The sequence below is a fragment of the Mirounga angustirostris genome, unplaced genomic scaffold (genome assembly GCF_029215605.1).
Source record: "Mirounga angustirostris isolate CCGP_5_RB_7025 unplaced genomic scaffold, mMirAng1.0.hap1 SCAF_10, whole genome shotgun sequence".
Taxonomy (NCBI): domain Eukaryota; kingdom Metazoa; phylum Chordata; class Mammalia; order Carnivora; family Phocidae; genus Mirounga; species Mirounga angustirostris.
Genome location: NW_026991718.1, coordinates 40379568 through 40523746, shown reverse-complemented (window position 1 = coordinate 40523746; position 144179 = coordinate 40379568). Strand labels below are relative to the sequence as shown.

At 39.0% G+C, this 144179-nt stretch overlaps 1 pseudogene; it reads left to right on the top strand.

Moving 5' to 3' along the window:
- The first annotated feature begins 58521 nt into the window (after positions 1-58521).
- Positions 58522-122893, top strand: LOC123850755 (cytokine receptor-like factor 3; annotated as a pseudogene).
- The last annotated feature ends 21286 nt before the right edge of the window (positions 122894-144179 follow it).

Genomic DNA, 144179 nt, shown 5'->3' with positions numbered 1-144179 from the left:
CCACAACACCGAACAAAGATACATAACGTAGACCAATAAATATAGATTGATTTGACTGCTCAAAAAAAAAAAAACAAACCTTTGTCTTCCTCTATGCATTCAAGTTCTATTGGCAATTGTAGTTTTAGCTGAATAGTGCAATCCACATAGGAAAATCCATACTTTAAGAATATTCACTATCTAATTAAGATGCCTCCTCACTCCAACCAGTGGCATAAATGTCATACTTTTATATTTAATATCCCTATTTATTTTCTATGTGTGCACATACATAATTTTTTCTAATAAATTTGATATATCTCATGGTACAAAGTGTAACTATTTCTAATTAGTTTGATCAAAGATACCATAGTCAGTGCTGAGTAATGGAAACTATGCTAATAAAAATTCTATTGCTTCTGACAGGAGGAAAAATGGTCACACATTGATTCAGCCCTCCCCGCCTTCCAGAAAAATATTTACATGTGACATATTTACAAGGGCACATAAATGGATATATAGTCATAGTTTGTAATATTCCTAAAGGCCCTGCAGCAGAAGCATCAGGACAGCAAGCTATTTCTGCTGACTCTTTTATTATCTGTGCCATTTTCTACTTTGATCTATTGTGACTTTAACTCTTAACAGCCTCTGTGAGGTTGGATGGGGCAAACAAAGAAATGGACTGACCATAAAGAGATCAAGTTACTCCTCTCTTATGTTATCCTTTCATTCCAGGGACTTTGATGTCAGAAGATAATAGGACATTCTGACTAAAACAATGATTCATGCAAGTATTTGTTGAGGAAAAGAGCTAAAATAATATTTGTTAAGTATATAAATGTGTGGACAGGTCAGTGGAAGATGAGCTGAAGTCAGTGTCTGGGGATAAATCTGGAAATGACTGATTTCTCCAGAGTACTGGAGATCAGGAACCAAGAAATTTTAGAAGGGACCAGAGCACCCAGGGAGCAGAAATACAGAGTAGTTACTGCAGAAGATGCCCCTTGGAGACCGATAATAGGAGACAGTCTTAAGAAACAGTTTCTAGGAGGAATTGAAGATTTCACCAGCCTTAGAGGTTACCTTTGCAGCCAGAACTATCTGAGTTCAAATCTCTCCTCTTCTACTAGGTATCATGTAATCTTAAAACAAATTTATGAGATGTACTGAATCTTAGTTTTTTCATCTAGATATCAACCAAAGTGCCAGGCATATGGCAAATGCTCCATAAATGAAAGATTCTCTTTTTTCCTCCTATTGATTCACTCATTTGTTCAATGAATAATTAATGAAGATAAACTGATTCTAAGAAGATGGGGATACAGGAGTCAACATTTCCAATGTCACTCCTTTTTTTGGGGGGGGATTTTATTTATTTGAGAGAGAGAGAGTGAGTGTACAGCGGGAGGGGCAGTGAGAGGGGCAGAGGGAGAGGGAGAGAGAGAGAATCTCCAGCAGACTCCCCGCTGAGCACGGAGCCTGACACAGGGCTTGATCTTAGGACCCTGAGATCATGATCTGAGCCAAAATCAAGAGTTGGACACTTAACCAACTGAGCCACCCAGGCACCCCACATCCCTTCTTATATGAAGCTTATAGTGTGAGGAATAAGTTAGAAATCAATAATATAATGAGCAAGTAAATATTAAGTCAAAATTATTATATGCTATAGTAAAGGAAATACGAGGTGCTATACAAGGGACCTACTCCTGGCTTTTCATGGAACACTTCCTTGTGGAAGTGACATGTAGGGAAAAGAAGAAACCTGAGTAAGACTAAACAAGAGAAAAACATTCCAGGGCAAAAAGAACAGTTTGTGTGAATGCTCTGAATCCTAAAGGATGTGTAATATAGAAAATGAAGGTGTGAGCAGCATGAAATGAGGCAAAATTGGTAGTCAGATTATGTGTATAATAATTACATGACTTCTAATAATTATGTGTAAAACTACTAGATTTTATGCTTAGTGTAATCTAAAGACTAAAAGGAACTAAGTGGAAGAATGACATGATCATCTTGTAATTAAAAGCAGATGATTCTGGCTATTTTGTAGATAATGACAAAAGCACAAATAGGGATATAGGGAAAATTTTTCAGAAGGCTTTTCTTATAATTAAGGTGAAAATTGATGATAGCATGAAACAAAAAGGTAGTAAAGAGGTAAAAACATTAGTAGTTTGGATATGTATTCAGGAGTGCAACTTGACAGGATTTGCACTTGATTCACTGTTGGAACTACCATGGGAGGAAGTAGAGAAAAAAGCCATAGACAGATTTTAAAAAGTCTTTGCTCTGATGGGAGCCAGAACATGGATCATAGTTTGGAAAAAATGTTGGCTTCAAGGAGTCTTGTTATTGTTTTAGTTGCTTCTAAGGTGAAAGCCTTGAGGCATGTCTACAGGCTCATGGATACGGAATATATATTCAGGATGCAAAAGAGAAAAGGAATAATTGCAAGAAAAGACCCATAATTTTGAGAGTAACCCTTTTTGGCAAGATGTTTGTCAATTTTAGCCATTGCATAATTAATCCATCTCTTTAATTTTATGTTCATCATTCATGATTGTACATCTTATGTAGGTTTGTATGCAGGGGTAGACTATACAGGATATGTTGGCTCAAGAATTCCAATCTGTAAAGTTCTTTTATTACCCATATGAAATTAATAAACGAGCACTTTAGTTATGCACATTTATGAGCTTCGTTAATGTGAGTCTACTCTAAACTTTCATTAAACTCTCAAAAATTATATTTATGCATGAAAACTAAAGCTCCAAGATAGCCCTTCTGGCCATACTCAGATGCCACATATTCCTATTTTGAATGTCATCATGAAATGAAATATTCACTTTTGTATGGTATTGTGTTGAAATACAGACCAGCTGCTTGAAGCATTGAGCAACTGAAGGCAGAGAATGAAGATTCAGGGGCTCCTGGATCCTGAACTCACTACTATATATTTTTTTAATTTTTGAGTTATAATTAAACATATAATATTGTATTAGTTTTAAGTGTACAACATAATGATTTGATATATATATACTGTGATATGACCACCACAATAAGTTTAGTTCACGTTCCTGTTGTAGTTTCAACTCTACCTCACTATCTTTTAGCGGCGAGATCCACTTTGGAATATCTTTTTTACCTTTCTCATACCCCCATTCTCTGAACATCTCACTTTTCTTAATACCTTTTCCATTCTTTCACTCTCAGTACCAAAATATAGCATGCAACTTGGGAGAGGGAGGTATTTTCAGAGACTATGAGGAGTGCTGTCAGTCTGTTTTTACACGCCCCATAATACAAGAAATCAAGAGCAAAAGTTATCTCAGTGAAATTACTCAGACTGGTACTAATACAAAGTGGTTACATTTTTTGCTTGGTGTGATTGGTTTGTATTATCATGAGGTCAAACTTAATGTGTTCATTTATGAATAAATACTAGTCATAAACAAGCTTCTCTGAGGGTAGTAAGGAAAATATAAGAGAAGCCTAATTTGCCCGATGATAAAATATTTATGAATAGGTTAAGCCTTCATGAGCTTCTGATCTTTCTTAGTACTTTTGTTCCATTGGATACATCCAGAAATTTAAGAGAAGTACTCCAATTATCAGAAGATTTAGCCTGGTCTGGGGTGGAAAACCAAAGCCCCATACATAATGTTGAGTAATCCTCGGTATGATTAATGATCTGGAGAGGCATCCAAGATTCATGTATAGACTGCATAGCAGAGTTGGGAGTAACATGAAAAGAACAAAGATCCATAAGCGATCTGGGTCAGAGAAATAAGGACATCCTATTTACGCTTGCCATGTAATAGATTGTATCCTCCAGAAACACACCATAGCTAGCTCAGATGCCGTGTAGCCAAGCAGAAAGAAGTAGTGAGGATTTGTGGTTTAAGTAAATTACTTCCAGAAGTCATGTTTCCAAGCTATTAGTGTGGAACAAATAATCTGAAAAATCTGAGGACCGAACATTTATTTCTGTAAGCAAGTCAGTGGGATGAATGACAGTGTAGCAACTTCACTCCTTAAAATCACTTTTATGCATCTGTTCTATTACACTAAATTAAAAATGTTATGCTCAACACAGTTAGCACTAGATTAGTAAACATGCCCAAACAAAAAGCAGCTCCTATAACATAATTTTTGTTCTTCTTTTGTTTTTTTTTAAAGATTTTATTCATTCATTTGAGACCCAGAGATACAGAGAGAGAGCATGAGCAGGGGGAGAGGCAGAGAAAGAGGGAGAAGCAGACTCCCCGCTGAGCAGGGAGCCCGATGCGGGCCTCAATCCCAGGATCCTGGGATCATGACCCAAGCTGAAGGCAGCCGCTTAACTGACTGAGCCACCCAGATGCCCCAGTTTTTGTTCTTCTTACCAAAGAAGATACCTATTTATCAGTAAAAGTTTGGTCAATTATAATTTAGAACAATAAAAGTCACCTTTATTTTTTTCTAAGTCAAATTAAATCTTGTAGTCCCTAGTAAAGTAATCAAAAAGTCTAACCTGAGTCATTGTGGAGGAATGGAATCTTTTATGGATTGTATTGGTCAGGAAAGGCTAGGTAACATCCCCAATTACTCAGAGTAACTCAACTGTTACTAAGTTAACAGTTCTAAATTCTCAGTAGCTGAAAATATTAAAGGTTCATTTCTTCTCACACTACCTGCTCAGTAAAGAAGGCCAGAAATATATTCATTGTGGTCATTCCAGGACAGAAGCTAACAGATGCTCAAACTATGACATCACTGTTTTCGTATGTGCTTCCTTGATCACATCACTGTGCAGAAGGAAGAGCACTGGCCTATTGAATGTTCTAGTTTTGAGAAATACGCCCACAACTTCTACTCACCTTTCCTTGGCTAATCTCCTGGCAGTGCCTAACTTCAAGTGGATGGGAATTATAATTCTTCATACACCCAGAAATAGGGATTAAATATTAATGATTAACATTAGTGAATATTTATAATGCCTATCACAATTCAATCTTCTGGTCACTATATATTAGATAGACTTTCAACTACTCACCAAGGGAGGCACCTAAAAAGCCCAGCATACATGTGTGCAAGAAAGTGGTTACAACTGATCCAGACATGATTCCTTTGGTTTGGATAATGAGGAACTAAAAAACAAGCTGTTTCCAGTAACCCAGCATACACTGGTGAAACTGGGACAAAATAAAAACAATAAATGTTGACTTGATTTCAGAAACAATGGGAAACATATAGCAATCACTATCCATAGCAATTCTGAAATTCCACCAGGCAAACATTATCAGGATTCTTCTATTAGGAAAGAGATCTGTGTGCCTTCTCATATTTCCTCACCTGCTTCTTTCATGCCTCTCTGGCCAGTGACTCTCCCATGCAGAGTGGTTTTTTCCATTTTCAAACTTGAGTTTAACCATCACACTAAAGATCTGGAAATATGGCTTCCTAAGAGACCCCCTTGGTATGAGATGAGGATAATACAAACCACAAGTATTGGGAGTTAGCCTCTAATGGAATGATCTTTGACCAACGGACAACAGGAAAAAGAGAGGGAGCCTCCTTCCTCCCTTCCTTCCATGTACTACTCCTAAGTAGTCTTTCCCCCTTGCCACCCTTTCTAAGAACTACTTCTGGAGTAGTACATAGAGAAAAGAAAATATGGATCATTTATGTTTGGTTCCATTCCTTCTCTCTGTTGATGAACATATCTACATAGCAACCCGATCAAGAGAAGACCCAAATACTAGCCATTAATGCTTCAGACCGGAAATTACACTTTTCTCTCCTGCTCACTTTTCATTGCCTGGGAAACTAATATGGACATACGTAACTTCGAGGGTTAAACAATCATAATCCTTCATGTACCTGGAAGAAGAGGAGAACAAGTTGTCAATGGACATGAGTAGTATCCACCACAGGTGCCCTCAGTGTTCATATCATCCAGCTTTCTTCCTAACTGGGACACTGAGTGCAAGTGAGGGCAAGGTCTCCGCCGCCCCAGGAATTCCTTTAAGCCTCTTTTCCAGTAGTCAGCAAGCTATGCTTCTTTCTATCTTCCACCTTCCTAACAAGGCTTCTCTCATATACCCCAACAGTTGGGTTAGGGGCCCTGGGACATAAGTATCCATTCTTGGAAAGATTAAGGGGGTTTCACAAAGGGCTATAACAAAGGTCCTGAAGCAGAGAAGCCATAGCCCTTCTGAGCCTAAGGTTGTTTACTTCCTCAGAGAGGTGGGCACAAGTATTGTGAGAGAGAAAAATACCTCACATTCCTTTGAGTGCAGTGGAATAAAGCACAAATTATTATTTTAGTAGAATATTCTACCACACGTCTAGTAGTGGAAAGAAATACAGATGTCCGACAGACTGCTCTCATGTTGGCTCTTATACTAGTTACTAGCACACTACCTTTTGAGGGACACATTTTTTTAAAGTCTCTGGATTTTAGGGGCGTCTGGGTGGCTCAGTTGGTTAAGCCTCTGCCTTCAGCTCAGGTCATGATCCCGGAGTCCCGAGATGGAGCCCCACATCTTGCTTCCTGCTCAGCAAGGAGCCTGCTTCTCCCTCTGCCCCTCACCCTGCTCATGCTTTCTCTCTCTCTTGCTCTCTTGTTCTCAAATAAATAACATCTTTAAAAAATAAATAAAGTTTCTGATTTTAATCTCACTTAAAAAATATAAAAAGCAGTTAAGTATTTTGAATACTTTGTGTGAGTTAACTGAAAATATGCAGTTAAATAATTGACAGAATTATAATAGTTAATAATTTTATTTTCCACTAAAAGTTGAGACAGATCCTAGGAAATTATCATTTTAGTACTTAAGATTTTGATTTCAGGTTATTAATTTGATTTTGTTTAAAATATATAACTTACCAAAAAAGGTACTAAAACTTGGTTAAATTTTTGTGGGTGTTGATGTTCTTATTTCCTCCTTCTTTTTTTTTTTTTCTTCTTCCTTTGAGTTTTCAAGTAAGCCTAAAACATTCCCTAGTGTTTTTCCTTTCTGGCCTCTACTATACTTCTGGATGAAAAAGGAAACCAAAATTTGCATGCATACATATTTGTATGTATTTGTAACCTATCACACTGATGCTTTATCTTTGTATAATATCTTAGCTTACAAAACATATAAATATGCATGATCTCATCCAATTTTTATAATGTCTTTGAGTACCAATATAGAAATGAGAAAACTATAGATCATTTGGGTTGAGAGATAGATAGATAGATAGATAGATAGATAGATAGATAGATAGATAGATAGATAGATGATAGATAGACAGGCAAGCAGACAGACCGATAGATATGGGCCAGATTCAACACAAACTCAAGTCTTTCTAGACTTAAAATATAGAGGTTATTTCTTTATTATTTTTGTTTTCTTTTATTTTCTGTTTGTTTTTAACCATGAAAAATGCAGAGTACTAAACGCTGGTGGGGAGAAAAGAATATAATAAAAAATTCACAGCATTTTTTTTCTTGAGAAATTTAACATCTATCTGGAGAGATAAGATAAACATCTCTTAAATTTTTTTAGTATTTATTTATGTGATCTGTAAATAAATGCAGGAAAGCTGTAGGGTTTAAAAGAGTAAGAAAGATCTGTATAATAGACATGGGTGACAGGAAGTGATAAAATTAAGATAAGATACCAAGTCTTCATAGTTCCATTCCAGAAACATGAAAACTTTTGGACATCCAGGACCATGTAGACAGAACAACCAATTGATGATTATAATCAACTACTTTTTGGTGGATGCTAACACCAAAGCAATTACTTCAGCTCTTCTACAAGTGAAAAAAAATTGATAAAATGAATGCATTATGGTTATGGCCATAGACAGCATTTTGTGCTTTGGATCTCATGTATGAAAAAGTCTCACAGAGAACACCAGCTTTTCCTCACTGCAGCCTTCTGTATATTCATGCCCTGTTCCTCAGAGGAACAGAGGCAATTTTTGCTTTTATTATGTTTTTTTAATTTACTTCCAGATTTTATTTCCAAATAATATCATTGTGCTGTTGTTTTTCGATTTCTTAATTTTAAACATTCTGTTAACCTCTGGTTCTGTTCATAAGGATTTAACGTACTCTGCCTACTTTCTAAGCCTCTACCTGTGTAGTTATGTCACTATGTAAGGTTCGGTTATCAGGGTTTATCTTATTATTACTAAGAGCCATTTACTACTGAGTCAAAAGGCACTATTCTTACGAGTCCTTTTCTGTTTTTCCTGGAGTTATTATTAATCTCCCATTTTTCATTTACTTAGTTTTGTATGCACCTATCACTTTCCACAAATGTTCCAATATATCTGTCAAGCACATGGTAACCATTTTTTCCAAGGGCTCAAAAACACTGAATAATGGATCAGGTTGTATTGGGTTTTTTTCCCACCTTCACTCATCTACCATCCCCCAAGGATGAACTTCTCACAGCTCTCTGTTCTACAGCTGTCTGGTTTGCTCCACATAAGTTTGGTTGTTCTCTCAGCCTATTGGACAACTATTTCCCAAGGATCTGTACTCTTCTGTGTTGGGTCCACAGTAATTTCTCATTATTCCACTTTCTTGATCTTGAATTATGTCCTCTTGCCTTGGTATAGAAATCTAAGTTAAAAACCATTTCTCTTGGAATTTTGAAAGCATTGTCTCCCCTAGCCCTTCAGAATGTTTTTATAAAATACATATATGTAATTTAGGCTAACATGTTCATTTTTAAAGCCTATGTATATTTCTGATGATTCCCGTTGTCTAGCATCCATTCTTTTAAACAAATGCAGTATCTTCTTTTATCTTTATGAAGATATTGATTATAGAATATTTTAAGTTTCCCTCTTTGCTTCTTATTTATTTCTTTGTATGACTAACTTTTGTGTTGGAGGATTTCCTAAAATATCAGCCATCCTTGACTCTCCAGTCGCATTTAGAAGGCTGATTGGAAGTGGTGTGAGTATGGAAAATCCTTACCATTTTGGGGGCTTCACTGTTGGGATATCAGGCAGGGAACTGAATGTTTTACCCACAATTGCCAGTTTTTCTAGAGGAGGCCTCCAGTCCTTCAGTCTTCTGCTTGGAGCATTTTTACTGCCCATCAGAATCATGAGAGCAGGATGGAAAAGGGGGCTGGGCCCTCAGCACTCAGCAGGCAGCTTTTCACTTGAGCCTCCATTTTCATTCCCACATCTCATCTTCAACTTCTACCGAGCCTAGTGACCAGAAACAACTGTGGTCTTCAGGGTTTGATGTCCCCACAGAATATACCACTGGTCATCTCCTGGAGGCAGCCAGAGGTATTTGTTTGACTGTGCGTGGGTAGACCTGTCAGACAGCCCCCTATTTTTGCCACTTAAATCAGCATCACCATCTGTGATACTTGGAACCTCCCATTTCTGAGTCTTTGCCGGATCCTAGAAAGCAATTATCTTGCTTTTCACTGCTGTCCTCTGCTGTTGGTTCTCTTTTTTCTCCTAAGCCTCCATCCTTTTACCTCTTCCAATTCCGTATTGACATCTCCTATGCATGACTATTCTTCCCTTCCATTCCTTTTAACCTTGTGAATTTATGAATTTCACATTTGCTGTCATTTTCTATGATTAGTCAAAAATCTGGATTACATTTAATCTTTTTTTTCTAACCCAACAAACTGGAGAACATAATTCTGTCCGTCACACTGGCACCCTTGTGGAGAGATTTGCAAAACAGAATGAAGCGGAACCCCTATCAGAATCAATTGGGGGAAGGGAGAGAATTTGTGTAGTGAACCTCTCCGGATTAGGTTTGCATGCTGAGGAGTCCAGCCCCAGGCCAAAAACCTATATGTGATTTTTCAGGTCCCACCATAGGCAATTACAAAGGCTTTACCTGACAGGCCTCACAGGGGACAGCTGGCCTCCCCACTCAGACTTGATACACAGCCACTGGGTTACAGTCTAAGGCTGCTCTGGCCAGCCGTGCTCACATACCTGCATTCCTAGCTTAGGAGCCTCCATCCAAAGCCTCTTTATCTGGGGTGTTAAGGAAATGCCTTCTCAGGTGCCTCTGCTAAGGCCTCCTTAAGGAGGTGGAGGAGAAGGGGAGCTCAAAGACACTTGTCCGCCCTCTGACACAGTACTCCGTACTTTTCCATTCCTGGCTCTTTCCCCTTGCCCCTTTACCCAGCCCCGCGGGCAATAAAACTGCAGAAGACTTGTGTTTGAGACTTGTTCAGCAGTAAAATGAACTCTACATCTGTGTGCATCCACCAGACCCTCAAACCATCGTGCTGTTCCATGGGGAAAATGGATCAGGGGAGTTAGTACTTTCTGTGGTTTAGCTTCTTGGGTATAGTTTCGCAGTCAGTGATAAAAGGCTTGACTGTTACTTCTACTTTGGCTTATTGCTTTAATTGGCTGCTCCAACATCTGGCAGCTCAGATCTCTCCAGCTCAGATGAACTCCTCACACACACTCCTCCTCCCCTAGATTGTCCATATTTAAATCCTGCCCTAACCAGCACACCTACCTAGACAAGGCACAGAGTTGTGTGGCTTTGTGAAAATTATTTAACTTCCCTGAGCCTCAGATTTCCCATCTTAAGACAGTAATATTGGCATATGTTTCTTTCAGCTTTGGAGGATTCAGTGACATGACTCCTGTGAGAATCTTAGAAGTCTCAATTACACAGTAAATGTTGAGTCAATATTAATGATGATATTGAAGATGATGATAATGATGATTTAGATTATTCAATATCAGATCCCTTTGAAACCTACCCATTTTTCTCCACAGAGGAGTTGGAGTCAAGTGTCTAATTCATTTTGTCTCACTAAAAAATTAAACACCAATGTTTAAACAATGCTGAGCAGGGAGTTCCAGAAGAATAAATAATTTGAGCCTTGGATCCTCTACTGAGGTTTTTATTTGAGTTTTGGCAAAGAGATACATTGGTTCAGATTGTAAACTAAGTCCCCAACCCTAAGACAGCACCTTAGGATTCATCTCAGGCCTGCATTTCAGCCTCACTCTTCTATTTATTTGTGTTCTATGAAATGTTCCCAAGCTGTTTTGTTTACATTATGGATTTTTTTAAGGCCGATGCTGTCCTAAAAGATGATCCTTATTTTTCCTCTTCTATGCCCGTAGCCATATTTTATAATTCTAACTTCATACCTCCATATCAGGAGGGTAGGATAGAAAAGCCTGAGAGATCCTGACAGCCAGGAAGCATTCCCTCTCCTGGCTCTCCCATGTTGTCAGCCTTCTCAGAACACATTGGCCCAACTGCTAGTATTTTTCCAGAATGGATTCTTCCCAGTACATATTTCCAAGATGCATCTGGGTGTACAGGCATTATAACCAACTAATTCAGTAAACAGAAAAGATGTATGCTCTTTATAACTCTGCAGGGAGGCAGAAAAGACCTTTACAGACATTAGATGATGCAGCTGCCCTTCTTGGTTTAGAGACAGCAAGGTTTTCTTGGTATTCATTCATTCATTCATTCATTCACTCACCTACTCATTTATTTATGTAATACGTACTGTTGTTTTCTGTACGTAAGGCAGCTCTGAACTAACTGATTATCATGTAACACCTCTGGAAGGAAAAATGGACAATTTATCTCCAGCTGGTCCTCTTGGGTAAATACTTTTATCTGCATTGATCATCATTCCCCATCTAGAATATAATCCATTCCATACAAGAAGTCTTACTTTGTGTTTATTTCATTGACTTGATTTTTTTCTTTGGGCAAACACATAATTATTTTGGCCACTGTGAAAACATAACCTCAAACAAATAACTGCTTAAATGTATATGGAAATAGAAAACCATAGTGATTTTTTTTTTTGTGGTAAGACAATTATGTGCCAGATTGTTTTAATACCTTCTACTTGGAAAGCACCTTGAGGATATTAAATTATCAAAGCACCTCTAAGAAGGTAATGAGAATTGGGATGCAGTGTACAAGAAGAAGTTTTGTCCTTTGATAGATTCAGGGGAATAAGAAAATCATATAGTAAGTGCATAGTAATATTAACCTAATTTTTTAGTTTATATAATGTTCCATTAGATGTCTTAGGATGCACTGATTGGAATCTTGGGTCTAATAATGAGTCCATTTGGTGAAGAATGACTAGAACCATGAGGGTCTGGAATTATTCTCCTAGGAAACAGTTCAAAGAACTATCACTATGTATCTACTGAAAATTAACAGAAGGGTAGATAAGTGCTTGAATATATTATCATAAAATAAGTTACTTTATTCTTATGTGAAGTATGTGAAGCATTTCTAGGCAAATCAGATAGGAAATATTGAGCTACAATTATGAGGTAAATTTCACTTAGTCTATTAACAAAAACAATAGGAAAACAAAAAATAGTGGGAAGTGAGAAGTGGAAAGAGTATATGTTAAAATTAGATTAGATATATAAAAATCTGTTTCTTCAAGATGCTTATCACCAGTTGCAAATGGCACAGTTCAATTTTATGTACATTAAAGAAAAGTATGCTCTAAAATGAAAACTGATATAAATCCTATTCCTCGTTTGGTGGATCATTTGGGTACTATAAACAACTCTTGTTTTACTTAAAAGGTTTTGGAATTTGTGTCACCAGATGAGCTTTATGAGTTAAATGTCTTATCCTTTGGACTGAAGAATTCATATCTTTTTCCAAAGATTGGTTCATGATTTATTAATGGATTAGGGTCACTCAATACTGATGACATACAGGTATGCAGCCAGATTGTTTCAAATGAACACCTGGAACCTCTTGACTTGGTGTCAATGGTAGCCATAAAGCTGGTCTTATATTCAAGCTTACTGCATGATAATGTGGACATTCACAGGTGCGTCATTTGTGACACAAGGTGGGAAATAGGAATATAAACATTTACAGAGTAAGATTAATCGAGACTTGTAAAATCTTTAAATAAAGAAGTAAATCAGAAAAACTCACACAATATTGATCAAGCTCCTAATCAGTGTCCAAAACAGTGCTAGTGGATTAACATAGTTGGTTTGCTCACATCAGGTTTGGTCCATCATGTGATCTCTGCCTGAATGGAAAGCTTGAAAAGGGAATCCATCCCTTATTATGGCAGATGGATTTAGATGGGACAGTATTTACTTTTTCAGGTTTTCTGATGATTTGCATGGTTCCAGGTCTGTTATCTTGCTCTGTCCACTAAATCAGCATTTCAAACCTGGCCCAACCACGGAATAACAAATTGCTGTTTGCTTTGCCCTGCAGTGACAGTGTACCTTAGAACAAATGCCTGTTATCTGCTAAGCACCTCTAAGCTCCTAACAATTTCCCCTGGTGCAGCAGGATCATCTATCATCCAGGAACCACTCTTTTTCATTTCATAAAGGCCTGGCACGGTTAGTGCTGTCATAAGCTGCATGCTGCATTGAAAAGAGCCCATGATGGAAGTTGCTCTATCAACAGATGAACCACTAACAACCGGTCCCAACAAAAAGGTTCACCAGGCAAAACTCTTCCCAGATTATCTACACCTGGTCCTTGCTTCCCCCCATGATATATCATAACACTATTTTCCTTTTTTTTTTTTTCTGTAATGTCAGACTCATTCTGGATTTCTCCATAGTTATCAGCCCCTTAATACAAAAAATTTCCAATTTCTGTAGATTTTTATCTCCTTAAATTTGCCCTCCTCTTAATTTCAACAACAATTGCTTTCCTTTATAACCTTCTATTATTTCTGATAAAATATATGTCTGGATATGTTAAGCTTCACATAGCACTTTTCTAAGGCCAAAGTCAAAAAGCACTTCCATGAAACCTTGTAGGTACTCAATAAATAATAGCTCAGTAATCATTGAGCTTTACATTTGGATGAGTTTCTTCACCCACATTTTTGCCTGTTTTCCTAACCATTGACCCCGCCATCACTATCAGCTTCATCTCTTCTTGGTTCCGTGTGTCATATTTCACCAAAGAACCGTTAAATTACTTTAACTGCCATGAGGGTGTGATCAGAAGGAATAATGTTCTACTCAGGTGATGTTAAATGCAAAAACCTTTTAAAAGCCATACTTCCTCAAAAAAAAATTAAGAGAACATATATGGTAAAGCTTTTAAATGTTTCAGTTAACTACCACTAATTACAGAATAAATTTTGAAATCTGTTAATCTATCGCTTACTGTCTCAAATCTTCTTTTCTATTCCTCAGGCTTGAGGGTAGAGACTCAGTTCCCTTTCCTCTTTGCTTACTCCACAGTACCTGCCCAGGTACTGTGATATCATAAGCACCCAAGGAAGGCCTGTTGACTCAATTATCAATAGATACTAAATCGTTGCTCCTGTTTCAAGGCTAGGCAATTCTCATATCTACATTCCTGGAGAAGAGAACCTGAGCCAATGCAAATAAATATATAAATATTTTGAAAGTGTATTGGCATCACTCTAGGAAATAGTCACTTTTACCAATTCCATATGTCCACACACATATTTAGAACCTCTCTGCTTGTCTGAAAATCATCTTTCACATCTATGTTTGGGTCCAGGCAGGTAAATAGAATCAGTTTAGTCAGTGATTCCTTACACCCAAGAACATCATTTCAAAAGCACATCCCTTTCCCCCCTCCTCTTCTGCAAATTCTGTGCCCTTTTAGAGGTCTTCTCCCCTAGGAAATAGCCCTCACTCCCCCTCATTCCTTTGTTTCCAGAATTACTTGAGGAACTCTACTATCACTATGGAAGGAGACCTTGGTCTTGAACAGGAAATTTAGTAAGATGTTTCTTAAAATTAGCAAAGGTGATCTCAGCATCAAACAGGAGAAACAGTGTACAGATTATACAAATAAGAAAAATTAATCCTCACCAAAGAAAGCAGGAGAGAGAGGGAAAGAGTATCAGTGCTCACAATGAAACAGAAATGTCCAAGTGGCCAAGATGGCACTACATGGAGACCTCGGGTCAACAAAAGTGAAGAGAAGCAGAAAGCAGTGATTTCATGAGTTTTAGCAACATGAGCCCTGCTACGTAGTACACAACTTTCCCCCGGCAGCCAGAAAGTGTTGCATGAAGTTCCTAATGTTCAACATGTGTAGATACAATTCCATAAGGAGAAAAAAATCCTTAATATAAAGGTAGGCAAAGTCATAAGCAGTCAATTCATATTCCGGGGTAGGGGAGTGGAGAAGGACCAAAAAATATATGAAAAAATATATATAAGTTACTAGAAATCAAAGAAATAAAATTAAAATGATACACCATTTTCTTCACTCATGGCATCATTTTGAAAAAAGAAAATATTACCGTATTTTTCATTTCTCTTTCATATCCACATGGTGGTTGTTTTTTAAATATAAAAATCTACTCTCAGTGAAAGATAACTCCCTCCCATTAAGGCTTTTGAAGGGATTTTCACTAATGTGTCTAAAAGTAATTCTAGATGGCATAATCTGTTTTTTTGGAGGAATGTACCTTCATATGAGTTGTGTAATTTTGTCATTCTACCCCCAGCTTTCTGCCTCCCGTCTTGGTTCCCTAGTCAGTATCCTATCTCTTTTGTCCTTTGATTTGCTCTGTCTTTGGTAATATCAGAAATTGGAATTCTGGGTCACACTGTTAGTCTTCTTAGTCTAATTCTGTTTCTACCATCTTCTTCCTAACTCCTCCCCAAGCAGGAGGATGTCTCATCTCATACACCATAACCCAGAAACTCAGAGTATGGTCAAAGGAACTGTTCCTTTAAAGACACACTCTTTCTGGTTCTTTTCCTTTTAAATTAAAGCTGCTCATGATGATAAATGTGCCAGGCACTATTCTGTATGGTACATATATAATAACTTGATTAACCAACACAAAAACTTTATGGGGTGATACTATTTTCATCCCACTTAAGAGACTAGGAATGGGAGTCAAAGAGAGGATATGTAACTTAGTGACAGTCCTCCGGTTCATATGTGTGAAAGCCTGGACTGGACCAGCCATGCTTGCTCAGAGCCCCATGTTCTGAAGCACTGGATCTTGTGTTTCTCTTAGATAACCAGGGGTCAGATGAAGGAGGAGCCTGTAAAAAGTTTACATATTTGGATCATTATTAATTGGCTTCATTTGAAATCTCATCCTGGGTTTAGGGTGAGGGTGATTTATCACCATTAATACAAGGAGGTAAATGGAACTGAGAGTGCAGCTTTGGTCTGGTGAATAGTTGAGCCTTAAAGTTAATTTCATGTTTGTTCTGGTCAGTTGCAGAGACAGCTACTTCAGTGATTCTAAGCAGGTTGAAAGCTAACAAAGGATGATATTAGGGAAATAGTCTCATACCTTTGCTTGATTTTATGCTAGGCTCTTTGTTAAGAGAAAACAAAAATAGAGCAGGGTCAGATAAAGAAAATTTCTAGCTCTCTTCTTGTTCTAGAACTGAATCTGCTAATGCCGCTTCCCAGCTTGCCTCAAACAGAGAAGATAACTTGATTGATTAGATCCCAGGACATTCCTTTTATAAGAGTTGGGCTACGTTCTTTAATTTGTTTTGCCAAACAGCATTGCATTAGAAGTCAGATACTTGTCAATATGTTTCAAATAAATGTATTCTCATCTCATTCTCTTTATTCTTTTTTTTTATGCACTTAGATTTTTCTGAGTTTGATGAGAGGGAATACATTGACAGAGCATTGATATATTAACTGGTAGAGCGGCAGCCAGGTATTCCAAAGCCCTGGCTGTAATTCCATCAAAATATCACCAAAATTCCACCCTTACCCCTTATTCTTACCAAGGAATTCCATAAAATCATGAAACCTATTATAAAATCCTTTCTGGCCATGTCCCCAACTACCTGGATATTCCTGGAGGTCCCACAGCTAAGTCCCTGCCTTTTCCTGTGTCTTGACCCTTGGGCTCAATGAGTTAGCATACAGTGAACAAGCAAGTTGTAATTGGAGACGGGAAACAGGAAAGGCCAGCACTTTTGGAGGACAGGATATACTTACGTGAGAACCAAAAAGGGAAGAGCACACTAGAACTGAAGAATGTTGTGGGCAGGGGCATTTCTTCATCATTTGCCTGCAGGCTTATCGAGAACAAGTCCTAGAATACTTGACCAGTCCAAGCAAACACAATATTTTAAAATATATGGCACATCTTAACTGGCTTATGACATCATGTCTGAAACATAGAACTGCATCTGGCCAGGCTGAAGCCCAAATCATCTAAGTGATGATGTCTTTATAGTTTTACACATTTTTCAAACAAGACATTCAATTAGTGCTCATTATGATGGAAGAGATATCTTGGCAACTGATCCTCCCTCTTTCCGCTGCCTCCGAGCAGTCAGAGAGACTTCTGGAAATCTTCCCTCCACAAAGTCACACAAGACATGTGTTTGTTACTGAGCGATTACAGCCATGCCGGTAATTCTAGGGGAAGAAAATATTCTGGTCCCAAAAAGCATAAGCTACAGATGGTTCTATCACATGGCTGTGGCCAACACATCTTTCAGGTCCCGGGAGGACAGAAAGAATAGTGGATAATTGGTCAATAATAGCCAGAAAGGGGTAATTCCCTCCCCTAGCATTTAACATCCTGTTAGTGCATGGTTTTAGAATGAAACAATCATAAAGATAACTACTATATACTTAGGATCTACACAGTGCCAGGCAGTGTGCTATATGCTTAACATATCTATTGATGTGACAGATGGTGAGGCTGGCCCCGTATTTTCTTGAACACTTACTGGGGGAAGAATGAAAATGGAACAAAATGGAACTTGTCGCAGGGAAATCTGAATTTGCTATGAGTTGCTCTTCATGAGATATTTAAAATGAAGGATTTCAGGAACATTAAAATTAATCAAATTAAGTAGCTAATTAATTTAAATGACTTTCAGGAAATAGACTAAGGTCCTGCTGTGTAAGATTGTTTTGTAGGAGCCAGTGGTCCACACATATCTCTGTAGAGCTTCCTCCAAGGCAAATAGATGTTTCTATTTGTCATCGCTCTTGGGAAGGCCAGTCCATCAATAGGAAATGAAGATGGGTGGACAAGGATTAGGAAATGGAGATGCTCCACAGATCCTCTGGGATATATCCGACCATTTTTGTGAAACCTCTGCCCCAACCTGCCTTTGCTTCAAACTACCCCCATTTGTGTCTCTCTTTGTATGGCTGCTCCTGGCTACTGGAACTGGAAGTGCCTGCAAGGTTATGTACCCCTGGTACAACCATTACCAATGACTGATTAATGTCAGAGTATGATAGCCCAGATCCTTGCCTCAAGTTGATATAAATTCTGAGGTATAATTTACACTTCAGAGCTCCCTACAGACTAGGCTGATACTGGGATTTTTGCCGGTTATTGCATCCTTGCTTGACTTTATCCCTTCTGTTTCCTTCATGGTCTCACAGATTTCTTCTGGGAGCAATTTTTTTTAAGATTTTATTTTTAAGTAATCTCTACACCCAACATGGGGCTCAAACTTACAACCCCGAGATCAAGAGTCGCATGCCGTACCAACCAAGCCAACCAGATGCCACTCCTAGGAGAATTCTTTAACAGATCATTAGCACATGAGGCCTCATCTCAGGCTCTTACTGTAGAGAATATAGACTAAATCAAATGGTGTGAGGGATAAATGTCTCCCAGATTTCTTTGAAAGTATAGACTTAATTTTGCTCATGTTCTGAGATATGGGATTCTATATAGTGCTTCCAGAATGTGTTGTGAGGTCAACACTGAAGGAAAAGTGAGGTAAGGAAAGGTAGAAGCTGCTCCTGAACCCATGGAAAGGACCAAAAGGAAGGGAGAAAATTGACCAGGATAGACCATATAAATCTATCTTGGCCTATATAGGAATTTAAGGTACTTATTTACTTTCCATTTTATCAGCTCTCTCAGTAAAATCTTGTTAAAATTTATTCTAAGTATGTCAAAAACCTCCTAGTGATATCAGTGCCCTCCAGCCAAAGAGCATCATGAATATGCCCGGAGTTAAACCAGTTGGGTTTATTACTTATTGCAGTGGGGGGCAAAGTACACATAGGAAACCATGGAGTATCTCAGTAAGATGGTGTTAGAAAGAATCTATTTTAGGATTGGGGATTTGGTTAGGTGATTTGGGGGAGGGCCTAAGGAAGCAGGAGTTTGCTCTAGTTTGAATGCTGTCAGAAAATAGGGGTTATTCTTTGATTGGATGTCTAATAAATCTTTTCTAGCACAAAGATAAAACTGTAATTGCTAAAGAAGTAGCAGTCATATATTTTGGTCAAGATGGGATATTTGGTATTTTGTGGGTAGCACAGTGACTTTTTTTTTTTTTCCCTATGCTTACACAAACTATGAAGTGGCCCTGTTTTGTTTGTTTTTAAGTAGGCTCCATGCCCAACATAGGGCTTGAACTCAATACCCTGAGATCAAGAGTCATATGCTCTACTGGCTGAGCCATCCAGGTGGCCATGAAGTGGCCTTGTTTTGTTTCATTTTATCATGGTCCCTGAGTAGCCTTGTCTGAAGTTGGTATTCTAGGAGATTGTTTATATTTAACAAGAGAATAATTTGGCTTTGCTGTGAATTCCAGGCTAGCTTTCAAATGTCAGGGGCTGTTTCTTTTTTATTTTTATTTTCATTTTTTACTCAGAGACTTCTTATTGCTCTTAGTATGAACTTCCTAAATGGTTTGAAAGCTCTTTGCGGATCACATTTACTCTCACTCACTCCACTCGAGCCACAGGGAACTTTTCTCAGTCCTTTGTATGCACCATGCCTCCTTCCACTCCAGAGTCTGGGCATGTACACTTTCAACTCAACCTCCTCATCTTATTTCTGCAGGTTGGAACTATCATATGTCAAGACTTAGCATAGTATTTGATGCATAGTAAATACTCAGTAAAAAATTATTAAATAAATAAATGAATGACTAAGCAAATGAATGAATTCATATCTTTGTGACCCAAGATTATGTTCTATCAAGTTTGTATGGTGCCTGGTTAACCAGGTCCCATCATTGCCTGCTTAAATCCCATTAAGTGTGTGTGGGAAGTTATCCCGACATTCCTCCTCCTAGAGTTTGCAGGACCTTAAAGGGATCCAGGGCTTGATCTAGTCTACAAGCCAACTGTTCACAAGGGCAAAGAAAATTCAAGGAGAGGAATGAGTGAGAAAAACAATGAAGATCTTGAAAAAGAATTTACATCCATTATTATAGAAATTATTAGGTTAAGTAAAGCATCCTTAATGGCAAAAGGTAAGAGCTGCCTATAACAAAGAGAGGAGTCATAATTATGACCCAACAGTAAGGAGGAATATACATTCTTAGAAGAACAGTGAATTTTTAACTTACTCTTTCTTCTTTATATGTGAAAATGTTTGACTCTTTTTTCCAATGAATTGCATGGGAATTTATTTGCACAAATTTCTTTTTTTTAAGATTTTATTTATTTATTTGAGAGAGAGAGAGAACACGAATCAGGGGAGGGGCAGAGGGAGAGAGAGAAGCAGACTCCCCGCTGAGCAGGGAGCCCATGCAGGGCTCAATCCCAGGACCCCGGGAACATGACCTGAGCTGAAGGCAGACGCCCAACTGACTGAGCCACCCAGGCGCCCCTGCACAAATTTCTAAGACATTTTATAAGTAACAGTCAATGGTTTATTTCTGGTTTCTGATTATAAAAGGAATATATGCTCATTAGAGAATTTTCAAGGAGAAAACAGGCAAGTACAAAAAATTAAAATAAGTGATTATCATATCATGTGTAACATTACTGCTAACATCTTGGTCTGTTTTCTTTCAAGACCTATAGATAAAGATGGATTTAACTTGGGGGTGTAAGGTTCACAAAATTCTACTTCATGAGGTGTTTTTTTAAATATCTTTTTAGGGTGCCTGGGTGGCTCAGTCCATTAAGCATCTGCCTTTGGCTCAGGTCATGATCCCAGGGTCCTGGGATCGAGTCCCACATCGGGCTCCCTGCTCAGCGGGGATCCTGCTTCTCCCTCTCCCTCTGACTCTCCCCCACTTGTGCTCACTCACTCTCTCTCTCTGTGTCGAATAAATAAATAAATAAATAAATAAATAAATAAATAAATAAATAATAAATATCTTTTTAACCCTTGATGCTGTCTCATGTGAATGCTGTTATGCCATTAGTCTTTGAGAATATGATTAAATAACTGGAACTTTAATATCTTGGAAGTTACTGTATTACTGCTGTATAACATACTACTCTAGAACTTAAACCAAATACTTATTATGTCACAGAGTTTCTGAGTGGCAAGAATTCAGGAGTGCCTAGCTGGGACATTCTGGCTCAATATGTCTCATGAGGCTGCAATCAAGCTGTGACTGGTGTTACAGTCTCGGAAGACGACTGACCCTAGATGATTCACTTTGAAGATCACTCAGTTGGCTATTTATTGACTGGAAGCTTCAGTTTTTCAACACATGGGCTTCTCTGTAGAGCTGTTCCCACCATGGCTTCTCCCAGAGTGGGTGAATAAAGAGAAAGAGAGGGAGGGAAAGGGGGGGAGACAGGGAAAGAGAGAGAGAGAGAGAGAGATTGATGATACTGCCTTTTATGACCAAGTCTTCCGGTCACAAACCATCATGTCTACCATATGTTATTCAGTAGAAACAGTCACTAAGACTAACTCATACTAAAGGAGAGGAGAACATTATGCAAATGTATGAAGACCAGGAGACAGGGATACTTGAGGCCATCTTAGAGTCTGGCTACCACATTTACCTTACTATATATAATTGGTATAACTGTATATAATTTTTTATGTAACTTTTTATGTAATGTATATATCTTTTTCTCTACTAGATCCTTAGGCCCATTTCCATTTTTGCCACTTAAAAAGTGGTCATTAATTTTTCATTTAAAAGTATTAAGTGCCTTCAGTGTACTAAATACTGAAATAAAAATTTATTTTATTATGCTGAGTAAAATTAAACATTCTGTGGTTAAAATCTTAGTACAAAAGTCTTCCCTGTCAGAACCTATGATATTTTATTAAGATATTTTATTAAGGGTCCGAGAAGTGAGAATATTAAAATAGAAGATGTAAGTTTTTAGGCCTTTTAATATATATTGATAATGGCATTTCAGAAAATATATACTTACTAATAATCCCAGAAGCAGCAGCATCTCATTATAAAATCAATAGTATTGAATATTGATATTTAATACATGACTCTTTCTAAAGTAATAAGTAAAAAAAATCATATATTTTTACTTTAATCTGCATATATGACATTGATCAGTAGAGAAGTTGAACACAGTTGTGTTTCTTTTTTTAATTAGCAAGTTTTCTCATTGCTTTTTTAAGATCTTTTCATAAGAATATTAACTTTTTATCCACCATGTTTGCTACAAATATTAGTTTATAGTAAGTCTTTTCAGTTTGTAGCAAATCTTCACGTTTTTACAGGATGTTTGCTATGCAGACATTTTATATTTTTTGAGCTTTCATATCTATTGTTCTCCCATTTTTTTGTTGCTTGTTGAGTCCCCTCCATTATCGATTGATTGATTGATTGATTGATTGATTTAAATTTTAGGTAGTTAACATACAATGCAATATTGGTTTCTGGAGTAGAATTCAGTGATTCATCATTTACATACAACACCCAGTGCTCATCACAAAAAGTGCCCTCCTTAATCCCCATCACCTGTCTAGCCCATCGCCCAGCCACCTCCCTCCAGCCACCCTCAGTTTGTTCTCTATCATTAAGAGTCTCTTATGATTTGGTTCCCTCTCTCTTTTTTTTTTTTTTTACTTCCCCCCTTCCCATATGTTCATCTGTTTTCTTTCTTAAGTTCCACATTTGAGTGAGATCATATGGTATTTGTCTTTCTCTGACTTACTTTATTTAGCATAATACACTCTAGCTCCATCCATGTCATTGGAAGTGGCAAGATTTCTTTTTGTGACTGAGTAATATTCCATTGTGTGTGTATATACACATATATATACACAAATCTTCTTTATCCATTCATCAGTTAATGGACATTTGGGCTCTCTCCATAGTTCGGCTATTGTTGATAATGCTGCTATAAGCATCAGGGTGCATGTATTGAACCTGTATTTTTGTATCCTTTGAGTATATACCTAGTAGTGCAATTGTTGGGTTGTAGAGTACTTCTTTTTTTAACATTTCTCTGCATCCTCACTAACACCTGTTTTTTGTGTTGTTCATTATAACCATCCTGACAGGCGTGAGATGGTATCTCATTGTGGTTTTGATTTGGATTTCCCTGATGCTGAGTGATGTCGAGCATCTTTTCATGTGTCTGTTAGCCATCTGGATGTCTTTCTTGGAAAAGTGTCTATTCATGTCTTCTGCCCATTTCTTCACTGGATTTTTTGGGTTTGGGGTGTTGAGTTTGGTAAGTTATTTATAGATCTTGGATACCAGCCCTTTATCTGATATGTCATTTGCAAATATCTTCTCCCATTCTGTAGGTTGCCTTTTAGTTTTGTTGATTGTTTTCTTTGCTGTGCAGAAGCTTTTTATCTTGATGAAGTCCCAATAGTTCATTTTTGCTTTTTGTTTCCCTTGCCTCTGGAGACATGTGTCTAGTCAGAAGTTGCTGTGGCCGAGGTCAAAGAGGTTTCTGCCTGTGTTCTCCTCTAGGATTTTGATGGATTCCTCTCTTACATTTAGGTCTTTCATCTATTTTGAATTTATTTTTGTGTGTGGTGTAAGGAAATGGTCCAGTTTCATTCTTCTGCATGTGGCTGTCCAGTTTCCCAGCACCATTTGTTGAAGAGACAGTCTTTTTTCCATTGGATATTCTTTCCTGCTTTGTCAAAGATTAGTTGACCATAGAGTTGAGGGTCCATTTCTGGGTTCTCTATTCTGTTCCATTGATCTGTGTCTGTTTTTGTGCCAGTTCCATACTGTCTTGATGACTACAGCTTTGTGATATAGCTTGAAATCTGAATTGTGATGCCTCTAGTTTTTTCTTTTTCATTTAAATGGTCATCTACATTTTCTTTTATATCACACATAACAATAAGATTTCAATTAGAAAATCTTAACACTTTAATATGCATTACATATATTTTGGTTAATTAAATACAATGAAGACCCAGTGCTTTTATTCCAAAATAATTTCTTGAATACTCTTTCACTTCCTATTAACTTAGAAGGTTTCTGAAACTCTGTCGGATTCTCATATAAGCTGTACCTCCTTATGCCTCCCCCAAGTCTCTGTCTCACCCAAACATGCTGACATAACTCTTTAACTTAAAATGTTCTTAGTTAATTCATAGGGCATTTGCCAGGTCTTTTTCTCTTCTTTTTAATCTTTTTTCTTCATACAAATTCTGTGCATTCACTAGTTAGTGACTTGCTGGGTACTTGATTATTTGTTTCTTTGTTATGGATGATTCTCTTTTATAACATACCTTCTAAGGGAAAGCTGTTGTTTCATCTTATATGTAACAATTTTACTGATAATCTCTTGGTAAATTTAGAGCTCTTCAGTTGATTTTCTTGGGGTTTCAAGGTATATAATACCATCTGTAAATTTTCCTGCCACCATAAAATAAAAATAAAAAAGAGCATTTTTATCTTCAACTTTCTAATGATTACAGCTCTTATTTTTTTTTTTTTTTTGTCATATCATATTATGTTGATCAGAATGTCTGGAACAAGTTTAAAAGTACTAAAATTCACAGGAAACTATTTGTAAATTTAATGTGGCTATATCTAGCATTTCACTATTGAAATTGAGGTTTAAAAGCTTAATGTGAAAAATAAAACAGAGTAAATCCTGAAGGAAAGCCCAGTATTTTAGCATTTTCCACATCCCTCCTCCAGTCACTGTCAGACATTTGATTGTTTTCAAAAAAGAGGACACATTTAATAACCAGACACTCTGTATATAGACTCTGCTTTTGTTTTGTTAATCTGCTTTACTGGTTATCAAGCTTTAGAATTACTATTCTGGCCGGAATGGCCAAAGCCATATATAATAAAACCTAATGTGGACACTTTAAGAGTTATTCAGAATTAATCATGACTCTGATGATTTGTGCATTTTATACTGACCTTAGAACATAATAGAACTCTTTAAATATGAACAAACATCTCAAAGCTTATACTCTTTTGCAGCACTTCACAGAATAACTGCTTTCCATTGACATTTACTATTATTAAATAACTATTTACTTTTCTACCAGACTTTAAGTTCATTTGGGGCAGGATTCATTTTTTTTTTTTTTTCATTCATTGGCCCACCTGTATTAGTGTTCTATTATTATTGTAACATTGTCTGACACTGGTCATGCTGGGCTAAAACCAAGGTGTCAGCAAGGGCTGTGTTCCCTTCTGGAGGGTTTTTTGGTTTTTAGGTTTTGGATTTTTGCTTGGTGGTTTTTATTTTGTTTTCAAGATCTCTCTCTCTCTCTTTAATTCAAGTATAATTAACATACAGTGTTACATTCTTTCTGGAGGCTTTAGATAAGAATTGGTTTTCTTGCCTTTTCCAGCTTCTAGAGTGTTTGCATATCTCTTGTCTTCTGGCCTCTTCCCTATGTTTTTAAAGCCAGCAATGGTTAAAGCCAGCAATGATGGGTTTGAGTCACTCTGACCATTTCTGCCTCATTTACCACTTTTAAAGAATCTTGTGATCAGATCAAGCCGACTCAAATAATCCAGGACAATCTCCCTATTTTAAAGTTAGCTGATTAGCAACCTTAATATCTCTTTGTGATGTGAAGTAACATGTTCATAGGTTCCAGGGATTAAGACAGGGACACTTGCGGGGGGTGGGGCGGTCATTATTCTGCTTTTGACAATTCCCATATTGCCTAGCATAATTTGTATTCATAAATATTTGTTTTGTAAATAAAAAAATAATGAATGAGAGCTACAGAGTTGATATATTCTTTAAATGATCCAGAAGTTTTCCAACATTTCCAATTTTCTAAAAGCTTTTAACAACAATGGCTGCTGAGCTTTTATTTTTAATACATTTTAAGTACCCTACCATATTCTCATTTATATTTTTTTCTTCTAGAGTCCAATAGTGAGCTAATAGATTCTATTAAGCCATCATGAATTCTCACTTAGTCATGATACTGGTAACTGGTTTGTCGGTTCTTAAAGATATTTGTACATTGATGAGCCACGTGCTATGTTGGATTTTAGTATCAGAGTTTACTTACTTAACATAAAAATGATACTAGTAGCTTATGTATGATAAATGTTTATTATCTGCCGCATACTGGGATAAATTGTAAATTTTTACTAACTGTTCTCTGTCCTGTGATGTTCAGTTTATATAAAATTTCATAATCAATCCCCACAACAACTGTTTAGTAGAGTTTATTTTTGTGCTCATTTTATAGATAAATAAAATGAATTTTGAGACACTGAGTATTTGGCCTATTGTTATACCCCTGATAACGACAGATGCAAATCACCAACTCTGGTACTTCGGGGATCAAATTCTTTACTATTAACTAAAATGTTCCATCAATTGATGTATTTTCTACCATGTTCTTTGTTCTGGAATGAGCTATATATAGCATTGTTTCTTAGAAAGTTTGAAAGAGTATATCTTTAAAGCCTGGAGCCTGGATTTATAGGTCTTTCTGAGACAAAATTCTGTTGTACCTTTTTCAAAAGCTTTTGTTTTCTCCCGGGTCAACCAGGTCTTTTCTCATATTCTCCTGTTTCTTATTGGTTCATTAAATTAGTCAACACATTTTACCAGTTAATTTTTGCCAAGAAATCTATTGGGTGCTATATTATCACTGTCTTTATGGAGTTATATCCTATTAGAGAGACAGAGAATAAAATTAAAACAACTAAGTGCATAATTTTAAATTTTAATTAGTACTGTAAAGGAAATGAATAAAGTGCAGAGAGCCACAATAAAAGCACTGACCTAATTTATGTAGTGATCTGAAAAGTCCCTCTCATTCCCTACCCCTTGAAAAGATGACTTTTAAGCTGAGATTAAAAGAATGAAAAGGAGGGACGCCTGGGTGGCTCAGTCGGTTAAGCGTCTGCCTTCGGCTCGGGTCATGATCCCAGGGTCCTGGGATCGAGTCCCGCATCGGGCTCCCTGCTCCGCGGGGAGCCTGCTTCTCCCTCTGCCTCTGTCTCTCTCTCTGTCTCTCATGAATAAATAAAAAAAAATTAAATCTTTAAAAAAAAAAAAAGAATGAAAAGGAACCAACCCAATGCAAAGGTATTGGCCATGCTTTTCATCCTCTTGATACCATATAGCAGTCATCTAGAATATTCTTTTGGTTGAGGAAGTAAATAAGATTTTCTCTCTCAGTCACCTGGGATGAAAATCCCTTTCTCTTCTTTTACAATCTGTTGTTCTCTATAGCTCCCATGTTGGTATTTTTATTTATTCATTCTGAAATGAGTAAAAGTTTATCTCGATCCCATTTTATGAGGTATGTAAATTTTTCTTGGTCTTCCTGTCTGCCAGTTCGGGCTTATATCACTGTAAACCCTCACCAGTAATGTGAATATGGGCCTGTGAACATATAACCACTTTAGGTAAAACTTTTACCCTACCAGTTTAGATATTCAAATACCTATTTACACAACATCTCATCGTTAATGTCCATAATTCCAAACATGCAACACGTCACAATTTGTGCTCTAACATCAGGCTCTAGGAAGGTGTTTCCCAGAATTACATTGGCACTTTTGTAGAGAGAGTAGTAAAGAGTGATACTACTTAAATATAATCCCATCAGAGTTTGGATAATATATGTGAGCCTTTTTTCTCTCATGAGTTTTTTTTTTTTCTTTTCTTTTCTTTTTTTTAAAATTCTCACTGAGTGACTAATAAAACCAGTCACAGTAAAGCACTTGGCACTTAATTTTGGATGGCAGCTATTGATACAGCCTACTTGATGAATGCAGGGTATGTACTGGAAAAGTGAGCATCATTATACACAGTTCCTGATAGACTGGGTTTTCTTAAAATATCCATATTGGTTTAGTATTGGAGAACCACAAGTCAGTAAGAGGAATAATGAAGCAACAAAATAATCATAGCATACTGTATTTATCTCATAAATTAATTACAAGTGGCAGAATATGAATACTATGTGTTAAAGCATCTGTTTTGGCCAAATCGTGGGAGATTCTGTTGCTATAAGTGCATGTGCTATTTTGCTGCCTTTACGTGCCATCCCACAATTTGGGGAATGTGAGATAATCAAAGAGACTAGCAGTCCATTAAGACTATGAAAATGATGTGGGGGATGAAATCATTTTAAAAAGAATTATTAGCAAGGTGTAAGTATCAAGTGAAATAATTATGTACTATTCACATCACCATACCCTGAATCTTTATAACCAAATTGGAAGAATCCAAAGGGAAACCTCATTGATTTTATGTGGCATGTTCACTGTGGCTGTGGCTGAATTATTTTTCAGAAGTAGAAGGTTCTAATTACAGAGTCATTCACGAAGCCCTAAAATGTCTAGCTCTCCCATAAATGTAGTGACACCCCCCCAAGTAAATCAATGGCAAAATTGTATAACATAGCATAACAATGGAGGCCAAGGAACAATACAATACAACTTATGCATGCAATTTACTGGATCTCCAGGGCATCAGTTTCCTCCTTTGTAAGAGAGGAAGTGATGCTTATTTCACAGAAATGTTACAAGCAGCTAAAATCAGCCATGGAGTTCATGGCTGTGCAGAAAGCCAGCTCATTGGAAGTCCTCAAGAAATGTTGATCTAGTAATAAGTTCAAAATCTTCAGCCTGCTATTTAAATTTCTTTATACAATTTTAAAACTTCTCTGCAAAAGAAACCCTTTAAATGAAACACAAGATACAGACTGGGAGACAACATTTGTAAAGCAAATATTGGGCTAGAGTATGACTGAGGAGTATAGTCAGAGAAAGCATTAAGTAACTGATGAGGAAGGTTTAACCAAGGATGCTATGGGTGGGGATGGGTGAAATGGTAGATATAAGTTCTTTATGTTCACCATCTCAATACATCTTTGCCTCCCCCATAGTGACTAATACAGTACTATGATGTTGTTAGTACTTATTTGTTATGGACTGATTAATTTTAGAAAACAAAACTAAAAGTCCTAGAAAACAAAGCCACTTACCCCAGGTTGGTAATTACTGTAAGCCATGACTTTTTCCCAAATAATAAAAAAAAAAAAAAGTGGGTGAAAATATTTGTAATATTAAGACACCAAGTTGATGAGTTTTCTCACATACTGGAACACATACTGAACAGCTGAAAAGGAATGTATTTTGTAGTCCGGACACTAGTAAGTGTTTAGCGATATGTTACTTACCATTTCAAAAGCTATCCCCAAAGCACTGTTGAGTATGGGAGAGAAAAAGATCCTTATGAGAATTTGCAAGCACATGGCTTACTGAAATCTGAAATAGAAAAAACAAAGCTCTACTCATATAGGACATAAATAAAGCAATTTTCCTGCCCCTGGTTTATATAACTACAGTGAGTTTTAGAAACAAATAATCTACAAACAAATGGCCTTTCAAAAAATCACAGGGCAGTTTATCAGGGAGATATGGCCAGAGAAAATACAAATAAATCATATTTAAGGGCCCACTTTCTCTTCCTCACTGCTTTTCTAAAGGTCTGAAAAATAATTTTGTTTGGAGTTTCTTTAAACATGCTGTGCTTGATATACATTACTCCCCCAAATAATCATTTTGTAGTCACTTTTGTGTTCTGAAACCCTGGACACTCAAGGAGCTTCTCTCCAGGTCAGCCCCATGTGTACATTTTTACTATCTGTCTTTCCAGGAATTTGCCCATTTTATTTAAGTTATTTAACTTGTTGTCATAGAGTAGTTGATATTTCCTTATGACTTTATTTCTGTAAGATCAGTGGTGATGTTCCCTCTTTCATTGCTGACTTCAGTAATTTGAATCTTCCATCTTCTCGTGATCAGGCTAGCTAAATTTGTCAATTTCATTTATCTTTTCAAAGAACCACTTTTGGTTTCATTGATTTCTCTATTGTTTTCCTATTCCCTATTTCTTCAATTTCTGCTCTAAACTTTATTCTTTCCTTCTACTGGCTTTGGGTTTAGTTTGTTCTTTCTCTAGATTCTTAAGATGGAGTTCAGGTGAATCTCTGTCTTTTTTCTTTTTTAATATGGTCACTTACAGCTATACATCTCCCTCTAAATATTGCTTTTGCGTCATCCCATAAGTTTTAGTATGTTGTGTTTTGTTTTAATTTCTTCCTAGTCTTTTTTAATTTCCTTTGTAAGGTCTTCTTTGCTGCTTTAATTATTTAGGAAAATGTTTAATTTCCATATGTTTGTGAGTTTCTCAAATTTTCTGCTGCTGTTGATTTCTAATTTAATTCCTTTAGGGTTAAAGAACATTGTATTTCAACCTGTTTAAGTTTATTGAAGTTTATCTGATGGCCTAACATGAGGTCTATCCTGGATTTTGCTCCATGAGAGCTTGAGAATAACGTGTGTCATGCTGTTGGATGGACTTTTCTATAAATGTCATGTCTACTCAGTTATAGTATTGTTCATGCCTTTTGTTATGCCATCCATTATTGAAAATCAGGCATTGACATTCCAGTTATTATTGCTGAAGTGTCTATTTCTCCCTTAAATTATGTCATTTTCTTTGCTTCGTGTGTTTTGGAGCTCTGTTGATAGGAGCATATATGTTTATAATTTATATCTTCCTGATGGATTGTCCTTCTTATCATAAAATAAAATGTCTTTCTTTATCTCTAGTAATGATTTTTTTTTCCAGAGTCTATTTTTCCTGATTTTAGTAGACCAATTGTGGCTCTCTTTTAATTACCACTTACATGTATGTTTCCATCCTTTTCCTTTTGATGTGTTTGTGTCTTTAAATCTAAAGCCTACATCCTTTAGAGAGCATATCTATTCTGCCAGTATCTCTCTTTTGATTGAGGTGTTTAATCCACTTACATTTAATACAGTTGCTGATAAGGCAGGATTTATATCTGTCCTTTTGCTATTTCTTTTCCTTATGTCTTTGCCTTTTTTTCTGGATTCCTTGATTTTTCCCTTCTGTTTTTGTTAAATATGTATTTTCTAGTGTACCTTTTTAATTCCCTTGTCATTTGTTTCACTGTATTTGTTTAAGTTATTTTTGTAGTGCTCGCTCTGGAGGTTATGATTAGCACCTTAGTTTAAAACAATCTAGTTGGTTAATGCTAATTTAATTTCAATAATATGCAAAGACTTCTCTCTAAAATACTCCTATTCCCTCTCCCTCGTTTGTACAAATGTACATCTGTGTACATTATACGCCCATTGACACAGTTTTGTATTTATTGTTATGTAGTTGTAAATTTAAAAAAGATTGAAGAGAAAAGAATTGCAAACAAAAATACATTTATATTGCCTTTCATAATACCCAACAGTTATTACCCCTTACTGGTATCATTTTCACACTTTCCTTTAATTCATTATACATGGTTTCCTATAGTTCTTTGAATATATTTATAATAGTTTTTTAAAGTCTTTGTTTACTAAATCCAAAATCTGGTCCCCCCAGGGGCATTTTCTGTTGGTTTCTTTTTCTCCCAGTGTATGTGGGCTCACTTTGCTGTTTCTTCCCAAGCTTTGTATCTTTTCTTTGTTACAAATAGAGATGTTTGTAATCACTCTAGTATCAGGTCTCTCCACCTCCCACCAAACTAAGCTCTGAGTCATTCAGATGGCCACCTAAGCATAGAAATTTCCCAGGGAGCTGAAAGTTCAGGCAAAATGTTGACTCTGCACAGGGGATGATACTTTTAATGGAGCGCCAAAAGCCATCCAATTTTTTCATTTTCTGCAGTGATGCTGGCTTTTGCCTATTACATTACTAAGCTGGGGAGGGAGTGAGAGGAGATGAGAATAGCTCTGAGTTCAGCATCACAGACCTTGTGTTTCACCAAAATTTAGTAGTTTGTCTTGCATAGAAATTTTTCAGTTTATTCTGCGGCTCTGGTTAATTGCCAAAGTTCTAAAATGATGTATTTTAGTTGTTTTGCTAGTATTTTTGTTGTTTCAGAGGGAGAGTGAGTTCATCAAGGTCCTCACTCTGCCATTCCAGAAGCTGATCATCCCCTGGTTAACATGTTATAAAATGTATATTTCTAACATAGTATCAGTCATGGTGCAGTGTCTGAAAACTAGAAACACAGTTAAATCTGATGCTGACATTTTCAGAAAACCTGTGATCATTTAGAAGGAGAAAAAAAATTTGCACAGCTAAGTGATATAATTAACAAGAAAGAAGCAAAGATACATGGATAGAATTTCCTCATTTTTCTTGGTATTCAGTTTAACTGAGGTCTTAAAAGGGATATTACACACTAATCCCAAATAAGATTTATCAGATGGAAGAGCCAGCAGCCACTTTTGTATCTTAACTTACTTTCCAATTTTATAATTCATAAAATACTCACCAAGGCATGACACAAGTTTGGAGTTCAAGCACAGTGTATTTTATGTTGCAAGATCCATTAAAAGCAATAATTTGTAAGATCCTCAATAGGAAAGTGTGCATTTTTTCAAGGAATACTTCAAAGAAAGAAGCAGGACTCCTTGATTCAATTTGAGTGAAAAGTAATCTCATTCTCATCTGTGGCCAGTTCTTTCCTGTGATTATGGTTGAAGTTGGAAAACTAAGAACAGAATGAGCAGTGTCTCTTTGTGTCAGTAGTTCTTTTCCACAAGTATGAAATAACAATCTGGCTTTCCCCTGGGGAGGCAGCAGTAAATCTCCTACTCTCAGCAGGAAATAGCAGAGACTTTGATCATGAACTTTCTGCTCTATGTCACCTTTCTCTGCCTATTTCTTTTTCTTAGTTGCCTGAAGTCCAGAGTATGAACATGGCTATTAGACAAGATTCACTTATTTTGCATCATTAGCCTATTGACTTTCCTTCCTCTATGAAAAGTAGAATTCTAATATAAAAAGGCAGTGCCAGAGGGGTGGATTTGGAAATGTCCCAGTTCTGCCCCTTACCAGGTCTATGAACTTGAGCTTTACTCTTCCTAAGCCTCACTCCTTATCTATAAACTGGAGGCTACTGTTTCTCTCAGTTAATTTTTTTAAACTATCAAATGATATCTGGCACTAACACAACACTCAATATAAACATAAGCAGTTTCAACTGCTGATAGGATTAACACAATTCCATTGGACAAATCTTGGGGGAAAAAAGAACTCAACCTTTATACTAATATTTAATACACAATATAGCTTTTAATCCAGACAATAAGACTTCCCATAAGCAATGATCAATCTTTACCCTCTTATTTGTCATTTTTGCCTCATTTATTTACTATTTGTTTAAGATATTAAAACCAAATTACACGGAAATGCTCAACACTGCTTTGTAGGAATTCTGATAAAAGATCAACACATGAGATTCACCAAGTCATGCTGGCTTATATAAGAACTGCAGAAGCATGAGAGTTGATTGATTAGATCCCACCTTCCTGCAGTTTCTAATGGGTGAAGAGACACATGGAGAGCTGACATTTGATGTAGATGGATTTTCACAGTTCTTTGAAGAAAAGTAAAAAGATTATCCCAGTGTTCTACTTTATAAATTAATAAGTAGACAAAGAACTGAACAATTGAAAGAAAAATACTGTATTCTGTTCTTGTCGTTTGTTCCTGTGATCCCCATCTGTTTGCTAAGACTAAGTCATCCATTATGAGGAAAGATGCCTAGGGGCGCCTGGGTGGCTCAGTTGGTTAAGCGACTGCCTTCGGCTCAGGTCGTGATCCTGGAGTCCCTGGATCGAGTCCCTGGATCGAGTCCCTGGATCGAGTCCCTGGATCGAGTCCCTTGATCGAGTCCCTGGATCGAGTCCCGCATCAGGCTTTCAGCTCGGCAGGGAGTCTGCTTCATCCTCTGACCCTATCCCCTCTCAGGTGTTCTCTCTCTCTCATTCTCTCTCTCTCAAATAAATAAATAAAATCTTTAAAAAAAAAAAAAAAGATGCCTAAATCATAAGATTCGTATGTCCATGGCTTTGTTTTTAATTCCGTAAATATGTATTGAGTGCCTACAAAGTTCCATACACTCTTCAAAATGCTGGTGATAAATATTAAGCAAAGTAGATAAGGAAGGCCTAGAATAGTGCCAATGTGAGAAAAAAAGAAATAGGTTCTCACCAATGTGTCTACCTTTCCTTTTTTGTTCTGTTGTTCCAAATATAAAACTGCCTATGCCACATATGCTTAAGTCTTTTAATATTTAGGAAGGTTATGGATATTTGAAATAAACCTACAAAATTTTCAACATAGTACAGTTATCATTCAGATCGTTCTCCTCCATGAAGGTTTCTGGTTTTCCACTCTCCACACCCCACCCCACCTTCGCTCTCCATCCAGAAATTATACTCACCTCCCCTGACTTTTCTTAGTCTTTTACCGTATGTCTCTCATGATCCTTATCACAACCCTCTACCTTCTGTTAAAAATATCTGTGTATGTGTTTTATCCTCTTTGGTTTCTTGTAATTTCCTGAAGGGCAGCACCCATACCTGACTCAGTTCATTCAATCCCATGATATCTGGTATACACATGATGCATTATATACCTGCATACTTCGTCTTTCCATGACACTTGGATCATTGCCTAGAACATAATAGGTGCTCAATAAATATTAAATCCAATGAATGATTGCATGATGTCAGGCTGAATTGAAGGAAAATGCATATATAAATGTAAGATGTACTTTTTAGTGCCCTTGGCAGTTTTGAAGACCGGAATAATGATTTGGGACTTTCAAAATATCTATTTCTTTTCCAGACAAGAGACAAGAGAAAAATGTGTAAGGCTCTTTTAGGGCTCCAGATGCAAAATAATTATGCAAAGGCATCCATAAAACCTATAATTGAATTGATAAGATATGTAAATTAATGCCTTCACCAGAGGGTTAGTTCCATTTGTAAAATTTAAATCTGTGGACAAGATCTGAGACCCTACCTATGTTAGGTCAAGTAAGGGAATTAGAGAGTTAAATAAAAATTCCTTAGACCCCGAAGACAGTCAAGAGCACAGTCCAATTGAATGCAGTGTTCTTTCTGAGAGAATGAAAGCTTCTCAGTTCAGTACACGCTTGACACTAGACTTTACTTTAATTTTGAATGTTTCATAGTGACTATGAAGTTCAATAAAATGAAGTCATTATGTTCTTGCTTGACTAGTTTGAGTTCCATGAGGCTGGTATGCTGGAGACAAATTATAGTTCCTGGTGGAGACTTTCCTACTCTAATTTGTTTTCTTCTCTTTATTATTAAATTAGCAAATATCTGCATTGTCATGAGTCCTTCACTGCATCTTTTCATTGTTGTTGTTGTTGTTGTTGTTGGAGGAAAGGGATGGAAGCATTTTATTTACTTATTTCATTTTTATATTTTTTAAAGATTGATTGATTTATTGATTGATTTGACAGAGAGGGAACACAAGCAGGGGGAGTGGGAGAGGGAGAAGCAGGCTTCCTGCGGAGCAGGGAGCCTGACACTGGGCTTGATCCCAGGACCCCGAGATCATGACCTGACCCTGAGATCATGACCTGAGCCAAAGGCAGATGCTCAACTGACTGAGCCACCCAGGCACCCCTATTTTTATTATTATTTTTTAATTTGGGAGTCAGATTTTTTCCCCAACTTTATGAAGGTATGTTTGATAAATAAAATTGCATATATTTAAGGTGTACAATGTGGTATTTTGATATAAATATACCTTGTGTAGTGATTACCACAATCAAGCAAATTAACATGTCTATCACCTCACATACTTACCACTGTGTATAATTGTTCCATGCTCTTTAAGAGTGTCAAGGTCTTGAAAGTCAATAAAAATAGAAACTCTTCCAAAATGAATAAAAATAAAGAGACATGACAACTAAATACAATGTCTGGTTCTGAAATGGATCCTTTGCTAAGTATTACATTATTAGGACACGTGCAGAAACTTGAATGAGGCCTAAGGAATAGATAGTAGTAATAAATCAATGTTAACTTCCTGATGTTGATCATTGTACCATGGCCATGTAGGAAAATATACTTATTTGTTTAACAAATTTAGTTATTTGTATTGTACTTGCAACTATTCTGTGTGGGACTGCTCCAAAACAAAACCAAAATAAAATAAAAATCAAACTGAATGCACATATCCTTTGAGAAATCCCACTTCTAGAAATCTGTGGAGATCCTCGAGCAAGAGTGTCAGGGTATTTGTATAAATATATTCATGGTAGCATTGTTTATAACATGGAGCAATTGGAGATAGTCTAATATTCAATAATAAGAAGTGTTAAATTATGGTTGGTTCACGGCATATAGTATCATAAAACTGTCAGAAAAAGGTTGATCTGTATGTATAGACACAGAAATTGTTCAAGGATTACTGCTGAGTGAAAAAAATGCAGTATTCAGAACAAATATGCAGCATGATCTAATTTTCATTAAAAGACAACTCTAAAACAGCCAAAAATTAAATGCAAACTGTTCAAAGGCTCATGATCAAATTAACCTGCAAGATATATGCTATATAAGTTATATATCCATGTGTACTTTAGTAGTCCTAGGTCATTCTTCTGTTTTATTTATATTCCACTTACTGCATTACTTAGCAAAAACAATCTCAGGTTTTGACTGAACATTTATTCAGATTTGCAAATCAAATCACCTTTTCACATAAGCATAAGCAACAAATACTACCTTGTGTTCAATCCAAAAACAAAGACATTATCCTCTTATCTACGTCAGGGTTTTCTTAGAAGAGAAACACCCACTCATTTCAGACTAATGGTTTTGTAACGTTGGGGAAAGAATGCATTTTCTGACCTTGGAGTGTCCATCTTCTTTTTCCCCTCTCTTTCTGTTCATTTTGTCTTCACACAGCATCTACCTTTTTGTGAGGTGATGCCAGAAAAAAAATTACTGTTGGCATTTCTTTTTTTACCCAGAAGTATAGCCTGGACACAGCCAAGCTGATCTATTAATTCCAAAGCTCAGTACCTTAGCTAAGAATCTATAACATTTAATCAAAACGAAAATAGTCCTTTTAGAATTTTACACAGAGATATTTGCTAAGCCTTTTCAAGCTCAGAAGATAATCCCCAAACTCAACTGTTCTAAACTTGTATCTTCAGGCAATTTCAGCTGGAGCCTCACATCAGCTACTCTCTCCTAGGGGAAAGATTCTCACAGTGCTGGGAAAAGGACTCAGCTACAGTGTTGGTTTTCGCCAGGTTTCCAAGTTGGCCTGGGGTCCCTTAGTGAGAGATAGAATGGTGTGACTCAAACCCAGTGACACGCCAACTTCACAAAGTGTCTCCCCGTCTTGCTCACCTTATTTCTCATCTGTGATTTAGAGCTTCCTCCTTAAGAACTAGCATTAATAGAATGCTAAGTGGTTTGAGTGTATAATTTTATCACCACAATGCTCTATAAAGGGAAGTACTATACTCACATTTTACTGATGAGCAGACAAAGGATCAAAGACAGTATATACAGTACACAACTTGACAAAAATGTGTTCTCCACACCTTCATATTTTTTAACTGGATTTTTTTTTTCCTATTTGTCACCTTGGCAGCGCTCATTCACACAAATATATATATATATATATATGGAATATGTATATATCCTAGTCATGGGGTAGAGCGGTGATTTAGCAGTGAAAGGGGAATGCGTGTGCTAATATACCTTCTGGCTTATTATTCTTTAGCTCTTCCTAATACTCGAGCTGAAACATTTCCAATAAAGCCCATTTCTATATTATCTCCAAAAAAGATTATATACTGAATTGTGATCAGTTATTAAAATATCTGTCACCTCCACTGATGAAAGTATCCATAAGGGCAGGGATAGTGAGGATGCCATTTGTTATTAAATTTCTGGTTTCTGCCTTATTGGCTATGAAGCCTACTATGATTTATATTTTGAATAAATGATGATCAGGCTCATTCAAGTCAAGGATCTTATCATTGCAGTGTAGTTTTTCTGTTTGCCAGTTAAAATGTCTGCAGCTCAGTTATTCTTTGATTCTAGCATATGTCTCTTTGCTCTTCAACATTGAAGGCCATAGTAGAAAACAGAGTTTGAGATAGTGCCTAAGGGAAGAGAAAATCCTAACACTCGAGATCACCATTTCTGTGGAGAATCCATTTTGAGTCAGTTGTGGGCCGTTAAAGGTTGAGTTTAGGGTACAGTGTTCCCCTGGAAGAACCACATGATGAGCAGACACAGCAGGGATAAGAGAGATGACCTGGTATTCAGCATAGTCTGGCCCCTAGAAAAAAGGGGGGTTCCTATGAATTTACTGAGTAGATTCTTTTTCATAAAGCAGGGATCCTGTGTGAGCTGGCAAGGGAAAGAACAGTTACAATTGCAATAATTATGTGTGCTAATGTGACTTTATTTCTTTCCACAAGCTGGAGACATCCTGAGGCATTTAGGTTATAGAGAAATTAGAGTATGAGAACCAGTGAGCCAACATGACGTCTCCAGTATTACGCAGGAGCAGAGCCTAGGCTCACAACAGGCTCCACACTCAAACTCCAGCTGTTCTTTTCATATTCCAATTCAGTTGCTTTATTGGTTCATGGTTCTTTACCTGGGTGATCCTTCATTATCTTCACCACAGTACATTCTACCCAACCTTCAAAGCTCTAGCAAAGCTCATCCTCCATCACATTTCATTAGACATCTGTTTGATGATATGATGTACCTATAGGTGTCTTAAATCTACACATACATTTTGGTAATAAATTATGCCTTTGTCAACAGTTCTAAAGGACACAAAAATCAGAACAATATTTGACAAGGTAGTAAATAAGCCTGCATTGCCCACCTTGTAAATGCCAGAAACAATTCTAAAATGACTTTACTCACATGTAGGAGGAATGAAAAACACGAATTGAGCACCTAATATATGCCAGGTATTAGTCTAAATTTACAGCATTACTCACAGATAGGAGATGGAATGAACACATACTGACCATACTTGATAGGCACAATTTTTATTACACTAGTCCTAAAGAAATGAGCACACTCTACTGCTGTTATATACCAGGAACTACTCTAGACAACATTACTCATGTATAGGGGAAGAAAGCATGTACTGAGCACATACTATGTACCACACACTATTCAAATACAATCTTACTCATATAGAGGGAAAGAAAACAAGCATTCATCAAGTGCCTAGGGTATCACAGGTGCTATTCTAATACAAACTTAGTCATCCGGAGGTGAAAACTAAGACTATGCATTGAGCACCAGGTATAGGCCAGTTACTATTCTAGCACATTACTCACACATCAGTGGAAGAAAAGGAGCATACAATGAGTGCATCTTATATACCTGATAATAGTCCAGTACACACTCTACTCATACATTGTAGGAGCAAGAGGAAAATGAGTATATTTTGAGAATTGATCATTTGGCAGGTACTATTCTGAAACTACATTATTCACACATAGCTAAGAAGATAGTAGGGCATTGATCACCAGCTACTACCAAGCATTATTTTAGAACATTACTCACACATAGGTGGAAAGAAACAAGCAGTCACTTAGTACCACATATATTCCAAATAATATTCTAGTCCCATCATCTGCACACTTGGAAGAGGTAACGATGCATGGAACAGATAGTATATGCCCATCACTATTCTAGTAACACATTACCAAAATGAAGAAGGCATTATTTGTCATTGCTCAATTTTCCTATCATTGCAAAGAGAACAGCATCCATTTCAGTCCACTCCAGTCTGCATAAGCATGAGCTGCAGATACTACAAAATTTATATCTGAGTGTGAATCATAAGGGCCCAAAAGCTTTGACTGAGTTACCACCTCTTATAACTCATACATAATCTGCCATTGTTCAGGCCCACATTATATGACCTTCTTTGAGGTATTTTGATTGCTAGAAGCTACCAATATTCCCAGATATAGAATATGCCTCCTCCAAAATTCAAACAACAACCAGGTGCAATGTTTCTCACTTAGTTACACATGTAGGTAATGAAAGCAGTTTATTTTTTAATTAATTGGGGAATGTTATAGGTGGCCCCTGCCCAGTTTGTTCTGAAGAATCTCACTGTTTGGGTGTGCCCTTGGATCTCTACCGGGTTTATTTACCAGCCTCTAGTGATCAGGTGTCATCATTGTATTTGAGTCAGTTCTAGCTTATGCTTTCATTTCTGATACTGTCATAATATCATCAATATAGTGTATTATTACACTGGGGTCCTACATCAAGTCCAGATCCCTGCCAACCAATTATGACAGTAAGCTGGCAAATTCAAAGAACTCTATAATAATACAGTAAATGTAACTTAGGATCCTTCCCACTGTGGTTAACTTTTTCAGAGATTGGGGAAAAAGCATTTGCAAGATTGGCCATAGAGTACCAGTCTCCTTGAGTGTTTTTGGCTCTTTTAGTTTGCACCGTTCAAACCATATCTGAGATTCCTAATGCCTTAAGTGGAACTATTTTATTCAGTGCTTAATAGTCTACTCTTAGTCTCCATGGACCGTCTGCCTTTTTCATCAGCTACACAAAGCTATTGTTCAGTGAGTTTATTGATACCACATTCCACCTTCTAACATGTCACTAATTAGAATGGTAATTTCTCTTTTTTCCACCAGTTATTCTATACCATTTCAAAATAACAACCTGTATAGGTTGTATGAGGCTTAGACAATTCTATAGGTTCCTATTTAGCATGTCTTAATAATTCTCGCTGGAGGGTGAACTTACATCCATTCTGTTCTACAATTCCAGGGAGGGGAAGTGTTCTACAATTAGACATAATATCCATCCCAATAAGCGTGCAGGTACAAAAGACAACACTTTATATAAAAGGGTGTTCAAACATTACAATTTTCCTCCAAATTTTCAAGAAAAGGAACCCTCTTGCTCTATTGGTGGGAATGCAAACTTGTCCAGCCACTGGGAAAACAGTATGGAGCTTCTTCAAAAAGTTAAAAACAGAGTTACCCTATGACTCAGTAATCACAAAAATGCTGAGTAGTTACCAAAAAAAAAAAAAAAAATAGAAAAGCACTAATTCAAAGGGATACATGCACCCCTATGTTTATAGCAGCATTATTTACAATAGCCAAAGTATGGAAGCTGCCTAAGTGTTCATCAGTGGATGAATGGATAAAGAAGATGTTGTGTATTTATAATGGAATATTATTCAGCCATCAAAAAGAATGAAATCTTGTCATTTGCAATGACATGGATAGAGCTAGAGAGTATATGCTAAGCAAAATAATTCAGCAAGACAAATACCATATGGTTTCACTCATATGTGGAACTTAAGAAACAAAACAAACGAGCAAGGGGAAAATGAGACACAAGCCAAAAAAAAAAAAACAGACCCTTAACTATAGAGAACAAACTGATGGTTACCATAGGGGAGGTGGATGGGGGAATGGATGAAATAGGTGATGGGGATTAAGGAGTGCACTTCTTGTGATGAGCACCAAGTGATGTATGGAATTGTCGAACCGCTATATTGTACACCTGAAACTAATATAACATGGTATGTTAACTATACTGGAATTAAAATAAATTTAAAAATAAAAAAAATTTTTCACCTTAATCTCATCAACCATTTCATCTCCATATCCTCCTAATGGAACTGTAGTCCCTGATAGGACTTCACCAGCTGGTTTTGGAATCACAGTGCATTGGGTTCCCATGGCAAGGAACCCAGACAAGCTTCTTTTTTGCCATCTGTCATTTTATTCATGTACATATATGTGACCTTGAGTTTCCACGCAAGGGTCAGGCTAAGGGACTCTGGCAGCTTCAGCAATTCTAATCCTGTTCTGCTAAACCCATCACCCTTGGCAGTTCAAAGCCAGATTTCTTATGGCCATCTTTATCTTCTCAACTTTTGTATTCTTCCAAGCTAAAGTAAATAGTGCAGGTGTATTTAGAGCCTTTAAATGTTGGGGGACCAGCAGAAGTCCCCATTGGTCTACACATCCTCTGATTGTGTTTAGTGATATATGTATGAATCAGTCTATTTAGCAATGCCTCCTGTGTGTGCTACTCTATGTAGATATCTATGTGAGAGACCGCTTTTATAGCTGTCTGGTGTGTTTTCGGATTTGTTAGGTGATATATGAACTTGAAATTGTGTTTAGTGAGGCCAGGTATGTGTGCTACATTGTTTAATAATTTTTTTGTAAGACATTGCATTTAGCTGTTTATATGCTACTGTGATTAGTGGCATGTGTGTGTGATTTTTGCTTTATTGGCTCATGGTTTTTGCTCCTGTGTTTAGAGATACTTGCTGGTTGTGGCTACTTTATGGAAAATTGTTATTGATAAATGTCTAAAACACTGTATTTTGAAGTCCGTGTGTGTGTGTGTGTGTGTGTGTGTGTGTGTGTGTATAGTAGTAGTCTACCCTTATCCACAGGGGAATGTTCCAAGACCCCTAGTGGATGTCTGAACCCATGGATATTGCTGAACCCTGTGTATACTATGTTTTTTCCTATACACACATACTTATGATAAAGTTTAATTTATAAATTAAGCACAGTAAGAGATTGACAAAAATAATTACTAATAAAATAGAACAGTTATAGCAATATACTGTAATAAAATTGATGTGAATGCAGTCTCTCTCAAAACATGTTATTGTACTGTACTCACCCTTCTTGTAATGATGTGAGATGATAAAATGCCTATGTGATAGGTGAAGTGAGGTGCATGATGTAGGCATAGTGTCAGGCTACTCTTGACCTTCTGACCATATGTCAGAAGGAGAATCATCTCTTTTGGACCGCGGTTGACTGCGATTAACTGAAACCATGGAAAGCAAAACTGCAGGTGGGGGTTGGGGGTGAATACGGTGCTCTGTTCAGCGGTATCTGGGTTATCTACTCACTATGCAGTTTAGTGATACATGAGTGAAATGCTGTGTTTCGTTGTGCCGGGTGTATTTGCTACTTTGGTCAGTGATAGAAGAGTGGGATATTGAGTTAAAACATACAAGTGTGTGCGGCACCGTGCTTAGTAATGTTACGTGAGACGCGGCATTTAGGGTTGCGCGGAGGCTGTGCTAACCTGTTTGATGACATATGTCTGAACCCCTGGACTCAGTGATGTATGTGCTGTTGTATAGGGATACATGTGTCATGCGTATGTGTGAGACAGCCCCTCGGGGTGCCTGGTGTGGGTGGTATACTTCTAGAGAAATGTCCGCTACAGTGTTTCCTTATACATGTGTTTACTGGGGTGCATGCTACTGTGTTTACTGGTGTATTCGTGCAGAACATTTAGAGCGCCGTCTTCTGTGATACTTTGTTTAGTAGTGATATATTTGTGAGCCACGGTGCTCACAGTGCTTGATCTGTGCGCGTGTTCCGGTGATACGCGCGTGAGACCGTAGTGCGTGGTGTGTGGGCTGCTGTGTTTGGCTGAGTAGAAGCGAAATACTGTGCAGATACGACTGGTGTTCGCTACTGTGTTCGGCGATGTGCGTGAGCGAGTGTGTTTCGTAGTGCCTGGCGTGCTTGCAGCTTGGTTCAGTGACGTATGTGAGAGACGCTGTGTCTAAGGATTCCGGGTGCGTCTGGGCTGCCTTTAGTAAGATCGTCTGAGACACTGTGTGTGGTGAGGACTCGTGCTGTGCTACTCCCCGTAGTGTGAGGACTTGGGCTCAGGGGTGTGTGTGCTGGTCCGTTCCGTGATACGTGCGTGAGACACTGCGCTTCATGCTGCTTGTGTATGTGCTACTCTGTTTAGTGCTACATGTGTGAGAGATCATGCTTAGCGGTGTCTAGCATGTTTACTATTATGTTCAGTGATACATGCATGAGACACTGTTTCCAGGTAAAATGTAGGTGTTTCAATGTGTTCAATGATATTTGTATAAAACACCTTGTTTGGTAGTACCTGGGGTGTGTGCTTCCGTGTTTACTGATCAGTGAGTGTGAGGCATTGTGTTAGTGGTGTGTGGTGCTTTTTTTACAGTGTTTCGGAATATATGTGTGTTGCATTGTATCTAATTGTGTGCACTGTGTAGACTGTGTTCAAGTATTTCATGTGTGGAACACTGAGTTTGTGTTCCGTGGACTGTGCTGGTGCGTTTAGGGGCATGTGTGGTAGGGATTTTTATTTAATAATGTGTATGTGAAGCACCAGGCTTAATGGTACGTGGTGTACATGATGATGATGTGATGTGTGTTTGAGGGAATATGTTTTTTTTAATATTGTTGAGTCGATTTGTTTAGAGTTATGTAGTATTTTAATACTCTCTGCTTTAACATAAATGTAAGACAATATTGAGCAAGTGGTTGTGTGCTCCTGATTAATGATGTATTCGTGAGAAGCTGTGACGAGAATGTGCCTACTTTCCGCTTTGGTCAGTAACATATGTGTGAGATACTCTGTTTGTTGGTGCCTGATGAATTGGCTACTTCCCTTAGTAAATGTGAGACACTGTGTTTAAGGAATACATGGGTGACCTTGGGTTCAGGGCTATGTGCGTGCTGGCCCATTTCGTGAATTGTGTGGGGCACTAGTTAGAAGTGCCTGGGAAAGGGTGTCCCACTCTGTTTAGCGATCTCTGTGACACACTGCTTAGTATTGCCTACTCTGAGTTTACTCGTGTTAATGACGTGTATGTGAGAACTATATTTATTGGAGTCTGGTGTGTCACTACTCCATTTCGTGATATTTGTGTGAGGCACTGAATTTAGATGTTATGCTTGGTGTGTGTGCCACTGTGTTTAATGTTTCTTGTCAGAAGCATGTGTTTAGTGATGCCTGGTATGTGCACCACTGAATTTAGTGATATGATGTTGAACACAGTATTTAGTGGTACAGGGTATGTGTGGTACAGCATTTAATTATATATATATATAATTAAATATGAATGTTGTGTTTAGTTGTGTATGGTGTTTAGTGATACATGTGTGAAACATTGTTTAGTAGTATGTGGTGAATGTACTACTTTGTCAGTAATATATGTGGAAACTGTTTAATAGTGTTAAATGTATGAGTTACTTGTACAGAGATAGATGTATGCACCATTTAATTTAGCACTGCATGGTACTTAAAGCTCTTTTAGTGATACATATCTTAAAATTCTGCTTCATAGTCCTATATCTGTGTATGTCACTGCATATGAAGATATATGTGTAAACAACTCTGTTTGGCAGAACATTATGTGTGTACTTCTTTGTTGATGTTATATGTTGAAGAATTGTGTTTAACACTGGGTTTGGCAATGTATATGTATGTGTGTGTAATATAGCTGACCCTGAATGACACCAGGGTTGGGGATTCCAACCCCTGCACAGTCAAAAAATCCACATATAAACTTTTGACTCCCCCAAAACTTAACTACTTGTTAACTGAACTAGTTGACCAGAGGCCTTACTGATAACATAAACAGTAAGTTAACACACATTGTGTATATTATATTTGTTATATACTGTATTCTTACAATAAAATAAGCTGGAGAAAAGAAAATGGTATCAAGAGACTCATAGGAAGAAAAAATATATTTATAGTACTTTGCTGTATTTATTGAAAAAACTCTACAATATAGAAAAAAAAAGAAAGAAAGAAAAACTCTGCATATAAGTGGACCATGTCGTTCAAACCTGTGTTAAGGGTGAACTGTACTTTGTTTCGTGATATATGTTGAAAGACGTTGAAACACTATGTTTAATAGAGGCATGTTTACATTACTGTATATAGCGATACATTTATAAAACAGTGCATTTAGCCATATTTGGTGCATATACCATTTTGTTTTATACTCTATTTGTGACACAGTATTTATTAGTGCTCAGTGCATGTGTAACTGTGTATAGTCATATATGTGTAAGACACTGAGCTGAGCATTGAATGTTACATGTACTACTTTGTCTAGTGATCTGTGCTTGGGATACTGTGTTTAATAGTGTGAGGTGCCTGTTTGACAAACAGCTGAACAAGCACTGTGCCTCAGATACACACAGATGAGTCAGCACAGTATCTCACTTACGATTTACTAAAATTATCACACACATACAACATACCACTACCCAAGTGACTAATACATACATCACTTTACACTGTGCCTCGCACAAACATCAATAAACACATCACACACAACACACCACTAAGCACAGCGTCTCACACACGTTATTAAACACAATGCCTCAAACATACTTCACAAAGCACAGTGCCTCATGCATGTATTATTACACACGTATCACACACACACACCCCAATCATATAACTAAAAGGGGTGTTTTACACATACATAACTAGACAGAGAGCCTCACACACACCTCAGTAAACACAATATCTCAAACACACATCACTACACACAGTAACCCCAGACACAACACACCACTAAATTCACTGTCCCTACACAGTGTCTTCACAAAATCTACACACATCACACACCACTAAACTCAGAGATTCACATGCACACACACATACACATAGTACCTAACACATCCCTTAAAACATTTTAACATCTCAGGCGCCTGGGTGGCTCAGATGGTTAAGCGTCTGCCTTCGGCTCAGGTCATGATCCTAGGGTCCTGGGCTCGAGTCCCGCATCGGGCTCCCTGCTCCTTGGGAGCCTGCTTCTCCCTCTGCCTTTCTCTCTCGCTCTCTCATGAATAAAAAAAAAAAAAAAAAAAAAAAAAAACATTTTAACATCTCACACATTATTAAAGCAATGCCTTACACATTGTTGTATGTGATAAAAACAGTATCACATATTCTCATAACTACAGTATTACACCATGTTTATCAATAAAACTACATTTCACACATGTTAATAATGACAGTGCTTCACACACATCACTAAACCCAGCGTCACACACATCACTAAACCCAGCATCACACATATCATATAAAAGTACACAGTGTCTCTCACATATTTTTCTAAACACAGTGACTCAAACTCAGCACTAAACAAATTAGTACACACACTAAATATTATTTTTTTTAAAAGATTTTATTTATTTATTTGAGAGAGAGCACATGAGAAGGGGGAGGGTCAGAGGGAGAAGCAGACTCCCTGCTGAGCAGGGAGCCCGATGCAGGACTCGATCCTGGGACTCCAGGATCATGACCTGAGCCGAAGGCAGTCGCTCAACCAACTGAGCCACCCAGGTGCCCCACACTAAATATTATTTACTGCTGTGTCACACACACATCATTAACACAACAGCTTGCACATAGCACTAAATACAAAACGACACATCAGTAGGCACAGAGTCTCACAACTACAACTCACAACTACTCACAACAAAAACACAATGACTCAAATGCAGTATGAAACACACTATTAGGGCGCCTGGGTGGCTCAGTTGGTTAAGCGACTGCCTTCGGCTCAGGTCATGATCCTGGAGTCTCCGGATCGAGTCCCGCATCGGGCTCCCTGCTCGGCAGGGAGCCTGCTTCTCCCTCTGACCCTCCCCCCTCTCATGTGTTCTCTCTCATTCTCTCTCTCTCAAATAAATAAATAAAATCTTTAAATAAAAAAAAAAGAAACACACTATTACATACATCCCACACCACTAAACACCTTGTCTCATACAGTCACTATTAACACAGTGTGTTACATACCCAATATTAAATATAATATAACACACTATCTCACAAACATCACTAAACCAGGAATCCATACAACACACAGCACTAAACACCATGCCTCCCATGCACAGCACTAACTACAGTATCACACACACCAAATGCTACCAAACACAGTGTTTCAATATAAATCATCAAGTTCAGTAACACTTGCTAATACATTGCAGAAGGAAACTAGCATTCTTGAATAACCTAGTGTATGCCAGGCACTATTCCAATACAGCATTACTGACTTAAAGGGAAAGGAAGCAAGTTTCAGACTAATTTCTAATATATTTTTTCATATACATGGAAATATATGAGCATGCATTAAATGCCTAATAAATTCTAGATACAAAATTACATGGAATTTTGGGAAGAAAATGAGTATGCATGGAGCACGTGGTGTATGCTACTTTCTAGTCTGGTAATAATTACTTATACATAGAGGAAGGTAACAAGCATGCATGAAGCACTAATTACAGTTCTTGTTTAACATCATTTATACGTAAGGGAAGCAAACTAGGATGGATTAAGCTCCTAATATATTCCAGGCACTGTTCTACTACAGCATTACTCAGAAGTAAGGAAGCAAGCATGCTTCAATTGCCTAGTATATGCCAGGTATTATCTAATATGGCCTTATGTAAATATAATAAGGGAGAGAAACTAGCATGCTTGAACACCTAGTATATGACAGGCACTAGTCTAATATATTACTCACATACAGGGCAAAATAAATGACATGCATGGAACACCTAATACATGCCAGTTACTATTATATTAAAATATTACAAACATACAGAGACAGAAACAAGTATGAACTGAATGCTTATGAGATACCAAGGACTCCTCTAGTACATTACTCCCATACAAGGAGGAAAAGGGGAGTCTACATGAAGCATCTACTACATACCAGGGATTATTTTAGCATAACATTACTCACACATAGGCCGAAAGATTTAAGCTGCATGAATTGCCTAGTATATGTCAGATACTATTCTATGACAAACGTACACATAAGGGAAGGCAATGAGTGTGCATTCATAGCCTGGTGTATGGCATTGTTGTATCACAGTGTTATTCACACATAAGGAAGGGAATGAGCACAAATTCAGAGCTTAGGATAGGCCAAACCCTATTCTAGTATAACATTACACATAATTAGGAGGAAGAAAACAAGGTTACATTTAGCAACTAGAATATGTGAAGCATGATTCCACTACAATATTATTCACACATAGAGGGGAGGAAACAAGCATGAATTCATCATCCGATACATGGTAGGTGCTTTTTAGAACAATCTTATCTCGGGCGCCTGGGTGGCTCAGTTGGTTAAGCGACTGCCTTCAGCTCAGGTCATGATCCCAGGGTCCTGGGATCGAGTCCCGCATCGGGCTCCCTGCTCTGCGGGGAGCCTGCTTCTCCCTCTCCCACTCCCCCTGCTTGTGTTCCTGCTCTTGCTGTGTCTCTCTCTGTCAAATAAATAAATAAAATCTTTAAAAAAAAAAAAAAAGAACAATCTTATCTCCACAGAGAGAAAGAAAACTTACATTCATGAAGCACCAGTGTGTGCCAGACGTGATTCTAGTATGCCGTTATGCACATGTAGGTGAAGAGAATGAGCATACAAGGAGAACATAGTAAATGCCCGATATTGTTATTGCACAATATAGCTCATATATTGGAGAAAGAAAAAAAGCATGAAAGAATGCCAAGTATGTGTCAGGTATTATTCCAGGAAAATATCCTCACATAAGGGGGAAAAAAGGAGCATGCATTTACTAATAAGTTCATGTCAGGCATTATCATAATTCATCATTTCTTACATAAAATTACATAAAACTTAATGTGTTAAGTGCTTAGTATATACAAGGCCCTATTTTAGTATAAACTTAATTATAGATAGGGGGCAGGAAACACGAATGCATAAAGCACCTAATATATGCCAGGCAGTGTTCTAGTAAAACATAACTTGCACATAGGGAGAAAGAAATTAGCATGCATTAAATTCCTACTATATGCCAAGTCTTATTCTAGTAAAACGTTACTCACATACAATAGGAAAAAAAAATACTAAGCATCTCGTATGTGCCAGGCACTAGTCTAATACAATGTTACACATAGGTGGAAGAAATAAGCATTATTGTCTACTCAATGCAGACAACCATTCTAGTACAACAGTACTCACATATCGGGGAAGGAAACAAGTCGCCTGTATATGCAAGGTGCTATTTTCATACAGTCTTACTCAAAGGAGAAAGAAGTGAGCATGCCTGGTACATCTGGTACAACCACTAGAGCATTAATACAACATTACGTACTATGAGAGGGAAAGTAGCAAATGTGCATTAAGTGCCTTGTTAATGCCAGCCAGTAATCTAGCACTACTTTACTCTTACTTAGGATGAAGGACACAAGAATGCATTGAGTGCCAAGAATGTGTCAAGAACTATTCTAATACAACGCTACACACACAGGGAAGGAAACAGGATTTCATAGAGTGCCTCAAATATGCCAGATACAACATGACTCACAACAGAGTAAAAGAAGCAATCATGCATATATACCTTTGATAAGCGTATAGTATCCTGGTACAAACTTGCTCATAGGGGAAAGAAACAGTCATAAGTGGAGGGTGTTGTATATGCCTGACACCACTTTAGTACAATGTGATTCACACACTGGGAAAAGAAAGTAAACATAAATTGCCTAATACATGCCAGCTTTTATGGTACAACATTACTCACCCATAGTGGAAGGAAACAAAGCCACATAAGGTGCTGAATATATGACAGACACTATTCTAGTATGTTACTTACACATACACACATAGACTTACTTCCTTTTCCAATTTGACAGTACGGTTGTACCTGAAATACATTCTGGTACCACATTACTCACATATGGGAGGAGCGATATAATCATGCATTGATCCTCTTGCAGAAGACAGATAGTGTTCTAGTACAATGTAAGTAATATACAGGAGGAAGACAAAATGCATTCACGGTGTTCCTAATACATGCCAGGATCTATTCTAACATTATCCACACATGAGTGAAGGAATAAAATCATGAGTTCATCACATAAAATCATCCAGGGAATATCTAGTACTATATTATTCATAGATATGGAAAGAAAATAAGCTTGCATAGTTTACCTAGTATAGGCCAGGAATTATTCAAGACTAGCGTTGCCCACACATACTGGAATTAAGTAAGCGTGCACGGAGTCCTAATATATGCAAGGTGCTGTTAATTACGAACTCACTCATATGTAGCTGAATGAAATGAGCGTGCAATCAGCACCTAGTAAGTGCCAGATCCTATTATATACAGCATTGCACACACATAAGCAAAGGAAACAAGGCTGTAGAACAACCAGTATATGACAACACTACTCTAATATGACATTATTCACACACAGGTGACAGAAAACAAGTATAAGTGAACAACTAGTTTATGCCAGGTACAATTCTACTGCTACATCCCCCACAGAAAGAGAAAAACAAATAAACAGGCATTGAGCACTTAATATGTGTCAGATATTATTGCAATAAAGTATTGCTCACACATCATGTGAAAGAACAAAACATGCATTGAGCCAGCAGCATATGCAAGGTACTTTTTAATTACAACATTACTCATACATATGGGGAGGAAAACATTCATGCAGTTAGTGTCTGTTATATGCTGGACACTGTCCTACTACATCATTACTCTCACATTGGGAAATACTATGAGCCTACATTAAGTGCAAATTATATGTCAGGCACCATTTTAGCACAACATTACACACACATTGGGAAAAAGGAAGGACATATGCATCAGTTGACTATTGTGTGCCAGGAATTACTCTAGTCAAATGTTATTCTAACATAAGTGGAATGAAATAAACATGCATGAAGTACCTTGTGTATACCAGGTAATATTCTAGTAAAAACGTTACTCACACATGAGTAAAGGCAGCAAGTATTCATTAAGTGCCTGGTATATGCACATATTATGCTAGTACAACATTACTCTCAGGCAGGGTAAGAAAAGGAGCATGCATGGAATACCTAGAATACGCTAGATGATTTTTACTATGTCCTTGCCTACACCTAAGGGAAGGAATCACGTATTCCTGGAGCACAAAGTATTGCTTAGCATTCTTCTACTACAACATTACTAATACATAGGAGAGAAAAGGAATTATGTACTAAATAGCTAGTAATTCCAAGTACTGTGTAAGTAAAACTTTACACATGAGGGGAAAAAATTACCATTGATTGATCCCTTAGTTTATGCCTGGCCCTGATCTACTACAACCTTATTCAAACAGAGAAAGCAAATACAGAGGAAACCTCATGTTTAAGAAGTGTGATTCCAATACAACTTTGTTCACATTTATGGAAAAAAAAATAAGCGTGCATGAAGCACCAGGTATATACCAGGCAATCAGTATTCTAGTGCATCATTACTCACACGTATGTGGAAGGAAGGTAGCATATATTAAACATTTAGTGTATTCCATATATACATATATATTCTACTTTTGTAATTGAAATTGACTCTCATATGAGTGGAAGGAAATATGCATGCATGGAGCTTCTAATATGTGCCTATTGCTCTTCTACTGCATTACTTACACTAATGGGGCAGTATTGAGCATGCATAGATTATGTATTATATCTCAAGTACTATTCTAGGACAATCATACTCAAGCATAAAGACAAGAAAGGAGCTTGCACTGAGTATCTAGTGTATGTATTCTAGAATGTATGTAGAGTATCTAGTGTATGTATTCTAGAAAATGTCACTTACCCATAGGGGAAGAAAGCAAGATTGGATTGAGCACGGAGTATATGTCAGGAACAATTCTATGACAACCTGACTCACTAATAGGGGGAGGGGAACCAGCATACACTGAGCATCCAAGCCAGCTACTTTTCTGATACCAATTTGCTCACATGTAGGGGGAAGGAAGCATGAATGCATTGATTGCCTAGGGTATGTCACCTGCTCTTCTAGTACAATCTTACACACATATAGGGGAAAGGAACGATGCATGGGTTAAACTCCTGCTATATTCTAGTCTAGCACATTCTAGTCTAGTACAACTTTAGTCACACATAGTGGGGAGGAAACAAACATGCACTGTGAACTTAATATATGCCATGCAACCTTACTCACACATATGAGAAGGAAATAAGCACAATGAAGCAACTAGAGTATGCCAGGCATTCTTCTAGTACATTTCTCACATACAGGGTGAACAAACATGCATGCATCAAGCACTTTGTATGTGCCAGGTGTTATTCTCACAATATTACTCACACAGTGGGAAGGAAGCAGTCGTGCACCGAGCCACCAGAATATTCAAGGGTCTGTTCTGGTACAACTTTATTCACACATAGGGGTAAGTAACATGCCTGCAATGAGTGCCTGATACATACCAGGTACAACTCTAGTTAATGTTCACTCTCACATTGGGAAAGAAAATGAATATGTATTTAGTGCCAAGTATTTGCCTGGTACCTTTCTAGCAGAACATTACTCACAAATCAATGGAATGATACCAGTATTACTAAGTGCCTAATATTTGTCAGATACCATTCTGGTATAATTTACTCATTCATAGGAGAAGAGAACAGGCATGCAAGGAGTACCTGGTATTGCCAAGCACTGTTTTAGTGACACATAAACCATAATTAGGAAAAATGGAGCATGCATTCATTAAATGCATATGTATGCCAGGCAGTTTTTTAGTACAATCTTACCACTACATAAAATGAAGAATGCATTCATACATTTCACATGTAGGTTAAGCCAAGCCAAGCACTGAGCTCCAAGTATATGCCAGACATTAATCTAGTATAGCATTTCTCTCACTCATAGGGAGAAGAAAGCATGCATTCATTAGCATCTAATTTATAAATGATACTACTCAAGTAGAACATATCCACACATAGAAGAAGGAAACAAGCCTGCATGAAGCATGTGCTATAGGCCAAATTATGTGCTAGAATAATTTTACTCACACATAGGAAATTAAGTAAGCATGCAGAGAACACCTAGTGTATGCCAGACACTATTATAATACAGTCTTACTCACACATCAGAGAAAGACATGCTTTTTTGAGTGTCTATGCTGGTTCAAAACCTCTGGAGCTTCCCAGGTGAAATTTGAAACTGGCTCTGTACATGGAGGACAAGAGGAAATCTAAGAAAGAGGCAGGCCACCCCAGATTGGTAGGTGGTAGGTCTAATAAGCAAGGGACCTTATCTGTGAGGCTTGTCTTAGGTGGCTACAAAACAAGTAGATGTCCACATCTACCTGCAGGAATCTTAAAAGTTTCTATACAGGCCTTAACAGGGTACAGTCACATAGCCATCCATATTGCAACAACACATTGTTCTCTCAAGGATCATCCTTGAAATGGCTCTGGCTGTGGGAATGATGGGTGCAATATACATTCCAAGAACAGGGAAGTGGGTAAGGAGCCTCTGATTGCCTGGTTCCAGCTTGCAGGTCAACCAGCAGTCCCATCTTCTTGATGACCTCCTCAGACACACCTCTCGTCGCTGGCTCCTGCAATCTTATACACCCACCTGTCCCACAATGTGCTGTTAGCAATCAGCAAGGTGTTTCATTTGGCTGCTATCTGGCTGCATTGGAGACAGATGCCACAGCAGTAATTAAGGCACATGTAAGAGAAAACACAGATGAAGATACTGATTCCTAAAATAAGTAACTTTTTTTTTTTTTTTTAAGCAAGAGCCCCATGAGCTAAACCATTGATTTATTAAGTCCCCTGGGCTGATGGTCAAATCACTCAGGGCATTCACTCTTGGTATCATGTGATTTAATAAAGATGTTACATTCGCAGACTTGTAAGGTATGAATACACAACATTCTGCCTGGATAGTGGCACAGCTGCCTCCCTGGGAGGCAGTAATAATGTCCAAGACCATCCTGTTTTTGGAGGCAGTTTTTCTCACTAGAGACATTGCAGTGTTTAGCCTGTATTTGGTAAAGACAGGCTTTGCTGGCTATCATTTAAAGCTTGTTGGGTGAATCTACTATGGGCTTCTGTGCGTGCTATAATGTTCTTATGGACTGTATAAAAGCCAATGGAGGGAACAAAGCCAGAGGCCAAATGATTGTACCAGTGGAAAACAGAATGTGACCATCTGGCCTTGAGGAGAGGGAAGTTGGCAGCTTTAGGAACTTGACTTGGTTGTGCATACCATACATGTTGGTCAGGGGAGGCAGCATTGTCAGGCATGAGGAGATGGACTGGGAGTGGGATATGCCAGACCAAGACCCCCAGCAACTCTCCCTCTTTCAATCGTGCGTGTTCCATGCCAGGTATAGTGTGTTTCGATAGGTCCAGCTTGCAGCCGGAAAATGGGATCCCAGTGGAGATTGGAACCAAATCCTGTCTGCCTGCAATTCTTCTGAACAACAGTGAGAACTATTAACTCAGTATTTTTTCACAGATAAAACACACTTTCCCTGATTTTTCTTATTTCACATGCTAAAATTGCATGCACTCTTTTGTCTGATAGCCCTTTTGAATGCATCAGTAGCCTGTGATTTTTAAATGACTTTTGTGTTATAAACCCTGATATTCTGTTGTGATTTAGCCGTGTTTCTGAATCAGTTTCAATCTTCAACGTTTGCCATGAGCTCCCTCTTTTAGCTTGTCTTTCCCTCTACTTTTCCTGCTCTGGTTTTTAGCTACTCTGTTTCTTTGTGTTGTAGGTATTCTTGAGAGATTTATAATATAATGGTTGAGTTTTCGTTGACTTTTTCTATACCCTTCATCTCGAGTAGTATTACTGAAGCCTTTGCCTTCCCTTATTTCCTTCTCTTGTCTCTGATGTATCTGTTTCCTGTGAAGCTGGCCTGCCATGCTATGCCACCTTTGTTTTTAGCAGAAGCTAGATTCTCTCAACTATTTTCTTCTGAACTATTTGCCTTTGTTTTATTGTCTGTTCATTCTTATGGCCATCTAAATCCATCTTTTTAATTTTCCCATCTATTCCTGAAAGCCCAGTTGACTATATTCTCATTTTTTTATTGTACCGGGGATCTAATAACAGCACTTATTTCAACAGATCATTAGGCTGCTTAGCATAAACCAAGCAAATTCCTTTAAATGGATCTGATCCGGTTTGAACAGGATAAGACCTGGTTATGACTGGTTTTACTCAGAAGCAGTTTGATCTAAATAAAAAGAAATTAGAACTGATCAAAAAGTTTTAAAGAACTTCTCAAACTCAACACCCAAAAAACAAATAAATTCATCCTGTAGTTCAAAAACATTTTGAGCCAAAGAAAACTTTTTATCTGGCTCGCTTTTTATAGGTTTAACTTGACCTGGATGAGTCCAAATTAATTTAAAAGAATGGGAACAACTTTGAGTAAACCAGAACTGGTTTAAATTAGTCAGAACCTATGTAAACATATCAAGCCATTTTTTTAAAGCTCATGGGCATTTGTGCAAGGTTCTTCCAGCTGTGACCCACCTGAATGATTGGAACCAATCTAAACTTCTTACAGAAGCCTAACTTTACAACCATCATTAACTATATAAGTTTGTTGAGGTCATTTTTGTTATAATAAATTAACCAAAACTGATTAGAGCCTGGCAGAATAGGTCACAAAGTTTTCTTTACACAGTTCTAAACTTTTTGCTCCTCTGTGCCTGGTGTATTTCTCAAAAGTAAATCCAATTTCTGGTTTGATCTTGAGGTCTTGACCTTAGAAATCTGAATTACAACAAACATTTCTTGGTTTCATCCCAAATGAATTCATTTGTCCTGACCTCAGAGTTGCAATTTCTAAAGTTGATCTCATTTCCTTCAAAGTGAATCTTTCTGCCCTTTTAAGGGGAAGATGCTGAGGCAGGCAGCTGATGGTTACTTAAGAAGAGCTAGGAAGAAAGTGCCAGAATAATCACTTTACATACATTATCTCATCCCATCCCCTCAAGAACTTTATGAAGTATCTGCAATGCTGCCTTGGTTTCCAAGAAAATAATAATTTCTAAAAGATATATATTGGAATTATTTTAAACTTTCTTTGGAAGCCTCTTTACTCAGTCAGGTATACAGTCCCAAAAAGAACTCGTGCCATCCCACTGTTCTGGAATTGCAATCTGGTAGGCCCATGGCCACTGAAATCACTTTGTAATGCATAGTTATTTACATAAGACTCTGAGCAACCCTGGGCGATCTTTTGTGTTTACGTTTATGCCAGGGACTGTATCTATTCATATATATGTACTAACCCGGATATGTTGCGGAAGAAAATGCCCAATCTGTACTTTTAAAAAATAGTTGAATTTGAGCTCCAAAGGAATGCCATTCTTTTTGAGGATCACTTTGGTCTGTTTCCATTCCTCTGTAGGGATGTGTGATTTTTCCCCCTTTACCATGAGAAGTAGTACAATGAGTGTTGGCCCACTTTGCATGATCTCCTGATGTTGCAAAAGTCTTTCTCTTGTCAAATTTTACTTGTCTTTGTTTTGTTTTGTTTTTTAAGGTCAAATTCCCTTGTTCTTTAACTTATCCTTGTGGATTCTTTAATGAAAAAGCAATACAATATGGCCTCATGGTTAAGAACATTGACTTTGGATGCAGGCAGAGTGGACTTAAGTTCCAGTTGTATTACTTAACACCTGTGTGGTCTGGGTAGCATATTTAACTTGTCCAGACTTCAGTTTATTTGTCTGTAAATGAGGATAATTACAGGACCTTCTCATGAGAGGATTACATGAAAGTCTCCATGTAAAGCACTTGGCCTTGCACAAAATAAGTGCCCAGTAAGTGTTAGCTGGTACTACAACTACACAACAATGTTTACTTATAACTATCACTTGTTATTATGTACAAATCCATTCCTCATATTCCAGAAGTAAGTGTTGTTTTACTCTTTTATTATAGAGAGGCAGATTCTAACAAGTCCGGTAATTTACCAAAGGTCTCAGAACACTGTGATGTCACCGAGATCAGTGCCTGCCCCTGAGTCATCTGAAGCCAGTGCTATGTCCCATTCTTAACATTGCATTCTGACCCACTGATCCCCCCACATCCTCTCATCTCTTCTTGCTTTCTTTCTCTTCTCCTTTGCTTCTTACAGAAAGCAAGTGAAGGGGTGAGCTTGCTTTTACTTTCCCCCTCCCAGTTGGTCCTGATTCTTCATTGCCTTCCTGCCTCTATTCCTCTTTTTTTTCCCCTAAGGTCTTTCTCCCATCTATAACTGATGGTAAAGACTCACCCTACCCCAAATACGAAAGAGAGAAGTTAAATTCAGAGTTGGGATTCTTCAGACTGTCTGTATCTCCAACTATGGAATTGTGTTTTAATGATTTCTTTCCCCCTGCAAGTCCGGCATCATTCTAGGCTACACTCTATGCTACACCATTTGCACTTAGTGGGCTACCCAGAAATGTCACTGGAAATCCCTCTTCCTTCCGTTCATTTGAAGTAATCAGCTCTGTATAGTCAGCATCTGCTATAAACCACTGCCCTCTTCACCTCTCTCAGAGGGAGATGTGTTTTAGAGGAAAATAGAGATGCTGCACAGATTGAAGTAGAGGGTTCTGAAGTTTGGGACCATGAGGCTTTCAGTCAATGAGGTACAGCAGTCATCCATTCACTCAGTTAACACATTTATCACTAGCTACATGTCAGGTACACTAGTGGGAATGGAAGTCTGATAAAACGTATATATATATATATATATGTATATATATATAGACACACACACACACGTGTGTGTGTGTGTGTGTGTGTGTGTGTTCCAGTTTACTGTTGTGGAATATGAGAGCAATTTCTTCTTGGATTATTATCCATTAGAGTGCTTATAAAAGTCTAAGATGGATGTGTAGGAATACATTCTGATGGTTCATTCTTCAATATCTTTAAACTCTTTGTTCAGTTAGGGACCATTCCAAAAACACAGTGGTAACAGGGTAAGATGGACTCTGGTCCAGAATCCCAGAGTCTACTTGTCCGTCCTTCTGCTTCTCTCCTACCGTTTGATCTCAGTGAGATGTACTCTCTGTATCTGAACCTTCTCGTCTTCCAAGTGGAAAGAAATGTCACAGAGGCTCTTGTTAGGTAAGACAGAAGAAAAATTGATAAAATAAGAGGTAAACTGGGAGAGACGGTAGAAATAATGTCAGTAATGAGAAAGAACCTAGCAATAAACTAGAACAAAGCACAGAGGAGCAAGCCAGCTATCAGTGACCTTGCTGCCCTAAAAGGTCACTTGCTGGAAAGGAGCTATCACACAACCTTTAAAACCAATAGTTCAACAAGATATTTGCCTATAACAAGTTATGGGGTAAATGTCATTGCGAGGTGCCACAATACGGTTGTGGTTGAAGTATAAATGAGCATCTGTGATGGATTTACTTGGAGTTGTTAGATAGTAAAATGTCATTATTGGGAGTACATGATTGACAAGTTGCCTTGCTGACATGTCATGTAACAGAAGTTTAGCTCAAGGGCCTGCCTTGTACTTGTGATCTGACATGAAGAGATGATAGTTAAGCTGTAATTTGCAGGGTGTGATTTTAGTTGCCATGTTGAAAATATTTCTAAAGCCAAAAGTTGAACAAGTGTCTTGTAACAGATACAAAATGCCCCTAGAAAGCTGAATAGCTGAAATAATACTGTGAAGGAAAAAGAATTTCCCTCTTCCTCCAAGAAGCAAAAGCAAAACAAAACAAAACTTCTGGGGAGAAGAACAGTTGAAGCTAGAAAAGATGATGTCCCTAATAGGCCAAAACCATTGATTATGATCCATGTCTGTGTAACAGGTGATGGTTTTTCAGGAACCTACTAATGGGAAGTGGTTGAGAGGAAAGGAACCCATGGAGGGTTAATCTGAGGATCAAAGAGTCATCCCTTAGAGGTAAATGAATTCCCAGTGACCTAGGACGAGGCCAGCATTTTGCAAACTGGTGTTCGATAAAACACTGTTTCATAAGACTTAATATTAAGAGTTGCAATTTTACAAATGTTCCAGATTCAAATTAAGCAGGTACATTTTTTCTCTGAGGAAGCCATCTCAGAGCCTATAATGTGCTACCACACAATATGTTTCTTCAAGAGGGAGAAAAAGTATTTTTCAAATATAATAATGAAAGGACATCTATTAGCATCTCCCAGAACTTGCATTTTATGGACTGATGTTTGAGAGATGCTGATTTGGATGATTGTTGATATTTGAGCTGTGAAACTGGCAAGCAGATAAAGGCAAAGAAAGGCAAGAAGTTTTGGCCCATGAGGATCCATACAGATAAGTGGAGACCAGCAGTGTAACTTCGTAGAGTGGTCTATTCACACCAGGGCTCCAGGAGTAGAGAGAACCCGTTAGAGAGAGACTGAGCCTCCGGAGACAGTTCTCAGGTTATAGCCCGGGTTCTAGTCAAATGGGATTTAGGGTGGAATTCCCCAGCTCTGAACTAGACAAAGAATCCAAGAAATAGAACAAGAAGTGTGCAATGAGTTACCATGTCAGAGATAAGTTATACAACTCCCAATCTGTAGTGTCCTGCCCAGCTTGCACCAAACAGCAGAACTATCGAAAGAAGATTAAGTACATCTTCTCTACTAAATTGTAGAACACAAGTAAACAGCATGTATCCTGCCCTGTTTTTAATTCAGAAAATGGAGAAAATCTTTCTGTGCCTGTGTGCATCAGTAGATAAAGCTATGGAAAGCTGGACAAGACCACCTAAGGAGAAATTAGGACAGGCTTGACAACAGAAGTTCTTGATGTGGCGTAGGTTGATGAGGTTCCATGATTTTTAAATGTCTACATTATGAATTAGAAAGCTCATGCAGACCTCTCTGTTTGATCATGTATTTATCCAAAAGCCATGTGGAGCCATGATGATACTCACTGTGCTGAGGATCCGGCACTGGAAAATTTAAAAAGAATAATTAATGTGCTTCCAATTCCAAGCTGATAAGACCTGGCGTCTGGAAATAATAAACTATAAAGCAAAGTAAAGTAAGAGGCCAAAAAAGGAGAAACGTGTAGGATCCTGATGGTAAAGAGATGGATGATGGGCACCACCTGCAACTTCAACCCCGTGTGAGTGCCAGCTCTCTCAAAATGACACATTTATGAAAGTGCCTTCCCAAAGCAAAGATCTTCACTTTTATAGCCATCCAAAAACAATAGAAACCCTGCTGCTTTAAAACATTACTCATGTGATTATTGACTAGATATAACGACCAAAGACCCTAGTGTAAAGTTATGGCAACTCCTAGTCAGTGCTTCGGGAACATTTTTTAATGACACACTGAATTCTGAGCATTGGGGGTGTAAGATGTTGTTCTCAAGAAATTTAGAGTTTAATAAATTAAAAAGAGCACTGTTTTGAGACATCTGAAAAGATACTCAACATCACTCATCATCAGGGAAATACCAATCAAAACTGCAATGAAATATCACTCCACACCTGTGAGAATGGCTAAAATTAACAACACAGGAAACAACAAGTATTGGTGAGGATGCAGAGAAAGGGGAACCCTCCTACACTGTTGGTGAGAATACAAGCCGGTGCAGCCACTCTGGAGAATAGCATGGAGGTTCCTCAAAATGTTAAAAATAGAGCTACCCTACGACCCAACAATTGCACTACTAGGCATTTATCCAAAGGCTACAAAAACACAGATTCAAAGGGGCACATGCACTTTGATGTTTATAGCAGCATTATCAACAAAAGACAAATTATGGAAAGAGCCCCAATTTCCATTGACTGGTGAATGAATAAAGAAGATGTGGTGTATACACACACACACACACACACACACACACACACACACCATGGAATATTACTCAGCCATCAAAAAGAATGAAATCTTGCCATTTGCAATGACATGGATGGAACCAGAGGGTATTATGCTAAGTAAAATAAGTCAGTCAGAGAAAGACAAATACCATATGATTTCACTCATATATGGAAGTTAAGAAACAAAACAGATGAACCTGGGGGGGTGTGGAGAAGCAAACCAGGAAACAGATAACTATAAAGAACAAACTGAGGATTACTACAGGGTTGGCAGATGGGGGGGATGGGTTAAATGGGTGATGGGCAAGGTGGGCACTTGGAGGGCACTTGTGATGAGCACTAGGTATTGTATGTAAGCAATGAATCACTAAATTCTACACCTGAAATTAATAGTACACTCTATATTAACTAACTGGAATTTAAATAAAAACTTGGGGGAAAAAAGAGCACGGTTTTAGAAAAACAACAACAGAACTGTGTACGTGGGAGAGAACCAAGTCTTATTGCTTATGAGGTTTACGTAGTTCTGTTGTCAAGGCACAGTTGCCTCGTAGACGGTGCCTTAACAGACAAAGAGCTTTGGCAGTCGCCTACTTTAGTATCTGTGTAATTAGGATGCTTTCTAGAATCCACTCTTAAGTTGATTGACTTCTAAACTAATTTGCCTAATATTACTTAATTGTTAATAACATTAATAACATTTACAAATCATTTACTAAGCATCTGGTGGTGTGCTGAGTGTTTTATCTGCCTTATATCATTTAATTCTAAAAAAACAAAACAGTGTAACTCGGGTACTATTGTTATTTTCAATTTTTACATAGGGAAACAAAATAGAGAGGTTAAGTAACTTACCCAAATTCACACAGCTAGGAAGTAGAAAAGGCAGGATTTGAATCGAGGTATTATGAATCCAAATCCCAAGCTCTTACCCACTAAAAAGAATCATCCAGTGTGCAGCAGTGAGCCTTAATTTTCTAACTGGTAGCTTCGTAGCGCTTAATTTGGGCTGATAGCATTGCTACTAGACAGAAGAAAACAAAAACCTTTTTTCTATTGAAACCTCCAAATAGTCTAACATTTTTGTTAAACGCTAGGCTTCATTCCCAGGTAGGCATAGACCACATTACATTTATCAGTAGGCTAAAGATGACTCTGATTATCAAATGTACTAATAACAATGATTATACACAGCCTTGCTCAGCCAAAATTCCGTAAAATAGTCAACTGAACAAGTTTGTCTAATTTGCCCAAAACTTTAGTTTTTATTCTGTTCTCTGCCTCCTATCTTAGCCCTCTTGATCCTGTGAGTCATGCTGAGGCTTGAACAAGTCCCTCCCTGCCTCATTTCCACTCCCCGTCTTCTGGCAGGGCTTTCCTTCACAGCCTCAGAGGGTCTTAGCTGTTCCCGAGCAAAGCCTCTGGTGAAGGAAAAGCTTTCCAACCAAAAAGCATTTAAAAATGAGGACGATGCCCTTTGGTGTGCCTGCACTGTCTCTCTGGTAGTGCAGTAAACAACAGAAAGTTTCACATTTTAGGACTTTAGACATAACAGAATCTGCAACAGGAGCCGAACGTACCAGCGATATATTTGCTATGGTGTTTAAAAAAAACAGTGTGGTTCGAAGTCTCACCCTTCAGTGGATGCTGCCTCCTGGTAGATGGGGGTGGTGGCATTTACTGCTTCATAAAATCATGATGAGGATACATATCACACCTGATTGTCTCAAGGCAAGGAATTATCAGGGAAATAAAATGGTCTCAGTTGAAATATTGGGGGAGTGAAGGGTGCTTGCTTAGATACTCCATGAACAGATGCATTGTACAGCTCCTGCAGAATAATAAAAATATGCCCTAGCTCTACTCAGTTGGGTGGACTACTGGAGCTTCCAGATTATACTGTCCAGGAAAATGTTCACTATTAACATTCCGGCTTCTCTCATAGTGACAACACACATGTGCACTGCGTTTCAGAGTAGTAAAGGATTCCCTTTAGCAAAACACCAGTGCCGATTTTTCATAGTGCGTTTTTGTCATTTCATGTGAAATCAGTGATTCCATCTTAACATAGCCTTAAGATAAGAGAAATGAAAAAAGTTGAGCATGGTGAAGTGAAACCCATAGGACCCTTGTGAGAGTATCATTTGTTGTACCTTTGAAAGAAGGTAAATAGAGCCGGTTGAGAGCTGTCTGAATTATGTCAGAAGACTGAGTAACAATTTATAAGGAGGATTATTCTGCCAGATTAAAAGAAAATCACATACTTGAAAACTTCTACCAGTTTGGTATCTCATTTACTCACTAGCAGAATCTCCATCTGGCCCCCAACATTCTACATCCCAAGCTCCAACCGTGCCGTTCCTTTTGAGTACCTTATTGTTACTAGGGTATGGCTCACAGCAAGGTTGCAGGTGCCCAAAAAGGCATGGACCTGATCCTGGAATCTTGGGTCCCCTGCCCCTGCACAGCTGTTACACTCTAGCCCTCAGGTAGCATCTGACTTTTTCTTGTGTTCACCTCATAGCTATAACCATGAATTCTGCATTTTGAGAATCCCCAGTATGTTTTCTAAACAAGTTGAGAGTGCCAGGCATACTTAGTGAGTTTCCAGCTAGGAAAGAATATAGACTTTGCTGGAAGTACACAGTAATGTTCCTGAGTTTTCTTAAACCACCACCACCACCAACACCTGCTTTCCCCAGACAGGCTGTACAAACGAAGTACACGGAAGAGAAGAATACTGGGAGAATACATTATAATCATCAAGGTGAATTAGATCAGGAAAGCCTACTTTGAAGAAACAAAGCCAATAAAACAACAAAATAAGCTGTGATAATTCTTTTTTTTTTTTTTTAAGATTTTATTTATTTATTTGACAGAGAGAGACACAGCGAGAGAGGGAACACAAGCAGGGGGAGTGCGAGAGGGAGAAGCAGGCTTCCCGCCGAGCAGGGAGCCCGATGCGGGGCTTGATCCCAGGACTCTGGGATCATGACCTGAGCCGAAGGCAGACGCTTAACCAACTGAGCCACCCAGGCGCCCCAAGCTGTGATAATTCTAATGAGACTCTGGCATTACCCATTTTTTCAAAGGCTGATAGAGTAAAAACTTGCTCCATAAAAAAGAGCCACTTTTTTCAAAACTCTGTTGGAGCCAAACTGTCTTGAGTTGATAAGCATATAATTTGATTTATTTCTTCTCATTATGGCCTGAATACATGTGTACAGTTATGAGTGTGAGGAGGAAGAATAATAGATGTGGAGATTTTCCCCCCTGTGGAATAAGTGAACCAATGCATTGTCCAACTTTTGTGAAAATGTCCTTAAATGCAGTGCAAGCAGATCTTCCTTCTCCCCACAGGTTCTTACCACTCCTCATTTTGTCTTGGGTTATTTCAATCCTGTTATCCAATATCAGCATGTAGTGTAGTTATATTAGTGAATAATTCACATCACAAACAGGGAAATGATTTTGCTGTAAAGGATGACAAGCCTGAGGTGACAAAAAACAATGAGTCTGGTTTACCTTTAAAGTCCATGTTAGAGAATTCTCAAAAATAATATCTCAGTAAGAACTGGTATCACATCAGAACACTGACAAAAATACTAGAGATGAAACTAAGAGTGCATTCAAAACACAGCAAGGTTTCCCCAAAGATTCCCCAGCTCTTTCCTAACCACTGAAAAAAATAATGAAGTACAGCAATTAACGGATCGCTATTGTGAGAGCTGAGGAAGTGACAGCGCTCACTATCACTGATGACATGAGTGTGTACCAGACTCCTTCACACTTTCCCACCTGGCTCAGCCATACTCTCTATTTCACAGGCTGAGTGTGTGTGTGTACTGTCAATGTCCCCAGAATCACCTTAATCACTTTGAGAGAAAGGATCAATATTTTCACACAAAAAAATCATGCTTTGTCAGTAAGGTACTGAAACTCATATTCCAACCAGTTATTAAATTAAATTCTGTTTCCACTCATCCCATTTCCATCCCTCAAACCCCTGTTCTACTTAGTTTGTGTGTAAATGGGGTGGGGGGAAGCACGCAGCCTGACGAATCTGGTTCCAGTGGTAGCATTCCTATTTTACTGGTGTTCTCTTGGGATAAGTTTGCTCTAAGATAAAGTGTCGATAGTCTACATGGATTCTACAGTCATAGACTATCTGCTTTTACATTTTTTTCTGATCTCTGTTTGAAGACTGCTCTGAGCACAGTGTAGTTACTCAGTAAACACCTGTTAAAAGTAAGCTTTTGCTGGGTTGATTGATCAGCATTTAAAAGGACAAACAGCCCTTAGTATCCTGAGGTGGAAAAATTTCACCCTTTTTTGAGATTCAGAATTATGCCATGGAACATAGATTTTCAGGGCACAAATGTTGGCTTTGAACACTTGTGTCTTGAAGACATAGACTTAGGAGATTTGCCCTTGTCTTCTCCTCACCCCCACCTCCCGCTTAGCCCACATGTGATTTGAAACAAAATATCGTTTAGACTTGCAGACAGCTGAGCAGTGGCAGGGTGCTCACCTTCTTGGCTTCCTAGCACCTGTTACTGACAGGAAGGTGTTTGCAAAGGCAGTTTGGTGCCCTGGCCCTGCCTCACTATGCAATGAGAGCACCATCATCCCCTGGGGTTCAATAAAGAAGCAAGAGGAGAGAAGCTCCTTTGGAAGGTGGTCCCTAAACCAGCTACTCCCTCTCCTGTAAGGAGGTTGGGTCTCTCAAATCCAATCTGACTTACACCTATGACCTTAACAAATCTTTTAACTTCTGTAAGCATCAATGTTTCTCATTTGTTACAAAGGAATAATAATGCATGTTTTGCCTGCCGTCGGTATTACATAAAATGATATATTTTAAAGTGATTTAAAAAATTGAGTGTGCCATGCAACAGAAGAGTATTACTCTGGTGCATTAGAGGGAGGGAAAAAGAATACTGGAAGAAAGGGTTTGGGTTAACCTGATAGAGTAATTGTGGTTTAAGTATTTCCATACAAATCGAAGTGATATTACACATGATCATCTTTCAATTAATTGTGGAGCAGAGATTTAATCATGTTTTTAATTCACATAATATTTAGATTTTGTGTGTTTTCTATAGAGGAGTGTTTGGACAAGTGTGACAATGTTGTAAATGTGGATACCATATGGACTTAAAGTACGAGGGATATAATTAATTCAAAATTATGGAAGCAATAAAATGTCCACCTAATAGGCCATTAAGCTACTAGTAAATGTCGTACTGTTTTCAGTTAATACCACAAATTAAAAGCGAAAATTCTTTTTAGTATTTTACCTTGCAAGGTCTTAGGGTAGAAAGTCTAGTACATTCAGCCCTGCCAATATTACTCATATAAGCAATAGGTAGGAAAGGAGGAAGATCTAGAGGCCTTTGGACTCCAGCTGTTAATACCATACCCAGAACAGTCATTTTCCAATTGTGATCCACGGGAGCCCCAGGATTGCTGCTGGAGGTGGAGAAAGAAAAGGAGGGGCATAAAGTAGCTAGAATTAAAAGCCTCCTCCCCAACTTGGCTTCATCTAAAACATTTCCACGATTTTACATTTTGTGTGCAGAGCTCCTATGTAAAAGTACATTAGAAATAAGAACTCATCAGAAAGAAGTACTGATCAGCTTCTAAAATTGGTTTTAATCAGTATTGTAAAGAACACTGGATAAGGAAGTAGGGAATCTTTATCTCATCTCTAAATTTGTGACCCTGGGCAGGTCATTTATCCTTCTGGGGCATAGGTCTTTGTATTAACAAAAACATGGAGATGATGTTAAATGTGGCTAGTTGTAAATTAATTAAAATGTTTTTGAAATGTGAGTTCTCGGAGGAAATATTAGCATAAAGTATCAGAAAACTAAACATTTTAAACTCCAACTGAAGCTGGTCATTCTCTAGAGCATGGAGAGATCTTCGATCTCCCTGGTTGTACAGGGACTTTCTTGGCTTATTTGTTTCTTGGCTGATTTGGGAGAATCCATTCCTCCCTCACTGTACCACATTCGTCTCTTTTGCAGTTGGCATCTCAGTCAGGCCAGACCTAGCTTAACCAGTTTATTAACCAGGAAGAAATGCCAGTCCTGCTGCTCAGGGTTATACCTAATGTAGAACCTTTCATAGAAATGACCACAAATAATCTAATTTTAAATAAATTTATAAATCTGTAGCATAAAGTCATATAAAGTATATAAGTCTATTTAAGTTATCCTACATATGAAGACAAAGAAAGCGGAGTGACTCTGTTGAAGTGATGAAGGTACAAAGCAATAGAGTGCTGCCCCCCATCTTCCATCACATCTCCCCACCCTGAGACACCTCTCATAACATCATAGCTCTGAGGAACCCTGTTCAAAACCACTGCATTACGAAACCCCTTTAAGTTACTACCACATATTGCAATTATTATTTTACTTTTTCATAATGTCCACCTAATTTTTACTTAAATAATCATGGAATTCAAAATTAGTCCTTTGGGAAGACATTTGTCAAAATCCTCACTTCAGAGTAGGACTCGAACCCCTTTATACTTGTTAAGAACATGATCTAAGAATGTTTGCTTTGTGCTTTCTTCTCTATTTGTCCTTGTTCCTGTGGGAAGCAGGGACTAGAAACTAGGTTGACTCTTGCTTGCCTACTTTCAAATAGGAAAATCATCCCACTTTCAAGATTTATCACTACTAAGCACCACTGACTTTACTTGGATGCAGCGCAGCACGGGGAGGGGGGAGGGGGACAAGAGCTTTTAGAACATGAGAAGAATTCTTGTTGATGTGTTCATTATTTGACTCCCTACCACTCTCCCACTGCAAGAAGTTAAAAAAGCCTATATAGCTTTAGCAAGGAATGCAATTGAATTAGATGCACAAAAATCAAGCCTTCTCACCTTAACCATCGGAAACATGGATTTATCAGAGTGGGGCCAGGAGCAGGAGAGAAGAGCATAGAGTAGTAGCTCTGTCTACAAACAGCCAAGTTGCACACGAACCTCCTAGGAAAACCTGAGGTGTCAGGTGAGGTCACTGATGGGAAGATGGAGGTGTAATGGGATCAGTGCCCAAGAAACGAGGGGGAAAGAAGTTGTGGAGAATTACAGGAATTCCCAATTCCAGGAAACCCAAAATGGCAGAAGAGAGACCTGAGTTATCTGGAGGTCCATTCTGGGACCTGGTAGGGGTGCAGTGGGGGAAAGAATGCTGAATGTGATGCTGAATAGTTTTAGGTTTTAGAGGGGCTTTTCCCACATTGCTTAAGAGATGATAGTGTGTGAAAACAGACAGGGTAGGTTACTTTTAAAGAGACTAGTTAAAGTGCAATAATTATGGGTGAGGAGAGAACCTTTTATTCTCGCTGAAGCAATGTCTTGTGTCCAGAAAGATACCAGGTAAATTTCTGGGAATGGGTACCACCAGCAGCACCATCTGATCACAGCCACCCACTAATAGGTCCATGAGGGCCAGACCTAGTTCCAAACCACCATCTTTCTCTGTCTTCACCAGGTAGCCCTAGTCTCCTTAAGGCTCAAAGCTCTTCTCTGACCTCAAAGCCCCAGAGGCATGGTCAGATGACATTACCTAGGCCCCATCTCAGGCTGCTTTGTATTCATTACAATATTACATTGCTTCCTTGGTCCTCCTCACCCAAGTTCCTGGTTTCCATGGCTGTTTAACTCAGGAGTACTCAATATACCTGTATCTGATCAGCTAGTCCAAGTAATGCTGGAATAGAGAGGAGCAAGGCATTTCCAGAATCTTTTAGAAAAATGAAAGACATACCTTGTCTCTTTGGGGACAATGGGCCCAATCACTCAAGAGTCAGGATTGTTATTTAGAGTCAAGTCCCTCCACGTCTCTCAACAGCAATCAGGACAAAGAATGTAGAATACCAAGACTATCAAAGTCTAAGGATGCCTTAGAAAACGTATTTATTGTCTTTTTTTTTATTTTTATTTTTTTAAAGATTTTATTTATTTATTTAGAGAGAGAGAATGAGAGACAGAGAGCAGGAGAGGGAGGAGGGTCAGAGGGAGAAGCAGACTCCCTGCTGAGCAGGGAGCCCGATGTGGGACTCAATCCCGGGACTCCAGGATCATGACCTGAGCCGAAGGCAGTCGCTTAACCAACTGAGCCACCCAGGCGCCCTATTTATTGTCTTTTAAAATGTTCTAAATGATCATGTCTTTATCTGATCTCTGAAAAAACTGTTTCTGACTTTCACCTCAGATTGTCATGAATTTTTCAAGGTCACTACCTGAACACTACAAAGTCCCTTAGAACCCCCAAGGCCTGTGAGTCTTTCTATTGCTAATCCAAGGTAGATGGGGACAAAATATATGCTCATCACTTCAATACCCAAAGCTCTGAATTGCTTTTTCTGTTTAGCATTTGTCAAATTGAGTATGAAATCCTCAAATTCCCTTCTTGCCCTCCCAGATTTTGTAAATCTCTGTATATGCTTTTGAATGACATCTCCACCTTGTCTGCGTATTGGAATCACCTGAGAAGCCTTACAAACTACAGAGAGATTCTGATTTAATTGGTCTGGGTTGGAACTTAGGCTTTAGGACTTATTTTTAAAACTCCCCAGGTGATTCTAATGTGCAGCTCAAGTTGAGAGCCTTTCCAAAGCTCTCAATATATGGACTTAATAAATCAGAAACTCAGGGATGGGGCCCAGCAATATGTCTCTAAAAGCCATCTAGAGGATTTTAATGCATGCTTAAAGTTCAGAACCACTGTTCTAGAGCGTAGCAGTAAATATGACTTTAGTTCAGAGTGGTTCTCAGTCAGGAGCATCAGCATCAGGATCACCTGGGAATGCATTAGAAATGCAAAATGCAAATTCTTACATGCCATCCCCCGACCTACTGAGTCAGAAACTCCGAAAGTGGACCCAGGGGGCTCCTGGGTGGCTCAGTCAGTTAAGCCTCTGCCTTTGGCTCAGGTCATGATCCCAGGGTCCTGGATCCAGTCCCACGTCGGGCTCCCTGCTCAGTGGGGAGCATGCTTCTCCCTCTGCCCCCCACCCTGCTCATGTTCTCTCTCTCTCTCTCAAATAAATATAAAATAAATAAAATCTTACCAAAAAAAAAAAAAGTGGGCCCAGTTACCGGTATTCTAACAAGCTCTCAGGTGGTTGAGACTCACTCTTCTTTAAAAATAAGAACCAGGGCGCTTGGGTGGCTCAGTTGGTTAAGAGACTGCCTTCGGCTCAGGTCATGATCCTGGAGTCCCTGGATCGAGTCCCGCATCGGGCTCCCTGCTCAGCGAGGAGCCTGCTTCTCCCTCTAACCCTCCCCGCTCTCATGTACTCTCTCTCTCTCTCTCTCATTCTCACTCTCTCAAATAAATAAATAAATCTTAAAAAAAAAAAATAAGAACCAATAAAAATAAAACTTTTGGTATTCAGACGTGGAAAGAAAAGGGAAAAAGAAAAGGAAGAAAGACAAGGATAGGAAGGTGGGGAAGCAGGCAGGGGCAGGTGGGAGGTTTTTTTGTTTTTGCAGTCCTGTACTGAATGGTTTATAATATAGCCCTGTGGTGTAGGAGATGTTCTTCTTTAAAGAAGAATGCTGAGGGGCAAAGGGAAGGCTGTCCACAACCGATCGAGGCAACAGAAACAGAATTTGCATTATATCTATGACTCCAAGCTGGAACGTTCCCTTCACCAGGCTAGGACATTGACCAGCTATAGACTCTGGGATGGCAACTGGCTGCTCATGTTTTTTTATGATCGGTTGTCCTTGTCTTTATAAAAAATAAATCTGTAAAATGTAGATTCATCTGGACGATACTAATAATATGAATAATACTTTCTATTTATTGTTTACTGTGCACCAAGCACAATTCTAAGAACTTTTCACATTGTTAATTTATTTGACTCTTACCACAGTGCTATACAAGTGGGTGCACTTATCCCTTTCCATATATATGGAAATTCAGAGTTTAAGTCAAGTGCCCAAGGTCACAACCCCTAGATGCGGGTGACTGGGTTTAAGCCCATCTAACTACAGAGTCACACATTAAACACCACAACAACTAGTGGTTCTTGGCTGGGGCAATTTTGTGCCACAGGTGACATCAGGCAGTGTCTGGAGACATTTTTGGTTGCCACAAGAGGGGTAAGAGTGCTATGGCAAGTAGTGGGTAGAGGACAGGGATGCTGTTGTACATCCTACAGTGTTGAAGATAGTCTCCCAAAGCAAAGAATTGTCTGGTCCAATGTCAGTAGTGCTGAGGTTGAGAAACTGTCCTTCTCTACCCCATCTCTCAAGTTCAGGAGAGGTCCCAAGGAGACACAATTGAATAAGCAAATGGTAACTATTTAAATTGTTAGATTTTTTTCTCTTTAAAAAGCATTTGACTTGATATAGTTGACACACAGTGTTACCTTAGTTTCAGGTATACAACATAGTGATTCAGCTTCTCTGGATGTTACATACTGTGCTCACCACAAGGATACCACCATCAGGCACCATACCACACTATTACAGTATCATTGACTATATTCCCAGTGCTGTGCCTTTTATTTCCATGACTTATTCATTCCATAACTGGAAGCCTGTACCTCCCACTCCCCTTCACCCATTTTGCCCATCCTTCCACCCCTCTTCCCTCTGGCAACTACCAGTTTGTTCTCTGTATTTACAGGTCTGATTCTGCTTTTTGTTTGTTTTTTTTATATTCATTTGTTTTTTTTTTTAGATTCCACATAAGAGTGAAATCATATGGCTATTTTTATCTTTCTCAATCTGACTTATTTCACTTAGCATAAGACCCTCTTAGGTCCATCCATGTTGTCGCAAATGGCATAATCTCATCCTTTTTATGCCTGCATAATTCCTTTGTGTGTGTGTGTGTGAGAGAGAGAGAGCGTGCGTGTATACCACATCTTTCTTATCCATTCATCTATCGATGGACACTTAGGTTGCTTCCATATCTTGACTATTGTAACTAATGCTGCAATAAACATAAGGGTGTATATATCTTTTTGAATTAGTGCTTTCATTTTCTTTGGATAAATACCCAGTAGTGGAATTATTGGATCATATGGTATTTCTATTTTTAATTTTTTGAGGAACCTCCATACTATTTTTGACATGGCTGCACCAATTTATATTCCCACCAACAGGGCATGAGTGTTCCCTTTTCTCTATATCCTTGCCAACAATTGTTATTTCTTGTCTTTTTGATGTTAGCCATTCTGACAAGTGTAAGGTGATATCTCATTGTGGTTTTGATTTGCATTTCTCTGATGATCAGTGGTGTGGTGCATCTTTTCATGAGGCAAGGGAAACAAAAGCAAAAATAAACCACATCAAAATAAAAAGCTTTCACACAGCAAAGGAAACCAACAACAAAACAGAAAGGCACCTACTAAATGGGAGAAGATATTTACAAATGATATATTTGAGAAGAGGTTAATATCCAAAATATATATAGAGTTTATACAACTCAACACACACACACACACACACACACACACACACACAAACCACCAAAAACCCAGTCTGATTAAAAAATGGGCCGAGGACCTGAATAGGCATTTTTCCAAAGAAGGCATTGTTCTCTTTTTAATCAGGTGTTTCTAAAATTTCCTGATGGAAAGAGTGCCTTGTGACCACAGCACAAATCTAGAGTCTGGAACTGAACTCATCTCTCTCATGAGTTAAAGTTCAACTCAGGTCTGGAATCAGCAAGCAACTTTATATAGAGAATAAGTGTCTAGAGGTGTCGTTAATGAGTCTGGAGTTCAGTAAACAGAGAATACCAAATATGGCAGCAACCCTGGGTAATTAAGCATGTGGGCTACTAACTTGTACTGTATCAGAATTTTTATCTGGCTTTATCATTGTAATTAAGAAAACTAAATTAACCTACAAACTTCTGCTCCTGAGCATAATAGGAAGGCTTAGCTGAGTTAATTAAAATACTATCAGGCTCTGGTGCTATAAAATTCTACTTATAGGTCTGGGTCCATGAAGGGAGAATGTTCTTAGGGCATAATGAAATAAAGTAGGTCTCTGTGTGAGAGATTAGCTGCTACTTGATAAATTTGATCAATAGAGACAGCTAATCCAGATAACTAAGGAGCAAGTCCTTCTGAGAATCTATTTGAGTAAGACCTAGGAGAGACACTGCAGTTGGACTGGAATGTCTTTGGACATCCAAGCAGTCTCATTGGAATTAAACACACAGTGCCCCCTTCACTCACCTCTTTTAAGATATAATTCATTATTTGGAAATGACCATAGAGAATTGTATGCCTTTTAATTATTTAGGTTTCAGACCAACCACTACCTTTATTACTTCCCCTCTCTCTCTCTGTCTCTGTCCCCTTCACTGTCTCTCATCTCTCACTACTGGACTGTCTCAGCAAGTTAGCTGTGCTCATGTCATTTCTACCTCATGTTTTAGTTATTGATCCATATGTCTTGTCTCCTACAGACCCAGAGACGATGAACAGGGTTTTGCAATATCTTTGCATCCTTGGCCATATTATCCAAAAGAAGCTTAATAAATGTTTGCTAAATGGATACACACAAAAAAATAAATGAAAATCTCTCTCGTTTCCATATCTCCTCTTTTTTTTTTTTAATTTTTTTATTTATTTATTTGAGACAGAGAGAATGAGAGACAGAGAGCACATGAGAGGGGAGAGGGTCAGAGAGAGGAGCAGACTCCCTGCAGAGCAGGGAGCCCGATGCAGGACTCGATCCCGGGACTCCAGGATCATGACCTGAGCCGAAGGCAGTCGCTTAACCAACTGAGCCACCCAGGCGCCCATCCATATCTCCTCTTTTTTCCTTTATAGCCACTTCCCTTTCCCCAAGCAGGTCACTCTGTTAAAAAAGGGAAAGAGCATAATGTTTATCTGTTTTTTGTATTGACAACCTGTATTATTTTACATTTGAAAATAGGAGTCTGCTGTCAAAAGAGAAAAAAAGTTTACAAAATGGTTTAGTTTAATCTTCTTATCAGTGAGAAAACTGAAGTCCAGGGAAAAAATAACTCCCCATATTCACAAGGCTAAAAAAAAAAAAAAAAAAAGTGGCTGAACCATGACTAACTCTCCATGACCAGCCTCTAGTTACCTGTGGGCCAGTCTTCAGTTCTTTGGGAGGTGTTGTTGTGATGGGGAAGAGAGGGGACAGTAGAAAGGCAGCAGCTGAGAGCGCATTCCTCTTGGAGTGCTGACTTATATGAGCCAAGAGAAGATCCCCAATAAGATCAGACCAGCCTTACACTTCAGTAGACCGTGCTCCTCCATGCTGCCTCCAATGCCTATTGCTCTAGGTTAAAGCCTGTGCATCTACGAGTTTCTATTACAAAAGAAATGCACACACCAGGATAGGAAATGCATGAAGCCATGTATTAGCAGGGGCTACCAAACAAAATACCACAGACTGACTGGCTTAAACAACAGGAGTTTACTTTTCACAGTTCAGGAGTCTGCGGCCAGCGTGGTCTGGTTCTGGTGAGAGCTCTCTTCCAGGCTTGCAGATGGCTGCCTTCTCACTGTGTCCCCACATGGGAGAGAGAGAGAGCAGGAAAGCTCTGGTGTCTCTTCTTACAAGGGCACCAATACTCTTAAGAACTCATCCAAACCTAATTATCTCCTGAAGCCCCCATCTCCAAATACCATCACATCAGGTCTTAGGAGTTCAACATATGAATTTGAGGATACACAATTGTCCATAACAGTCACTATCAATCATTTGTCCAGCCCCTCACTCATGAGAAGTGCAGAGCTGAACAAGGGCTCATCCTGCATCCCAGGAACTAGGGCACAAGGGCAAGTGTGTTGGAGGGGGAGTCAGCATGAGGGTCCTGGATGTTGAGGAGAAGAGAAAGAAAGCCTAAAGTGGGGTCGGCATCACATCACCATTTGGCAGAAACCTGTTTGCAGACACTCTTGTAGAAGAAATGAGAACTTTAGTGAACAAAACTCCAAATTCAAAAATAGGACCCTTGGTTTTGAGTTCCAGCTGTTTTTTCCTAGCTTTGTGATTGTGGACAAAACACTTTTCTGAGTCACTATGTATGTTTATCTGAAAATGCATAATCCTGCCCCATCTGTCTTACAGGATGGGTATGAGGACCAGGAAGCATATTATATGTGAAAGTGCTTAACAAACTGTAAGAGACTAAAATTGTGACATGTTCCACACTATAGTTACCCTCATAGAATTTAGCAAAGGAAGAAGTAATGTACTTGGCATCTTTTATGACTAGGGCACTGGTTTTAAGCTTAGTGCCTGACTTCTTGAAGAGTCAGTGCCGGAGGAAAGTGCTAATGGGCACAGCTGTGCTCCTGTTCTTTGTCATTCACACTTAAACGCACAGCAAGAGCAGAAATTCTTTTACAACTAACCTAAGCAAATCAGGAAAACAGCCAATACTGCACTGCAGACTGTAGCTCCATTTCCCTGCATAAAAAGAACACCAAGCCTGCTGCAGGAATTTCAGGGACATTTAATGCTTCGTTTGAGATTTGGGCTTTGTTTCTGGGGGGTGTGTGTGTGTGTGTGTGTGTGCATTTCATTCTATTGATTTTAAGTGGAATCAGCTAGGTGCTGCTGCTATTTGTGATGTGACAAAATAATGATTCACTGCACAGAACTGGGGTGTCCTGGCAGCAATTTGCAGGGGAAATAAATATAGGAGCAATCACAAGTATTATTTTCCCAGCCCAGCATGATGTGGTATAAAACAAAGAATTTTACTGCAGGCAGGAAGTGTCCCTCTAGAGTGGGGGAAATGCAATCTTTGTGGCTTTTCCCATAGAAACTTTGTACATGGACTTCCAAAGTTCAGGTGCCCTGCTTTCAGAGAACCTCTGACCCTTCCAGCTTTCTAAGCGTGGAACTCTAATGGAACCACAGTGCCTTTTTTTTCCCCTTTTCACTCTTTGAAACATAAGAGAGTAGTCCTCATAGCTAGATAATTTTAAATGCCTCTCCTGGTTCCCCTTCCTGTTTATAGAACCATTTTTCTAGTCTTGATTTTGCAAAATGAGTAGCAGAAATCAGACTATTAATATATTTGAGCAGCATGTGGTTGAGCCACTATATGGAAAGTGCATGTTGGTGTTTCCTCACTTAATGTTGCAGAGAAAGTACTTAAAACAAACAAATGTATTAATTGCTGGCTGTGTGCCAAGTGCTATGCTGAATGCTTTAAAAATGTTATCTTACATAATTCTCACATCAACTCCAGAAAATAAATGCTGAATTTTTGCATTTAGAACAAAATATAATCTTAGAGATGAATAGGAAAGTGCTTTTACTGGTCCACATGCCACCTCTACCTCCCACCCCTGCACCACCCTGAACTACCATATTGAATACCACCCCAGTAGATGGCATGCCCAGCATCCCTTTTATCCCGTTTTGTGGCGTATTTTCCCTCATCAAACATTATCTTGGCAAATAGTCTCTATCAACTTGTGTAGGCTAACAGTCACTGGACTCACTTGTCCAAAGTACTTATATTTCCAGACTCATCTTTCCCTAGAGATGGAAATCAATTGTGGGTGCCCAATACATAAGCCAGATTAGAGTGTGGCTGTTGTGGTTGAAATGAAGATGGGAATCATGTGGTGGCTGAGAAATAAGAAAGGGATTCTTTTTTTTTTTTTTTTTTTTTTGTAGATTTTATTTGTTTGAGAGAGAGAGCATGTAAGCAGGGGGAAGAGCAGAGGGAGAGGGACAAGCAGACTCTGGGGCAAGTGCGGAGCCTGATGTGTGTCTCAGTCTCACAACCCTGAGGTCATGCCTGAGCTGAAATCAAGAGTCAGACACTCAACCAACTGAGCCACCCAGGCACCCCAAGAAAGGGATTCTTAAGATTCTGTAGAGCACGGTTATAACTGTGTGGTGGTAATCCAGCAGTGTGGACTACCCCCACCCCCATTTTACAACTCTAAAAGCTGAGAACGATGGAGAATAAGCAATCTCCAGGAGAAGAAATAAGTTATGAAGAAACTAGGATTGAGGTTCAATCTTAGTAAAACCTGTAAAACTGGTGCTCTTCCCACTGGACTACAAAATTGAATGAAGAACTAGTGAAGGAAACAGGTGATGGTAGAGAAAGTAGGAAACCTTCTAAGAGACTGTTTTAGGAAAACCAAGAAAAGAATAAATTTTAAGCAGGGATGTTCAAAATAGCCTGTAATGTCGCAGAGAACTCAAGGAGGCTAGAGACTGAAAAATAATCACTTGATTTGGTTATTAGTTTGATTCATTTAGAAGGTGCTGGAAAGTGTTGAAAGGCAATTTGAGAAAAAATTACGGGATGTACACCGAAATGGGGGGTAGCCAAGAGAGTAGAGGAAACATAAGTAGTAGGAGACTTCTAACCATTACAAGAAAAGGAGAAGGAAGTGATACATGATGCTTTAGAACTGATTTAGGATGGGAGTGACCTAAGTATGTTTATGGATAAAGAAGGATGGACTAATGATAGAAAACCTCGTAGAAGAGCAAGATCTGGGGAAAAGTTGGAGACAATAGGATCAAGCCAAAACAATGAAGAATGTAGATACAGCAAGATTCTGAGGTTGAAAGTAAAGAAATTAGGGAACATTTTGCTTGGATTTGACCATCTTCTGGATATCCATCTTCAGGATAATGGAAATCCTGAACTCCCCTGCTGTGGGGAGTGTGAAAAGGTGAAAATTCTGAATAGAAATTCTCTAACAGTTTAAGGAGTTAAAGATGAAAAGGCATAGGGAAATTTGGAATGTAATCTGAGTTATTAATACAGAGCTTTATTTGACTAAGGGATCTTGATAGTTGTCATATCTTCATCAAGATTTTGTAACTAGGGCACCTGGGTGGCTCAGTCTGTTAAGCATCTGCCTTCAGCTCAAGTCATGATCTTAGGGTCCTGGGATCGAGCGCCGCATCCGGCTCCCTGCTCAGCAGGAAGCCTGCTTCTCCCTCTCCCTCTGCCTGCCACTCCCCCTGCCTGTACTCACTCTCTCTGTCAAATAAATAAAATCTTAGGGAAAAAAAGATTTTTGTAACTAAATACTCAGATGTGGTAAAATCCATTCTGGTTAGTGCATTATATAATGCCATGAAGCAAGCTCTGAAATGCTTCCAGCAACATTTTGGTGTGAACCCTTCAGTCTTTTCTGGAAAGGGGCAAATTATGATACTTACGTGAACACACACACACACACACACACACACACAGGTATTGATTGACTACTGCTTTAAGTAATTGGTGTAGTAATGGAAAGAAACAGTAAAGATGGAATGCACAGTATCTATTTCTGATAGCTGTAGAGTCTTCTTGGGCAGGGCAGAGTCAGCCCTTATGGAAAATAACTTGAGCATTCAGGGCAAGCCATGTAAGTCAACCATGGTGCCAAAGAAAATGGAATAAACCAAATGTCTAAGAGCTGAGCATTTGGACATAATATAGCTCTCATGGGCTGGCAGTAATCACAGAAGCTTCCTGGAGTTTGGATATAACAAAGAAGTATTTAAATTTTCACAATTAAGTATTAATGTTCTTTGCAGCCAGAACACATAATTTAAATATTTTTTAAATCTCTGAAGAAATATAGACAGGAAAGTCTACAATCTGACACCTGAGGAGTCATTTGAGTTAATTTATTATACATGAAGCTTGTATTATTTTAAGTTAAAATGCACTTGTTTATTAAATTTGCCTTTTGATAAATCAGGCATTGGTATAGTTCTTAAAATTATGGGTCCTTTTTCTGTGCATTGTTAACTGGCCTATACCCAGTAATTATTGCAGATTTTCTTTCTCTATTTAATTAGGTGATTTGATTTGTACTTTTTTTTAATTACAGTATTTGTCTCCTTCTTTGTTTGAGGCAAAATTGTAATCATTAGTTCTACTACCTGAGGCTGCTAAATGAATATTTACTAAAATTTAAAAATAAGCCACTGAAAGGGGTTTAATTGTATCTGAACCAGAAAATTTCCATTTCACACCCATCATCTTAACTTCATTGTGGCTGCTGAACTCAGAATGAAAAGCTACAAAAGCCCCAGGGGAACAGAGAACAGTAACATCACTACGTCTCTACAGAAACTAAGTTCCTAAGAACTCAGTGCAAAAAGCATCCCCCTCCTTCCACAATAGTCTACACCTCCTAGCTTGGTCACAGGCAAGATCAGAAAGTACAGAAGAATGATAGTGACTTAAACCAAAAAAAAAAAATTTGTTTTAAAGTGGAGTGGGAATGAGAGAGAAAGCTGTTATATGTCTCAATGAGATATATCCCTTTGAAAATAAAACCTCAAATAACAAAAATCTTAAAATTAGTTGCATTCTGATTAACCTTACCAGGTGTAATGGTTAACTTTCTGTTGGAGCCTAGCTTTTTTTATTATGGATATCTCTGTAAAGGTTTTTGGAGTTGTGATTAACATTTAAATCGGTGGACTTTGAGTCAAGGAGATAACCTCCATAATGTGAGAGGCTCTGCTTCATGCAATCAGTTGAAGGCCTTAGTAGAACAAAGATTGACCTCCCCTGAGCAAGAAGGAATTCTGCCAGGCGGGGAAATCGGAGTGGGAGAGGAACCATGAGAGACTAACAAACTGAGGGTTTTAGAGGGGAGGGGGGTGGGGGGATGGGTTAGACCGGTGATGGGAATTAAGGAAGGCACGTATTGCATGGAGCACTGGGTGTTATACGCAAACAGTGAATCATGGAACACTACATCAAAAACTAAAAAAAAAAAAATAGAAGAAGGAATTCTGCCTGCAGACGGTTTTTGGAATCCATGTTCCACCTGCTGCCTAACCTACAAATTGTGGGGCTACCAAGCCTCCATGACTGTGTAAGACAATTCCTTAAAATAAATCTCACACACACACAAATATATATCCACACATACATTCTGTTAGTTCTGTTTCACTTAAGAACTCTAATGTACCAGAGTCAACATTTTTATTAATATTACTATTTTTATTTTAATCAGAAAATATTTCCATTTGAGCTGTTTTGAGCAAGAGAGGGCATGGTATATTTGCAGAGACTTGAAACTGAAAACCTGGTTCTAGTCTATATTATTTGGACCAGAGTCACTACTTGTCTCTCAGGAACCTCAGTTTCCTATTCTATAAGATGATGGAGGTAGACAGGGACTGAAGTTCTTGCCACTGTGCTATTGAATATGTGACACCCTCATTTATTTGTTGATCTCTACCAAGTAGATTAGGGTTTTTTTATGTGATATACAACTTTCCTTTTAATGAACAATAGTAAAGTATTGCCCACCTGGTCTAAAGCAATATATAATCTTTATTACCATTCATTATGGTGTATGGAGAAAAAAGTGGATATTGACGTAGGAAAGACGTTAAGGTTCCAAGACAATGGCCAAGAATGAATTCTTGAGACATCTTTGGTGCAAAAAGGTGGTTTTATTAAAGCACAGGGACAGGACCCATGGGCAGAAATAGCTGCACCGGGGTCACGAGGAGTGGCCCATTATATACTTTCAAGTTGGGAAGGGGTTAGGGATAGCATTAAGTCTCTAAGGAATTTTGGAAGCAAGGTTTCCAGGACCCTGGGGAGGCTAGCTATTGTTGGGAAAAGGTCATTTATGACTGTCTAATAAAACCTGAGTCATGAGACCCTTCAGATGTGTATGGGTGGGTCATATGTTTGGGGGGTGATTGCCAACACGTATCTTGGGGGGTTTAGAGATAAAGGAAATGTCTAAAGGAATGTTTATATGTTGAAGTAGACTTACAGGATCCTGGGGGTTGGGCTAAGATTGCCTTTTGCCCTGAGCAAAGCATTAACATCAAGGCAGTTGAGTCCCTAGAGGAATGTCACGCTGCCTGTTTCAAGGACGGGTCAGTGGGCTGCAGGCAGTAAGGAAATTTAATAATTTCTCTTCTGCCTTTGTTTCCCACGTCAGATATGACCCAAACCTTATCTTTCTGGGTCTCTTTGTAGCATTGCAAACTGCTCACTCCTTTGTTGAAGGGCTCCTCTGCTCCCTTGCTTTCAGCAACGTATTTCCTTCTGTTTCTGCTCCAGGCAGAGGCAACAACTGGAAAATATTTACAATAAACATAGCAAAAGTTTGAATTCCCTGATAAGGAATACAAACAAAGAAGTAAAATCTCACTGCAGCAAAAAATAGGAACTGAAAATTGTCAAATAAGGATGTTCAGTGGCTGGTAAATATTGGAAAAATATTTTACTTTACAATTAATCAAATAGAAATTATAATAATGTGACGGAGTTTTACACCCATAAAATTAGCAAAGGTTTCTCTTATTTTAATTCTATACCTAATACGAGGGTACAGTGAGGCTGGTGGGGGCAGTATAAATTGGAACAGGACTTTTAGAAGGCAATTTGGCAATGTGCATCAAGAGACTTAAAATATCCAAGCCCCCAAATTCACTTCTAGGTACCTTCCATATGCATTATGCATAAATCAGGGTATGGGGGGGAGCTCTGTGTAAAGAGATGCTTATTACAGCATTATGCAAAATAACAGAAAAAGGAAATAATAGTCAATAATAAGGAAATGGATCATTAAATTACAGTACAATCACCTGATTTTAAAAATCAAGCAACCATTGAAAATTATGTTTATTAAGAGTTTTTAATAACATTGGGAAACATTTACATTATAATGTTAAGTGAAAAATAAAACAGGATACAAAGCTATGTTTAAAATAATTCTCCCTAGAAGACATTTGCTGCACTGTCCTAGAGGCCCAGAGACCACAGATCTGATGAAAACTCCCTGGCTCTTTCCTTAACCAGAAAAGAATGTGAGTTCAAAGGAGATTGCTGGCAAGGAGAGGGTGACTTTGGCCTTGTGGTTGACTCACTGGGGAGCTACACAGTGGTCCTGAAGCATCGTGCCACCTGGGCTAAGCGTTCAGTCCCGATTGCAAAGCCCAGCTCCGTTATTATTTTTCTGATCTTAGGTTTGTCACTTCAGCATTTTTAGCTTCAGCCTTCTCTTCCACTAAAGGGGGATATTAATAATATATCTCCCACATAAGGCAATTATTAGAAGTAAATGACATAATTATGTAAATCACATCATAGTGCCTGGCATGGTATAAATGCTTAATAATTGCTGGCTAATTTTATGCTGTGAAGGTTTGCCTGATGAAATAAAACATATGTTCCCATGTATTCCATTAATTAATTAAGACTAAATTAATTAATACTTAATGGATTTAATACTCAGTGTGGAAACTTAACTACTTCTTAACATATTCCAATGTGTGCCATTTCTGGTCAATTATCTATAGAAATGGTCACCACCTCATGGAACTGTTGAGCAGGGAAAGAACTGAGTGAAATAATGCATTTCATGTACTTACCAGAGTCCTTGGCACACAGTAAAAAATCAATAAGATGTTAGCTTTTAAAAATTAAGAGCATAATCTTCATCTATAATTCCAGTTAAATGAAGGGTTTCTTCATCAATCAGTTGACGAATCAACTTATATTGATTGATTACTATGATCCAGAAATGGTGTTGGTGCAACATGGATTCATGCATTCACATCTACAAGAGCCGACAAAGCAAAAGTATGTGCCAACTGCTAAGGAAGTAGCTCTCTTTGTGCCTCATGGAATTTTTTTTTCTCTAAATATATCATACTTCAGTTTTCTCCCCACTGTTGCTCCGAAAGGGGCATAATTTCTCTCTAAGGGGCTAGAAAGAGAGAGTTTGGCAGAATAATGACAACAACTGACGCCGTTTAAAAAGGATAAATATGACTCGGGTAATTTGACAGTGATTTCTTTTCAAATTTGGGAGAAAAGACTAACTAAGAACAGCAGAGTTTTCTCATTTGTATTTCATCTAAAATGCCACTGCGTGTTTCCTGAAATGTTAATGACAAAATTAGCTCCATGCCGTGTGAGAAAGAAACCATCCAAAGGCTTGAACAGGGAGGCACCACCAATGAAATAGTCCCCAGTGTGCGTTCCAGATGGAAGCAGAGACACGGCGATTTGGAAGCAAGAGTAAAATGCAAAGGATTGTAACTGCAAACAGTAGTGTTTGGGAAACATTATCAAGCACGTGGGAGAATGGAAATGCTTAACGTGAAGACCGAGGAAGTGAGGTGGGAATAAACGCTAGCATGCTGCTACTACTAACCTATAATACCACTGTGAGCTCCAGAGTCTTGCTTTGCTCCTGTGAACATGCACACGTAACGCACATAGACGCGGCTGTGGAAAGATCTCTTTAGGAAGGGAAGGCCCTGAGTGTCAACTCATCTCCAATCATTAGGATGGAAAAACAGGAAATGGTCTCTGGTTTTAAAAATAATTAGCAACAGTTACAGTTTTCAAAGAATTTTCATAAACATTATTACATTGATACTTGTTACAGCCATGCCTGTTAGAAAGAGGAAACATGAGTATTCCATACAGAAGCACAAGGTAGGGCAGGAAGAGAAAGAGCTGACAAATAGCTTAGCCTTTAAGGTGCCAAGTTCAGGATTCCATCTCCTAGTACCATAAAAATGAGAGATTTAGGGCCAAAAGGTAAAAAGGTGAATAACACTAACCACTGACTAAACTAAGTATGTTTAGATAACATGAAACAAGGTTGTGTTGTTAGAATATGATCTCGGCAAATTCTTTCTACCCAGTCACTGATCTCTGGCCGTGTGAATCCTCCAGAAAATACCCACCTGGGGCCTGAAACCTTTGTCAGAGCCATGGAACATTTGGTCCTTCTTAGGGGATCTTGGCGTCCTCTCCACTCCCCCACAGACTTCTTGAAGCACGAGCTAACTTAGCTGTACATCATCTAGTGCTTTCTTGAATGTGCACAGGAATAACCCCGGGGACCTTGTTAAAAGGCAGATCCTGACTCAGTAGTTCTGGAGCGGGGATCTGGGGTTCTGCATTTCTCACACACTCCCCGGTGCTCCTGCTGGTGCTCTGCAGACCACACCTTTAGGAGCAAGGATGTAGACCATCCAGGTTTACTCTCTTCACATACTCTCTCTCCCGTGGATGCGCGAGTTGTTCATGGCAGCCGGTTTTCTAGTTAGAGCAACAATAGAGTTAAAGTTCATTTTATAGGGCATGACTATCACAAAGAATAAGAACTGTAATTTGATTTATGTCTGCAATTTTACCTTTTCTGTTCTGTATATCATGACTTTCTTGATCCTATTTCGCCTCTATTGCTTTTGTTTACCCTAAGTGAATATTTTCTAATGTAACATTGTTAATTTCTTTAATTTTTTTCCCTGTATTTTTTTAGTTATTTTTATAGGGATTACTCTAAGGCTTACCATATACATCTTAACTGATCCGAATCAGCTTAGGATTTATACTCAGAAGGGCACACTCACCTTTTAATCAAGTTCACCTGGAAATTAGCCTCAGCTTGGGAAGGCTAAGAAATGCTAAGATCCAAGAAGAAAGTGCTTTTTCTGTCTGCTAGGGGAGCGGGAGCCTGTGTTCTTGGTTGAAGTAATCCGGAGTAGAGTATTATTTGCCTTGCTGAGCTGGGAGGAATTTGTTGATTCAAAGACTACAAACTGTTACCTCTCTTCCTGATTTTTCACAGATTCTTTTGAATTGATGTTTATTTGCTTTCTGCCCTTAGGACCATTTTACAGAGGCTTTTAAATAGTTGGCTTTTTATAGTTTTTCACTGGGGAGTTCACTGGGGAGCAGGACAGTAGAGCTCCCCACACTGTCAGGCTGGAAGTCGATTTGCCTTTTTTATTTTCCTGTATTATTTATAGAAAGGATAATAATATAACAATAACAGTGGCTAATATTTATTGAGTACCTACTATAGTACATTTACTAGTCCAGTTCATTTATTCACATTGTTATCATCAAAATAACGCTACAAAATATTATACTTATGTACAAACATACATGTACATATATCTGCATGTATGCGTATGTTTATATATTACTATTATCACCATGATCTAATGGTAATAGAAATGCAAATTTACTGAGATATACTTGACAAATAACAGAATGCAGATTTTTAAAGAAGAAAAACAAAATAAAAATAGGGGTGGACATACAAGGAGACAGATTTCTTCTCTATTTTGCCAGAGAAAGTCCTAAGTTGCTGTGTTCAGTTATTTGAAATATGGCCGTTTTCTTCCATTGTTAATCTTCATGAAATCCTTATGGAAGTGACAGTTGGCAGCCAAGCATTTAGAAATCCTGAAAATGCCAGCCCAAGTTGTGCTTAACATCCCTTCTCTGCCATTAGGATTGTTTTGCCAGCTGCTTGTTGCAATCTTTTTTGACTTCTAAGTGAACTGCTAAGTTTTAGGATCAGAGAACAGTTGGGAATGATTCAAATACAGCTCAATTTTTCTCCGGGGGCCAAGCAGTGGTATTCTCATTCATAGATTCATAGGTGGACTCGGCGAGCACAAATATGCAAACTATTTTTATAAAACAAGTGCTTATTTTTAAGCAGTGAGGACTTGCAAATCTCAGCTTGGAGGAAACATTTATCCTGAATATGTTATGTGATCAGACAGAGGCACTCATCTGGCTTAGTCGCTCCAAGCACTTTCCACCTGGGATCCACTGAACCCTACGGGGTTTAAAGGGTAGATGATGATTTGCAAGTATTGGCTCAGGGAGGAACCAGGAGCAAGGAAAGCTGGGAATAGCAACCTAGTCAACCTTGGAAGGCGTGACTAGTCAGAGGCTGAAATCAGATAGGAGGGATCATTGTAGAGCTGAAGATATATTGCAGAAGAGGCATAGGGGAAAGATGGGAAGCCAAACCCTAATCAAAGTGAGATCTCTGGCTTTAGCTAACCCAAAGGGATAAGCAGAGGAGGTGCAAGTCCTGAAGGCCAACACTAAGGGAGCCAGAGTTTGCCAAGGCTTGGAGGTAGCACTCAGGTATTGGAGGGAACGGTCTAAAATAAAAGGAGATGGGCTGTATTTCAGCCCTGGCTTGCACAGGCCTATTTATTTATTCACTGAATAATCTGTGAGCACCTACTGGGTGCTAGCACTCTTCTAAGCACAGGGAGATAACTGATGGCCAAAACAGAAAGGCCCTTTTTTCATTCTAGGTTAGGGGTTGAAAGAAAGAACAACATAAGTAAGAAGGAAAGTATATAGATGGTACTAAGTGCTATTTTTTTTTTAAAGATTTTATTTATTTTTTTGACAGAGAAAGACACAGCGAGAGAGGGAACACAAACGGGGAGGGGGAGAGGGAGAAGCAGACTCCCTGCCGAGCAGGGAGCCCGATGCGGGACTCGATCCCGGGACTCCAGGATCATGACCTGAAGCCGAAGGCAGTCGCTTAACCAACTGAGCCACCCAGGCGCCCACTAAGTGCTATTTTTAAAAGAAGAACAGAATAAAGGGATGCAGAATTAGGGTGGAGTTGTAATCAGAGGAATGACATGATCTGATTTGCAGTTTTAAAAATCCAGTCTCGTTGCTGTGTGGAGCATGGCTTCTAAAGATACCAAAGGAGACCAGTTAAGAGTTTATGGCAGAGACCAGGTGAGAAGCAGTGCTGATGAGCTTTAGTGGGTAGGTGTAGTGTATGGAATGTGAGTAGGTGTGTATTGTGTAGGTGTAACTGTGAATGGGGAGCAGAAGTCCTTTGGGGTATATTTGGAGATAGAAGTCACAGGACTTAGTTGTCTGATTGGATGTGGGGGTAAAGGAAAAGGAGCAAATAAGGGGAGTGCCCAGGTTTTTAACTCTTCAGTGGAGAAGATAGTGGTGTCCTTGACTGGGATAGAAATTACTGGTTCAGTTTATTTCTAGGGCAATGGTACTTGCTTAAAGTGGTAGTATTCCATAGCTCCAATGTCACAGATGTAAGGACAATTAAATAATCTCAAGCAAGTCCTTTTATTTTTATCCTCCAGAAATCAGTTAATAATGCTGCTAGACTACCTCAGGTGGTACGCACTACATCCGAAAATGTATATTTTAGCTTGGGCTCTCCAGGAAGCAGAGCCTGAGTCAGAGTTGTCATCAGAAGACAGAGACACCAACTGCACAATTTTACTTGGGCTAGACAGCCCACAGTGCTAAGAGATCAGCCTGTGGAGGATGCAGAGGTAACGCTGATGTTGAGGCTTCATGCCACTATCAACCTTGCCATATTAAGATAGTCATTATAACCCTGTTACATTATACTCTCCATTTCCTTTCCCCTGACTAATATAATTGCAAATGAAGCTACATTTTCATAGAATTGCTTTGGATTTCTTTTTGGTCAAATAAGGCAAGTCTCAGCAGCTTAAGTTAGTTTAACTTCCCTTCACAAGTTAGATGAGCACTTAATGAAAAAAAAAACAACATGGCGATTTCTTTCCAATTACTGGAACATCCTTAATGATCTGGAGATTAGCTATAGATCAGAATTATAATCGAGGGAGGAAAAAATGAGATTGCATTAGAATTCTCTCAAAATTAACCTGAGATTACTTTTAAAAAAAAATGCAAGCTCAGGGTAAATCACTTAGGGTAGAAAAATAAGCTTCAATTATTAGATAAGAAAGGACTAGGCAATTATGGGTAAATGACCTGAGGAGCAAATGGAACTCTAGACTAAATATGATTCAGCAATACACAGTGTCAAGTGGAAGCATGATGCTGAGAGAGTGAACTAAAAGGAGAACTATAGGAACCTGGAAAATTATTAAGATTAGAGTATCCAACTCGAATCCTGGAAATTTGGAATATAGCGCTATTCCAGGAGAAGGGCAAGATGGCCTAACAAAGGATACCCAATCAGGAGACCTAGTTCTGTCCTGGCTTTCTTACTAATAAGCTATAAAAACTTGGCAATTCATTTAATTTCTTTAAGCCCTAGGTTGTTCATCTATAACATGAGTGTGATTATAATATTGAACCTATCTTCATTGCTCTAAGGAAAGCTTTTTGAAATAAGTAAAAAGGACCATAAAATATAATACACTCTTAATGGCACTTATAGGAAGCATTATTAAAGAAGAAAAATCAAAGTAGGTAGGACATTAGCAAATGCAATACAACCAGAAAGGCAGAACTGGCTGTTTAACGTGTGAGACCCATTGCAAGATGAAATGCCGGGCCCTTTTTCTAAAATATACTAAGAATTTTAAGATAGCAATAGTAGAACACCAAACCAAGCATGGGGACCATCTAGGCATGAGACCAGGGATACTGCGTAGGTTGCATGTCCACAAAGCTAGTCCTGAAGTAAGGGAAGAGATATGTGCTGTTCTGTATGTCCCAGTAGGGCAGGATTGTTTCAGCCGTTGTGTTACAGTGTAAAGTGTAATTTCTCTCCTGGTAGGTTATTGTGACTTTTAACTGCATAGTAACCTTCAGCCTCATTGGTTTTTGAAAGCCATGGCAGGATCCAGTAAGGTGTTGGGAATCCTGATTCCAGCTATCAAAGAAGAAAAATCTTAGGGTGTATATGGCAACTGCCTTAGATATTTGAAAGGCTGCCATAGGAAAAAAAGAACAAATAATGTTCATTATTCTAAAGGGTGTAACTATGATCAAATATATCAAGCTCAACATATGAATGCCTCTTATAGCAAAGAAAAATAACCAATAATGTGATATAATCATGTCTCAGGCCCTAGAAGCTTTCAAGCAGAAGTGAAAAACTATTTGCCAGGGATGTTGCAGAAGGAGTTGCTGTAAGAGATGGGGTTTGGAACACCTGACCTCTAACTTTAATATTCTATATTTCTAGCCTAGCTTGGGAAGGAACCACTAGAAAGCTGAAGAATAAGAAAGAATATTAAGGTTTGGGGAGGTGGAGAATCAAAGGAGAGGAAGTTCCTCTGTTTCCTACAGAGTTGAGGGCAGCGGGTACAGAAACATTTCTAAATATCTAAATTGGAGATACCAATGTGAACTTACTCAAATTACTTCTCCATCTGAATTAGAAGCTTAGAATGAGTTAAAACCAGATCTAAAAGGAACATCAAAAATCATCTAATGTAGATTGTTAAAATGGAGTCATGACAGAAGTAAGAATAGTGGCTGTCTCTAAGGAGAGACTGGGAAGTTGTGGGAAGAAATGTCTGGGTGCTTAGAAATACTGTATATCTTGACTTGGATGGTGTTCATACAAGAGTATGCACATAAAAAGTCAAGATGTGCACCTATTAGTGTACTTTGTACAATTACTGTATGTTATACCTTAACTTTAAAAAATTTTTTTATATTATTAGAATCGCTGGGATAAGGGCTCAGAATCTCCATGTTTCACAAGTTCACCAGGTGATTCTTTATGCACACTGAAGTTTGAGAACCATTTCAATTTACAGATAGCAAAATTAAGCACAGGGAAGTTCACTGATTTTCCCAAAGTCACTCTGCTGGTTAATGGAGCTCTCAAAACCAGAACTTCTAGAAATTAAACCAAATAATCCTCAAAATAAACCTTGGGAGTAGGCATCCTCACTGCCAAGTCTAGTGACTGATTCAAGACAACACAACAGGTCAAGAGCAAGTTGAGCCCAAAGAGAATTGAAAAGTGACATTCATCTAACACTTTAAAGGCCTAGAAAGCCAGCTCAAGTCAATTCAACCTCATTTTCTGGATAATTTTTAAGTCATTAAAGGTTTATAAAAGGAAAAGGATAAAGTAAGGAATAAAAGTGGGTGAAAAGAGTAGTTGCATTAGATTTCCAAGAGCCCAGGGCAGCAAGAAGACCAGTCCTAAATCAGGACAGGAACAGTATGAATACAGAGAAATGTGTAACTATTAGAGAAAAATTAGAGATAGAATAAGGGGTACTTAGCGATAATAGCAATGATTAGTAATATTTACTATACATCCATTTTATCATTTGACTCTATCAATAATTCCATGAAATGAGGACTGTTATTGTCCCATATGTTGCAGATGTGGAAGCTAAAGTAAAGCAAGAGGATAAATAACATGTGAAGGTCACAGAGAGTAAGTGGCGAACCTAGATTTTGAATGCAGATCTGTTTGGCTCCAACTGTTACATTAGAGTAAGAAGAAAGTCAGAGGTGGCACACTCTGGGTGACAGTTAACTGGTATTATCATTAAAAGACACAGGTCATACTAAGAAAGAACAGATTTGATGGTAAATAGGATGAGTTCAAATCTATTCACTTTGACTACGTGGGTCATTAATTTCTAATATCCTGCTCCATTAGTATATGTTCCAATATTACTGAACAAAGGAGAAAGGGGCAAAGCAGTGCTTTAGTAATGCTGATATTTTAAAACCAGCTTTTATAATACTTCTGCAAATACATAGGCTTATTAAAATATATCTAACTACAAAATTCTGCTAAAATGTTAATATCCCTTCCACAAAGAAGTTATAGGTATTATCATACACTTCCATTTCTTTTTTATATTTCACACCCATGATTACCTCAGAAAGACCTGCTGAACTCTTTCCATTTGGAGCATGGACTTGAGAATGTGATGCTATTACATATAATATACTGGTTGCAAGTTAATGTACCTGACCAGGATTAGGAAACTGCTACAGTGTTATGGGTTGAATTGCATCATCCCAAAATTCTTATGTCGAAGTCCTAACCCCCAGTGCCTCAGAACGTGGCTGTACTTGGAGATAGGGTTTTTAAAGAGGTACAGTTAAAATAAGGTCATGAGCATGGGCCCTAATCCAGTATGCCTGGTGTCCTTACAGGACACAGACAGACAAAGGTGAAGACACAGAGAGAAGGTGGGCATCTGCAAGCCAAAGAGAGAGGCCCCAGAAGACACCCAACCCTACCGACACCTTGATCTCGGACTTCTAACCTCCTGAGCTATAAGAAAATAAATTTCTGTTGTTTAACCCACCAAGTCTGTAGTACTCTGTCATGACAGCCCTAGCAAACTAAAACGCTGCATATTCACATTATATTCACATTACTGGATACTCATATTACCATCCAGGACCCATAATTACAGTTGGCTAACGTTGCAAGTGATTTTTTGGTGCTGCTAGGAAGTGGCTGGTTTGTATAGAATTGGCCAAATTACCCTGGGGTTTCTTACCTATTGAAATAACCAACTGCTAAACTCACTATCAGTATATTCCCACTGTTTCCATCAAAGCAGCTGCTTATACAGAATGAGCACAGCTCTGAGTCTGGGAAGCACCATTCACACTCTGCTCTTGTGATGCTGCCCGAGTTCTGCTGTTGCATGACCTCCACTCACCTGTCCTCCATATCACAGTGGCAAAAATCTGTATTCCCCCATCCTGGCTTCCTTTGATCTCCTTTTTGTAAATTATCAGGGTAGAAGAAAGCCTTAGTGGCCGATGAAGCCTCATCCTAAAAAAGGAGGGTTAAGCAACATAAAATGTGGAACTGGGGAAATCAATGGGAACCTCGGAAAGCACCTGATACCATGGGTTGGCTGAGGAAATATCAGAATGCTTCTGGATTTATCATACTATTCACAGAAAACAGAAATGTTTTCTAAAATGTCAAGGGTGATACCAAAAGGACAAAATTTAATGAATTTAGCATTAATTTGTACTATTTGTACTTCAGAGTTCTTCTCCATACATTCAGAGTCTCAGACATTAATGCCAAAAAAAAAAAAAAAAAATCAGCATACGTGAATGAATAAATAATGATTCATAAGCCATATTTTGGAAAATAGTCATTTCTGCATCATAATGTTCACAAAATTATAGAGGGATGAAACAGTGAAGAAACAGCCAGGCTAATAATGTAAAATCATCAGATCAGAGCTTTCTTCTAGTTTATATCAGCACCTACAGTGAGATTTTTATTGCTGAAATCAGAAATGCCATATCACAAGTTCTCCACTGAAAAGTAACTGCTGTAAAAAGCATTTACTGTTCATTTACTTGAAGCTTAATATATGCTTTTATATATTTTTATTATGTTCCATTAAAAGTAGATTTATTATTTAATCCAAAGATAGGGAAGCAGTAATATTAGAACCAAAATACAATCTCTCACAATGGCAACCTTAATTTTGTATTCAATGGTATATGACTGAGCTTTTTTTATTAAAATATAGATACAAAAATGCACAAATCACAAATGCACAGTTTGATGAATAGCTCACAGTAAACCCACCTCCCAAGTAAAAAAATGTAATATATACATCACCCAAGAAGTCCCTCTCAACATCTAAACTTCCATGCACTTCAAAAGTAATTTTCCATGGCCAGAATTTCTAGTACAATGTTAAATAGCAGTGGTTAATAACAGAGGGCATCCTTGTCTATGCAGGAAGCTTTCAGTCTTTCACCATTAAATATATTAGCTCTGGATTTTTCACAGATGCCCAGTCAAAGCCCATTTGATTAGTGACTTTTCCAGTCTCCTTTTGCAAAGGTTAAATTTCTTTCCATGCATGATCACTAAAAGCTCTGTTCCCTTAGCTTCTTTTCAGCTAGTATTTTGAAAGAGATTTCCTTAAATACTAGAAGCTTAAAAAAAAATCTCTCCCACTTTTTGCAGATTGTCTCTGCCCTGAGGCAGTAGTATGTAGGCAGACCATTTACAACTCTGCCTTAGCCTTAATTTCCTGCTTGCACTGAGCCTCGAGATAAGCCAAAGATGGCAGCTTAGGGTTTGCACAGGTCTTTCCTGAGCATGCATCAAGTCCTAAGCATGTGTGTGGCTTTATAAATTGTCAGGTATACATGGGAGCATTTAAATGCCCTGATTTCTCAGAAAAAACTCTCCCCTCATGTTTGATCCCCAGATTTTAGGCTGTTTATTGTATGTGTCAACCCTAATCTATTGTCCCAGGTGGCTATAGGTTTTCCGTTTGCCTTTAATATTATTGGGCAATGCTGCTTTTCAACCCTGAGTGAATTCTGAGTTAGGCAAAACAGAAACAAATGTTTTGTGCCAGATCCTTCAGGTGGGCCCCAGACAGCTTAGAACAAACAATCGTTTGCATCACTCTCTTCTAAGTTATTTTACAGAAGCCATAAAAACATCCTCTTCAAGAATCTCAGTCAATACCAACACCTGCTTCTTCTTCCCTAATGTGATATCTAAATCCATTCATCATACAGCAAAAAATATGACTTTAATGGGCTTTAATAGTTTTATATTCAAAAAGCCTTCTCTACTTCCTTTGCATCATATGTCCCCAGTGATGTCCCCCTAAACTATATTCTTTGTACTTATTTTGTGCTCATGTTCTTATTCCTTTTCTCACAATAATAGCTTGAGAATCCAGTGCATCTTATCCTTATTAAAATACAAGTATGACCTTATTTTCAACTTATCCCATCCCATTTCCACAAGGTCTTTACAGAGGAGGCAATTCTTATTTTCAAGACTAATGAATAGGGATAGTTCCTGAAAGAAAACCAAGTTTCTATCTATGCAGCTCTGTCTCCAAGCATTTTTTTTTTCACTGTGATTTGGAGAAATATATCCACAGAGCAAGGTGGATCCAGATTTCTCACCTTGGTCCCCTCCCTTTGTGATTCTGTATGTTGGCACCTTTCCAAGGATCACACTGAGATCTTTTACCTGGTTTATGATGTGCTTATGGCTGTATTTTTTAATGAGCTTAGCCATGGGGGCCTCCCAGAGAATGAAGATCTCATTTAGTGGATAAATTGCTCCCTGCTTTAAGGACTCAAGAAAAAATTTCCCTTCTGCCAGTTTTCTTCTCACTTCACTTCACCTAATTTGTTCTGCAAAAGTTTATGTGCAAATAGTATGTCCAAATCACCACAGGGGAGGGGCAGTACACAGTCTTGGAATAATAGAGAATTAATCTAATTGTTGAACTATTAAAGTGGCCATGACCACCTACGGCAAGAGGATTGGCTTTAGTAACCACTGGGACTAGAGATCAAGTGACAAATAACCTCATGAAAGAGAAAAAAATAACATCGATTTATTTCTGTTGCATCAGTACAGAAAAAAGAAATACCACAGAGTGGGATTAGTACTTAAACTGGGTAGTTTGGTCTGCCAAGATGAGCGTATGTGCCTACCTGAGAACCCTAGCGGAAGACATTTTTAGGGACTGGAGCTTCCATATTTCTAGTGAATCCTGGAGTCAAAGATTAATGTCATTATAAAATTTTTATGGGGCTCCTGGGTGGCTCAGTCAGTTAAGTGTCTGACTCTTGATTTCAGCTCAGGTCATGATCTCAGGGTTGTGAGATTGAGCCCCAGGTCTGGCTCTGCACTGGGTGTGGAGCCTGCTTAAGATTCTCTCCCTCTCCCCCTGCCGCCCCTCCCCTCCTCGTTTTCTCTCTCTCTCTCTTAAAAAAAAAAAAAGTATACACTGCTCCTATCTCTTTGATTATCCCTATCCATGCAGGTGTGACCTAGTAGATTGGTTAGCTAAAACTGAAAACAGCCTCAGTTACAACTTCCACCCATTGGTTTCAATACCACTTTTAGAGCTTCCACATTGAAAAATATAAATCCCTAGATATCAAACGTCAGCTCCTAAAATGTTGGAATGTCTGTGTATCTCAGCACTATTTTTCCTCTTGTCAAAATAATGGAAGTCCTGTGTGTTGTGAGAGAAGTGATCTGGAGGCATGGAGGACAAAGGCAGCCTGAATTCCTGGCTGTGGAATACATCAAATATGTAGATGCAAAGCACCAGGGTGCTGACATCCTGACCCCACAAATGGGCCACCGAACTTGCCTCTGGGAAGGATAAATTGCCCCAAAAGGTGGGCTCACTTCTAACCTTCAGGGGAAAGCACAGAAGGCAAAGAAGAGAAACTGCTTTCCAGTTAGACTAGCAGCCTGAACTTCCTCCTCACCCCTCCCTCTTCCCTGCCTTGGTGACCCTGTAATGGATGTAGTTTATAATAGGCATAATGCCTTAGGTAATTGTCATTTTGATTAAGCTATAAACCTACTCACTTGTGAGAAGGAAATAGTCAGCCTTTCAAATCCTGTGGAGAGAACAGACCACAGGGCAGGCCAATTTAGGTTAAATAATTTAGAAATACCCAGTGAGAAGATTACCCCCCTAAATACTTAAGACCCTGAAGGGACAAGTCATTCCAGTTGTTCAGTGTTTTCTCTCTGGGAGAATTGCCATCAGGATAATTGCTGACTCATCTGTGGTTCTGTTTCAAGCCCTTGAGTCTCAGAACTTAGACTCTGGGCACAATGACAGGAGTGGAAAGCAAGGTAGCCAGGATTCTCTTTAGAAGTGGATCCCTTGTCTGAGATAACTCTGCGTCCTATGAAACGTGGATTTCTAATATGTAAAGTGTGTAAACATCTAGCTCTCTGAATGAGAGCTTGTAAAACATAAAATGCCGGGCAATTACTAATTGGTTAATTAAATTTTATTTAAGGAAGGTTATATTATGCCAAATGAGATACAAAGAATTTCAAGATACTATCACCACTTTCAAAAGCATGCTATCAGGTCAGTGAACCAGACTGGTGAATAACTTGAAATACAGGCTAAAAAAGGTGATGTGTAGCTGACAAGCAAATTGGGATTTAAGCTGATCTGTGATTAAATGTAAAAACTGGAACGAGTAAATGAAGGAAGACTTCCCATAGTGGGAAGTGTTAGGGCTAAGAAGTGTCACGTACCCCTCCTTTCCAGGGCCCTGACACATGGAGTGTAGCCACAGATCAACAACCTAAAAGGAAACAAAAATAATATATTTGAGCAAGTATCTGTTCCCCCAAATGCAGTTTGAGGTCAAATACGCTCAGTGGTCGTGCCAAGGTGGGCTTCCTGCCTCTCATTAGCGATAACCAGGTCTTCAGTTCAAACCTGGGCTCACTTCCTGTTCAGTCAAAACAGAGAGGATGGGATTCTTATGGCAACCACCACCTGAGGGTGTTTCCTGCAAGAAAAAGAAGACGCACCACCCCTGAGTACAAGAAATAAAAGAGAAAGCACTAAATCAGTTCCCAACTGTGGGCAGAGTAGCTACACCCAGTAATAAAATATCAGCTCCCCCTTTGGAGAGAGGATAGCAAAGATGTATTAGGAACAGAACTCAATAAACACTGTATTGTCAACATAGTATTCAAAAATATTTAAGTAATGGTAGGAGATTTTTCCCCCTTGTTCTTCTGCCCACTCTCACCATTAAGGTTAAATCATGAAGCTCCTTATGCCAGAGAAAGTATTTACGAGAGGTCAGCAGACAGATTGGAATCTCAAAGCTGACATCTTTGCAACTATAATTTTAAAAACCAGAAATCTTAAAAATCTGAAAATTAAACCTTAAAACCTGATAACTCAACCTCACGAAAAAGAAAAGCAGAGCATCAGTGCCGTAGAAAATAAACATGGTGGGATTGGTGCCCCTGAGACCGCATGCCCTGGTCCCCTTAAGATGAGATTATATGCCAACCTGAGAACAATTAATGGAAGAAACTTGGAGGGACTGGAGGCTCCATCATTTTTTCTGGCATGTTCTGGAGTCAAAGCTTAATAAGTTTTATTTGCTGCTCATATCCCTTTATTTGTACCTGTGGAGGGAATGAATTTGTGTATTGACTCAATATATGAGAGAGTGTATTTGTTTGTTTCTTTACTTATTCTTCCTATAGTCATTTATAGGGAGAACCCAGTATATAAGAAAAGTGACTTTTCAAAAAGGAAATGGAAATAGGAGCCCTTTGGCAAGGAAAAGAAAAGTCAGGGGAGACAGAATAGGGAAGGACAGAACGGAGAATTGCTGTACCCTGCTAACCACTCTAGGTTGAAACCCAGGGTAAAGAATGCTCTGGTGGTTTTAGAAACAAGCAAACAGGTCAGGGGACCCCAGGGCCCTGGAACTCACTCCTCGATCTTTCTAATGAAGACTGGGGACCTTTGCAGTTCTCTTAGACAATCTCCGTGACTAGCATGACTCTATCTAGATGGCGGAAAAGAAAGAAAGGATGAGACTACACAGAGAGAAGGTCATTGATAATGCCCCAGGGTTTCCTCAGCAGCCTGGACCGGGGATCCGGAAGTCCCTGCTTGCACCCAGTCAGTACTTGGAAGACAGTTGAGGTGGGAACCACAGGCTGGCAGTGGGGAAGCAATTATGGGAGCCCAGCATGAGCCAAGAGCCAAGTAGACCATGACACAGAGCCTGTAGCCCCAGCAAGAGCTGAGGTAAAGCAAGTTAGCTGACGGGGAAGGGGCTCAGGGCCTTGAAAGTACCAAGAGTGTAGACTATGCAAAATTCACCAACTAGATTTCAGCAGCAGGACACGGAGTACTTGCCCAGGACAGAGGCTGTCAGGTCAGAAACCAGCCAAGACTGGCGCAGAACTAATTTTGCATGTAGACTAGTCAGCCCTCCAACCATTGTGAAAAAGATGTGTAGTTTCCCCTACAGTCAGACATGACTGGGATATGTGGAATGAGAAGGGAGTAACCTCTAGTCCCACTGGTATGCTCTGGTTCGCTTATACAGGCCTAACACAGGGGGCCAACTGTGCACAGTGCTTCCAGGCCTTACTTTCCGTGCTGTCACATTGGTAGCCTGAAATCAGCCCTAATGGGATTATTTACACCATGGAAATTGAAATGCTAAAAATCAGGACCTTTTTTCCCCAAAGGGAGCTGATTGTTAACCTTTTCCCAGCCTCCCACTGCCTAGTCCTCACACCTCCCCCTCCCTACCTCCAGGTAGAAGGAATGAGGAGTTTTGTTTCTCATAGAGTATTAGCAAGCACATGGAAGAATGGCTGCTCAGAGTAAACTTGGTAAAGAAGAAGAAACAAGCTTATTATTCTATGCAGGATGTAGGAGATTATCGTGGAAGTTAAGGAGGGGCTAGATTATAGAGAACTTTAAATGTCACAGCAAGGAGACTGGCCTTTATTGCTTAATTATTAAGAAAACTTGAAGTTTTGTGGAAAAGAACAGCATCATAAAATGGGTATGGAAAAATTACCTTTTAGGATATATCAGATTAGATGCAGTAGTGGGTAAAAAGAAGAATATTTTTAGGAACTTCAATAATACAGTCTATTAAATTGTCTAAGAGTGAGGGGACGATGATGTGGAAACTAAGCAGATAGAAAAATAGATGAAAAAAAGTACAGAGTTGTATTAATCAACCCTTAATGACTTGTCTCATGTACATATCTGCCATATATCCTTGTTTTCCTACTTAGATCACTTCCTAGGTCAGATTTCAAGTCAAACTGTTTCAAAGCCCATACTTAAAGCAGATGATCAATCTCCATCAAAGTCACCTGGGTGCTTGTTATAATGCAGATGCCTGGGTTCCAGTCCAGACCTATTAAATCTGGTGGGGCCTAGTAGTCTGTGTTTTAACTGTTGCTCCTGGGTGATTTTCATGCACAGTAAATTTGGGATCAGTTTTCTCAATGTAGTCATTTTGTGGTCTGGTACTTAAAATGCATTCTGATATTCAACTGAGATTTATTGGAGTGGGAGGGGGCAGTGGGGTCTAACTGCATTATACATATGGTTAATGTAAGTTTTAAAATACGGGCTTTCACCTTACTCACTGGCCACAGATGGCAAGCTTAAAACCACCTCTTTCAGGGAGTTCCTCAATTTTTCCTCTTTCCAGTTCATAGAACTCTTCCTTCAGGCTTTGGGTATATGAATCAGTTTTTCTTAATTGTCTGAATTATTGCCCCTCCAACCCTATGTCCACAATGTGGCAGGGAAGTGACCTTCTCTGGGCCTTAGGAGGAGGATGCTTAGGACAGCTGGCTCCAGATTTGGATTGAGTCTAGCTCTGATACTTACTAGTTTTGTGACCTCCTGCTAGTCAATTTCCAGCCTCACTTTCCTCAAGTATAAAATGAAAAGGGAAAAAAAATATTTAAGAGGATAAAAATGAGACTACTCTGTTTAAGAAACTCTAGCTCCCCCTTTTCTCATTTTCTTTGCATCCAGATCAAAACTTCTGTCCTGGCAGTCACCCTTATTGACAAGGCAGAGAGTCCACCCACCATCTCCCAGGGTCTTTATTTAGTGCACCAAGCTCAGTCACTACCTCTAATCACACCTCTCTGTGTGCCCCTGGTACTTGAGAGAAGGCTCTTCTCACAGCCCTTCTCTCATTAGCTCCCCCTCCATTTCTTCAAAGGGCTCTCAGTCTCTTGTCAGTTCTCCTCACTTCTTTCCAACCCTGGCACCATCGGCATATCTGGTCCAGATGTCTCTCGTCTCCAGAAGAGGTGTTCATGTTCTGACAGCAACCATCTGGATCCAGAGATGCTCTAACACTGACATCTCTCCCAACTCTGAAAACATCTTATGCCTTACGTCCCCACATTCTCACTCCTGTTTGAGGCCACAGGCACTTTCCAGGGCAGGAATTTTGTTTTGTTTTGTTTTTTCTCTGTAGCAGTCTTCTTGTTAGCATTCTCCCTTTCCCCACCAGCTCTCCCTGGTTCCTCACCCTACTGCAATGATTCGCGAGGGTTCTCATCCAAGACAGTGACCCATATCATGTTCCTCCATTTCTCTGATTAGAAGAAATTAGTGCCTCAGGTCTCTGCTTTTTGTTCTATTCATGTCTCTCAGGTGTGAACACTCATATCAGCTTCACATCATCCCCCATCTGGAGTACCCATAATACCCTTGGAAATACCTGAAAGAAACCAGGGGAGGAACATGGCACATTTTCTGGAACACTTATTTTATCTCAAGATTCAGGAAAAAGGGGAATACATGAGAAAGAAGTAACACAATGTAATAAGAGAATAATTTAAATAACATTTTAATTTGAATAGACCTGATTATATGTTGATTTATATATCACTCAAGATCCAAGTAGGAAATAAATGGCGTGATCAAATGGTGAAGATGAGCAGAGTCTAATAAAGGACTAGTTACAGATGAATGAGTAAAATGAAGGGGAACCAACAAGGGGCAGTGAAGCACCCTAACAGGAGGGGTCCATTCTCACCCTTGGACCAGAGGGAGCCTGGGATAATCTGCGGCCATAAGAAAGAACCCCCAGCTGGAGGTGGGACAGTTGGTAGCAAGGATGCACTGAAGATGTAGCCCAGCAGGCAGATAGCTATGTAAATAAGTAACCTGACCTCTCTATCCCTCTGCACTCTGACATATCATTACCCCTTGGCTGAATCCAACCATAAGCCGGAGGGCAAGGGCAGCCTATTAGTGCCATCCATAGAGGCTGGCTAGGGGGGCCCAGAGAAAGGAGGAGGAGATAAACAAGTGAATCTGGAAGAGCAAACAGAATAGACAGCCCAGAGCAGAAAGCAAAAGTTATACCAATTTTGAAGCTTAAAGAATGAAACTTGAAATAAAATTTGAGCTTGAGAAAAGCCCACTTTGGCTCATCACTATGTTCAGAAAAAAATCTAAGGTCTGCTGCTTACTGGAGACCTGACAAAGAGGTGAAGATGAAGGCTCAACATAAAACATTCTTCAGTGGTTACACAAAATCAATGTAGTAGCAACAGCTTCATACTAATCACGGAGCTGCCAGAGAATTTTAGGCCTTTCAGTGCCTCAGAGTACATGCAAAGTGCCCAGTGGTCTGCCCCACCATGATCCCTATGTCTGTCATCATCTGTAAAGCTTTGACCAGAGGAGACAGCTCCCAGATGTTCTGTAGAGTCTATTCTGGAGACTTGTTCCATCACTTCAGAAGGGGTTCTGTGTCCAATTCACTTGAGAAACCTTAAGTATTATATTTCTGGTTTGAAGATTCCTAAAGCAGATCAGAATTCTAAAGTTTCTAAGAACTTCCAGTGTGGTCCAAATACTGTTTTAGGTTTTGGAGCCAGATGACCTGGGCTTCCACCGAATCTCTAATTCACTCCCTGTGTGGTCTTAATATCACGAAGTTAGGTTCCTCCACACATGAAGCAGAGACACTTAACTGTACTTACCTCATACAGTCATGGTGAAAATTAAATAAGAAAACTTTTCAAGTGTATCTTGATACGGTAAGTACTCAAACATGGCAGCTGGTGGCCGGCAGTACTAGTAACGTTAGTATTGTTATGATTATCCCTACCTGTTTAATTTAACCCAGAGATTTCCCAAAGGAACCTGAGCAAATCGAGCTCACACTCTAGTATGTGTTAAGATCATATGGGGTTAAGGGGCGCCTGGGTGGCTCAGTTGGTTAAGCGACTGCCTTCGGCTCAGGTCATGATCCTGGAGTCCCGGGATCAAGTCCCACGTCGGGCTCCCTGCTCAGCGGGGGGTCTGCTTCTCCCTCTGACCCTCCCCCCTCTCATGTGCTCTCTCTCTCCTCTCATCCTCTCTCTCAAATAAATAAATAAAATCTTAAAAAAAAAAAAAATCATATGGGGTTAGTATACTTTGCTAGGACATGATACTTAGGAAATCCCAACCTGCATTTTCTCTCCATGGAAGGCAGTGGGTTTCCAGAGCAGACCTTTCCCCAGCCTTTATCACCTGAGAATCTTGTTAAAAGGCAGATTCTGATTCAGTCACTTCAAATGGAGCCCAGATTTCTGCATTTCTTACAAATACCCAGGCAGTGCTTATGGTGTTGGTCCCTGGCCCCTGCTCTAAGTGTCAAAGTCTGAGATATGCTTGCTCCACTTGAGACGAGAGAAAAGGACTTTTTTTTTTTTTTACTACTCTTGTTCCTACAAAACTGAACCTCTAGCTCTGGGAATTGGTGTCAGAGGACAGTGTTTGATGTATGGATTAAATCCAAGAGAGTAAGCTTCTGGAGCAATTTCATGAAGGAATAGGATTCCAGGAGGTAGGAGACAGAGGCTCACAAAAAGGAGAGAAAGAGATGCCCCGAAGACAAACTTGTATGTATCCCAAGTATCACTTTGCCTAGACCAGCTTTGAACTAAAGGAAGAACCCCCACATGCCCACAACATTCACCACGCAGAACCCAAACACCACCCTTCCCCACGTGCACTTTGATCACAATATTTTTTAAATAGTATCTGTCTTGCAAAAGTTTAAAAAGCAGTAAAAATCATGCGTTCTCTGCATTATGCTGGAAATGACACTGAAGATATAATGGATGGTTTCACAGAAACTGAGCTCATTCTCTTCAAAAGACAAAGTCTATTAGCATTTTTTTTTACCTCACATCATGATGGCCTTTCCACAAACAAATGGAAAGCGTTGGTCTCCATGTACATGTGGGCAGGAATATTAACCCAGACTGCTGCGATTGCAGAGTTTTTAATAAGAGTTAGAAAAAGGAAGCTGATGGCGGGGTCGTTTTTGTCTGCTCAACACAAGAAACAAAGGCAAGTTCACTATTTCAGAACCAAGCACTCAGGCTGTGCTCTTTAAAACCTGTGCTTTGATCTTGTAAATCTGGAATCAGTAACATCCCCAAAGTGCTCCAGGAGCTACCTTAGTTAGCCCGTGCCTCTGCTCTAAATGTGCCAAGTTGTCTGATGTCTCTTCCTTCAGAGCCTCCTAAGGCTTTGATCGTGTCATTTCTAGAAACCAACAGAATGCCCTTCACACATGCTCTCTGCCAAACAACCTACTCTCCTCAGTCTCTTCAAGACCTGGAGAGGCTGTGACACATGGTGACGAGGACTAGCCTCTAGGATTGGATAGAGCAGAGTCTGAGGGCTCCCTCCCTAGTTATATGACTTTGGGTGTGTTACTCTACCTCAGTGAGCCTTAATTCCCTCATCTGTAAAGTGACAATAATAAATGTGGCCCCATCTTGGTGTTTCTCTAAGTATGACAAGTTTGCTAATGAAATAGTATTCACTGCCTGAGGACAAAGCCATTCATTCATCAAGTCAAAAATATATTGACTGAAATGTCACTGTAACGAGGTGATATAAGAGAAAGGGGACTCTCTCAGTGGAAGCTTCCCAGTGATATTTATAAGGATTTTTATAGCTTTTATGTATAGTTCCTGACCATTGCTCCACAATTCAATCTAATTTATGTGAAGCATGTTTTGTCTTATCTAAGTGGTAGTTGTTTTTAATGATAAGAACCATACCCTTATGGCTTTTGTAATCTCTACCCATCATATCTAAATAGATTAGTTACTTGACAAATGCTTTTAAACTCCAAAATTGAGTCAGAAGAGGAGGTAAGAATAGAGGGAACAAAAGTGACTACTCTAATTCTCTTCCAAATTACCTCATTTTTGTTTATTCTCACAACATCTTGGTAGAAAAGATATAATAAAAATATATGTATATATAAATCTTCCTCGTTCCTTCCTTCCCTTCATTCATTCTTTCATTCCTTCTTCCCTCCCTCCCTATTCTCCTTCCTCTCTTTCTTTCCTTCTTTTCTCCCTCCCACTCTCCCTCTCTTCCTTTCTTTCATCTTTTTTCATCAACGAGAACTCAGAGACTAAGAGAGCAAATGAACAGGTACATGCAAGTATGTAAAACTGCAAAGCCCATGTTCTACTTATCTCCTCATATTGCATACTGAATAAAGACCCAATTATGTAATTTCTGTGAAAGATACAATGGTACTTAAGGGGAAATAATTTCTACTCCATCTGTAAGTAAACTAAAGTACCAGGCTCTTGGTGATCAGTTTCCTCTAGTAGGAAGTATCTAGGTACCCAAAGGATTTCCCTGGATGATCTTCCAGTCTATGTGCAAAGAAGATGCAGTCACCACACACACACACACACACACACACACACACACACACACACATTCTGCATCACAACCAAAGAATCCAGAATAGTAATCACAATAGCACAGTTCAGTAGAGAAATCTTTTGAAAGGAAGTGAACAGAGAATGTGTTAATTGCCCTTGGAGTATGACTGACCAATAACTGTACTTGACTAGGAAAGACCAGAGGGGCTCAACCTTCAGCCCTACAAGAGCCTTAACATGTATCTTCTTGACAGAATGACATAGCCAATTAGCTTTCCACTCTGTTCCATGGAATGCGGTTGTACAACCTACAACGAAAGGAAGGAAACTAGTCTTTAATTATCTACTTTATGTAGGGTAAGATATGTCACTTACATTGTTTTAGTTAATCCTTACAACCATGCTATTAAAATAAGTCCTAGTATTTCCATTTCACACATAAAATACAGACTCAGAGATACTGTGATGTGCCCAAAGTTTAACAAATCACACAGCAAATATTCAAGTCCAAATTCCTTGACCTAACAACCCTTATTTTTTTTTCACTATATCACTGAATCAAACATGAGATATGGTCTTTTATACAGAAGTGAGCCACTTTTGATTTGCCATTTTAAGCCATGTGCCCCCTGGTTTGAGAACAGGTGATCTCAAGCCATATACCCCCACACACCTAATCCTCCCTTTAGATAACCAAAAGCTCACTAATGCTGAAGAAGTTTAGAGAATAATCTGAGTGTTGGGAGAAGTTTAGATTAGAGTTTCCCAAAAGTGAACTGTTCATGATCTTCGCAATATTATACCATATCCTCATTCCAACTGTACCATTTTTTCTATATTTTTGTTTCTTTAGATTAATTTATTTTATCTAAAATTAATATGTTTCCAAAGAAAACTTTATATTACCACCACAAATGGAATATCAGCATCAACAAATTAATTTCATGGTAATTAAAATCTGGGTACTCCTTAATATCATCATGCTTGCCATCAAGAGAAGGCTTACCACACTTTAGAAAATACTGCTTCAGGCAAATCTGACTCACTTCAGGAATAAATCACAACCTTAACTCATTTGCATCTCACTTTGTGAGAGTGGAATTACTCAGCTGGCATATTTCAGTATTAAAGAATGTGCCCTTTTGAAATTCAATCCTGGTTTCCTTGGTCAAGATGAAGAGCTGTCTCCTTCCTTTTCCTTTGTCTTTCTCAGTCTCTCTCATAATGGCTTTATTGAGTTGTAGTTCACATACCATAAAATTGACCCATTTCAAGAGTATAACTCAATGGTATATGTTGGTTTGCAGTCCTCTCGGGAGCTTCCAAGGTGTGATCTGAAACTGGCCCCCAAAAATGGAAGACAGGAAGAAACTAAAGAAAGAGGCAGGCCCCTCCAGATTGATAGGTAGCAGTTTTAATAAGCAAAGGGAACTTACATGCAAGGCTTATTTGGGGCTATAGCAAGAAGAATGGATCCCTGCACCCCCTCCAAATCTTAAGAATTTGCAAAGAAGCCCTAACTAGGCTCAGTCACATATACCATGTAGGTGTTTTCAACACAACATCACCACCTCAAGGCTGTATCCTTGGAGCAGCCCCTGGAAGCAGGAAAGGCAAGCAGAACCCACATTCCAGGACAGGGGTGGGGGTGAGAGCCTCTAAGTGCCCAGATCCATATCCAGCTCATGGGTCAGTCAGCAGTCATGTCTTTTTGATGACATTTCCCAACAGTATACTCACACAGTTGTACATTCATCACCGCAATCCATTTTATAACATTTTCATCACTGTAAAAGGAAACCCCATATCCTTTATTAGCCATTCTTATTCTCCCACTACACCCCAGCCCTAAGCAACCACTAATCTACTTTCTGACTGTATGGATTTGTATGGAATCATGCAATATGTGACCTTCTTAACATTTAACGTAATGTTTTCAAAACTAGCCCATGTTGCAGAATATATTGCTATTTTATTACTTCTTATTGCTGAATAATATTCCATTGCATGGAAATACCAGTTTGTTTATCCATTCATCAGTTGGTGGACATTTGGGTTGTTTTCACTTTTTGGCTATCATGAATGGTGCCATCGACATGTATGTACAAATTTTTATGTGGGTGTATGTTTTCATTGTTTTTGCATTATATGCCCAGGAGTAGAATTGCAGAGATGATAAAGGGCCTTAGCAGTGCCTGGGGTTATGTTTTAAATTACCTTTTTGACCTCAATTAAATCACTCAAACATAATTATATTCTGCCTTAATTCACACATTGTAAAACTGGACAAACAAATGCTGCTGTATTTACTACAGAGGGGTTTCCCAAGACAGAAATGATCTAATGGTGAGTGGACAGAGACTGAAGAATCTGGATTCTGCCACAAACCAGCTAAATGTCCATGAGCAAAGCATTTTACCTACTAGCCTCCATTATCTTTATTTGGAAAATCTATCTATCTCTCTATCTGTATATAGCACTACCCCTCAATTTGAAACAAGGTATTATTGTCTCTCATGGTTCTGTAGGTTGACTGGACTCCGTTGAGTGGTCCCAACTGGTGTCCCCCATAAGGTTGCACTCAGACAGCTGGGTTGGAGTCATCAGAATATCAGGCATCGAAGATGGCTTGAGAAGTGGCCACCTAGTCTCTGTTTTTATACTTTAGTTCAGGGTAATTTATTTCAGATTCATTTGTACATCAGTACTTTCACATGGTGCATCTTTATGGCCAGGACTGTTAAATAGATGAAAGATGAAAAAACAGAGATTCAAATATGATAACATGCCTGAAAAAAACATGGCTATGAGTATTTAAAAAATCCCAGGAATTGTCCTAATCCTGACCCAGTATTCTTTTCATTACAACATATTACTTCTCGAATTCTAAGGGATCATGGTCCATTACTGAAAAATTTGATAAAAATGCTTTCCCTTTTTGTACCAGAACTTGCTTCCCAGTAATATGCAACAACTGACCTTTACACAGCCCTCTATGATCTAGGTTAAGATTAGATTAAATCTATCCTCTACCTGAGAGCTCAAATACTTGAAAACCCAGTTATCTTCTAAAATGCCATCTTCTCCCAGTTCTCAATCATATGCATGTTTTTTTTTCTCTTAATGGCCTGTAACTATTAGTCAATGAATGTTTTTAAGAGGTATATTTAGTTATTTTTTCCTGAAATCAAACATTAGTTTTTTGGATCAAAGGCATGGTATTATTATGTTACAGCAACAAATGTGCTGGTTCCCCACACCCCAGTATCTCTCTTCAAGGTGATACAATGGGAGCCAGATGTAACCCTGCATGCACACGTAATTTTTTTCTTTGGCACTATAGAGAAGAATCCCAAAATTATGAATCTGGGAGCTCATATAAGAACTACCACTAAGCTACCACTCTCCTTCCAGAAAGACTAAGACAAATCTTTGCTCCCTACTGTTTTACAATCCTTTTAATTATAAACAGATGGCCCCAGGCATTTTATACCCTTTTGAAATATAAAAACAATACTCCTGAAGATAAATCTCTATCTATGGAGATCTCTATTCAATCACTGTGTCACATCCATGTTTGTCCTTTTTACTTAGTGTTCTTTGCTTAGAAGGCCATAATTATGTAAAAAATATTTTTCTTTAAGTTCCGCATTAGTGTGCCAAGGATTCAGTCTTCAGTACACTGATTATTTCATGCTATAAAATCTGCCTAGTGTTTTTCCTGCACCAGATACTACATAGATGCTGTTAAATCTTCAGTCTCTCCTTCAGCACAAAAGTGTCCCTTTAGCTTCAGCTTTTCAATCTACATTTGCAGTTGACATCTCCATGAACATGTTTTTTGGGCACCTGAAACCCAATATGTTCTATAATAAACCATCTACCTTCCCTTCCTAAACCATTCATCCCCAACTTTAGACACTTATATATTGGAAATATAGAGTCAAGGAAGTAAAGAGAGACTGATAATCACCTTTGTCTTCTCTAATTTATGGTTATGTCCTTACTTCCTTTTAACAAACAGGGTACCTTCTGTGTGCCAGGCACTAAGAATCCAGCAGTGACCAAAGGTATCAAATTCCCTGCTCACAGGGAGTTTATTAAAATAGAGAAAGACAATAGGCAGAGAAGAAAATGATAACCTAGTATTACAGATGGAAATAAATGTTTTGAAGAAAAAGAGATCTGGGTATTTCTATTAACTATATCACCATTTCTGTTAACTATATCTATTAACTATATCGCCATTGCATTGGGAAACATCAGCTTTGGCTCTGACACAGGCTTGGATGCCTGAAACTGAACAGCTGAGTCATACAGGAAAATGATAGACCATTTCAACCTAACAGCATTCCTTAAAAATATGGTTCTGGCCCCAAATACAAACAAGACCCAAATGCATATGCTTTGAGGCATCCAGAGACAGATACTGCCCTTTTCCATCCCCTTCTACTGCACATCTCAAGAGGAGGGTGGCCCCCTGCACACTTGAGCGTCAAGGTGATAGGAGCTGAAGAGACAGGGAAAGGCAGTGAGAACAAAGTAGTTTGGGGCTTAGAGTTTTCATTAACCATCTGCTTCATAATGCACAGAAAGAAATTCACCATATTCAAGTCAGAGAAGCTCTCACCTCACTTAAGCGAGGTCTGATCACATGTTTCCACTACAAAACAAATTTGGCTGGGGCTATTCATAATAGCCCCATCCTGTGCTCACTCATCTTAATATGTAAATGAAGAACTTATGGAACTCTCTAAGAATCATGTAAAAACCATGCAAACAGTGAGATAGGTAATAAACATGATAGACAGTGGAGATTAAGCCTATGGATAACTGGTAGTACTATAGGGAAATCTAGAAAATGGGACAGAAGCAATAATCCACAGTAAAATGGAAACAGAAATTCTAGAAGCAAAGAATGAGTGTTAAAACCACAACCGAAGGCTTATTCAGTGTCAAGTAAAATTCACAAAAAGATACCAACATCTAAAGCTACTCTTAAAATAGTTAGATTTCAAGCATAAAGACAAAAAAGTGAACATTTTTAGCTCCTTATGAATATAGACCCTGAATATTAAAATTCTTCATCAGCATTTTGATCCTAAGTATGTGCTACTCATGTACAACCCCGGGAAGAACCATTTGATTTTGAAGTGATCCAGGCAGGGGTGTATATGCAGGGTATTTGGGAATGGAAGAGCAGGGAAAAGCAGGGAACAGTTAATACAATGTATTAATACAGCAGAAGAGTTTAAATATTTAGGAGGGAAATTGCTTCCAGAGGAACATGGCATGAACCAAAGTTGGGAAGGCCGAGAATCTTCAGTAATGGTCTCTTCTCCCCTCTTTTTCACACAACCAACAACCTCTTCGAAATAGAACGAAAAGGGGTGGGGGGGGGAGATGGCTGGAGAGATAAAGGAGAATAATAAGAAAATACTTGTAAAAAGACAAAGCTGAATTTTAACAGGAGAACGTGGAGCTTTTTTCTAAATTTCTCTTCACTTCTCGATGACAGGTCTTCAGAAGCTGCTGTTCTCCATTTCTTTCCCTTTGCTTTTCACAAGCTAAATCCTAGCTAAATCCAGATGACATGGCAGAAATTGATATTATCTGTAATATTCAGATAAATACTGCTTCTAGAATAGGGAGATGCAATACTGACCACAATTAAGTCTTACCAAGGTTCGGAAAGAATATTAGTGCCTCAAGTGGACAATAGTCTCACACTTTGTCATATCTCCTCAGCAAAATAACCTTTTTTTTTTTGTTTTTTCATATACTTGCATTTGTAGCCTTTTTCAAATCCTTCATGCTTGAATCTATTTTCTGGATTGAGTTGGGGTTTTTTTGTTTTGTTTTGTCCTAGAATCTGAACATCAATAGTTTCTGACATTTCCCTTAAAACATTGATGCATCTTAGAGTCTAAGTTCCTTTGCTGCCTCTTGAATCTGATTCTGCACTGTGAGAACTGCCCATGAGATAAGGGGAAGCTTTGGTCAGAAATCCTCTCCATCCAGAGCCCAGATGTGTAATTTTCGTAAACAGTATCAATCAATAAACTTAATTGACATTAAGCAGAAGGAAAATAAAGTAAGTTGATGATTTTTTAAAATTTTTGACACGTTGACAATATGTGGTCAAGACCTGAACTTTCTTATAAAAATTATTTTCTTTAAGAATAATGTACCATGAGCTTTCAGCAACTGAGATTTCTGGCCTGGGGAAATTGGCAGAAGAGAATTTTTCCAGAGATGTACTCACCCATATAAAGTTGTATCTTAACTGTAATGCAGGGAGAGAACAGCATGCAGATAGAGCATTGCAAAAGCAATTTCTTTCAGAGAGATCAAAATGTTTCTGTGAAGCTGCTACAACTTCCACTCTAAGGATACAATTGCTTAGTCTTCAATGCAGAAGCACCCACATAAACAAAGCATGTAATAGAGGAGATAGGGGAATGCAAAATAAACACATTAAGGAAGGATTGGCAGAAAAGGCAAAGTTTCCAGAACAAAATCATAAGGAATATTTCCCCTTGCATTTTCCACTAGATTTGATTTCTCAAAGATTTCAGATGTCTCCTCTCATTTGGAGACTTCAACTTTCCTGTTTAGAATCAGTTTTATTGTAGTGAACTTGTTAGGAGTCTGGAATCAACAATCACCAGTGTTTATCCACAGTGGAGACCAAGCGGGAAACCTACACTTCCACCCTCCCACCTCCTCCCACACACACAGTAATGAGGTGCCCCTCCCCCCTCCCCCCTTAGATGGAGTCAGAAGAGGCCAGTGGAGAGACAGACTTTCATAATCACCCAGTAGTAATGAGACTACCAGCAGTGCACTGTCAGTAGAAACCATACGGGGGGGCGCCTGGGTGGCTCAGATGGTTAAGCGTCTGCCTTCGGCTCAGGTCATGATCCCAGGCTCCTGGGATCGAGTCTCACATCGGGCTCCCGGCTCAGCGGGGAACCTGCTTCTCCCTCTGACCCTCTCCCCTCTCATGCTGTTTCTCTCTCGCTCGCTCTCTAAAAAAAAATAAATAAAATCTTAAAAAAAAAAAAAAAGAAAGAAAGAAACCATACGGGGTATTGGAACTCCCACCCTGCCAAGCAGTAATAAGACTCCTATCCAAATGTCAACAAAGACTAGGGAACTGGGTTTCTATAGCCACCTGACAATAACGAGGCATCACCCTCCCTTCTGCTGAAGTGGTGTCAGAGATCTTCAGCTAAAAGAAAAGGTTTAAATAGGATCTAGAGTTATAACATAATACAAAAAGCTACAGTTTAAAAAAAAAAAAAGATTCATCATACGGAGAATCAGGAGGATTTCAGACAAAATGAAGAGACAGTAGGTGCCAATATCAAGATGGCAGGGTTGTTAGGATTGTAAGTGTGCTCCCTACCAGGTGGCACGTTATAATGTTATAATGTAAGAAGTCTTGGACATACAAACTTATAAACTGTTGTGGGTGGTCATTGAGAGCATGTGACCACCAGTTGCCCTTTGAGCTGTCTGTCCCTGGCAATCAGAGGCTCCACCCTCCCCTGTCCTTGGAATGTGCCTTCTGCTTGGGGGGAGGACGGGCTAATTCTGTTGGCATTTCTCACTCTCAGAAGCTGCCCCAAGGGTAGGCTTCAGGTGGGGAGGTGGTGTTGAGACCATCTGGGCGTGATTAAACCCAATTAAGGCCTCTATAATAAAGCTTTAAGATTTGGCCAGTGAGTGCAGAGATCTACTCGTCTTGGGGCTGCCTAAAACGAGCTGCATAGTTCCCTTGATTTTTAAATCTGCCACCTACCTCATCTGGAGTGGCCTGCCTCTTTCTTTGTCCCTCCCTGCCCTGTGCTTTTAAGGGCCGGTTTCAGATAATACCCAGCAAACTCCCAGGAGGTTTCCAAACCAACAAATACATACAAACAAGCAAGTACAAAAGCAATCACATGACATCCTCATTCTCTGTCCTGGTAGACAATGACAAGCACCTTTTGTGAAAGTTTTATTCCCAAGTAACTGTGACAATGTTTTGACAACAGGGCCAGCTAAACTCACAGAGCAGATGCCAGAGTTTCCTGTTAAGTGGGGAGACGCAAGACCAAATGAGTCCTAGATTCATTTTGGAGTGCCACCCAAAAAACTACTGGGCTCCCCAGATTCCGGCAAGAGCAGAGGTACCCTGTACAGTATTTCTGACGACCCACATGTTTGGTCATTACTCATTTCACCAGTGCAAAAATTATTTCTAACATCTCATATGCTAATTAACAAATTGCCTAGTGCAGTGATTCTCACATTAAATGCTCACAGAATCCGCTGGGAGTCATGCTAAAATGCAGACTCTGATTCATTATGTCTGGGTTGAGGGCCTGAGATTCTACATTCTAACAAGCTCGTAGATGCTGCCTGTTAGTGGTCTCTGAACTACACTAAATAGCAAGAGGCTAGTGCAGATTTAGATGGTGATATTGAAGTGCCAGTTTGAGCCTCCTTTGAAATGTAGACTCCTGATTAGGATCTTTAAAATGCTCAGGAACTACCTTTGGAATGTGGACTTGAATGAGATCTATCAAGTGTTAAACAGTTACTTTGGTGCAAAGTTAATTCTCTCACCCACGTACGTACCACACGGCTTATACTGATGTGTTTTAAAGTAAAGTACACACAGTATAATGGCCCATTCAGATACTGTGGGTACAAACAAACTGTCCATTTGGGAGAGAGAGGGAGAGAGAAGGAGAGAGACAGAGACAGAGAGGGAGAGGATAGAGGAATGCCACTACCTGGTATAAAATTTTGTGCAAGCTGGGCCCTCCTGGCTCCACTTTCTCATAGCAACCCGAGAATTTCCAATGCAGAGCACAGTAATTATGCATCTGTCTCCTAGCTCAGTTCCCTCAGACATGTCACATATAAGCATTAAGCTGTATTTTTTTTTCCCCAGTGGGGAGAAGATAGGCTCACTGGATGACATTTTATAATGAGCTTTATTTATTAATAGGTTTGCACCTAAAAGCAATGTTCCTAGTTACTGCTATTGGAACCATATATGAATTGCTGTTGTTAGGATCCATCAACATTAAATACAATAGGCTCCCTTGATATCAATATGTATTGTTTATACCACTGCCATCTAATCAAATTAGAGGAGTTCTTATCCCAGCCAACTGAAAGTTAATATGTATACTTGTACAGTATAATCTCATAAAATATTATTGCTTTGGTTAGTAACAAATTATATTAAGATATATTTTCTGCCGTTAGGTGTACGAAGATATATCCACACATATCTATTGATAGTTATGTTGTGCACTGATACTATCCTGAACGCAGCTCAAAGTCTCTATTTTACTAATGGTCTCAGAGTAGTAATTTTCAACATAATTCAAGGCTTTGACTCTGATTCCAAATAATTCAGAAGCTTTGCATTTGGAATTTTTGGTTACTTCATTCTCATCTCTGATTTAACCAGGTCACTTATGATAGAGACAATTAACTTAGATTAAATTCTAAATTTAAAAAAAAATTGAACTCATGTTTAGAAAACTCATCTTATGTTTGCCAAGCACTTATACTAAAACCTAGGATATAAAGATTAATAAGATGAGGACATGAACCCTTGAGAATGCATTATATGGAAAGGGAGACAGAAACAAATGATAGTTGATCATTGTAATGGGGTAAAGTAAGTGTTGTTGTGAGGTAGTACCAAGTGATGGGTAAAGAATAATGCAGTGGAGGGGTGCTTGGGTGGCACAGTCGGTTGAGCGTCTGACTCTTAGTTGTGGCTCATATCGTGATCTCAGGGTTGTGAGATTGAGCCCCAAGTGGGCCTCCACACTCAGCATGGAGTCTGCTTAAGACTCTCTCTCCCTCTCCCTCTGCCCCTCCCTTACCACATTCTCTCTCTATCTAAAATAAATAAGTAAATCTTTTAAAAAAAGAAGAAGAATGCAGAGGAAGGGATAACCAACTGTTTGCATAAATCAGGAAAATTTTCAGAGACACTTCTATTTGCTAAGACTTGACAGAAGAGCAAGGGGATCGCAGAAAGTTGAGAGGAAGAGGAACATTCTTACAGAAAGAAAACCCATGAACAAGAAAGGCACAAAATTATAAATGGCACCATGTATTCAGAAATTGTCAAGATGTAGTGAGTGGCAGGAATTGAAGCTGGAAAGTCAAACGCTGCCATAACATAAGGAACCTAGCATGCCAAGTTAAGGCATCTGGGCTTTATTCAGAAGGCAGCATTTATCTGAAGAAAGTTGTAAAGAAAGAAAGTGATAGGAAATGCGATTTTGAGGAAGGCAAGTCTGGTAATATGGAGACTTACTTAGAGGAAACATAAGTGAAGACAAGGAGATGAAGGGCAAGGCAAATGCAATAGCTTGAGCAAGACAGATGAGGCTGAATCTATCCAGTGACAATGGACACAGATTCTAGATTCCAGAGGATTATCTTGACAGATGTCTTGATAGGTGAGCGCCTGGATTTGGGGTTGAGGAACAGCCACCCCTTGAACCTGTGTCATGTAAGATAGAGTTCTGATTGTTTGACTTAAAGTCTAATGCTTTCAACCTCCTCCTTTCTTTAATTCTCCTCCCTGAACAAGTTGGGTTCTTAGAAGGTGTTGGGTTGGCAAGAAAATTAACTTGACAGATGAATCATCCTGACCATGACTATTACAGCCCACTTTGCATAACTGCCTTGTAAGATACTGGAATTGTCCTAGGACTCAACTTGAGTTATGTGCCTCTGTATCTTCAGAGAAAAGTTTAGAAGAGGAAATGCAGCTACTGTTAATGGTTGTGTTTGGCTGCATGTAATACTACTGTGAATAAACCACAGGGTTATTACACACACACACACACATGCAGAGTTCTGCAGTATTACACAATTCCCAAGAATCTCATACTTATTGCAGCCTTTAGAATTGTAGTCCAGTGTGCCCCACATGCAGAGGGTGCAATGTGAATGGAGCCCCCCAGGGGTCATGTGATGCATTGGTGCTGAGTGAAGCAGGTAGTCCAGGCTGATACAGCTGCTTGAGTTCCATTTTCCTGCTATGCGATCTCTGATATGACCTTGCCTCCTGATTGCAAGGTGACTGCAACTCCAGAAATTGTGTCCACATCCTTGGCAGGAATAAAGCCGAAGGAAAATAGAGAGTCTTCTCTAAAGTCTCTGAGACAACCAGCTCAGGAACATTTGCTTGATCTCATGACTAGAACTGAGTTACATTGCCTTCTATAGCTGCAAATGAGTCTAGGAAAATTAGTATGAGGTTGCCCAGAGAAAATCAGAATTCTGTTGGTAAAGAACAAGGGAGTAAGGATATTATATAGGCAGTGAAGTCAGTGTCCATTATACCCAGTAATCGGAATTCAGACACTGTCTGAAGAGACTGAGGATGAGGAGGGGCTGAAGAACATGGTACCCCACACACAATCCAGAATGTTCTCCCTGATTTATCATCTATTATCTTACATATTTTATATATGCGTTTTATTGTCTGTCTTTCCTACTTGAGAATAAGTTTGATGTAGGCAGGAATTTTTCTCTTTCCTTATATCCTGTATTCCCCAATGCTTGGAACTGTGACTGGTACAAAGTAAATACTTAGTGTTTGTTACATGAGTAAATGAATATTCAACCCAGCCAGGGATCAATGGATCTCAGCTCTCCCCTGCAACATGGTGGAAAGGGCATAAGGGAGGAACTACATATGTGCTACTGAGATGTCTTTGTTTACTTTTTGGTGAAATTCTTTAGAACTTTAAAAAGAAACTTTCAAAAAATGGATCCACAAATTAGTTGGCATGGTCTCACAGATACCACTAATTGGATCTGTAGTAAGAAAAAAAAGTCAGAAGGTAGAACTAAAAATAATACAAGTTTTCTCAAAACCCATGCAGTTTGGAACAATTCCTTAAGGCAGAAGGGCTCCAGCAGAAAATACAGGGCTAGAAATTGCCACTAGGAGGAGCAGCTAAGAGATCCTTCTTTTCCAAAGATGCCATTATGAAGAGCAGATGTACTCCAGCCAGGAAGACATCTTAATTTGGAGATTTCCGGTGTTCTGTGCCATCCCAAGTGATTACTTTCACAGGAGGAGAATATTGTCTCTGATTTTCTACTTTGCATGAGTGAGGAGACTCTAGGAATTGATATCCATTATGTACTTGACTGAAAAGAGAAAACGTCACTGTTCCCTCCTCTAACAAAAGGGTCAGTGAGGCCCGGGAGGGGAGCCCTCAGAGAGGAAAGAATTAGAAATACAGGATGAGAATTCCTTGAATAGAAAGATGCAAAATAGAAACTTGACAGTTTCATAGCACAGAAAGTCCAGACTAGGAATTGTAGGAAAAGTGAACAACCAGTGTGTTAACCTACTTCCCTACAGAGTGTGAGGTCTGGCATCCTAAAGATCTACCAGGTGAAAACGCTGGAAATCAAAATCTTCAGTAATTTGAATGAATGATCTATTAATTACCTCTTATGATGGATAGCAATTGCCTCAGTTTTGGTCTGAGACTTGCCTTGAATTAAACTAACCAACTGCAGAGACATGGGTTATAAGGGCAAAACAAAAATTAAAATACCTACCTTCTTATTATAGATGAGTCAACTGAAAGTGTTATACAGTTACTCTGGGATTTCACCTGTGTTGATATTTTAGAGATTAAAAAAAAATGTATTAGAATAAACTCTGTGCTTGTTAAATTCCATTTAAAATGGCTTTACTGTGTAATTTTATTGACCTAATAAGAAATTATCAGATAATATTTTATAAAATCAAGATCTATCCCTTAAATGCACTTAACATGGTTTCAATAAACAAGAGACATATTTTCTGCTTCTAGGTTCTCAAAAGTTGAAAATAAAAAGTGCAGTTTTAAACATAAACAGGTAAGGACATCAACATTGTAGATATAAAAACGAGTTTATAATGCAGATATAATATTAAAGAGATGGCATTTTGCCATTTGAAGAATTCTAAGCTCAGGGAAAACCATGTTCAAATCCCTGAGATGCCATTTCCTCACTGTGTGACCTTGGGTGATGCACTGCGTATTTCTGAAATCCAGTCTCCTAATCTTTGAAATGAAGATCTGAATGTCTTTTTCTTAGTGTTAAGTGATTTAGTGCGAAAACTAGGCAAATATGCTTAGCACTCTGCCAGGCAAATAGCCGTTTCATGATCATTGTTTGTCAAATATGAAACCAAGTAAGTATTAAAAAGGTTGAGGCAAGAGAGTAAAACAAAACCATCCTGGCCAGCCTTTTCTATTTTAAAATAAGACACCTACATATGAGATTTGATGGACCATGAAAAAACCTCCCACCTGGAATTATTTCCCCTCCTGTCACTGCTTTTCAAGTAGAGGCTAAGAAATCTCTCCTGGGTGCAATTACTGGTGAATAAGCCTGAGTCCCAACATAGCAAAAGTAACAGTGTGACCTCTTTCTAGGGATTCATTTTTTTAAAGAAGATTTGGTAGTAGATAAGGGATTTGCTTTTTGATGTTTGACCTCTCCTATTATACTCAGCTCGATTTATTATGCAACCATGATAAGCCCCAGGCTGCTATTCTTTGGGACCTGTGACAGCCTTGAATAAAGTCCAGTATGAATCATGCAAAATGGCTGCTCTGAGTTGCTGTGGATTTAGACCCTCTAAAGAGTTACGTTTCCATCTTACTGATCTATGTGAAAATATTTCAAACAATCACACATGAAAATGTTTCTCCAAAATTCCTTATTGGCTGAGTTGAATATTCTTGCAGTGCAAAGAGCAAAAGGTAAACCTCAAACATATTGGGAACAAGTTGTTTTCTAGTAATCAGTCAAGGAGGAAGGATTTCTGGGTTCACTGAGGATTGGCCCACTTCTAACCAGGTCTAGCATTCTAGATATGGCAACCTTGTCTCATTGGCCTCTACTCCCATCTCTTATCCATGCCACCTCCTGATAAATTCAGAGCTCAGAGAATCTTGATTCCAGCCCTTGAGTGGAGGATTCTGCCATGTCACTGCCAAGTTTTGTTTATGCCCCTACCTCTAAAATGATTGACATCTGCTCATAAGATCAGGCATCAACTGAAATCAGGATAAATATAATGCTGGACATTACCTGACTCATACTAGATAAATTTAGAGATAACAACTTAATACAACCACACTCCAAACAACCCCTAAAGAAGAAAAAGGAGATGTCTTAGGATTGGTGAAATTAACACTTTGGGTTTTAGGCAGTCACATCAGTCTCTTTTATGAAGTTTCATTGGTAGGAACCAATGGAGACTATACCTCGTATATTATTTAACACTGTGGCTTTCATCTGAATAAGAGGAGTGATAGTTGGCAACCAGCAGACTCTGAGCATATCGACTGGCATGTGACAAAGTCACATGAAGGAAGCAGCATTTGGTATTCCAGTTTGCAGTCATGAATAGGGCAGTGGATTGAATGTCTAGGTCATTCAACCTCAGACTGAGTCCAGGCATGCTTTGGGAACAACTCTGTGACTTTGGAAGTGCCATCCATTATCACATCGCTGTGCCAAAAATTGTTGTCAAGGAAGGAGAGATAGGTCTAAGCCATCCAGCTCTGTCTCATTATCTCACTCTTGGGTTCAAGGGAAGGGAAATACTAGAAAAATTTCAAGGGCAATTGGCCCCTTCAGGCCAGCACTAATAAAAAAGTATTAAATCTCAGTCAGTGGAGATCCCCATGTATCCATCACACTAGGTCCTATTCTTCCTTTTGGAGGGAGGAGGTGAAATCATTTGCCAAAACTAGGTTCAACATGTCTGCAAGTCTCCTAAGACTACTAGTGAAGCAAGATAATCTCCATACCTTTTTTAAGGCTATTGACATTTCTATTAAAAGGTTCTCACAGAAAAAAGCCAGAGTCCCAAAGTCCCCCAGAGATATTCAAGGGATCTTGTCCCTACAGATGCTCCCCTATTTCAACTGCAGGATCCCACAAAAACTGGGCCTGAGTTGGGATGGCTTGTATGTGGCCCATTTCCATTATCCCCCTCCTATATCCACAACCAGCATTGCTGCTCAGTAGATCACGCCTATTCTCAAAGCCCTTTTCTCTGGTTGAGTACTTCATCTTTTTCCCTTCCTGAGATCCCAGAACAAAACAGAGGCCTAGGTGAACAATGAACTCAGCTTATCATTGTTTGAGCTGCAGCTCTCTGGGCTACTTTGGGAGTTTCCCTGACTCTTTTTAAGAACTGTGGCTCTAAGAATTAATGCAATTTCTAAACGGAGCCTCACAAATTTTACGTAAGTGCTTTATGCACTTGTGAATCACGTATCATGTTTTGTAGGTACCAAGAGGGGTTTGATCACATGCCATCTCAGTCAAGACCCGCTTCATTCTCCCTCTGCCGAGGGTCACAGAAGGCAGAGTAGTAGAGGTGGAGGCCTTGCCCTTGATGTTTGTTGGGTGAGGTGTGCTAAGAAATCAGGTGAAGGGAAAAGATACTTACCCATGGGCAGGGGCCTGGGCACTCTGACTCCCACCAGCTCCAACAACTCACTCTTCCTCACTTCTCATATCCAACTCAATAGGACTTTTGTACCTACTTCTCAGATGGCTCTCAAGTTCACTCCCCCGCCCCTTGCCCACTGCCTTCTGGCCCTTCCAACTAAGAGACTGCCTTACCTCCTATCTGGTTGCTCCTGGCTCCGACTGATATCTTGCTCCACTGCCCAGTCAGTCCTCCTGAAGCATGCTCAAGACCTCTGACGTGTGTCGCCTTTCAGTTTTTATACAAACTCTTTAACCTGGCATATGAGGTTTTCTAAATTCTAGCCTTGCCCTCTCAGCTCTATGTTCTGCTCCTATTCTAGTTCTTATCCAGAGTTACCTACTGCCCCTGTACACAGTGTGCCCTGGACACTCTCTGTTAGTCCCTTTCCTAGAACTGCTGCCTTCTTTCTTCCCTTCTAATGCCCAAATAAATGCTTAGATCTAGATCAAACTCTGGCTCAGCTGTGAAGCATTCCCTGATCCTCTGTCCTGGGACTGCTCACTCTCTCTCCTGTGCTCTCTTAGTAAATCAGACTGCATTTCCCTCTAGTCATGATCAGTGTCCTTTATTTTATTGTTCACTAGATTGGGAACTCAGAGAATGTAAAACTGTTATCTAGTATAACTTAGGATCTGTCATTGCAGGCATAAGAGCCTGGCACAGAATACAAATACGATAAATATTGAATGATTCCACCTGCTGGTCTGGCTTTCCCATTTTACCACCTGGGTGTTTATTTACAGAGACCTTATGGTGTTATGGTTAAGAGTTCAGCCTTTGGGAGCCAAACTATCTGGATTTGAATCTTGGCTCTGTCCCCTCATATCTTTGTTATCTTGAGCAAATTACTGCATGGGGCTAATAATATGGACCTCATATAGTCAACATGAGAATTAAATGAGTTGATATGAGTAAAGCATTTAGAACAGTGCCTGGTGCACAATAAACATTCAATAAAGGTTAGCAAGTTCATTTAGCTAAACTCTCTCTCACGCATGTGATCACTGAAGAAAAAGGACAGAGTGGTAAGTTGTACTGGGGTTTTGTTCAAAATGATCCAGGGAGAGAACGGGTCTGGAGAAGAAAAAGCCGGGCAGATTCCACAGTCCAGGACAACAGTGGGCCAGGATGAGGGAGTTTGAGAAAGGGGTGGGTGGGTCCAGAGTCCCAGAAGGGCAAAAAGGTCAGAGTCTGTGACAGCAGCACCATGAACAGCATACAAAATGCCTAGCCTCAGGGCATATGGGGCTTGTTGTCTGTTCCATGTTTGCTTTCCCTTCCAATAGGCAGTCCTGGAAACTCAAGCAATAACAAAGTCAGAGGAAACCAAAGGTCTACCTGGGCCCAGGCCCATGGAGGAAAAAACATAGATCTAAATCATCTCACGCTGACATAACCAGAGTGTATGCAGCCCACACATCCCCTGGGCTAATACCCTCTACATTTCCATCTTCTACATCATGCCATGCCTTTTTCTTGTAACTTTCACAGTTATAGGTCACCGCTCTAGGCAACGTATGAGCTGTGAGGAATGCAATGCCAAATGACAACTCTTGGACTCTTCCTTCAGTACCTAGCTCATTTTCTTCTCATAAAACATTCAAAGCACTTAAAATTATTACTTTGTTCCTGAGTCATAATGTTGTTGAAGCTTATAAAAATCATTTCAGTGTTAATTCCCCTGGCTCAACTCTCTTATATTCTTCCTTAGAAGTTGTATATAATTTAACCAGAAAAAGTTTTTCTTTCTCAAAACGAACTGGAGTAATTAGAAAATAGATGAAGAGAGGAAAATGAAATAACTGCTAGGTGAATACAGGGTTTGGAGTTGGGAGTTAGAAATTAGGGCAATCACCTAGTCAGCCTGGTTCACTGACTTCTTTGTTAAAAAATGACCATTTGACCTGGGCCTTTACCCCCCAGGCATTCGCACCATCAACCACAGGCTGAGGTACCATATGCAGCCAAATAGAACTATTGGTCTTTTTTACTCTTTCTCGTTGACAACACTGGTCAACCAGTCCGGAAAGTGCAAAAGTCATGCTGAAGACAGCTCAGGCATAATGTATCAAACCAAGAATTCTGGCTTTCTTCAGAGTCCATTTCTCCCTCAAAAGAGCTACTTCAAGTGATGGATGGGACGTGAGGAAGCTGCAAGCACAGCTCCCAGCTATGCCTCCTGGTGAAGGGGACCATGGAGCTGCACCTGAGCTGCTTTTGCAGGAGGCACAGAGGCAGGATATGGATTATGACGTTTCTGGGAATAGAGTCTATAAATCTCTCACCAAGATTCTCAGAAAAGGATCATGACTTAGAAAGGATTAACTCATTGTCCCAGAGATCCAAGAGAGAACATCACAAAGGATGTCCTGATATAACATTTTAGTGATTTAAAGGGAAGCTCCAGGATAAATGATTGGTGTCTCTTTTACAAGAGGTGGACACCACTGAACAGGAGACTATTAAGCCAATAGATGACTTCCAGAAGTCATAGAGCATGGGACTAACGCTGCAGAGGACTTAGTCCAAGAAGGAGAAATCCCCAGTCTTGGTGGTGTGTGAAAACAGAATGGGAAACTGGGATGCTTTACCAAAAAAGCCTCACACATTCAGTAGGACAGGTTACCAGAAATGACCATACTGGTTGATGCGCCTTGTTTATCTGCTCAGTCAGATAACTCAGTTCTTAACATAGTAAAAGACTACATTTTTAACCATAGTACAGTGGCATCTCAACCACCAGAACACATACAAGAACTAATAATGAACCCTAGAGGCCTCACAGTACCATGGTGTAAGGTGGATGGTGACTTTGGAACCCAAGATTATAGGTACCAATTCCATAAATGTGCTTCCAAGCATTCTAAGGACATACTTGTAACCCTGACATGGAACTCACAGCATTGCACAGAGACTCTGATGTTGATGATCGGTTCTGGTAGGGGAGATGACTGATAGGAGTGGAGTGCTTGGAGCATCCCCCAAATATGTCATTCCATATTGGTGCCTAATGAGGGGAAAGCTGGCTTTGAGAGGTACCATTTGAGCAATGGAAGACATAGAACACACCAGAATGATTCTGAATCCAGCTCCAGCACTCCAGTTTATTTCTGTGGGCAGGCATTAGCATTCATAGTTGAAATGCTCTGTAGAAGGATCAAACATTGTGCATTAGTACAAATGTTGCCATTTTTTAAGTGGAAAAATATAATCAGCTGCCCAAAGTTACTTCTGGGCAAAGGGGTCAGTGGAACTCTCCCATTTGACATTGAATCTGTGACTCTAGGAACCATCAATAAATGACAAAGGCAGAAACTTCAAACTTCAAAGAACTATTAGCTTGAATAACAGAAATGAATGTTGACTGGTTACTTGATTAATCGTGGGGTTTTCTTTACTTTGGATGCTTGTTTTTCTATCTTGGATGGAAAATGTTAGTATTTTAGATTTTTGGATGACTGGCTTTGGTTTGTGGGGTTTCAACACAGCTGTTCTGAGCCCAGTTTACTTGTCATTGGTAAAAAAAGGTTGGATCCATCTCTCAGGCTATTTGGAAATAGCAAATGTTTACTGGATTCATTTTGGAATATTTTAGCAATAAGATACTTGAATGCTGTGGACAAAATCATAACGCAGTCCATTTTATTTTTAGCATAATGCTAATTACAATATCACATCACAATAAAAATTGAATTGGCCATAGAAGTACAAGTACAGAAAGATCTATACCCTTCCACTGTACTTCTTCTTAAAGCTGGTTATTAGAACTGAAAAAAATAATATTATTTGATTAAATTTCCATCCAAGTCTAGGTAAAACTTAGAATAAAACAATAGGAATAGACCTAATGAAGCCAGAGTTCTGTAATATACCTTACTCTTATACTCCTCACATGAGTATGTGGCATATACTCTCCATATCCAGGTATTTTGTAAGGAATATTGACTTTTTTTTTTAAGATTTTATTTATTTATTTGACAGAGAGAGACACAGCAAGAGACAGAACACAAACAGGGGGAGTGGGAGAGGGAGAAGGAGGCTTCCCGCTGAGCGGGGAGCCCGATGCGGGGCTTGATCCCAGGATCCTGGGATCATGACCTGAGCCAAAGGCAGGCAGTTAATGACTGAGCCACCCAGGCACCCTAGGAATATTGACTTTTATCTGATGTTTAATCATCTTAAATCCCAAAACCATTACAATTTTTGCATTTGCATTTTCAAATTCTTTGACCAAATGTCAAAGCATTTTCCTTCACTGTTTCTTTGCCATTTGATTCAAGATAGTCTAAAGGACTTTTAGAGGGTAAAACTACTTATGGAAATAGTATGCACAGCCGTGTTAGCCATTTCACATGTATGTAATATGCACATGTGCATGTCAGCCTCAGTGACACATCTGTACTATTTGTAGGATAGGATTTGCAGTCCAGTTTAATATCAGTTTGATAAATGGTGTTTCAGTTGACCAAACAAACATAGGGTAAACATTTGACCTATTTTTTAAAAATTTAAATTTGTGCAAAACATTTGAAGGATTTATTTATTTTATAAATATGGTGGTCTTGTTATACAAGCCTACAAATTTTTCTTTTTTTTTTTTTTTTAAAGATTTTATTTATTTATTTGAGAGAGAGAGAAAGCACATGAGAGGGGGGAGGGTCAGAGGGAGAAGCAGACTCCCTGCCGAGCAGGGAGCCCGATGCGGGACTCGATCCGGGGACTCCGGGATCATGACCTGAGCCGAAGGCAGTCGCTTAACCAACTGAGCCACCCAGGTGCCCCAAGCCTACAAATTTTTCTTTGCAATGTGATTTTTTTTTCATTTTAACCAGCTCAAAAATGTTTGAAAAGGCAAGCTTAATTTTTTTGTAGGCTAATTTATTTGGGAATTCAAATTCTCTGTTAAATAATCATGATATCTTCCCCTTCCCTTTTTATATAGTAAGTAAGTAGTTATGTTAAGATGTGCTAGATGCCCCTCTGGCCTCTATCCACTGCTTACTCTCTTTTACCACCCCCTCCATCATTCTACCAGACACAGGCTGCTTTCAAGTTATGACATCCTCACCTATGCACTCTAAAGGGTGTTACCATCTACATTTGTGGTGGAATATTAGAGTTATTGTCCTATGCACTAGCGGTCTGAGCAACACAGGAAAATTTGTCACCTAATGCTGAAGAATAGTGCTGAGCACTTTGAGAAATATAAAAATGGCATGAGTCAAGAACTGTTTCAGCCCTCATTCTGGGTTAAGAGAGAATGCTAATGTACTTGGAATAGTACTACTAATACATGATAATGTATTTAAAGGCAACTTAATGTGCTCTCTGCTATAAATGCATCAAGGATTCAAAATAAAAGTGGTCCAGTGATGACTGCACTGATCAAGAAAAGTTGCTTTGAATGAGTTGAGTGACCCTTAAGGATTGATATGATTTGGCTAAGCAGGAGGGACATAGATAATCACATGGTGGCAAGCACAGTAGAAAAGATATACAAACACAAATGAACACAGCACATTTTTGTGAAGATGAGTTTGCTTGGAGTGTATGGTACGAGGTTTAAAGGCCAGGCAGCTCTGGGATTTTTGTTTATTTGTTTTAATTTTTGTTTTTAAAGCAGAGTGATGATATAATGAAATAGATACTTTCATAATGTTATTATGGACCAATGTGGGAACATCTGCCCAATGGATGTGGTGCTGTTTGCTTACAAAGGCTTAGAGATCATTGAGTTCCAGATTGCAAACAAGTGTCTCATCAACAGAATATAGCCCACAGACATTTTGTGTGGCCCAAATAATGATGAACAAATTTGAACCAATGTTTAAAAATTGAAAAATTTCACATGAAAATCTGGATTTCTGAATTCACCTAAAAAATCACATGAGGCACAATACATTCACATCTCTGCATGCAAATAATGTGCCATGACAGAGGGCTGCCTCCTTTAGATAGTGCATGCCTGTTCCAGGTTGGGACAGTGCACAGCTAGTCTTATTATGTACCTGTAGGCTCCATCCATCTGCAACAGAGACTAGGAAATGTAGGTGGAGAAAATGGAGAAATAGGAATAAGGCAACCACAGAAGAAAACTTGTGTTAAAGGAAACATAAATTCATTTAAAATGTAGAATAGGAGTTGATGATAGGCCAGCCATCCGAATTATCCATGTGGTAGTTGGAAATATGAAATTGCCCCTCAGGAGTGAAGCCAAAATAGAGAGATATTTGAAAGTACCTTAAAGAGAGTAAGTGAAATATGCAAATGGGTGAGAGATATAGAAAGAATAAAGCCTTAGATAAAAGTTGAATTTGACAGCTGGGAGTATATTTTGATGACTGAGATTAAAAAATTCATTGTACCTGTATCTTTTTTTTAACCCCAGCATAATGAACCTACGGTGTTATGTTAGTTTCAGATGTACAATATAATGATTCAATTCCATACATTACTCATTGCTCATCAAGATAAATATACTCTTTTTTTTTTTAAAGATTTTATTTATTTATTTGAGAGAGAGAGAGAGAGCACATGAGAGGGGGAGGGTCAGAGGGAGAAGCAGACTCCCCGCTGAGCGGGGAGCCTGATGCGGGACTCGATCCCAGGACTCTAGGATCATGACCTGAGCCGAAGGCAGTCGCTTAACCAACTGAGCCACCCAGGCGCCCCTGGATAAATGTACTCTTAATACCTTTAATGCCTCTGGTAACCATCAGTTTCTTCTCTATAGTTAAGAGTGTTTTTTGGTTTGTCTCTATTTTCTTTGTTCATTTTCTTTTTTGGTTCTTAAATTCCATATATGAATGAAATCGTATGATACTTGTCTTTCTCTGACTGACTTATTTCACTTAGCATTTACCCTCGAGATCCATCCATGTTGTTGCAGATGCAAGATTGCATTCATTTCTATAGCTAAGTAATATTCCATTGTATATATACACTTTTTCTTTGTCCATTCATCTACCAGTGGATACTTGGGTTGCTTCCATAATTTGGCTATTGTAAATAATGCTTCAGTAAACACAGAGGTGCACATATCTTTTTGAGTTAGTGTTTTCATATTCTTCTGGTAAATATCCAGTAGTGAAATTACTGGATCATATGATAATTTTATTTTTAATTTTTTGAGCAGCTTCCATACTGTTTTCCACAGTGACTGTGCCAGTTTGCATTCCCACCAACAGTATTTGAGGACTCCTTTTTCTCCACATCCTTGCCAATACTTGTTATATCTCGCTTTTTTTTTTTATTTTAGCCATTCTGACAGTTGCGAGGCAATAGCTCATTGTGGTTTTAATTTGCATTTCCCTGATAATGAGTGGTGTTGAGCATCTTTTCATGTGACTGTTGGCCATCTGTGTGTCTTCTTTGAAGAAATGTCAGTTCATGCCTTCTGCCCATTTTTAATTGGACTATTTGGTTTTTTGGTGTTGAGTTGTATAAGTTCTTTATATATTTTGTATACTAACCCTTTATCAGATATGTCATTTGCAAATATCTTCTCCCATTCAGTAGATTGTCTTTTGGTTTTGTTGATTGTTTCCTTTGCTGTACAGAAGATTTTTCTTTTGATGTAGTCTCAGTAGTTTATTTCTGCTCTTACTTCCCTTCCCTCGGGAGACATATCTAGAAAAATGTTGCTATGGTCTACATCAGAGAAATTACTGCCTGTGCTCTCTCCTAGGATATTTGTGGTTTTAGGTCTTACATTTAGGTCCTCAAACTATTTTGAGTTTTTGTGTATGGTGTAATAGTGTAGTCCAGTTTCCTTCTTTTGCATGTAGCTCTCCAGTTTTCCCAACACCATTTGTTGAGGAGACCGTCTTTTCCCCATTGAGTATTCTTGCCTCTGTTGTCAAAGATTAATTGCCCATATAATCATGGGTTTATTTCTGGGCTCTCTGGTCTATTCTGTTATCTGTGTGTTTATTTTTGTGCCAGTTCCATGCTGTTTTGATTACTATAGTTTTGTAGTATATTTTGAAATCTGGAATTATGGTAACTCCAGTTTTGTTCTTCTTTTTCAAGATTGCTTTAGCTATTCAGGGTCTTTTGTGATCCCATACAAATTTTAGGATTATTTGTTCTGTGAAAAATGCTGTTGGTATTTTGATAGGGATTGCATTAAATCTGTAAATTCCTTTGGGTAGTATGGCCATTTTAACAATATTTATTCTCCCAGTCCATGAGCATGGAATGTCTTTCCATTTGTTTGTGTCATCATCAGTTCTCTCATCAATGTTTTGTAGTTTTCAAGTACAGGTCTTTCACCTCCTTGGTTAAGTTTATTCCTAGGTATTTTATTATTTTTGGTGTAATTATAAAGGGGACTGTTTTCTTAATTTCTCTTTCTGTTACTTCATTATTAGTGTATAGAAATGCAATGGATTCCCCTATTGATTTTGTATCTTGTGACCTTACTGAATTCATTTATTGGTTCTAGTAGTTTTTTGGTGGAGTGTTTAGGGTTTTCTATATACAGTATCATGTCATCTGCAAATAGTGATAGTTTTACTTATTCCTTACCAATTTGGATGCCTTTTATTTCTTTTTGTTGTCTGATTGCTATGGCTAGGACTTCCGGTAATATGTTGAATAAAAGTGGTGAGAGTGTGGGGCGCCTGGGTGGCTCAATTGGTTAAGCGACTGCCTTCGGCTCAGGTCATGATCTTGGAGTCCCTGGATCGAGTCCCGCATCGGGCTCCCTGCTCAGCAGGGAGTCTGCTTCTCCCTCTGACCCTCTCCCCTCTCATGTGCTCTCTTTCTCATTCTCTCTCTCTCAAATAAATAAATAAATAAAATCTTTAAAAAAAAAAAAGTGGTGAGAGTGGATATCCTTTCCTTGTTCCTGATCTTAGGGGGAAAGCTCTCAGTTTTTCACCATCGAGTATAGTGTTAGCTGTGGGTTTTTCATATAGGCCTTTGTTCTGTTGAGGTATGTTCCCTCTAAACCTATTTTGTTGAGGGTTTTTATCATAAATGGATGCTGTACTTTGTCATACGCTTTTTCTACATCTATTGAAATGATCTTTTTTTTTTTGTCCTTTCTCTTATTGAATTGTGATTGTATTGTGTTCATTGATTTGCAAATATCGAACCACCCCTTGTATCCCAGGAATAAATCCCACTTGATTGTGGTGAATGATTTTTTTTTTTTTAATGTATTGTTGGATTTTGTTTGCTAGTATTTTGTTGAGGGCTTTTACATCTATGTTCATCAGAGATATTGGCCTGTAGTTCTCCTTTTTTGTGGTGTCTTTTTCTGGTTTTGGTATCAGGGTAATGACTGCCTCATAGAAAGAATTTGGAAGTCCTCCTTCCCCTTCTGTTTTTTGGAATAGTTTGAGAAGAATAGGTATTAACTCTTTTTTAACTGTTTGCTAGAATTTGCCTGTGAAGCCATCTGGTCCTAGACTTTTGTTTGTTGGGAGTTTTTTTATTATTGATTCAATATCATTACTGGTAATTGGTTTGTTCAGATTTTTGGTTTCTTCTTGATTCAGTTTTGAGAGGTTAAATGTTTCTAGGAATTTATCCCTTTCTTCTAGGTTGGCATATGATTTTTCATAATATGTTCCTATACTCTTTTGTATTTCTGTCGTGTTGGTTGTTATTTCTTCTCTTTCATTTCTGATTTTGTTTATGAGTCCTCTATCTCTTTTTTATGAGTCTGGCTAAAGGCTTATCAATATTGTAGATCTTTTCAAAGAACCAGCTCCTGGTTTCATTGATCTGTTCTATTGTTTTTTCAATTTCTATATTGCGTATTTCTGCTCTAATCTTTATTATGTCCTCCTTCTACTGGTTTTGGGTTTCATTTGTTTTTCTTTTTTTAGCTCCTGTAAGTGTAAGGTTAGATTGTTTATTTGAAAGTTTTCTAGCTTCTTGAAATAGGCCTGTATAAGTATAAACTTCCCTCTTAGAACAGCTATTGCTGCATCCCAAAGATTTTGGACCATTGCATTTTCATCTTCATTTGTCTCCATGTATATTTTTATTTCCTCTTTGATTTCTTGGTTGACTCATTCATTATTTAGTAGCATGTTATTTAACTTCCATGTATGTGTGCTATTTCCAGAGTTTTTTCTTTTGGTTGCCTTCTAGTTTCATAGTTTTGTAGTTAGAAAAAGATGCATGGAATGACTTTGATCTTTTTTAATTTGTTGAGACTTGTTTTGTGACCTAATATGTGACCTATTCTGGAGAATGTTCCCTGCACACTTGAAAACAATGTGTGTTCCACTGTTTTAAGATGAAAAATTCTGAATATATTTCTTAGATCCATCTGGCCCAATGGGTAATTCAAAGCCACTGTTTCCTTGCTGATTTTCTGTTTAGATGATCTTTCCATTAATTTAAGTGGAGTGTTAAAGTTCCCTACTATTATTGTATTACTACCAGTTACTTCCTTTATATTTGTTATTAGCTGCTTTGTGTATTTGGCTGCTACCGTGTTGAGTGCATAAATATTTGCAATTGTTGTGTCTTCTTGTTGGATTGTTCCCTTTATGATTATGTAGTGTCCTTCTTTGCCTCTTGTTACAGTCTTTGTTTTAAAGCCTGTTTTGTCTGATATAAGTATTGCTACCTCAGCTTTCTTTTCAATTCCATTTGCATGATAAATGCTTTTCCATCCCTACCCATTCAATTTGCATGTGTCTTTAGGTCTCAAATGAGTCTCTTGCAGGCAGAATACAGATGGGTCTTTCTTTTTTATCCATTCCATCATCCTGTGTATTTTGATCAATTTAGTCCATTTACATTCAAAATTATTATTCATAGGTTTGTACTTATTGCCATTTTGTTACTTGTTTTACAGTTGTTTTTGCAGTTCTTCTGTTCCTTTCTTCTCTTGCTCTCTTCTCTCGTGGTTTGCTGGCTTTTTTTAGTGATATACCTGGATTCCTTTCTCTTTATTCTTTGTATATCTATTACTGGTTTTTGATTTGTGTGTTTCATTAAGTTTATATATAACATCTTTTGCACATAGCATTCTATATTAAGTTGATGGTCACTTAAGTTTGAACCCATTCTAAAAGCATTAAATATTCACTCTTCTTCCCCTATGTTTTAGGGATATGGTATCACAATTTACATCCTTTTATTTTGTGAGTCCCTTGACTGATTTTTATAAATATACTTCAGTGCTTTTGTGCTTCCTCCTTTTCTTATTCCTGCTTATGTCTTTCCTTTTCACTCAAAGAATCCCCTTTAACATTTCTTGTAAGGATGGTTTAGTGGTGATGAACTCCTCTAACTTTTGTTTGCCTGGGAAATTCTTTCTCTCTCCTACCATTCTGAATAATAGCCTTGCTGGGTAGAGTATTCTTGGCTGCAGGGTTTTTTCTTTCAGCATTTTGAATATATCATGCCACTCCCTTCTGGCCTGCAGAAAAACCTACTTACTGATAGCTTAGGGGGTTTCCCTTGTCTATAACTGTATTCTTTTCTCTTGCTGCTTTTAAAATTCTCTGTTTATTACTACTTTTTGCCATTTTAATTACTATGTGTCTTGGTGTAGACCTCCTTGGGTTGATTTCAGTGGAGGTCTCTGTGCCTTCTTGGTCTGGATTTCTGTTTCTTCCCCAGATTTGCTATATTTCTTCAAATAAATTTTCTGCCCCCTTTTCTGTCCTCTTCTTCTGGGCTCCCCATAATGTGAATGTTGCTGCGCTTGATGGTGTCACTGATTTCCCTCAATTTATTTTCTTTTGTTAATATTCATTTTTTTTTCTCCCCTGTACAGCTTGATTGCCTTCCCTTACTTTGTCCTCCAGGTTGTTAATCCATTCTTCTGCTTTCTCTTGTCTACTGTTTATTCCATCTAGTATATTTCTAAATTCAGTTATTGTGTTCTTCATCTCTGATTGGTTCTTTTTTGTTTTCTATTTGTTGATGGTCACACTGTCATCCACAATTTTCTCAAGTCCATTGAGTATCTCTATGACCATTACTTTAAATTCTCTATTAGGCATATTACTTATCTCCATTTCTTTTAGCTCTCTTGCTGTGATTCTGTCCTGTTCTTTCATTTGGAACATATTCTTCTGTCTCATTTTGTCTAACTCTCTGTGTCTGTTTCGAAGTTTTAGGAAAATCAGCTACATCTCCTACTCTTGAAAGTAGTGGCTTTATGAAGATGAGGTTCTGTAGTACCCTGCAGTGACAGGTACTGGTGAACAGTTCTGTTCTGGTGAACTATCTTCTGTTCACCAGAACCTGGCACGAGAGGGGTATCTCCTATGTGTTTTGTGTGCCCTCTACTGTTGTGGCTGAGCCACTTTTGCCTTCAGTCCAGTCATCTGTGATGGTCCTCTTTGCCTATTTTGGTCAGGGTTTGGTCCCTGTGTTGTTAGTGGGTCAGTCTGGGGCCACCTTGGATTTGAGGAGAGTCAGACCATGCCTTTTCCAGAGCTGCAGTAGCACTGAACTGCAGGGTACTCTCCCTGTTTTGTCCCCTGAGAATCTCTCTTTGGTGGGTACAGCCTGCAGTCAATCCCAGTGCCTGATCCCAGCCCGCCACGGAGGCTGCATTGGGACTTGTTTGTGTGTGGTTATCTTCCCCTCTCCCTGGGGCACAAGTCACTTTGAAATGGTGCTGGCCCCTACTGGGGCTGCTCACTCACTACCAGGCTTATGGCACACTTTGGATGGACTCCTGCCACGGGCATGTTGGAGGGTGTATCCGCAGGAGAATGAGGGGGTGGGGCACATGATGCCAGCAAAATCTGTGCTGGTCTGCTGCAGGAGGGGACCTGAAGCTGCCTGAGAAAACTCCTGCTGAGACCAGCAGGGTTGGAGGAGGCAGCTCTGCAAAAGCATGCAAGGGCTGGGTGTGCTGCTAGCTAGCTAGGAGGACAGTGTTTAAATGCCGTGCTATTCCCACAGGTATCAGTTTGCGTAGGCTGAGGGTGGACAGAGGGAAATGGGGCCCACCAGCTCTTTTGCTCTTGAAGAAGTCTCCCAAAGATCCCTACCCCTCCAGCACATGCTCTGATGCTATTAAATAAATCTCCTTCCTGTATACCCTGGGTATTTTTCAAATTGCCTCTTCTGTGCTATATCTCAGCAAGGCTTTTTGTTGTGCTATCTCTTTAAGGGCAGAGACTCAGTTTCCCATCATCCACCAGTAATTCCAGAGCTGAGCCTACTGATTTTTAAAGTTCCAGGTGTGAAGCCTCACTGATATAAAAAACTCACAGAACCAGGCCTCTCTGGTTTTCAAAGCCAAATGTTATGGAGATTTGTCTTCCCATTGCGGGTCCCCTGTGCTTGGGGTGCCTGGTGTGGGGCTCTGCTTCTCTCCCCTCTTTGTACCATGAATTCCCACTCCTTCCAACAGATGGCCTGTGGGTCTGTTTGGCCCCTGACAGAGTCTCTGCCCTTCCTACCCTCTTCTGTGTGGCCTCTTCTCTACAGTTAGCAGTGGAGATTCTGTTCTGCCAGTCGCCAGTTTATTCTCTGGGTTACTAAGATTGATACGGGTGTTATCTAGTTGTGTCTTTGGGACAAAGTGAGCCCAGGATCCTCCTACTCCACCATCTTCCCTGGAATTTTACCTGCATCTTTTGACTGAGACTCTGAACCAATCTCAATTTCTCAAAGCAGGCTTTAGGCATTCAAAATTCCTAATATGTGGACATGGACAATAATATCTAGGGACATGGTAGAGAGGGAATTTAGGGGACTGGGTGACAAAAGAATTGCAGAGGTAACCAAGGGAATAATTGTTGAAATAGGAGGCCACTGTTTGACACCTGTGTGAATGCAGATACAGACATCTGTTTTCCTCTACCCTGCAAGATTCTTCTAGCTGGCCTAGGAATTAAATTGACATGAGACAGATTATCAGGAGGAAAAAAAAAAATTAATCACATGTGCAGAGAGGACCAATAATGGAATTGAGACCCAACGAAATGATGGTAAGCAGTTTTTACACTTTTTAGGCAAAAAGGCAATAAATCTGTGAGGAATTGACAGGACCATGAAAACTTACGTTCAGAGGTTTAATCAGTAAGGAGTTCTAAATAGGATGTGAGCTGGGGTTAAATTATGGCATAAAAATTTATGGCATAAAAATCCTATAAAAAAGGATTTTTTATACAGCCTTCTCTTCTCTGAATTCCTTATCTCTGGTGGTAACAATGTGTCTCTCTGTCCTGGTACAGGGAAGCTGCCTTTCATATAGGAGAGTCACTACCTCCTTTCTGGAGACAAACGGAGGTCAGGGTGTTCTTTTTTGCACTGGCTGTTTCTTAAGTAACTTTTAATTTAAATATTTTAATTTAATTTAAAATAATATGCCAAAGTGGCACATTTTGGGGCGGCCTGCCCTCGGCCTCTACATCCGAAACTGCCCAGAGCCTTGTTTACAATTCTTATCTCAGACATGAGAGTTCATAGCAGTGAAGTGAGCCGTTGGAAAGGGCCCTGTTCTTTTAGCGAAGTGTTTCAATCACTTCTTTACCTGTTGGTGAGGAATGGATTCTTGCCTTGGGGTTGTGGGAATGACAAATCCACAACAATTGACACTGGACGGATGAGATCGACAGCAATTTATCCATCACACATACTTGCGGGCTGGAAGGGAAGGACACGGCACACCCTGTAGGACGACACGCCATTGCAGTGGGGAGCAGAGTGAACAGCCAGTAGCAATGGTAACCAGGCTTTGCGGTCTCAAGAAGGTGGGTGACTCCTGGGTTCCAGGGAGGATGGGGTTGGCTCATTTGAACAGTTCCATAGATAGGTAAGGACCTGAAGCTGGTACTCAGGGATAAGCAGGAACTATGGCTGGTCCCCATCATAAGGAGAGATGTTTTCCTAGGAAATCTTATTCCCTGGAGCAGAGTGAGAGTGAGGAGGTGAACTTGTGATTAGGCCATTTGAGGTACTCCTGCCTTCCCCAGATGCCAAGGAACACATAATATTGGGACTTAATTTGGGGCCTTATTTCACATGAAGAAACCAGAGTTTTAAACAGGAAAATTAAAAAAAAAAAAAAAAAAAAAAGCTTATAGCAAGCCAGGAATAGTGCCTCAAAAGGAGAGATTATGGCAGACACAAAATAGCTGTTTGCAAAGCTTAGTGGTGCAAGAAGGAAAAAGGAAGGTGGTGGCAGGATGAGAAACCTGGAAGGACAGCAGAGCCTTCCTCCAGTTTGATACAGAAACAGTAATGGCATGTTCTTCTCCCGCTAACTGTGTCAGCAGTAAGACATCCTTTTTATGAATTATCCTATTTAAATTATCCACAAAACTGTGAAGTGGTCAATACTATTATTAAGGAAACAGATACTCAAAGAGAGGTTGCAAGTATGTACTGGGAGAAACAGACTCAGGGACAGATTCTTACATTCAGTGATTTGACTGAGGAGAGCCACCTGCGGAGGAGTTGGCAGAGGAAGGTGAACCGTAATTAGTTTCAACAAAGACCTCAGAGGATCCCCTAGGAAACTCTGAGAGCAATCTCAGGGAGGGACTCAAAGCCACCAGCCACTAATGGTCTCAACTAGAGGAATTGGTGCTGCAGTCCTGAAGGGGTGGGAGGGTGGTAATCTGAATGCTGCTCCACAGAGTCCCCTTTGAGGGATTAAATGATTTATCCAAGGTCACACAGTTATTACTTTTTGGTGGCATGTTTGAGTCCGGGTCTATCTGATTCCAAATCTGTGTTCTTTACCTTAATATTCTGCAAGTAACTATCCTGTGATATTATGAATTGTACTAAAAAATACATACATTTGGTCTTCATCTATGCTTCCTAGATCACAGCTCCCCACACCCGTGGAGTTCTAAGAGATAAAGAGCAATGGGAGCATCTTTTGTTATGATGTTTGCCACTTGTCCTCAGTTCTTGAAATCCCTTCAGAGCCGTAAAGGTGAAATGGGTATCTTTTTATTCATAGTTAGCCCCTTTCTACCACAACTGAGTTTATATTAATGATACGACTTTTGGAAAGCTCCTAAGGCTGGTTGCCAGGGGAACCAATGATGAATAGAGGGCTGGAACTTCTTTCAGTCCTAGCCCCTGATCTCTGGGGAAGAGAAAGGGACTGGGGGTTGAATCAGTCACCAGTAACCAATGATTTAATCAACCATGCTTATGTGAAGGGGGGCTGGTTAGAGAGCTTCCAGATTGGTGAACTAGAACACTTTCATGTGCCTCAGTGCCAGGCCCAGACTCCATAAGGACAGAAGCTCTTTTGCTCAGGACCTCACTTATGTATCTCTTCATCTGGCTGTTGATCATATCTTTTAATATGCTTTGTAACAAACCAGTAATCTAGTGAGTAAATGGGTTTCCTGAGTTCTGTGAGAAATAATCAAACCCAAGGAAGGAGTTGTGGGAACCACCAATCAGTAATTGGCAGGTCAGAAGCCCAGGTAACACCCTGTGCTTGCCATTGGCATCTGAAGTGGGGGGCAGTCTTGTGGGACTGAGCCCTTAACCTGTGGGATCTGATGTTATCCGTAGGGAGATAGTGACAGAATTAAATTGAATTGTAAGACACCCAGCTGGTGTCAGAATTGCTTGGTGGTGAGAAAATCCCTCTCTCACATTGAAATTAGAGTCAGAACCCATACTTACTGTTATGCAGCAATGGGACAAGAATATTCTCCTGGAAATGCAATTGCTAAGTGAATCTTCATTAGAAGGCCAAAGCACAGGCCCCATAGAAATACATTCTGGACAGCATACACTTGGAATCATGTCATGTTTCTGGCCATTCTCTCTTCTAGATTCTGTCTATTTTATTGTTGGTCACTCCCTCTGATTAGATGCTCTCTATTAGAAGAACTTTCCCCAGTCTCTATTTAAAGGCTAATTTTGACCATTTGCTTCCTAAAACAGTTCCTTGATTATGCTCTCTTGCTTTGAACCATGGTAAAATACACACACATACACACACACACAAAATTACTTTTAATGTCATTTGTATTTGTCTTGGCACTTTGTGAAACTTCGAAAGTGACCAGATATATGTCCTTGAGTCAAACGTGTTCATTGAAACAAAAATGATGACAGAAAACAAGACCACTGGAAGGTAAACATAGAGATGATGTCACACAAAATGAAGAAAGAAAAGTCATTCTGTGCCCTGAGATCTTTGGGCCACAAATGGAGCCAGTAGACCATGAATGTGTGATAGGGTCAGTCCACATCTAGCAGATGGGATAATGTTCAATTTATCATTCACAGTGATAAGAAAAGAAGAAACTAAGTGTGCTGGTCAGTAATGTAATGAATATGTAGGAGTACATGTCAGTCCGCCTACTTGTCTGAGATCAATAGTGTTATAATTAGTATTCTATATATCACCTCTCAGTAAAATAGTGAGTGTGGGGAAGGGGGGAACACCCTACTGCATGTGAATAATACACCTCTATTTGGCATGTAAGGTTGCCCAGTCTGCTCTAAAGCAGAATCTATTCAACTCTGCTGCCTCTTGTCCTGACTTAGTGTCAACCCAGGAGAGGCAGAAATAAAATTCTATCACACCCCTAGCTGTGTAAAAATAAGAACATTTTTTTTTTCATTTGAAAGTTCAAATGCCAACTTGAAAAACATGAAAACAATCTCACCAGCTAGAGTTTCAGGAAACTTGAACTTCTTTGAACAAAACAATCTCCTGTGGCTAATTATCTTAGCGTGTTGTACTTACAGACAACTTCACCTCAGCTGCTTCCCCGACAGCCCACTTTTGCAGATTATGTAACAAAGGGACAGGAAAGTCAGCTACATTTTCAAGATCAGGAAAATGGATCAAGGGGTTAGAGCCACAACTTTCTTATTTCCAGGAATTGAGCTTCTACTTCTAGGCTGGGTCTGTTCTGGATACTCTGGTTTGCGTTCAGAGGCTGTTGTAATGCATCCTCTGTATGTAATGTCTCTTACAACACAGTCACAATCATTTTTGTGTGTTTATCCAGTCTCTCTGTAAATTTACTATCACAGCAGGTTAATTTACATGAGTCTCTTAGTTCTAGTTATTGAGTTCATTCATTCCTAGTGTTTAGTGTGCTGATAAAATCCACCTTCTAAAACTGCAGAACTGAAGGCCAGATGCTGGTCCATGATGGACTGTCCAAGGCAAATGCTCCTTGGAAAGTCTCTTGTTGGCTAATCACCTGGCGTAGCACATGACATTGTCCAAAGCTACTGGTCACTAAGACATTAAATTACAAGACATGTTGTATTGCTGTATGGCAACACTGTATTAGATGAGATTTCCTTAACCAGTCTGAAAACCAGTAAAGGCCCAGAAGTTACAGTTCTAATCTATTTACAATTATTAAACTGATTATCAGCTGATTCAGTTCATATTAATTGAAATCATGATTTGACTTAGAGGTCATTATACATTAATGCCAGCCTTTTTGTAACAAGCTGGTAATAAATCTGTAATGGAATTTATTTCAGTGGTAGGCATTCTTCAGTGTAACTGACACCCCCATCAAACACCCAGAAACCTCACATGATTCTTGAACTCTAAAAGTGATCCTCACACTTTACCTTGCACTTTATAACTGTATATGCTTTCTCTACTTCCCAATGCAAAAGAAGAAAAAGGAAAAAAAAAATGAAAAGAAAAAAACAAGCAAAAAGACAAATCATTATTTATCATTGATGGAATTATTTAATTTCAAATTACAACGTCTTTTCCTTTCTGCTTCTTTTTGTGCTCCCACTTTCGGGTAAGAATGCTCCCCTCCCTATGGGTCAGAAGCAAGTTGATCATGTTCTCAGAGAATTGACATCTTACAGAAAAATTCTTAAGATTTGTCCTTGAGTTGCTGAAGAATTGCTCTGGAGTGTTCTGTGAAATCCTGACCTAGTTAGTGGGAGGACTTGGGCTAGGCATTGTACATTTGCTTGTACCGCTGCTTGATCTTGGTTAAGTGATAGGTCCTGAATCACTCTGCTAACCTTCCTAAAGTAGCAGTATCAAATGCTGGCTTAAAGCACGCTCAACTCTGAGATATGCCTGCCTCTTGCTAGCTGAGGGTACATCTTACCTTCTTGGAAGTGTATCTGTTGTTTTAGAACGGATCCAGGAAAGCCTTCCATATTTCCTTGGCTAAGGTTAGGATGTGTATCTAAGACCCAGAGCAGAGTTCTCTTGCTAGAGGTGAACACAGTAGCAGGTGTCTCCCATTTGGGGAGAGCTGTGTGCCCCCCTCTTCTGTATCCCCTGCTGGGAGGAAGGAGGGGGAAGAGGGGAGCTGGAGTTCCTGCATAGGTTGAAAACACAAGTAAAAGCCCACTGAGAGGATGAAAGCCACGGCTTTGCAAGGAATAGCAAAGGGCTCAGGAACTTTGGAATCCCTGCTGGTACAATTGAATGATGCCAGTCTTATACAGGTCCTTCCACAGTGACCTCAAGAAGCAGATCATGGTTTATATAAATTTCAGTGGCTTCTTTCTTCATTCAAAATAGTGGTCAGAAATTTCCAGTAGTTTCTGTGATAAATCCATAGTCATTAACCAGATCACAGTTATGCAAACTGTCAGCAGGATGGGGGCCCCAGTACCAGGTATAGATATATATAGCTCTTTAGCAGTTGTGTTATTCAAGCTTGACTTCAAAAACCCTAGGCCCAGGTCCAGCTCCACCACCAGCAGAAGAAGCTGCAGGCAGCTGAGGGCAGGAGGGGCACTCTCTGGCCATCGTGGTGCATCCTGCTGCCTCCTGGCCCTGACCATCCACCCCTCACAACCACTTACTCTTCTTTTCTCTTACCTTAGTCAGTCTACAAGATAAGCACAGCAGGAAGAAATTTCCCCGTGTGACAGCAGAGAAAGCAGAAGCTCAGAGAAGTTAGTTCTCCCAGTTGTGTGAAGAGTTGGTTACCTTCTCCTTCCATCACCCGGTGTCTCTCCACACTCCATATTAATTTCCCTTTTCTTTTCCTCTCCTGCTTGAAACATGTTCCGCAGGGTGCCGAGTAACCCATTTCCCCGGGAACTGATGCACATGATTACTCAATAACAGTAACAATAACAGTACTAACTTCTTAAGCCTTACCTAAAGTTAAAATCTATGCAAAAACATTAGCAAATTTTGCTTTTTTTTTTTCCTATTGTGGATTGACTTTGGTATTCCCCATCATTGTTTACAAAATGCAGATTTTAAAGAATAAATTGAAATGTTTTAACTCCTTTGTATTTCAGCTTAAATCTATTTCATATAAAAAGGCAATTGATCTGTATCTTCTTTAGAAAATGTCCATAGATAGAAAGAGGTAACATGCAGCAGTGTCCCACTTCAATAAATTATCCAGATTAGCAATTCAAAAATATTTTTCATATCTTATCTGCCTTAAATAATATTCTAAATCATTTCTATGAGTCTTTGAGAGACTTAAAAATGAGTAATAACTTTAATTTACTTTTTTTAGTTGTCGAGTATATTGTTCACCTTAACTGCTGAGAAAACAAAAGAACAATAGATGAATATCTCCATCTAGAGCCTGCTAAGGAAAAATGTAATTTCTCCAAAGAAGTCATCCTGTATTCTGATGCTGGGCTGCAGTGCAGCTCATCAGTATGTCAGGACGTGACAAACCTCAGTTTGAGATGGATACTGTGTGACCGGGTTTATATCCCCCAGGATGCTGGTTTAGTTTCTATTCATGTGTCCTAAGATTGCTGGGCACAAAGTAATTCAATGCTTTATAGCTCAAATGAACCAAATGGAGCTCTAGCTTCTCTCTGTGCCTGATACCATCCCTGCATAAGCAGCAAATAAATAACTTGGAGTCTGTGTGGTAAATCCCATCATAAAAATGAGCAAAGGGTGCACTGGGAAGAAGAAAAAGTGACACTTAAGCCAGACTTGGCAGTTCAAGGAGAGTCTCCTGAATAAATTGATAAATGAATTAAATCATAAAAAGGCATTTTTATTTTTAATTATAATTTTATTTTGTCTTTGTGTATATTTTGAAGGGATTTTTTTTTAAGATTTTATTTATTTATTTGTCAGAGAGAGAACACAAGCAGGGGGAGTGGCAGGCTCCCCGCTGAGCAAGGAGCCCGATGCAGGACTTGATCCCAGCACCCTGGGATCATGACCTGAGCTGAAGGCAGATGCTTAACTGACTGAGCCACCCAGGCATCCCTGTCTTTGTGTATATTTTTCAATTTTAGTTATAAATAAGCACATACCCCTCATTCCATCTCCTCTTGCATTCTATTCCATCAAATATTCATTTTCTATAACTTTTTTTTTAATCTTTTCTGTTTCTGTTGGTGCCTTCCCCTTGGCTTATCACTCATTCTCAGTTCTTTTACTTATGTGATGTGTCAGCCTTTTGATGTTATTTACTACTTTCTCCTCCCAGAAACTCTCTCTTCCTTTGGAAGTCTCAGAGAACTAAACTTTGGCGAGTGTGGTTAGTGCTCCATCTGTAGCTCTTAAGCCCTTAACATTTCTGTGCATGACAGCCTAGACCTATACCCACCATCAGTAGCACTCTTTTGTGGAACTCAGGGTTCTCTCTGAGCTCTTGATGCACGTGTGATAGGTCAGCGATGCCAGGGAATTAAGAACTCCCAAGAACTTCCCCTAGCCAATGACTCACAGCAATTAGTGAACAAATACTTCAGTTCCTTCACCCTTCGGCCAAGACAATTCTAGGAGACATGTCTATACTGACTCTCAGTGCAAACAGAGTTCCACAGTGAAGCGAAGCTTCAGTTACTCACAGCAGTATCTTGCAACATTTACTGGCTTCTCTTCTCTGCCTCACCTCCTTACTCATCTACTGGGACTTCCTAGAATCATTCATCATATAAATGCCTTGCACTCAAACCTTGTCTTGGGGTCTGCTTCTTATGGAATCCAAATGAAGACAGAATTTTAATTCTATAGTTACTTCCCTGAATTTTTATTTTCAGTAGTGGTTTCTACTTTAAATATTGGGGATTCTCAAGGTCCCAGCCTCTGATAGAGCTCATCCACATTCCTGTTTTCATTTACTATCTATAGGTTTAAATCAAATCAATTCCTGTAGCTCTGATATAACTTTCAACATCCAATTTGACCAGGATGTTTCTGGCCCATACAAAACTGTGAACTCTTTGAAGACTGGCCTATCTCTTTTTCTTTCTTAATTTCCAAGCACTAAAATAGTACCTGACATGCAGTAGATATTGACTAAATGATATTTGAATTGGTTAGAAGATGAAAGTACAGGACACATGTAAATGTATTGCATACAGGCAAGTACTAGAATTATTCTGTGCCAACATAGCAACAAAAGAAAGCCTATTTGTTCAATTCACACAAAAATATATTCAAATCGGTGAAGAAGAAAAAGAAGAAGGAAAAAAAAATCTGTCTTTTGGGAGCATGATAACCTAAATAGCCCACTGACTGATTGAACTTTTCATGTTCCACCTGAATCTGTTGGCAAATTCAATAATTTGAGTATTCACTGCTGAAAATCAGTATTTAATATCTGTAGCTTTTGTTCCCCTTTTAGTTAATCAGCTATTCAAAAACCATCTTGCTCAACTGAGGCCAATTTGTCCAGTTTTCAGGAGATCTGTTAACCACCAGGAACTATATTTCTTATGTTTAAAATAAATGGGAGTACCAGCAAGACCTCTCCTTTCCATTTAGAAAATGGAAGGCTGCCAGATAAAGTACCCAGATCAACTGCTGACATTTAAATAGCTATTTGCTTAATGCCAATATAAGTATTTCATATATGAGAACCAAGGTTGTGAGCAATAAATAAGGCATATTTTTGCTATGAATCCTTTAAAGAATCATCCTCTAGAATAGCAGAATGTTACTATTAATTGCAATGTAAGCCAACTGCCATATTCTATAAATGAAGGAGCTGAAATCCATAGACATGAGGTAGCTTTTTCTAGACCCAGCACAAGTGGTGAGCTGAAACTAAGACCTCACCTTCATGATTTATATACAGGCTCTCCCCTACCCCATTTATATATTGCCTCAAAACTGTAATGTTAAAGACATTATAATGGCTTTACACTCCATTTTATGTGGCAAAATTTACAAGGCAAAACTTGTTAGAAGTTCAGACCAGGAAGAGAATTTAGAGATTATTAAGTACAACTCCTTTTCCTGATAAATATGCCCACTCTATAATATCTAAAAAAGTGGGTCTCAAAGATACAGTTTCCAGTCTGACATGCAAAGAGTTTGGGATCATCACTTCTGTTTTTACAACAACAATGAAAAAGCTGAATGAACTGAAAATCAACAACTCTTCTTAGATCCATTGGAGAACTTAGGTCACGGGGCAAACAACTACCTTGAAAACTGGAGAAACAAGTGAACACATAATCACAGCTTACCTGCAGCAGAAGCTTCTGCTGGAGTCTACTAGGAACACTCAAAGGATAATTGAATAATTGCTAGAAGGCAGCTCTGCTCACCACTATACCACCAACGCAGACAGAATAATTGCTGGAGATGCAACAACATTTGAGAGATAAAAACTCCTGGGGGCCGAGCCTTAAGGAAGTTCCCATTCTTTCTTGAGTTTTACCTCAAAGAACTCTACCAGGTTTTCACTGTAAAGATCAAAGAAAAATCCCTTCATGTTTCTGGCAGAGAAAGGGGGAAAATAACAATTTTTTTAAGTAGACTCCATGCCCAGCATGGAGCCCACTGCAGGGCTTGAACTCACGACTGTGAGATCAAGACCTGAGTCGAGATCAAGAGTCAGACACTTAACTGACTGAACCACCCAGGCACCCCAGGAAAGTAATGATTTTTAAATAAGCTCAGAGTGCTTCATTCTTCTTAACAACTGCCTATCCTCAAGGGAAACTATTTTACCAGAGCCTAACTGAACTGGCGGAAGGGGACTACTGAACTCCAGCCCCTTCTAGCCTTCCTATCTCACCTAAACAGAAATGGTTAACTGTGAAACACTTGTAAAAGTCACAGCCCAGGGACATGGGCTTACTAAAACATTGAGATTTAATCATAGGATTATAAAATACTGCCCCTCCCCCACAACTTTCCACTATACCAGGTCTCCTACATAACAGAATATTATATATGAAAGGACAGCAAGGCTCAGAATTTAGTTAAGAAGGAGTCTCTAGGGAAACAGGACAATAAAGAAAATTCTCAATCCTCTGATCTACACTTTTACCCTGAATAAAATTCCAGGGTAAAAGATGGAGGAAAGAAGAGGTCTCTTTTAGAGGTCTTAAGATCTTAAAATATCTAATGCAGTATTTTGCACATACAAGCAACTGAGTAGAAGACTGTTGGAGTTAGCACACAAGACTGGGAAACTTCAACAAAAACAGCATTTCTCCCAGTATTTCATAAGCCCAATTAATTGGTTTAACTGATTTATTTTCAAATGAGTAGTATAGCAATGTATTAATATCTCTTAAGCCACATACAGATTAAGAAACCACTTTCCAAAGCAGTTAGAACATTACAGATACGTTACTTAAATATTAAATATTTGACATTCAGATTTTTAGACTAAATTTTTGTTTCCCTTAAGAGTTTGGTGTCGTATATATTTTCAAGGTCAGTAGGAAAAAAAGAGACTGAAAACAAACAACAACAACAACAACAAAAATCAACCTCTGATCCTGCAAAGACTATCTCAGCCAGAACAGAGATCTTTCATAGACTTTGGATGCCAGTTCACTTTTTAACACATGAATGCCCTTCACACACACACAAAAAAATCAAACAAGACAAAAGTGCACAAAGTAAAA